Source organism: Parus major, chromosome 4 (assembly GCF_001522545.3).
Source record: "Parus major isolate Abel chromosome 4, Parus_major1.1, whole genome shotgun sequence".
Taxonomy (NCBI): Eukaryota; Metazoa; Chordata; class Aves; order Passeriformes; family Paridae; genus Parus; species Parus major.
Genome location: NC_031771.1, coordinates 61,039,028 through 61,183,206, shown reverse-complemented (window position 1 = coordinate 61,183,206; position 144,179 = coordinate 61,039,028). Strand labels below are relative to the sequence as shown.

The 144,179-nt window shown below is 44.9% G+C and overlaps 1 protein-coding gene and 1 long non-coding RNA gene across 7 annotated transcripts; one reads left to right on the top strand and one right to left on the bottom strand.

Annotated features, from left to right (window-relative positions):
• Positions 1-24,121: 24,121 nt before the first annotated feature.
• FGFR3 (fibroblast growth factor receptor 3) lies at positions 24,122-75,901 on the top strand. 6 transcript variants are annotated; one of them, XM_015625525.3, is made up of 18 exons: positions 24,122-24,199; positions 24,380-24,608; positions 44,725-44,988; positions 49,277-49,330; positions 55,266-55,435; positions 59,925-60,048; positions 60,456-60,646; positions 63,886-64,036; positions 67,848-68,035; positions 68,898-69,043; positions 69,135-69,256; positions 70,440-70,550; positions 70,708-70,898; positions 71,577-71,699; positions 73,307-73,377; positions 74,770-74,907; positions 75,373-75,478; positions 75,557-75,901. In XM_015625525.3, the coding sequence occupies exons 2-18, from the start codon at positions 24,431-24,433 to the stop codon at positions 75,719-75,721; spliced, it is 2,493 nt and encodes an 830-aa protein (XP_015481011.1). In that variant the 5' UTR covers positions 24,122-24,199; positions 24,380-24,430; the 3' UTR covers positions 75,722-75,901. The 6 variants fall into 6 exon arrangements, with proteins under 6 accessions (XP_015481011.1, XP_015481009.1, XP_015481008.1 ...); XM_015625523.3 differs by having other exon boundaries at positions 68,895-69,043; XM_015625522.3 differs by having other exon boundaries at positions 67,848-68,041.
• A 655-nt stretch (positions 75,902-76,556) lies between these two features.
• Positions 76,557-91,335, bottom strand: LOC117244256. The gene is made up of 4 exons (XR_004496993.1): positions 91,152-91,335; positions 81,386-81,459; positions 80,117-80,215; positions 76,557-79,649 (listed from the first exon to the last, which is right to left on the bottom strand). It is a non-coding gene; the product is annotated as an uncharacterized LOC117244256 (long non-coding RNA).
• Between the last annotated feature and the right edge of the window lie 52,844 nt (positions 91,336-144,179).

Here is a 144,179-nt window from a genome sequence, read left to right as displayed (position 1 = left end):
GAACATCCCACATCTTTGCAGGGGTTTTGGGGAAGCCTGGGAGGACCTCCAACATGAGAATAAAGAGAAAAGCTGGAGAGACTCAGGGAGGCAGAGACAACCTATGTCCTCTTGTTCATCCGCGACGGAAATGTAGAAGTCCTGCAGGAGTGTCCCAGAAATGGCACAATTAATGCAAGACAAGTTAGCCCTTTTTTTCTTTAACCACTTTGCTAAATGTGTCCAGAGAGTCATGCCATGGCACTGCAGTGCTTCCTCTCATGTCCTAGTTAACCTATAACCAGTTTACTCCCTCTCACTACTGGAGATATAGAGCTTTACTCAACTGGGCTTAAAAATGCATGAAATGTATTAGTGAAAATTGCCAAAAGTCCTAATTGAGATGGTTAAAACTATGCATAAACATCAGCTGATCAGAGCAATCCCTGGGAGTTCCCCTCAGTAACACAGCAGGTGTGAAAATATAACTGGTGTCCTCTATGGGAGGCTTTAGGGTGCATTAGCTGAAATGGTCTGAAAATACGCTTTTCTGTCTAATTAAAACCAGCTTTCTGCATCATGTTACTTTGGAGTCACAGCTTTTAGAGGCAGAGGATTGCTTTATGGAGGGTTTTAACACAGAGCATGGGATGATGAGTCTGCTCAGCCATGGGAGGTGTGGGAGCACCGCTGTGCCAGGAGATCTGCTGAGCACCTGCTGGTCCCTCCTCACAACAAATCCCTTTCCACTGAGGAGGAAGAGCAAGTGCATGTACAAAATAAAACCCCAGTCCTCCGAGGTCATTACTCTTGATTACACTATTACTTGACTCAGGACTACCACAAAATTATCCTGATTTGCCACTGTCTTAAGCAGATGTTTAAGCCAGCACAAATTGGGTGCTAAGTGGGTGTAAATCAGTACCAACTCCTGAACAGAGATTTCTGGCATGTCAGAGGTTTACATTCCATTTCTGTAGCAGCAAAGGATACCATTTGCAACAGTGAAAAATCAGCTCCTCCCTCCCTAATTTTACCTGCAAGATCTCAAAGTGGTGAGCAGCCCTCACTTAGACCATTCCCAGCAGTGAATCTCATACACACACAGTTTCCCTTGGAAATCCTTCCTACTTCACTTTTTCAGTTCTTGGCTCTCAAAAGTACAACAGCAAGTGATAGCTCATCATCATTGAAGCTGTTTGTCTTCCACAGAGATTGGTAGTGCTCAATGTTTCATTTAAGAGTAGTCTCAAAACAGCCAGAATTTTCCTCTGAAAAAATAAATCAAGCTCTTCACCCCATCTCTTGGAGAGAAACTCTCCCCAAAACCCAGCAAGAATCAAAGCTGAAGTATCCAGGAAAGTTTATTCCTTAAAAATGATAAGTGAAGTTATTTTGGAAGACAGCTTCCAGAGGTACTGTGAGAACACTGATATCCAAAGCTGTCATAATATTTGACCTTCAGAAAATAGGGCTGTCCATTCCTTGTGTAAACTGGGAGAATATTAAATGGGGAGAGGTGAAGAAAACACTTGTTTTCTTTTGGAAGAGGGACGTGGAGCTGCAGCAGCGCTCCTCAGCAGAGCATGCAGGCAATGGGGAGATCAAAAGCTGAGCTCCACGTCAGGAGCCTTTCATCCGCAGCTCTGCAAGCACTGAGAGATGAAAGTCCTAGAGTTTCACTGGGAGTGACAGAAAACATTCCTTAGGACCTTGCTTGAAAGCATGGCTGTCTGCAGAATGGATCTGTATTTAGGTTTTATGCTGATTTCTTTTTCTTCCTGATTCCTGGGACTTAAATGATACATGTTGGGCCAAATGCAGAAGTGGAGAGACTTGAAGCAAAGGAGATGGAGGTGGGGTGTGGGATCTGCTCCATTGACTGTGGGTTTCAGCCCCAGCCCCTTCAAGCTGATGTGTACGTAGGGTGGTCGTATTTCCCCCAGAAAGAGGGTCTTGTCTTTAATCTTCTCCCTCCATTTCAGGTCTCCTGGCTGTCTCCAGGAAAGCAGACAGGGAAGGAGGCGGCCAGACTGCGGCTGCCACAGAAAGCATCGGATATGCAACTATATTCAGTGAATTCTCGCAAATGATGGTTCTGTTCTCAGAAATCAGGATTACTCAGCATACGCTTCACAGACAGGAGGGGATAAATCCATGGGATAATTTATTCACAATGAATAATTCAACCAGCAGAAGTGACTACTCCAAAGATCGGGTCAAAAGTTGAGTACTTGAATAAATGAATTGCCCTTTCACAAATATAAAAAGCAGAAATCTCAATATTTATCATTTTCAGACACACAAATATTCCAGAACAACATTTTCTAATGAAGTGGGGAGGGGTGTTAATAATAAATTCTATTGATAACAGGAGTTAGAAAAGCAAATAATAACTGACTGGAATATGTTTATATATGAAAAGTGACTTTTCAAACAAACTATCAACAGTGGGCTGCATTATAAGACTATTAGGAAATAGAAACTCTGCAAATAGCATGTCTACCCTGGCAACTGCTGAACCTACTGCCAGTAAATAAGCATTACCCTGGAGCACAAACCAAGCTGTCACAAGCTCAGAGACATATGGCAAAGCACAAGCAGAGGGACTCAAGATCCACAGCTGAGACCAGATGTGCAGCTGATCAAGGTGAAAAATGGGAATCATCAGAGTCCTCTGCCAGTGTCACATCCCTAGAGGAGTCTCATCCCCTCTCTGGCTGGGTGAGATGGGTTTTGCAGTCACTGCTGCTCAAGGACTCTGTGCATGGCAGGGCAGCCAGAGACATCCCACCTTCAACCCACCCAGCGTGGCCAGCACACCCTCTGCAGCACAATCAGCTGCTTTGAGCCTGCTTCTGGTTGGAACAAACCATGAGAAGCATTCGGTTTGTGCCTCATCTTTTGTCTCTGTGTGGTGAGGTGTCCATGGAGGATCACTGTGCTTCCTTGGAGAGATGTCCACAGTTCCTCCAGAGCTGTGAGAGTCTGCCTTCATTGTCACACCTGCTGTGCCTTTGGGCAAACCTGCCCTTTTCCAGTAATCAGAGGGACAGGTCAATCTAGTGATAGGAGCTTATATGAGCTCATCAACTCCTTTCACCTAAACCAGTGCTGGTCATACTTGCTCATGGCTGACCTAATCCATGACAGGAATTCCTCAGCCCTGGGGCGTCCTTGGCTGCAGCAGTAACAACTTCAGCTAAATTAAGGGGATTTTGACTTTGTGCAGTTTGGGATGATGAAAACTAGGATGCAAGTCCTGTCAGCTGCTCCAGTATTGAGGCAATGCCTTGAGCTCACATTTGGAATCATCAAGGCACCAGCTAGAGAATTAAACTGAATTTTTTCTCACACTGTTCATAGCTGTAATGAGCAGAAATCAGTCTCTGGCACATGGGGAGTGGGAAAAATTACTTGAGACACGAACAGCTCCCAAAAAAATAGGGGAGTAGGTTGGTGGGAGGTAGAGGCACAGATAACAGGGATTGGAGCTGGGGCACTGCTTTCCTTCTGAAATGGAGGTACAGACAAAAAGTATCACAAATATTGCCTTCCTATGAGATCCTTTGGCTGCCCCAAAGAGCAAACATCTCCAACTACCCCTGAAGACCAGTTTGGTGTTACTGAACTACAAAGAGCTGTGAAACACTGCCCAGATGGTTTGACAATGCAGCCAGGGCTTATGGCCTGGAGCAGGACAGAGAAGCAGCTCTGCTGGGACAGGGAGCCTGGGAGGGCTGGGGTGCTGAGCTTCACTTTGCTCTGCCACGAAGCCCTGCCTGCTGGGAAAAGCCATGGGCCACACAGCAACTTGGTGCCCAAAGCAGAACTCTCAACCACTTGGGAGTCCCCATCCTCTCACTGTAGCCAGAGCACAGCCTCTCACCCAACTGTAGACTCAGAATGCAAGAAAGGTAGATTAACTGGATTTTTTTTAAAAAATTATTTTATTTCTTGAGAAAAAAAGGAAAAGGCCATTTTCAGTTTAGCTACAAGAATAACAAACACACAAGAGCTGAGAGTCTTGATTTGTGTTTGCATTTCAACAGTTTCATCTCAACAAGGATTCTGGACTCAGGAGAGGCAAATAGTGCTCCTACCCTATAAAAGAGGTACAGGGGGCAAGAATGCAGTCCAGTAATTATAGAAACAGTCTGGAGTCAGAAGGACTCTACTACAACCAATTAAAAGGAAAATTAACCATAAGAAAAGTTTTCTTTTGGTTTTATAGCTAAACCCACAAATAGAAGAAATACTGTACTGCTGAATGCCAACAAACAAGCATGCCTGATTTTAATGAGCAAAATGAAGGGCTTGTTTTATGGGATATGTAATATAATAGTCCCATGGTAAGGAGCCTATTTCTCCACTGCTCTGCACTGCATGCAGTTATTCCAAGTGGTGCAAAGTAGATGTAAAATGCTACCAAGCCCAAATGGCTTCCTTTTGTCCTCCTTCAGCCTTCTCCTACACCCCCTGGATGTATGTGCTGTACCCTCTGAACAGCACTGTGCTGCATGTTGATCAGCAGACTAAAGGGAAAGGACAAATACTGGGTTAGGAAAGAAGGGGAAGGAAGGAGGCAGGCTCTGGACTCACCCCCTTGCACAAACTTCCTGTAGAATCCTGGCTGAGTCACCTAATTTTGGCAGAAGGTGTGATGGCAGAGCTCTGGCAGAGGTCCAGAGGTCCCAATCTCTGGTGAAGGTGCAAGGGACTGGCAGACACTGAAGCACCAATGCCATGGCTGAGCCATGCATCTTCCCACTTGATGCTCCTTAAGTGCAGCTGTGGAGCTCTAACTCTGCTCTCAGGGACAAAATACCATTTCTCATGTAACTACAGCCATCAAGGCACTCAAATACCCCTACAACGGGGGTGCACCAGAGTTTGGAGATGAATTTTGCCATTATTGTGGCAAAAACTACTGTGGTCTATGAATATAGAGACAATAAGAAAAAAGGCTGGCAGCAGCAAGGATGCACTCCCAAAAATTCCCTGGAGGAGCTGCAGACAGCTGGGCCCTCCCTCCATGCCAGCAAGGACCATGTGTGAGGGGCACCATCACACATAACACAACCTCATCCCTTCCCACCACACCCCTCCTTGCATTCCCTGAGCTCTCTCACACCAGAGTTAAAAAGCCCTAACTATGCTTATACCCCCCACTACTGCCACCACCCTTTGTCCCACAAACTAATCTGTGCTTGCCCAAACATTCTAAAATAAAAAGGCAACTTGCTGTTTATAAATGCAAAAGAAAATATATGACTTGTTTGCCAGAGTCTTAATGGAAATAGTCTTAAGGCTATATAGCAAAAAATATTTCCAGTTGACTCCTTCCACCCCATCAGTTTCAAAGAACCGATTTGTTGGCTACTTCGTTGCTTTATTTTTTTTTTTTTAAAAAAAGCTTCTTTTTAAGAAAAATTATTCTTGCTCTCATGTTTCATGCCATTCTTCTTGTGGGCAAGAACAGAGCAGGGACAACACCAGCACAGAGAAGACAGAAAGGTCTGAGCAGTAGCTGGATCCAAGTGAAAGCAGTAATCTTCAAAGCTGGCTTTTGTCCCTCACAGCCCCTATGGTATGAGACAGTGATCTCACCGAGGGTCATGCTCCTGCTCCTTCCTCCTGCCTCTTCTCTCTCAGTTTTGGGTGTTGCTGGTAGAGGCTGCCCTGTTTAGAGACAAAACCCCAGGGCTGGCTGTCTCAGGGCACTTGAGCACAACACCTGGAGAAGCTCGCTGTGAAGCTCAGAGCATCCTGGACTGCACGTCCCAAGGTGGTGACACCCCGGGGCCTTTCACCCAAGGATGGGTTTGGCTGCCCAGAGAGGCTGGAGAGGAGCAGCTCCAGGCAGACAGCACTGCAGGTCTTGGGAGCCATCAGGGTTCTGGAAATGGCTTAAACACGATGACCACAGGCAGTTTGGATGGAATCCTGGTCTAGTGGAAGGTGGCAGGGAGTTGACACAAGGTGATCTTTAAGGCCCTTACAACCCAAGCCATTCTACAGTTCTGAGATTGCAAACCAGCTAAAGTTGGGGCTCCTCGGCAACTTCTCAGGGATACCAGCAATCTCTGGAATAACCAATCTCACCAGCTGCATCACCTCCACTCCTGGGGAGTGCCTCACTTTGAGCTAGTGAGAAAGGCACCATCCCCACCAGGTGTGCTGGAGGATGGGCTACTGAAGAGGGGGATGAGGAGGCAACACCAATTTGGCACTCACATCCCCCAGAGTGAGAAAAAACCTCTCTGTAGTGGTTGCAGCAGAGGTTTTAAAGGTAGAGCTATCTACTGTCCTTGTCCTGGGCCAATGTAAAGTCCATTTCAGAGATACTCAGCTTCTCTTTCTTCTCATCCATATGACAGCAGCATCCAGAGCTGATAATCAGAGGTACTGAAGGGTATTTCATATTTGTTTTAATCTGGGGTAGGTTTTTTCTTTTCAGTAACAGCAAGTAAACCAGAAATTAAAGTTTTTGGAAGATTAATTTGCTTGCAAATTCAGGGTGATCTGGGCTAATAGTTTCAGCCAGAGGGGAAAAAAAAAAAAAAGGAAACAAAGAGAATAGAGTGGGAGGAGAATTCTGAAAAAAATTTCAAAACACATTGTTTCAAAATCTTCTAAACAAAATGGGCTGGGTTTTTTTCTGAAATACAAAAATGTTTCATTTCGACATCTTCCCATTCGGGTCTCAAAACAGCCTTTTTGTTTTACAAACTAATATAAATCAAAAGAAAACAAAGTTGAATGAAAAGGTTAATAAATGCAATAAAACATTTGGGGTTTGGACTGAAGAAAATATTTGGTCTTGACCCTACAGGAATCTCTTCCTTTTTTTTCCTCAGTTTGCCAAGAAAATGCAAATAATTTGTTTTGGTTTGACCTGAAGCAATTTATTTATCATTCTTGGAACATGAAACGCCATTGTTTACCTAGATCAACTCATCAGCTCCCTGGCACCCTTTTCTTGGGGGAATTAAGGAGATCAAGGGGATTAAGAGAGACCACACTGAGCTGCTGCCAGGAGAGTTGATGTGGGGTCTGGGCTTTTTGATCCCAGGAGTGCTTAGGTGTTGTAGTACCCACAGTGCCCTCAGGAGAAGAAGCAGATGTGGGGAGAGGTGAGATTTTTTTTATTAGACTAAAATAAAAGATTAATGAAAGATATTATCTGCATTGACAAGACACACCTTGCCTGGAAGATGAGGCATGGTCACTGCTAAAGCACAACTCTGTCCCAAAGGACACCATAACATCCTGACAGAGTAGATTTTAGGGGCTTTGGAAAGAAAATCAGGATGGACAGGTTTCACAACTTGCCCTGTGAGAAAAAAGCAAATCCTGTCCCTATCCATACACTTGAAAGATATCAGACAGACAGGGAATGATGTGGGGGCTGGCCCCAGGCTGAGCTCTCACTGTGCCATGCCAGGGGCTCCTGCACAACATGTGATTGACTTTGGTTGCGTAATGCTGAGCTGTAAGACCTCATCAGCTGCTACTCATTACACAGGCACAGCCCTTCTTGAATAGAAACCATAGCAGAAAATAGATCTGGGGATGTAAAACCTGACATCTTGAATTCATAAACCGAGCGACAGCATTCTTGTTTAGAGTCTGAGGGTGGCCTGTTCTGAACTCGCCTTTTTTATACCAGATGAGTCTAACCTCAGAGCCAGGATGACTCCAGCTTGTATCATTAGCCTAAGGCAAAGAAAAGACCATGACTCAAGTCTTAGTGCTAGAGTCTCTACAAAGTGCTCAAGCAGGGGACACCAAGTCTGATCCTGCCATCTCAGCAGACCCACCGACTCCCTTGACAATCTCCTCAGTCCCAGCAACAGCAGGAACAAAGGGTGCCACTCCAGGCTGCAGTCAGACTGTCTTCTCATACACAATATCCTAGTCAGGGAAAGAGGCAGAAAACTAGAAAGAGGTAGGAAACAAATGAAGAAATCACTCTCCTCCCTACCCCACTACCAAATAATTTTCACTTCCGAAAGCAGTGACCCAGAGCTCTGTCAAAGAGAGGGACAAGATGAGCTATTTTCATTAAGCACTGGAGGGCCTGGAGGAAGGATGCATTGACCTTTCAAGGTCTTCTACAATTTTTTGGTCTTCACAATTTTTTTTACAGTTCCACATACTTGTTTCATTAAAACGTGGGTTTGGGGAGATTGGGTCAAATCTCCTGTATGAGCCCAGGGAGGACATTTAACCTCTTCCTGCCTTTCCAGACCCATAATATGTATTGACAGACCCACAGTGCTGACTTTGGCTGGAATAGAGCTAATCTTCTTCAGAGAAGCTGCTATGGGGCTGTGTTTTGGATCTGTGCTGGAAGCAGTGCTGATAACCCAGGGGTGTTTTTGTTATTGCTGAGCAGGACTCACACACAGCCAAGGCCTTTTCTGCTCCTCACCCCACCACAAGGAGTTGGGAGGGGACACAGCTGGGACAGCTGACCCCAAATGACCCAGGGATATTCCATACCATATATATGGCATCATGCTCAGTACATAAAGCTGGGGGAAGGAGGAGGAAGGGGGGTTGTTTGGAGTGGTGGCGTTTGCCTTCCCAAGTCACCGCTACATGTGGTGGAGCCCGGCTGTCCTGGGGATGGCTGAACACCTGCCTGGGGAAGTGCTGAGTTATTCCTTGTTCTGCTTTGCGTGTTTGGGGCTTTTGTTTAATCCATTAAAATGTCTTTATCTCAACCCACGACTTTTCTCCCTTCTTCTCTTCTGATTCTCCCCCCTACCCCACCAAGAGGTGAGAGAGCAGCTCTGTGGGGCTGAGTTGCTGGCTGGGGTTAAACCATGATATCTGTTCATGTTAGTGAGATTCTTAGTGGTGCTGGAGACATGAAGTATCCATGTTGTCAGAAGGTATGAACACTGGCAAGAGTAACTTGAGAAAGTATTCATTTGTGTCAAATAAACCCTATCTCTGTCCCTAACCCACCCAATCCAATCTTCTTCAATTCATCCACTGACAACACTGAGGTCTTCTCCTGCAGCTTCTTCTGCAGCTCCTCGGGCCCTCTCCACACCATGGATCACCCTTTTGATGATTTCTTTTCAAGATGCCTGGCAGTGCAAGCCCCTTTCTCACCTGTGCAGTGTGAGAAAAGAAATCAAATACAAGACAAAAACACACCCTATGCATCAGCCTGACTTAAGCATGCTGTCACCAAGTCCTTTCTATTTACTCTTTGTCAGCTCTTTCTGCTTGCTCCATTTTTCCTCACATATTTCAAATCTGCGTCTAATTCAAGTATTATATCCATTTATTTTCCTAATACTCTTACTCCCCTGAACAGTGGTTTTATGCTGGGTAGCCGTCACTGCCAGCACAGTGCTGAAATAAGGCACTTATTGGCTGCAGCTCCAGGGATTTTAACCGGATATCTGCCTTTGTTTAAATTAAGTAAATCAGGATGTTTCCTAAACACCATAAGGACAGAAGTTTAGACTTCTACTGAATCAGCTTTTTGACCTAAAGCCAGCAATGCTTCAGTCAAGGACATTCCCTGAAAGAGTGCAAGGAGCCTGAAAATCCCCTTCCATCAGGTCCAAGGAGCTCTGTCACTCACTCTGTGGGGGACACCAGTCCAAATCCTGTGGAAGGGATGCCTATCCCTATAAAGTGCCTACCTGTAGCCACTCAAAACTGCATGAGATACATCCCCCCCTCCTCAAATGCGTTTTTGGATACAAGGTTGTAGTTTATATACTTAGAAACATAGTGACCCATGCTCCTCAAAAGAAACCTGCAGCCAGTGATGGGGTACAGCTTCAGACACTTCTACAGACAGAGCATCAACACAGCCACGGGCTGATGCCTTCAGTTTTTATCAGGTGCTCAAAGGTGAACGTTATGGTGAACTCAAAGTAAACCAGAGATTTCAGTACTGTTTCTTACACTGATTAACTTTCTGGAAGCCCAGAAGTTAAGTATACAATTTCCGTGAGCAACAAATGGCAGAGGGACATATCTTCCAAGCAGATCCACAGCCCCTGAAGACTGAAGAGTCCCAAAAGCCAAGTCTTTAAGGTATCTGTGCATCCTCAGACTTGCATTTTTATTTTCTTCTGAAGAACCAAACCATGGTGGCCCAGATGCAGCACAGAGGTATCAGTGTACCCAAAGAAAACTGATCGCTGCAAGTATTGACTGCTGTGTGAAGAGGGAGGGTGAGTAATTCCTGTCAGAAACTGGTTCAATTATTGGAAATGCTGACAAAAGCAAAATGCACAATAAACTGTGGTTGTTCCCAGCCAAAGGCTCAAACAGTTTTTCTGTCCTTCAGCCACAAGGCACTGACAAAACAGCCCAGAAACTGCTGATGAAATTAATCATTAATTCCCTTAATTAAACAACTGAGAAAAAGCTTTGTAATCAAATATCTGCTTTCCTTTTGTCAAGAACAGCTAGCACTTTTGCAACACAGGGTTTGGAGAACAATCTCTCAAGGTCAGTTTTAGATAGAACTGATTCCCATTTGAGGCTCTGAGGTGCTTGGCTGGGTTGTTTCCCTGTGAGCTCCACCCTTAAACCATTACTGGGGCTTTACTCTTCCAACCTCTTACCCTAAAGCCAGCTGATCTATTTAAGGAAAGACACACTTCTTTCTAGGAATGATGTTAGTAAAATATGACCAGCAGTCCTGACTGTGGCATGTCTACAGAGGTCACTGGCTTTGAAGGACTTGTTAAATATGTTTTATTTGTCTCAGGTAATGCCATCGCAGTGATTCACCCTGTTTCTGAATGCCAGCAGAATGAAGGAGCATTACTAATGTTTTATATCAAGGTGCAGGGTGCATCATTAAATGTCTTCACACAGGCAACTGACGTCACACATGGTTATTTTTCTCCACTTCTCCTTGGCATTGCTCAGGACTTCATCAGGAGAAAAAGCACACATAGATGCAACACAGGCCTTATGTGGCTCAGCAGCAGTGCCCTAAGATTCACTCAGATTTTACTAGCAGCACAGTTTTTAGATGACAGCTGTACTCACATATAAACAGAGCTCAAAATGTTGTCCAGATCAGCAAAAAAAGGGAAGTTAAATAATTAGCTCTTTAAAAAAAGCAAACTTAATGAGAAGCCAGGTAATGCCTAACTCAATGTGATATTAGAAAGCAAAGGAATCTAAGTGAGGCAATTCACATATCTTGGCAGCAATGTGCAACTCAGTAGGAATGTCTGGAAGGAAATCGCATCCACAGTCAGCACAGCAGTGTTAACCAAGATTTGAGCCTCAAAAATCTACAGCTTAAATTGCCATCACTCAGGCACCAGTTCATACATTATTCCCATGTTAACAAATGGGTAGAAAACCAGAAAAAATCCTCTGAAGGTCCAGAGAGGCAGCCAAAGGACTTTGGATGCAAACTCCTTGGGAAGAATGATATATCTGACTAAAGGAATTTATTTCAGACAGTGCAGAAGTTGATCAAAGGCTCTGCTGTAGAAGAGATAACCTGCAGACATACCTCGAAGCAGCTTTAAACATGTAATTAGCAGCAGTCTAAGCCAAAAGCATAGCGGAGTAACTACCCACACACTTGCCTCTTCTTTGGGTGGGTTTTGTCACTACTTTGAACCTGGCTAAAGTTATATGGTTTGGATTAATCTGCTCAATGCTTCAGCAGTGATGGCAGAAAGGACTCTCAGAGCTCATCAGACCTGAGACCCCAGTAAGAGAGAGGCACACAGCTGATATATGCCAAAAATGAAAGCAGAACATCTGCAGAGGTTGTCTTGCCACCAGGCACCTGGAAGGAAACACAGATGGGGATGGCTGCAACAACACTCCTCAAAGGAAGAAACATTCAAAGAGCAGCTCAAGCCAGACAGAACTGACTAAGAAATTGTCTCAAGTACCCAATAGTGAGGGAAGCATCCAAATTCAGTTTCTTCAGTCTTGTAAGTGGAGAGCGGAAGCTGAAGACAAAAGGAAATAATTAATTTTAAAGCTTGTTTCCACTACTGTCCTTCAGTGTCCTCAGAGCTAAAACTAAGTGACTGAAGTGCAGTTAGGTAAACACAAACCAATCCAAAACCCAGTCTGCTTCTTGGAAACATCACTGAGAGTTTAAAATCTGCTGGACCCCCAAGGACACGTCTGCATGGATGCAATCCTGCTACCAGCTGCTAGAGCAACCTGCCTGGTCCTGCTCACCACATCCCTTGGGATGGACCCAGCTGCCCAGGCACAGAGCTGGGAGCAAAGGTCCTCCCCAGCACTGCTCTGCAGGATGGCCCTTGAGCAAAGGCGCTTTCAAGGGTAAATGCTGCCGCTGCCTATCTTTTCTTTCACCTTTTTAATCTTATCAGTCTGCCTAAACCTGGTCTAACAGGCCATCCAAGGGACAGCGATTGCCTCAGGGGTGGACATGCAAGCGGAGAGAGCCTGCCAAGTATGCAGATGGTTGTTATCTGCAACAGCACTGCTGTGCAACAGGCTGAGCCGGACTCTCCTGAGCAGGAGTAGAGCATGTCCCAAGAGTGCAGTGTTCCCATCCTTCAGCCTTCTGAATTCAGCCTCAGCAGAGGCTGCCTTTGATCAGATCATCACCAAACCCTCCCCAGATTAAATTCCACCAAGCGGATCCTCAGCTGTGGTAAATCAGCGCGGCTCCCCCAGGGTGGATGGAGTGATGGCGTAAGCCCTGCGCCTGAGGATCCATCCAGCCCTCTTTCATCCAGATTGAGCATTAGTGATAAATGCAGCTAGTTTCAAACGCCTTTGTCTGCCTGTTGGAAGAATGCAGATTGTGAAATGGGAATTTGCAATGCTAACAAAATCCTGAGGAAGGGCCTTAGAGAAAAATAACTGCAAATAAACATGACCAAACCCTCTTCTCTTTAGAAGATTCACAGCATCCCAAGGAGGTCAGAGCAGGGAGTCAGAAAACAACTCCACCTCCTGAGGCAGATCAGGAGACAAAGGACACCTGATACTGCAGAGGGACTTGCTGGCAGCTTTGCAAGACCCTGAAGAATCACACACCCATGATGGAGTGGTGCACCACAGAGGTTTTGGCCTGCCCTGTTTTCCCCTCACATTTGCCTTTACTCTGGACGCAATCCTCGCATTTCTGCTAAACTCTGGTACTCCCTTGTCATGCTGCACTGCCAAAGTATGGCATTGCATAGGTCAGTGGAAATGTTCCCCGTGAAGAATATGTAACAGAGACCCTCAGTCCATCCACCCACCCACTCAGCTTCTCCCCATTTTCTTGCACCTTCTCTCATTTCTGAGAAAGTCACCCTCAGCTCAGTTCCTCCATCTGCAAAGTCATCCATCTGGAATTAAAAAGAGTTGCTGTAGGCCATTTCTAGACTCACCTTGAATATGGAGAGGTCAGATGTGAAAACTGACTTTGCACCAATTCTAGCCCAAATTCCCTGGAGCTCACCTCTTGCATTCCAGTGAAAAGGCCATACTCAGAGCTTTGAGGAAGAGAAGGGTTACCTTTCATTGTCTTTGCACAGGACTGCAGTCCTCAGGTCTTCCCTTTAAGGTTTAACATCCTTGGGAAGTAAAAATTACAACACAGACCAAGGAGGGAAACACAGAAAAGAGCAAGCACCAAAGCAAGTACCACCTGGTGTACCAGAGAAAAAATAACACATTTGACTTGAGCAAGGCATGATCTCTTCTGCTTCTTCTGGATCTGCAGAACTCAGAATGAATCCCCCACAGCTCTTTCCCCAGATTCTCTCTCAGAACAGTCCTCAAGACACCCCTGAGCTCCTCATTGCAATGGGACAGGTAGTGCTCTCCAGTACTTTTTTACCACAATTAACTTCTAACTTGAATTTGCCAGTGGTGACCTGTGGTGTCAGAGCACAGCCAGGACCCAAAACACAGAAGCTTTGTAGAAATAAAGATTAGTCTGTAGGTGTGAAAACAGCACAACATTTTTATTCCCTTTCATGTGGGTCACTGCAAACACACAGGTGAGATTGAAGCATTTCAAATGAAGGCAGAGAAAAAGACTGAGTGCAACAGAATAAAAGAAGCCAGTATAAGGACAAGTGATTATTGCATACAATAACCAAAGGAAAAACAACATTTTTCAGTCTTCCTCCTTCCAGTACCTTTGACAAGTAAGAAGCTAAAGGCCCAGATCTTTCTCTCTTTTTTTTTTTTTTTTTTTTTCCCTAAACAAGCATCACAGTCTCTTGGCAAAATGAATTTCACCCTGAAAATTTCTCTGACACCAGCTAAATTCACAGATCTCTATTTTTACAGCATCATCCACCAAAAAAAAAACCCCAAACACTTGTGACGTTAAAAGAGCTGCAAGAGACTGTTTGATTTGGAGAATTTTCCTTGTTCACTCTCAGGCCTGTGCATATGGTTGGCATTTCAGCATCCTTTTCTAGAGGCTAAACACGCCCAGTTTCCTCAGTTACTCCTCATAAAATTTGTGCCCCAGACCCTTCCCCAGTTCCATTGTCCTTCTCTGGGCACATTCAGCACCTCAATGTCCTTCTTGTTGTGAGGGGCCCAGAACTGGACACAGGACTCAAGGTGTGGCCTCACCAGTGCCCAGCACACGAGGACAATCCCTGCCCTGGTCCTGCTGGACATGCTCTTGTTGATATGAGCCAGGTTGCCATTGGCCTTCCTGGACACCTGGGAACAAGCATCCTCAGGAAAAACCACTTTTCCCTAAGGTATATCCTGTGTTTCCACTTGCAGGTAGGTTTTCCTTTGGCTTTCAGCTGGGAGGTGAATTCTGATAAGCAACAATATCTTGCTTAAAATTGTTTTTATTACCAGTTTGGCATATTACACTAATATTTATTTTTCAAATCATTCCATGAAACCCCTTACTGATACAATTGAAATGGATATTATCTTAATGGATATTAACTTAATGTTTGGACTTCTTGTGACCAATATTCACCTGGTTTCTTAAATCTGTCCAAGCCTGCTTACAAAAGGAATACTTTTTAAAGCTGAAGTTAGGTAGAAGCAAATACAGCATATTTCACACACAGGAAGAGACCAAGAGAACTCAAAGTTAGTATATGAGTCCACTTCCTGCCACCAAACTCCCAAATGCTCTTTTAATTTCTCTGAACACAATATTCCTCCTACAAAACGATCCATAACCAGCTGTTTATCAGACTTCAGACCTTCCAGTAATGCTTACAATTTCCTGAAAAGTCAACATTTATTTTTCAAGTGGCTGAGTCAGGCCTCAAGTAATTTATTGGCTGAAATAAAAACATGAAGTGAGGCATTTTGAAAGCTAATGTATAACTGGACGATATCCATAGTGCCATAATGTGTTTGAGATACCAGCAGTGATGACCATGATTGTAATCTTTTGTTGTGTTTATGTTTAATTACTGTGTTATGTCATACACTCCCACATAGTAGAAATCAGTGCTTAAATTTTGAATCATCTCACAGTATACTGCAAAAAAATGCATGAAATAAAAGCAGCATACATCAGTCATCTAGCATGTCTCTCCATTAACCTTATCTTTCTTATCTTTAAGGAAAACTATAATTGGATAATCTTTACTTAATGTAAACTTCTAAAAGCTGGAAGCCATTTCAAGATTACAGATTAACTGTGGCTACCTGTGAGAACATGCTTCAACATTTTGATGAATTCAGGGTGGATAAAATCAAGCGTCTCCAGTATTTACAAAACTATTTTGGCAAAGAAGCAACTGAAAATTTTTCACACAGCCTTCAAGAAAAAATGATAACTTTACTTTTGGTGTCCTTGTCTTTCTTATTACCCCATGAGCCAGTCATATGGCTGGAAGCAAATAGTGGTTTTAATTTTCTTTGCAGACAGAGTGTTCTCTGGCTCCTGGGTTAACTTTAGCACTGTCAGCTGCAGAAAGGAATATATTTTCAAAGTTCAGATAATTTGATTTCGGTATCCTTTTTACATGTGCAGATATCCCTTGTTACAAGCTGCGCAGCTGTCTGCAGAGAAATCAGCCTGACAGTGATTATCCCCCTTCCACTCTGTAGTAAGATACAAACTATTACAAATATTTTTATATTTCTATGGTTTGAGGCATCAACAGCCACAGAGAAAATATGCCCTTTTAAACCAAGTTTCTACTTGTGTTCTCAATTGAAAGAGGAGCAAATATATTCCTGGCAATCCACAACGCTTTTGTCTTACCATGGCAAATGATTAATTACTACGCCTAAAATTTGGAAAAGGACACAAATTTGCTGTCACAATCAAATGGCTTGTAGGAGCCAGAGTGGATACTGCAGCCACCTCCTTGTCATTGCTTTCAAAATGCCCAGCTTTGTGCATTTTTCCTCACAGAAAATGAGGATTTCTCTCCAGCACTAGGCTACAGAGATTCCTAGGATCTGCACTGTTTGCTGCTGACCCCCATGAGCCCACCATGAGCAATTAAGAAACAATTTCTGGGTAAACTACATTAAACTTTTTGGCAATTATTGCTATTATTCTGATTAATTTAAAGATTTTTCTACCGTCATTGCAACAAGTTCAGAAACTGGTGTTTAAGAGGAGTAACTTGATTTTGTCCATCAATAATAGTTCCCAGTAACAGCTGTTGTTACATGCCACATAGGGACATCACTAAATAATTGAAAATATGAAAATATCTCAAAAATATTTGTCTTCAGCCTTGGAGAAAATGCCTGTCCCACCTAACTAGAAAGCCCACAGATTCCAGACACTAGAGAGACTAAAGCAGACAGTTCACATAAACATATGGCAAAACCCATCCTACTTAATTACAGAAGAATAAGTAGATATGAGTTTTTAATCAGTTTCACTGCAGTTTGTAGGTTTTTGGGGTGCACTGACTTCTGAATGGTCTACAAAACTTCACAAGAAAAATAAGCATATTGTCAATAGGCTTCAATTTAACTATATGAGGGGCTAAAGTTCTGCTGGTAAAAAGTGTGGATGTCTGCAAATGGAAAAGATTGAAAACCACTGACTGAAAACCACTGGCTACTCTGGCTGTTTGGGTTTGGTTTTTTTTTTTAGGAAGACTGGAGTTGTGCTGTAGAAATGCTTTCAGAAGGATCTACTTACCTTTCCCTAGTACTGAAAACATATTTGAGCTGGGTTTGCAATGAAATTGTGACCTTTGGATTTAATGATGATGCACAAATGGGAAATGGTGCTGAATGAAGTGAAGGCCACATATCCTGACCTCCAGCAAGGCTCTAGTTTGGAGAAGTGAAGCCTTAAGGGACTGTGGGACTCCTGCCTTGAACCTACCTGTGGCACTTCCAGCCAGTGTCCATGGAGTCAGTGGAGTCCTGTCTCCCTCTACATCACAGGGAAGCTTTCAAGCCCTTCCATCATCAGAAAGCAACACTGGAGGCTGATAAAAAGGGGTGAAAAACAACCCCCCTTCATCAGCTGAGCATCCCAGATCCCTCCACTATCAGCAAAGAGAGACAAGCACCATTAGAAGAAACCTAAGTTCAAAAAGTCAGGTTTTGGAGGCATATTGTTCTTATCAACCGTAGCTCAGATCCATCATGTTCCTAATTTAGGTGTTTGCTAACTTCACTTGAAATCATGTGAGTTTTTCAGCCTACATGGGCAGCAAAGTGTCACAGAGAGAGGAGATGCTCTGAGAGGGTGGGGAGTTTCTAGAGTCACACAGTTAATGGCAAATCTGGGAGTAAGCCTTGGGTCTTCTCCTTAAATAAAAACCTTTGACCTGTCAGTGAATCTTTAACAAGGTGCTCAAGATCAGTGGTACCTGGCACCCAGGGCTTCCAAATGCTTATTAATGATTCATCTGATCCATTGACCTAAAGCAAAATCAGCTGTGAAAAGCATGGCAAATCCATGCAGGCCTTGCAGGCCTGGTACACTTGTCCCCCAGCAATTTTCTGGTCATGTTTTAAGTGGGTCAGGGCTTCCTTTCAGATCACACAATGTGTTAAAAGTATATGCAAAATAATTAGGCCAAAGTGCAATAGAGGACGGAGCCATCACCATGTTCTGGAAAAATGTAACATGAGCAATTTTTTCATATAAAAGGACAATAAGGAAGAGAATGTCTATCACAGAAAAAGCTCCCAGCATTGGGTTCACTTCTCTTCTAAGAAGCCTACAGGGTATCTGTCCAATATAGGAAGAAAGTGCTCTCATTTATTAAAAACACCAATTTTCCCATCTCCCCCAGTACCACCTGGACCACCACCTGCCCCTGCCCATGGCAACATCCCAGCTCCTCCAGAAATACTGTTTGAACATTGCAAACTGCACTACAACTCAAGCAATCAATTCCCTCCCTAGGAAAGAGGCTGCTAGAGCATCACAGTGTTCCTGGAATGTTTGGAAATACTTGTCAAAACACGACTCTGGTTTCATTGTTAGTTCTATTAACATTCAAACATTTCCCTTGTTGATTAAAGGCATTGGCTCCATGAAATGTCTTAAAGTCAATGCCTACCTGTCTCCTATCCAATTTCTTATGCAACTGCTGCTTTCCACACCACAAATGTTTTTCCCTTAATGGTGAATGAAATGATTTATGCCACAATTACTGTGCAGAGACCTTTCGAGGCTGACGGAGGCCAAACCTCCCTGAGCACAGGTTGCATTCTTCATCGTGTTTGATCTGGATGTCCAGCACACTGCGTGAGGGGAATCACATTCCTGCAAAAGCACAAGATCCCTGAGGCAGTTATCACTTTATTGTGACAGAGCTGGACATGGTCCCACAAGCTAAGCTGTGGACCAGGAGTTGATATTTGGGAAAGCATTTCGCCTTCCTGGGCCTTGGAATGACTGAGTGTACCACAGGGATAATAACACCTAACTATCCCCTACAGGATTATCTCTGTTTGTAAAGACCCTCAACTGCTTTTCCTCTTCAGAACTGCTGGACATGCACACTGAATCTGAGATACATATGTCTATTTGCATCTTATTTCAAAGGCCAATAAAAGCTGTAGAGTCACCCAATTTTGTAATATGTCCTGTATATTTAAAATGCTGATACATGTCTGATCCCTGTCTCTGCAGCAGAATACACCCAGAGCAGAGTTTACACTGTGCCCTTCGGAAAAATAAAACTACCATAGGAATTGCAAGAAGACAGCCATACAAATCAAGCTCTAGATGTGGCAGGGCTGGTGTCAGACACAGCACTGGCTTGAGGGAGCATACAGTCTGTATTAAAGCAGAATTGAGCATGACTGAATTGTCCTCATATTCAAGCTTCCTCCCAGGTAAGTCAATCTTCCACTGAGGAAGGGCTTGCCTAAAAGTCAAAGCAGCAATTACTAATATTGACCACAATTCTGTTGTCCCTAACCGATGAAAGACCTGAACTTGTACTTATTTTAGGAAGTGGCTGCTTGTTCTGAAAGTTCCCATGCCACTCACTGCTCATCCCTTTCCCTGCCTTGGAGTGGGGCAGAACAGGGGAAAACCCCTGGAAAAAGGAAAGCCACCAGGCCATACAGTGGGGCCAGGACCTGGGGAAGAGTCCAATGTGTGTGAGCTCTAAAGGGATGCAGGAAAGAGAAGTTTCTGTAACGCCTGCTGCGGGTGAGCAGTCAGGGTGAATGGGCAGAGCAGGCAGCTGGTGCCCACATCCAGGAGAGAGGACTTCCAGGGCAGCTGTTGGACTCCCAGAAGCTCATCTTGGCAGTGTGTGATTTCTCCTTACAGGCACCAGGCTGCTAAGGGATTAAACTTACAGGCTGTGGCTGTTTCAAATGCCCCTCAAAGCAAAGTGCCTTGCTACACCCACAAGTGCAGCCCTTCTGCACACACATTTGCCTGAAATATCCTGTGTGCCCATGGCATGAAGAGGTCTGGCAGGCAGCAGTGATCTGTCTCGTCCCCTCTGTTGCCTTGGTTTACTACAAGGACAGGCAACACCCAGCCCACGCAAGTGATCAGTGACACCCCTGAGAGCCACTTGTGACCCTGGAGCAGTGCCCTGGCTGCACACACAGAGCTGCTGTGCTGAGTCAGCATTATTTCAAGGTCTGATTTTAAATCCTTGCTTCTCACACCCTCCACAGGCTTGCTCCAGTTTGGTTTTTTTTTGGTGGGTTTTTTTTTGGTTTGGTTTGTTTTGTTTTGTTTATTATTATTTTTTTTTTGGTTGGTTGTTTTGTTGTTGTTTCTGGGTTTTTTCCTCCTCTATTTCTCCAATTGCCTCCTTTGCTTTCCAGGCTGACAAGTTATTTTACCTCTGCCAGCACCTCCCCACACACAGCTCTTGCAGGAGAGATCCAGCATGCCTCTCCAGTTCACTTGTTCCTTCTTATTTCACTTCAAATAAAACAACTCACTCCTTGCAGAGCCCTCTATTCCTCGTCTGCTCCATGCAGTCCAGTGGGAAACAAATCCAACAGGGTAAGATTGTGTTGCAACCAGCTCACAGACAGAGAGATCCTTCACAAGGTGCTTGACTGCTCACAGTGTTTACCCTGACAATCATTTGGATCCTTAATCTCAGCAACAATGACTTTTGAGCTTGAAATTCAATAAACCAGCCTGGAACTGCAGTTCTAAGGGCTGGCTAGCTAATAAAAAGCGGTTTAGCCGTTCCAATGCGCCTTATTGATATAAATGGGTAGTGACATGAGCTCTGGAAAATGTATCCCAGTGCTGGCATCTACTGATGCTATTTAACCCTTGAATGCTAAGTGTGAACAGCTTGGGCTTCTACTCATGCACACTGATAGTGATCTCTGAACCAATATTTCAATTCAGTTTTATGTGAGCTCGTAGCATTCGGTTGGGCTGAAGGAGCAACCTGTTACAGCATTGTGAGGCCACAACACTCAGTCTGGCTCACAAGTCAGCTAACGAGACCCTGTTTTGATAAGAAATATTTGGCAATATTTATTGTGTGTACCTAACCTGATATGATTCAGCAGCTCGTGTGACGGAGTCTGATCAAATTTGCCAGCATATTAAAATTTGAATTAAAGCTTCACCTACTTCATTGCTCTGCTCCAACTCAGTACTGATTCAGGAATTGCTTTCTGCTTTCTGCTGCTAAGGAAGCAGCTCCTGTGAGTATCAGATGTATGGGGGCACCGGTCCCCGGTGTAATTTTTGTAAGATCCTTGTTGAGCCCAGCCCTCTGCCTGCCATGGTACATCTGCCAGCTCAGATGTGCAGGGGAGAGCTTTGCACAGCGCACGAGGAGGATTGCAGGGGAAGGGAAGCTATCACACACTTTCTGACAGCAATGTCACCAAGGGTGACACTGCCATGAACAAAGCCCCTCTCCCTTCATGCCTCTCCAGAGCCTCAGTCCCAAGGGCTTTGGGACAAGCTTCTGACAGCCTGTCCCATCCCCATCTCCTGGACAGAGAGGCAGAAGGGACTGCTTAAAGCTTTCACACCTGGAGCCAATTTTGCTCCTTTTTTTTTTTTTTGACAGCAGCCTTCCTTTAACTTGATTTGAGACTATCAACAGGTTGCACTTTCATAGAGAGATCAGCAGCCTCCCTCTAAGGTAGAGCTTTGGAGAGGCACAAAGGGAGGGAGGGGGTTTAGCCATACAAATGCCCCCAGGGCCTGCAAGGTTCCCCAAAAACTGTCCCAGGGCAGCCAGTCTCCAGCTGAGACTCTCCATCTGAGACCCCCAGTGGGGTCTGGGCAGATGGAGGTGTGTGACAGTGACAGGCTTGGAGCTACTCTCTCAGAAAAGGGCAACCACTCACCATCCCTGAGCTGCTGAAAGGGGGTTGATTTTCATCACAGACAGCTTTGGATATTAAGGGGATAAACAAATATAAAGTTCTGGGAAGGGAATTCTTATAAAGGGTAAAAGGAGAACAAACATGTTGGCAGAGAGAATATCCCTGTATGGAGGGAGGTGCATGCTCCTAGCCTGAGAGGGAAGAAAAACCTTGGCGTAATATATGGCTTATGGCATAACAGTGCTGAAATAAATGCAATGGTGTTGTGTAGGCTTTACTAGCCTATGTACATGGATTTTTTTTATTTTTTTTTTGTAAGAAAGTGGCTGAGACACAGTCCAGAGCTGCAGTTTTTGCTGCACAGCATTACATCCTGGGCTCTCTTACGGTGGCCACCACAGTGACAAAGCGGCATCAAAAAATCTGTACTTAATTGGGTCTGTGCTCCCCAACCACCACATGAGTGTTCTGCATGGTTAATAAGTGGGAAACCTAAAAATATCCCACTTTAGGGAAAACTGCAAACCTGAAAGTCCTTCATACAGGACTATCTCAATACCCGTTTGATTTCCTGTTGTAAAGGGCTTCCAAATGTTATAAGCTCTTGTTTTTTTTTCCAAATGAAAAACAGTTTAAAACCATTAAAGGGCTGAGCTAACTTGATCCACAGTGCAGACCTTTACATCTCCCAGCAAAACTCTCTGGGTTCAGATCAGCCATTTCTATCCTCCAGGAGCAGCATGACAGTGTTTGCCCTCACCTGACAGAAAGGAACAATCACTGTGGCACTTTTAAAACTCAGCCACAGTGTGAAAAACCACACTGATTTCTCATGGACATTTTTATTTTATCTGAGGGCTTAACTTTGATTCTCCTTTGCTGCTCTCCTCTTGGAAAATTGGGGCAGTAATAGCAACAATACTAACTCTTACTAGCAATAGGAATAATGCTACAACAACAATCTTACCCTAGTGGCTTTACTTGAGAGCAGAATTTGGCTCTGCTTTCGCAATTTTGTCTTCAAGATAGTGACGCCAACAACTCCTTGTGCAGTGTTATACTTACGCTGCTGTTGTTAATTTTTAGTGATTTTCTGGCACCTCCAGCACAGCAGTTATGAGAGCAAACATCGTGCAGCTTGACGTACTGCCAAGCCTTCTCTGTGACGGTGAAATAAGCACATTTTTATTTATGTCTGCATTTCCCTCCATTGTTTTCATTTAAAACCGACAGTGTCACTGGCGAGGGTCTCCGCTGACATGTAGGATTTCCTCGCTGCTTCCTTTCCTTGCAGCCCCGTCTCAATGCTTCCCCACACAATGCCACAGTATTGAGATGTCAGAGTCTCTGTGCCTGATAAAGGTGTCAAGACAGATCCCTGTTACAGCGACAACAGTGCGAGCTCCGAGCCCTCCACGGCGGCCAGGAGCGATCCTGCTGTTTGCCCTCGCTGTAAGCCGAGCCTCCACACCGCCCAGCTTTCCTCCGACCCAAAAAGGCTCCCCATGACTCTTAAGCAGGTTGGTTTCTTGGGCCCCTTCTGCAGAACATTTTCAGCTCTGATAATATTTGCGTCTATTTTCAGCGAATGAGCTGCTGTGTCAAGTGGGATTAAAGCAGATCTCTGACTTCTCTGTATGAGGCAGTTCAGCTCGCTGTCAGCAGTAACTGATGCATGTCGCTTCAGCAGCTCTGCCGTGTCGGGGGTCTCTGAGATGACCACAGTACCCCAAACCTTAACTGTGACAGTGACTAGATCGTCCTAATCGTAACTGTAAATGGGACTAGATCCACTTGGTCAGGACTTTTTATTAAAATAGCTAGTCCAGCTGGCAGAGGAGAACATGCAGAGTGGCGTGGAGTCTGTGATTAGTCCCATCGATGTACCACAGCGATTATGGGTGTGGGGGAGTGAAGTCAGGGCGCTCGAAGCGGGTGCCTTCACTTCGGGGTACAGAGTGGCAGTCATGCGGGGGGAATGGGTGCATGGGCCATTTGCTGCCCAAGTCCCAGGCTGAGCCCAAGTGCTGCGCGCACAGAGCTGTCCCCAACCCACGGATCCCGCTTCCCGCCGCCCCTCTCCAGAAAACGCGCTGTTCCAGGGCCAGGACAAGGGGACACGGGGGTGACCGCCGCGGCGCACGGTGCCACTCGGGATCCACCGCGGGAGCACCGCGCCAACTTTCATCTCACGTCTGTGAGAAGCGGGTGCCGCTCCCCCCGAGGGCTCGGCGGGCTCAGCCCCGCGCGGCTCCGGCTGCCCCCCCGCTCGGCCCCGGGGCCGGGCGCGGAGCGGAGCGGGGCGGGCGCGGCCCCCGCGGCGGCGGGGCGGGGCGGGGCGGGGCGGGCGGTCCGGCCCGGCGGGCGGGGACACCGCGGCCGCCCCGCTCCGCGCCCGCTCCGCGCCGAGCAGACGCAGGAGCGCCGCGGCGGCGGGCGGGCGGCAGCGGCGGCTCCTGCGGGCGCTCCCTCCGTCCCTCCCTCGATGTGCGGTGCCCGGCCGGCCGCGGGGCTTGCGCAGGTAGGCGCCCCGCCGCCGCTCGGCTTCGCGCGGCCCCCTGCACTTTTTTTTCTGCTCCTACCACTTTTTTTCCGCCTTTTTACTATTATTTTTTCTGTTCCTCCTCCGCGCGGGCACCAGGGGCGAGGGGTTTTCTCATCCTCCTCCCCGCGCTGAGCGCCTCTCTCCCTCTCCCGGCAGCGCGGCGGCGGAGCGGAGCGGTGAGCGGCGGCAGCATGCGGCGGCCGGGGGATGTCTGAGGCGGGCGGTGCGGCGGCGGCCGCGCTGCCCCGGCGCCGCTCCGGAGGCATGCGGGCGGCCTGGGGCTCCGTCTGGTGCCTGTGCCTGGCGGCGGCCGTCGGCGGGATGCCGGCGGCGAGGCGGCAAGGCGGCGGCAAGGCAGCGGCGAGGAGCGGCGGGCAGCCGGCAGGTAAGGGCTGCGCGGCCGCGCACACACGTGCTCTGCCGGGCTCGGCGCTGCCGGTCCCCGTCCCTGGGCGGGCGGACTGGGGCGGATGGATGGAGACGGCCGGAGGCGGCTGTGGAGCGGGAGTTACGAACGCGGGGCCGGGGCGGTTCCACCTCGCCGCGGCTCGGGGTAGTCTCAGAGGCGCCTAGGAGGGACAAAGTGCTTTTAAGAGGATTTCTGTCTGCCAGGAGCCCTCTCCCAGCGAGGCAGTGCATGGGACACCCCGTGGGTAACAGCTGGGAGGATGCGTGCGTGTGTAGCGGCGCGTTTTCGGCACACATCGGAAATGCTCTGACTGCGTGTGTTCGGTAGGAAAAGTAAGGAAAGGTCATTTATAGCCGCATCTTGGGAGCAAAAGTGGAGTTGCCACAAGTCCGCGTCGGCACAGGCTGGTTTGCAGCTGAGTAAGTGGCTGTGCTGAGAAGGGAGCTGCGTTTCGGGGGAGCCGGGGACGATCTCCCCTGGAGTGGCAGCACTGCGGTTGCAAGTGAAAAAAAGTTAACACGTCGGACAAAAGCTGGGTTTTGCTTTTTTTTTCCTTCTTCTTTCCAAGTAATATACGGCGGGTTTGAAACATCGTGTCTCTCTGATCCGCCTCAGCTGCTACCTGAGTCCCTGTTTATTTTTCAAAGCTCTTTAATGGAAGGGAGCCCCCTCGCAGCCCCCCGTCCTCCGGTTTGCATGTACCCGGCAGAAAGTTTCCATTGTTCAGGAAAGGGTTTGAAGCCTGTTTGCCAAAAAAGTGACAGGGGAATAAATGGACTTCGTGGAGGCTGGGGGGTGAGGGGCATTACTTTCATACCCCTTTTGGTTAAAGCTATAAATCACACCGGGGGTTGGGTTTGTTTTCAAGAAAGTCCTAATAAAACACCAGATTCTTAGTGTAACTCGTTTGGCTCATTTTTCACAGCCAAAATAATTGATTTATGGGGCAACGTCGCAGGGACTTGGTCAAAGCAGATGAGGTCGGTGTGCGGAAGGCAGCGGGCAGTCTGCACCCAGTTCTCTGTGACTTAGCCTGAAGTGCATGGTAGAGCCGTCACTTCAGGCACAGCCGAGCCCAAGGGGTTGAGGAGCAGCCTCGGTGGCTGCCTCAGTGGTCCCTGGGCTTCCACCCTCGCCTTCAGCCCATAGCTGGGGTTGATGATGTGTTGAAGCGGTGTTAAACCCTTCCCGTGCTTGAAGATTCTTCTGCAAATTAAAGCTTTGGGACGCTGTTGGAATTGTAGCAAGTGGCATAGTCGGAGGTCACACGGACGGAAGCATCCCTCCGGTGATGACTGTGAAGCCAGTGATGGGTTGGGATTTCCAGGGGCTCCTGTGGAAATCCTCGGGACAGGCTGTCTTACCTCTCTGTCAGCTTTCTCCAAAGCAAAGGTGGCACTGTCAACTCCCTGGGAAGTGGGATTCCTCCCGGAGCCAAGAGGGGTCCCGTCAACCCCACCACCTAGCAATGTCTTCAGGAGTTGCCCCATCACTGTGAGCTGTTGAAAGCTCATGGGGACGGGAACTGTGGGGAGAGAGAGCTTTTCAGTGCCATCTGAAGTGGCTGTCCCACCATCTTCCACGTGCGTGGGGAAGGGTGAAGGCAATGCTGCTTCCCCAGCTCTGTGCCAAAGGCAGCGGCTCTGCGGCCGTGAGGGCACCCGCTGCCTGGCCGACCTGGGGGGGAAAAGGTTGTGCAAAAGAAACTGTAAAGAATATAAACCTTCAGAGCCAAGTAAAAACACATTTTACTTTTTCAGTCTTTTTGAATTGAATGGTAAAAAGCAAATTCTTTCTCCTAGTCAAATGGGCCATGGGGTATTGGCTCATTACTGAGGGTTGTTGTTCGCTGGGCTTTGCATTTACAGTCTAAGGCCTTATTTTCCATAAAGGGGCTTGGAAGGATTTTTCCCCAGTGATCTAATTCTCCACACGGGGCTGTGAAGGCTATAACAGCTACTGCTTTGTGCCTATACTCAGCTACATAAAACACACATTGAAGGGAGGCATTCTCGAGGTATGTGTATGTTTGCTAATATGAATACTGGCTATTAGCGGAGGTGGAGGGGGTGCAGGTTTTAACATCTCCGCAGGGAGGTGTTCGGCTGTTGGCAGGAAGGAGGCAGATGGCGGGGCTGTTGCTGAATAGAAGCTAAACTAAAAACACCAGGGGCCTCATCTGGGCTGAGTTTCTCTTCTCTCCCGTTCTCGGGGCTGCTGCAGGAAGAACAATGTCAAATTTCCCCCCTCCCTCTCTTTTTTTTTTTTTTTTTTTTTATGAATGAAAGTAAGAGAGGCGAGGCAGGATTGAATGTGTATGTCATTCAGGGGCTATGACAGAGATGATTAGGGAGGTCAGTGAACTCCTTTGCAGCCTTGAGCATGCGGTCACTCTATTCAGCAGCCACAGAATAGACATCAATATAAAAAAGCCCGTCCAATTTGCATTAGTATTCAGATAAAGATATTACTTCGTACGATTTGTGAATGTCAAGTAATGCTGGCTGTTTTCTTAGAGAGCAGCCCGACTGAAACAGCAGCATTTAACTTTTAAGAAATTCTGATAACCATCCTGTCTCCTGTAGCTGGCTTGTGTGTGTGTCTGCACACACTGTATGTGAAAAAGGCAATTTCTGTGCTCTTTAGGATTTGTGTTGCACTAGTTAGCTTCCGAGGCTGAGTGCATTGAAAGAGTTGTATAGAGAGCTGCTAATGTTTGATCAGGTTTGTGTGGGAAGGGGAGGGGAGAGCTCTCCCAATCTGTCAGGAGCAAGAACCGAAGTTTCCTTGTTCAAGGAGTGGAATTGTCACCCAGAGTTAATACTGCCCAGGCAGGTTTTTTTTGCCAGAAGAACAGAACAAGGACCATTTTGGGGTTTTGCTTAAGTTTAATGGGAGAGCATGTACCAATTCCTGTGACTTTTTTGTGTGGAAAGAAGTGGTGATGTTCCAGCTGCGGTGTTTTTCATGCAGCTGGTGGCAACTGGGCTCTTGTAGCCTTCCAGCATGAGCTCAGTGAGGGGTCCAAGGTGTAGGGTACGCCTAGGATCTGTGTCACTTTGCTATCTGAGTGTTTCAAAGTTGATCCTGAAGTTCTAGGGGTATTGAAGTGAGTGCCAAGTGGCACTGGCTGTTCCTGGAGCTGGCCTTGGGGTTTATGCGTACAAACCTTCTGCACAGAGCCTCTCATATATTGATGGTGCTGCTTACTTTGTGCCCTACACCAGAAATGTTTTAGATTCAGTGGGCAGCTGTGAGTGATAGTTTTGAGATTAAATGTTGATCCATTTGTTCTCATGAGCAGCAGCAGCTAAAGACCTAATTAAGTCTTTAATATTGAGACTATCATATTTTACTATCGGCAATAAAATATAAGAGGATACAAGTAAATTATGATGAAATATCACTTCTTTTTTTTTTAAAAAAAATCAGTTTCTTACCTAGCAAACAGTGAACTAGAAAGTTTGTTCCATTGCAGAGATGGACTCAGTGTATTCAGTAGTAGCTGTGTAACACAATGTCTTCTACACATACCGACAAGGGTCATTCCAATTAAATCTGAGGATTTTTTTCTTTTAAGTAAGACATTATTAGCAACTGCTGAGTGGGAAACGTGATGAAAGTAGATCTGAAAATTGTGTAGCAAAGTGTTGATCTGCTAATTAAATCATGCAGTTAAAGTAAGCTGCTCTGACTGGCGTGTTAACTTTTACAACTCCCTCCAGAAAAATCCTCAGTGCAGTTTGGGAGGGTGAACCTGTCCCGAAGCCTGACTGAACATGGATTTTGAAATTAGGTGAATGCCAAAGAACTCTTCCTTACAGCATTCCCACTGTATGCAGACCATTTCCCTACAGAGTGATGCAGTCTGCTGGTTGCACAAAGCTGAAACTTTTCGTAAAGCTGGAGGAGAGTTCCCCTCCTTCTATAAGGCTGAGAAACAATTTTTTTCCTTTTAAAATACGGTAAATAGCAGTGAACTTTGATAGCCACCTAAATGCTTAGAAAGCTATCCTTTCTGAATACTTACTGTGTCCATCTGCTATTCACTGAGGGATCCTAAAGGATAGGGAATCAGCCTTGTTTCTGAGCAGTTAATAAAATTTGCAGTTTATAAAAGTATTGGATCAAGGTGTTTCTGACAGTGATCTCTTGTTGGCATGCAGAGCTGTGACTGAAGGCACTTGCTGCACCTTAATTTTAGCTAAGGTTAGGGCATGGCCTGCTGGTGGCTTTTTCTGGCTGGTCATTGAAGTGTGTAGGATTCAGTGCAGGAGCCTGAGCATGTGCCATTAGGTTTAATGAAGAAGTGGCTGTGTTATCATCATGGTTTTAGCTTTCGGCAATTTTTACTCTATATAAGGTAGACCCATCAGGCTTAGAACAAATTCAGATATTTATACTGAAAATAGAGTCAAAATTCCCTCCCTAGTTTTTCCCAGTTCAGCTGAACGTGATACACAGATAAACAATAAATCTGGCTATTTTTCTTCTGCTTCGCTGTTTGAATAGATTTGTCTTATCCCTCGTGGGCTGCATGCTCGTAACCTTTCATGTGTCCTGGAAGTTTGTCTGACTTTGCATACTTGTTTCTTCCTTTATTTCTGAGCCTTAAAAAACACTCCAACCTTGAAATTGCCTGCTGACTCCAAGCCACTCAACAGAGTGGTTTGATGTAGCTGTTTCAGTGTTTGCCGTTTCATCTCTTTTAATAGCGATTAGTGATAAACTTGATTCTACATGTACCAGACTGTATGCCAGAGAGGATAGTGGCTGGTAAAAGTTTGCTTTACACTGGGGTTTTTTTTTTTCAGCAAATGGGACTCTGGTTTAGCACAACCATTCATTGTATGTGGCAGCAGTCAGCCCAGACTGTAGGAGGAGTAAATCTGAAAGAACCTCTCTGCAAATGCTGGGTTAAAACCATGTCTGAAGATGCGTACAAAGCCAAAAACACCTTGAAGTACCTTGTAATGCCCTGGATTTTTTTTCTTTCGCCTCCTACACAGCTTATCAGTTCAATGCTTTCCCCTCTTTTGGCTGTTTATCTGGTGATCTTGTTTAAAAATCCAACTTTTTCTCTGAAGTCAGGCTGACTCCCCTAGTGTCCCCTTTCTCATATGCTCAGAGCTCAGGTTGCCAGGTGCCACAGATGTGATTTAAAACTGTATGTGTGAAGAAGAGCTTTTATTCCTGCAGTGAGTGCTGTATTCCTGGTGTGCTTACCCCTAAAGTATCTGCTCCTTGGTTTGAATGGCCAGGAAGTTTCTGCAGTATCAAAAGCAAACAAGAACAGTGAGATACAGGCTGAGTAAAACCTTTAGTAAACTTAGTAGTTAAAATGTGAAAGGTAATCAGATGTAAACCTGCCCTATTATTCTGATAGGCTATCAGGGCTTTTGCCTTCAGGTGAATAGGAATTAGCCAGGAGGTAGTTAAATCAATTTTATCTTTTTTGTGCAGTGACACTCAGGTTACTCAATGTAGCAAAGCTATTTTTGAAGAATAGCAGCACAGACAAGTAAGAAAACATTTCTCCAGTAACTGCTTCAGTTTCAGATGCATTCATCTCATAAAGGGGTGGTATTTATTGCAGAGGTGGAGGTAGGTCTGGTGTGCTGGCCTTGCTTTCTCAAATCCAGAGAGCAAGGCAAGATAACAAGTTGGTTAAATAAAAGGGTTATATTAAAACTTGGAAGTAGATCTCTTTATCACGCAGAACTGTATGCAAAACAATTGCCGTGTGCATACACGTTTAGCATCTGTGAGATTTTGGGACTGTGCCATTTCTGCAGGTTGTGAGGGGTTAAAAGAATTAATAACCCAAGTGAGAAGGGTTCCAAGTTTTTGGGTGAGTAGAGGACACGGCCCAGGATCGCTGTCTGGGAGCAGGCACTGCTCCACTGGCTGCTGCGTGTGCCGAAGGCTCTTCCCTGGGAACATCACAGCCCCGGGACCCCGGCACTGTGTTTGCACCAGTACAGCCAGGGGTGTCCTCTGACCTACTAGCATGACCTAGCATGACCTACATGACAAGTGTCATGCTGACACATGGCAGCGTGTTGGTTTGGATTTTTTCCCCTCATTTCTTTTTCACCCAAGGAGCCAAGCCATCAGTTAAATTCCTTGAGTATGAGGCTTTTAGGGAAAGACAGTAACAGGCAATGATAGTATGCCATGGCATAACAGAGACCTCCAGAGGTGGCTTCCCAGCTGTTGGTTATTCATAACTGATGAAAGTGTTTCTGAGTTTATCTTCATTTAAAACTTTTGCCCTGGAAAGTGAAGTGTTTTATAGTGTCTTGATTTCACTAAGCTACCTTGTGCTGTTCACAACAAATCTCACTAGATTATTTCAGCAGAGGGGATTTACTGGGGGTTTCATTGGGGTGTGTGGCAGAGGAGGTCATGTGAAGCCCTGGAGGTGTTTCTGTTCCACGGGGCACCGCAGGGTAACTGGCATCACCCTGAGCTGACAGCTCATCCCCTCTTGCTCACTCCCCCTGGGGAAGGTAAAATACACATCTGTGAAGGCTTTTCTTTGGAGGAAAAAGGAGCTACGGGAGATGTCTCTGGATCCAAATGATGAGGCCAGCCTTTCTCAACCTTCCGCTTTCCATGACAGAAAACTGAAAAGATCCCAAGAATTAGATTTTTAATTTTATTTTGATGCTTGACAGAGCCTGTAAAGATCTTTCATAGCAAATTTGGCTCCCAGTTCGGAGGGTCATTGCTTTCTTTAGGGGTTTTGCCGTTCTCTGCTTCTTGTAGTCCTGTAAAAATAATAATGAGGTCCTGATCTTGTGCCTATTGAATCCTAGGAAAAAAAGCCCCCATTGATTTCCAAGAGAGCAGGCTGAAGCCCTTCACAGATCGTGGTGGGAGCAGCTATTTAGCATAAGCAGGGATTGTTTGGGAAGTTTTCTAATGACCCAAACATTTTAACAAGCAGAGGAAACTCCGGCGAGTAAAAGGGCTCCCAGTTTGGGGGTGGAGATCCCTGGAAGTGGCTTTCAGTGACCTCCCATTCCTCTCTAACCAGCTGTAACACAGACCTTCACTTCCCATCTTGCTTTTTGTAACTCTGACTTCGATGGGAGCCTGCGGCAGCATCACAGCCCAAATTCAAGCACCAGGGGCAGTGGTGACAGCCAGCACCCGGCTCCCCTGTGCTTCTCGTGTGGAGCTAGGCTGCCCTGCTGGCCACTGTCCCCTCCTGCCCCATCCTCGCTGTCATTTCATCAGTGTCACCGGCATCAGCCCCAGCGCCGTGAGCTGCGAGCAGCACAGCAGCCAGGAAAGTGTTAATAATCCCCCATGGGGTCTGAGCCCTGGGACCCTGCACCACGCAGGAGCCCGTGGAGGAGCTTTCCTGGCACTTCTGGGCAGGCAGAGCACAAGAAAAAGTTTTCCCATAGGATTGTTTTTTTTTTTATTTTTTTTTTCTTTTTAATAACACAGCTTTCACGGGCGAGACTCAAGTACAAGCAATTCCCTCCCAGCAAAATACTTCATCAGCTTGTGTGGAGACTGTAGGGCCTGAATGAACTGGTGATTTCATTTTTGTTTAAAACTTCTTTAACTTCTCTTTATAGATTTCTCCAGGAGAGCATTTTCTTTCTAGCCAGTAGCAGGATCTGTGTAAGATGAGCCAAGATGTGCCTTGGGAGATGAGAGAAGGTTAAGGAGTTCTGAGTGTGCCCTGACAATTAGCATGTTCAAGTGAAGATAAATCCTCAATGAGCCTGTCTTTAATTAAAAGAATGATTGGAATTAGGCATAGTACCATCTCTCCTGATCAGTATCATGAGTATCTCTACAAATAAAGCATTTCTGAGGAGGGAGAAAAACACCAGATTTTAATCTTCCTTTGGTAGCCGATATGTCTGCCTTTTGGAAGGGCATATTTTTCCCTGTCTTGGAGTACCCGGGCTTGTTGACAGTAAACAACTGTCACTTGGCAGTTTATGAAAGAAGAATGTTTAAGAAAACATGTCCAGTTTAAATGGTTATGTTAATAGGCTAGGGATTCATGCAGAAGTGAGGGGATCTGGTAAATGGAGGTGCATAAATTAGCTGGTATTCAGAGCCATAGGATCATGGAGTGGTTTGGGTTGGACAAGACCTTAAATATCACCTTGTTCCAACATCCAGTATTCACTGTGTAAGAAAAGAGCTGAATGCGGTTGGGGGAGAAAAATTAAAAACATTTCTAATTTTTACAGTCTCTGTGTTATGCATGAATTCACAGCTTTCTGTGAAAGCATAATTTTTTTTCCAAGGAAAACTCCAAAAGCCTCTTTCTTCCAGCATGTGGTGGGTTAGGCCCTGGGAGGCCCCTGGGTGGGACGAGCTGCAGTGCTGGGAGCTCGGTGCTCCCACTGTGTGGCCCAAATGCTGCTCCAGGCTCCACAGGCAGCATTTGGACCTTGCAGCTGCCCTGCCGTGTCCTCAGCCTTTGCCTCGCAGTGCTGATCGCAAGAGGAGGCTGCAAGAGAACTTTGCCTCCTGATTTCTGAATTGATAAATTACAGAAAGGAAGGGGGGGGGGAAAGTAAGAAACAGCAGATGGTGTCCTCTCTGCATCCCTGCCCAGAGTTGATACAAATCCATCACCCACCTTCTTTCCAGTTAAACTCTGGTGGATGTAGTGAGAGATGAGCGAGAGCAAAGCATTTGTTCCAGCTCAGCCCAAAGTCATCAGTGTCAAAACATAATGAGTGGGGGCCTGGTGTCAGGCACTTGAAATCTGTAATCAAGCATAAAAAATATGTTTCAGGCTTTCCAGGCTCCTGGTTCACCCAGCTTGGGAAGAAGGGTGTAAGTGGCTAATGGGGGATACTGACATTAGCCATGAAGATACTGGGTAAAACCCTGGTCCTGCTCTCCAGCTGTTATCCTGGGATACAATACAAATACAGTAAATACTGTGGAGTTTAAATACAGACTACTGTGTTACAGATACCCCAGGTTGAAAGAGAATTTCTCAGAGAGGGGCATCTTGACAGCAGCACCTTCTCTTGCCCTTGTTCCAGTTAAGGCAGAGAGCTGGAGGAGCAAATGGGAATCCCCAGAGTTCTGACAAATGCATCACGCTCAATTTTCTTTTGTCCAGTGGTTCAGTTAGTATTGCCTGTGTTTGAACTAGGAGGCAAAGGAAACCCAAACACAAAGCCTCCTACTACAGAAATGCTTTGCGATCTGCCCAGTCAAAAAGGAACATAACTCCTGGAAAGTGTTAATGGAATTGGGCTGGGGCTCCAACCTGGGAATTATTTAGTGAAGGAATGAGATTTGTGTCATTTTTAACTGCAGGCATGCTGGCATCTTGGATTTGAGGAGGCAGTGGGCTTCAGCATTGTAAAAGTCTCCATGAAGGGGAGGGAAGTGCAGAGGGAACAGAAGGGGTTCTCCTTTCCCCTGTACCCCTCAGTGCAGAGACAAAAAGGGGCAGGTTTGTGCCCACCACTGTGTCTTGGTGGTGGGTCACTGCCTGACCTGGGTCTGGTGACCCCAGACAATGCAAATCCTTCCTGTAAGGAGCCATCTGCCTGCTCTGAACAAGATAGTCTTGTGGGTGGAATGTGTTAGGTCTGGCAAAAAAGGGCCTGAAACCTCCTCAGGTGCTTTCAAAATACATGTGTTTGAAGTAGAGGTTACTCTCCCTCCTCCCAGTGCATAGCACATGAAGTGCAGACAAGAGGTGCTGTCTTTGCAGGAGTAACTTAACCCAGTGCTTGAGGCCAGCTGTTCTGGGCACGAGGAGAAGTTGGAGGGGTGACATAGGATGCTCAGGGCAGGCAGGGAGAAAAGATTACCCTGGATTAACCACCCAGCCATGGAAAGGGAGTGGAGGGGGCAGAATACTGTGTGCAGCTCTTGTTCTCTGTATGGGTTATACATCAAGGGAGGTTATCTGTGAGTAGCACAAGGTGGTGGTTTATCCCACCCAAGGGAGCACAGCAGGAGCTTAGCTTTGGTGCCTGACTTTGAGACATATCCGGCCCCTTGGTGGCTGCTGGGCTCAGTTTTTATCATCTGTATCTTCCACCTGGCAGAGAGAAGTGTCTGTTTTCTTTCTCTCTTGGCTTGCCTGCTTGCACTGACCACCTTTGGTATCACAACAGCATCCATCTAATGCTTAGAGGCTCGTTTGCACAGAGAAGAGTATATAGTGTTTCTGGTGGGGAAAGGAAAAGCTGGAAAAAATCAGAGTCAGAAGGATGGGGGAGTGTATCCCAAAGTGCCTGTGGAAGGTCCCTGGTTCATGCAGGTGGGACCAGCCACATGCTCGTGTAGGAGGGTGGAAATAGCCTTCTGCAGAGGGTCTGCATTATCCTTACAGCAGTGCTAAAATATCCTTGCATAGAGGTATCTCCCCTGCTTCTGGAGTTTCTGGATCCTAACACAGTGCAGGTTGTGGATGATCATTTGGGAGCACTAAAACTGCTCGAAGGCAGTGGGAACTGAGACACGCATGACTTCCTTGAACTCTCTCTTAATTTGTAAAGTGGAGTCCAAACCCTGCTGTAATAGATACGGTTACAGGAGACCATTAAAAGGTCCCTCCTGGTGAACCTGATGCCCTGGTGCTGCTGCTGGAAATGATAAACCTCTGCGTTCAGGTTGGACGGTATGCGATGCCCCGCGTGTATGCGCGTACGCACGGAAGCCGGTAAGTCCTGCTAATTTAGGGATTGTTTTCCAAGTCTGTTTTCTATAACCCCGTAGACTTAATACAAATAAAGAACTGACTAACTTTCCTGTGAGAAGCGCGGAACAAACGCCGAGCGTGGGATTTGAATGCAGACAGGTGAAAACACAAATGTATACAGAAACAGCAAGTCAAACAAGCTGAAAAAATATTGTAAGGTTGATTTAACAGAGCAGTGAACTCAAAGCTGTCTAATCCCTTTAGCAGCCCTCTTTAAAGAGGAGAAATAAAAGAATTTTTGACATTACTTTGCAATCTCTCACAACTCTTTCTAATAATTCTGAAGGATAAAAATTGAGTTTAGCACAAGGACAAAGTGTTGCAGCTTTAGTTAGAGGTGTTCTCTAAATAACAAAATCTTCATTTGTCATTCACTACATTAAAGTGGATCAGGCTTCCTGAAAGGAGATTACTGTTAAATTTCTCCAACTGGGGGTACCTGGCACCTAAATCTCACTTGAGACTCTGAAATAACAAGCTTGGTTTTGAAAGGTGCTGAGCCAGGTCAGGCTCTGTATTTAAATCACTTAAGCACTCTCAAAATCTGGCTATTCATTTTGATGCATAGATATGGATTTCTGGGCTTAATCACCAACCTTTGCATTTCAAATGTTTGACCTTTGTTTTCTTTACTAAGTATGCAGACAGAGCGGCCCCCAAATTATTTTTATTTTTTCCTTTTTTACACAGCTGAAAACAGCCAGCAGAGAAGACTTGAAATTTTGCATCTTATTACAGAGAAATAGGGATCTTTGAAAAATAGCATTTTATGTTACTCAAAGGGAACTTGAAAAAAGGGGAATATTTTCTTATTTTCATTCATGTGAACGTGATCCTTCATATATCTAAAACCCACAATCAGTTGGGAAAAAAACCCACCCAAACTACCCTAAACCTTTGCCCTCTCTTAATCCCTGTACAAGAGGGGTTTTTTTTCTTAAGATGTGCTTTTCTCCCCCCTGAAATAAAGGCAATTGATAGGCTCATAAACAAATACCAAACATTAAGTCCTAATCTCCATATAGAGGAGCCTGACCCTTTTTATAGAGAGAGAGGGTAGAAGGAGGAAACGGGGCCAGGAGTTTCAGGTTTAATGCTTATTAAAGTTTTAGTGGGTGGGAAAATGCAATCAATAAATTTTGTTTAATGCCTCAAAACTGGTGTTAGTTTTCACTAGCTACACCGGAGAGTAGTTTTCATTTTGAAACTAGGACACTCGTAGTTGGAATGACAATTAATGTGGAGTGAATATGGTCCCAGTTGGAAGCCGATTTTTTGAATAGCATGAGAACTCCCCCCACCTCCCTGCCTTGGCTCCAAAGTGGGGTAGCTTCCGTTTTTAATTAGCAAACCCGGCAAAATTTAGCTCATTGTGTTTTTCTGATCCTTTGGCCCAGTGGATAGCTTGGATTTCTCCATCTTGCTGTCTTGAGGCTGGTCTTTTTTTTTTTTTTTTTTTTTTTTTTTTTTTTTTTTTTTTTTTCTTTTTTTTTTTTCCCTTCAGTTTTGGTGCAGGAAGGGGGGCTTCAGGATACTTAGGATTAAAGTCATTGTTTGGGGGTATTTGCTGCCAGCTGCCTGCATTAAATGAAGATTAGAGAAGTGCACATTAAAAGTGCAAGGGAAATGCAGAGGACCTGGGATTTGGGAGCTGCATAGCTGTGAACCAAAGGGGAAAGGTTGGGGCTTTATGGCAGATTTTTTCTGATGCCATGTGATCTTAAAGCCCACTTCAGAAAGCATCACAAGTAGCTTCCAGGCAAAACTGACTTGGGAATTGGAAAGGGAGCCAGGAGCATTTGTATCCCTTAAAGAGTTCCTCTGAGGTAAACCTAAACTTTTGAGCCTGAGGAGCTTATGTGTTTCTTAAAAATTCATCTGCAAGAGCACTTGAGAGGTGATGAAATTTTGATAGGACTGAGCAAGTAGCTGAAAGCCCACCCTGGGGGTCAAAACTCTAGCAGTAATGAATTTTTTGAAGGATTTTTAGAAAGGAAATGAAGGTATAGGAAAAAATAACCAGAAGAATCATTCAGCAGCATTATAAGAAAGTTTGAAACTATTTCCAAAGATACAGCTGCTTTCCTTTCCCTATGCCTGTGGAGCAGTTATTTGTGTAAAAGCTGTGTCCTTGTAGCAAACTCTGCTAATTGCTTGGGGTGTGTCACCTACAAAACCTCTCCAGGCAAAGTAGGAGGGATGCAGTGGTGCACTGATGCTGAGGAGCACAGGTTTGCTCAGGGCCTCCACAGTTCAGCAGGACCGAGTTCTTCTCCGATGGAGTCTGGGGCAAGCTTTGCCCAGTCCATTGTGATGCTGGGAGGCCTCATTCTGTGCCTCAGTTTACATAGCTGCTGCCACTGGCTTTGAAAGGGCTTGTGGTAGTTGCTTGCTTGCTGCAATGATGAGGGTTTTTTGGACTTCCTCAGGCATGTAGAGCAGAAATGTAAAACATCAGCCGCTTTGTGGTGGGATCTGTCTGTCAGCATCAAGCTGGGACGCCCCTGCTGTGCTGAGCAAAAGCTGAGGCCAAGTTGGCCACCGCTCTTCAGAGGCAGCAAGAGGCAGACACCAGAAGGATGAGGCAGCACAGTCTCTTGTGCTCCCCCAGGGATCAGCCCAGGGGTGTCCCATCACTGAGCAGTGAGCAGTGAGAGGTGGGGCTTGGCCGCGTTTGGCCGCCGTGGTTGCGTGAGGTGGCCTGTGTGACCTGTGGGCCATGAGACACACTGCCAGGGTGTGTTCACGGTGCCAGGACAGGACTGTGTGAGAGCTGAGAGCTGATGCAGCTCATTGCTGCACTCCTTGAGGAAGGCACAGAGGTTTGGCACCTGAGAACAGGAGCCATCTGCATGGGCATCCTTGAGCAGGAGCTAGGAGCTGTCATGGCCCGGGGAGCTCAGCATGCCCTTCTGTCTCCTGTCCACTGCTCCTTGTCTTTGGGGACCATTGATGGAGATAAATCAGTTCTTTCATTTCTGTATGAAAGTTCAGTGCAGAACTCTGAGCTAACTAAATACATACAAGTGGTGTTTTCTTCCCTGTTTTGAGTGGGGAACCAAGTGTCTGACTGTACAATCAGATTTTAAGGAAAACTCCCCATCACTGCTTGTTCCTTTAAGCCAGCAATCCCCAGCTGAAGGCTGTCCTTGGGACCGGTTCTGGGCTCTCAGCATCAACCAAAGCTTTGTTCCTCTTGGAGGGGTTTCCATTCCCATCTTTTTAGGTGTAGCCAGGAGACCCCTTTGATTTGTTCTCTGGTGGGGTTTTTTTGTCCTCCTCAGGACTTCCAAGTGTCAGAGGGAAATCCTCCTGGCCAAAGTGTTTTTGTAACTGTTTTAGCTTTGTGACAATTTATTTCTTAAACTCTCTGTGCCTGAATTGGGTGATCTAAGAAAACAGTCCATTAAAAGGAGGATACTGTAGAGTCCTGATGAATCCTGTTTTCTACTTGGCCGATGGAACAGAAAGCTAATTGCCAGTAGTAAATCCATTCAAAGGAGAGCTGGAGGGAGGGAGAAAAGCTAATATTCCTCCTTGAATGCCATTTAATCTCTGAAACCTTTCATGCAGATGTAAATTAGGATTTGCACAACAGAGTCAACAGTTGCTCTGTAGATAAGGCAGATTTGCAACATCTGCTTTTTCCATTTTGGAAGCTCTTCCAAAGTAGCTGTCAGGGATAGCCAAGCTAAACAGTAGAGATTTTTTTTATTCCTTTCCATAATCTCTTGTTTATAAAGAAAGCTGCATATGACAGAACTAAACCTGGTTATTGTTCTGCTAATTCTCTAGGAAAAAGGTTTGCTTTGCTCCTAAAACAGATCTAAGAAAACCCCCACAGGGTGATGACACAGTGCAGTTACTCGTTAATGTCTTTGAAGGAAATGTATGGTAACAATTGCATAGGCCCCTACAGTGCAAATATGGTATAAACAGTCTATTTCACATTTACTTTGCATTATTATTATTATTATTATTATTGTTATTATTGCTATTGTTATTGTTGTTCTTTTAAGCTTTTGCAGGAGAACTGCCTCCTCCCAATCAAATACTTGAAATATAAGAAAGATAAAATGGTACCTTTGAGTGATCTGGTCTAGGGGTGTTGGAATGAGATCATATTTAAGACCCCTTCCATTGCAAACCATTTATGATTCTGTGAAATAATGGAGGCAAACCCTTTTCAGATATGATTATCTAAAGACATATTTTTATATCACAGTTTAAACTTTTAGAGATTCAGATACTTTATTTTTGCAGTATTTTATTTCTGGGTGTGAGCTCCACTGAGCAGGGGAGCTAACCCAGCAAAACACCACTTTGGGAGGTGCTACTGCTTCAGCAAAGCATCCTGTGCTGCTGTGATTGCCAGGTATGCCCCTTCTTCCCAGGCTGGCTGCAGCCTGACACTGGGATGTGTGGTGCAAGAGAGGTCTTGACCTCAGCAGTGGGAGAAGAGAGAAAACAGAATGTTTCCTATAATCCTTTTTATTTTTTAAATAAAATATAATAGAAGATATAGACACAAAATACTTGAAATAATACCATGCATGCATTTGATATATTTGTGCCAGGCTGATGAGGTGTCTTTTGGGGTGACAGGGCCATAGCCAGACAGGGATTTTCCACCTCTGGCACCATCATGGCTGTGCAGAAAGGAGGGGAAGGCAGGTTCCTGGGAAAACAGGTGATCCCTGGATCTTATCCTGGCACAGGGGCTGCAGGACCTGGGGCTGGTTTGAAGGTTTTCAATATTCCCCCAGGCCTGTCTGTGTCTCAGGGAGGAGACAGAGGGAATGGGAACATGGGTTCTGTGCAGGGTGTGGTTCCTGCAGGGAGAGGACACTGAGGCCACTCGTCACTTTTCCTGGCTACTTTTTAGATTTAGACAGGTCTTAAATGAACAATATTTGGCAAGAAAAGTGTTTTATTTCCCTTCTGGGAAGTTTGCTCTTCCCAGTGCAGAAATCCCAAGGTGAGGTGGAGAAGTGACTCCATCCCAAGAACAGCCACACAGGTATTGTGAGAAACACCTGATTATTCACTGGGTGAATAATACTTTAACACAGATAGGATGCTCATTTAGAATAAACCAGGGCTAAATACAGGACACAGTGCTGGTCTGAGTCTGGAGGTAGTGTACATGCTCTTTGACACCATGGCTGTGTTCTTCCTCCTAATGCTGGAGGTTTTCATACACCTCCAGCAATTACTCACCAGCTTGCTAGTGATCCCCCTGGGAATGGGATGACAAACTCAACAGGAGAAAGCTCTGGCATGGCTGTTGCTCTGTGATCCTATAATGTATCCTGTCACAGTGGATTTGGTGCAATGAAATACATAGAACAAGAACCTATTTCAAATGAACCTGAAGAGAGAAATGTGTGGAGTGCTCCTGTCTCTGTGCTTGTTAACACGCCAAATACAGCTTGTCCAGCTTGAAAAGGGAAAAATATCATCTGCTGAGAGGTGAGCCCTTGTCCATTCCAGCACTGGGCTGTGAAGCAGTCCTGGAAAGCCTCTTGGGGGGTGCCAGGGTTCAGGGTGGAATGAGGAGTCTCTTGCTGGTGGTACTGAAAGTTGTGTGCCTCAAGTGCTCTGGGGGGAGTCCCAGTGGAGTTTGAGTTGTGTGGTGGCTGTTCCCCTGCTGCAGGGTGCCCACTGAAGGAAAAGGATGGTGATGGGGGGTTCATGTACCCCACCAGAGCACCTCGGGAGACTCCTGAACACTTACTTTGGTGTTTGAAAATGTAGGGTTGTGGGAAGTTTTTAAAGGGAAAAAATCAAAGGTGAGGAGAAAGACAGACATTTTCTGGAGCTAGAACCCAACACCTTGTGAGATGATGTGGGACCCTGGGGCTCCATCACCCCTCACTGTGAGCGTTTGATGTCCAGGAGCAATCCCCAGCAGCATCTGGAAGTAGTCCCTGATGGCCCAGGAGGGCATCAGGCAGGTTCTAGGTTGGCTTGGATTTTTTGGGAGCCATAAGCAGCCCAGGAATAGCCCAACACTATCCATCTCCTTAGCAGCCCAGGGATAGCCTGCCACCCTCCACCTCTTCCTCGTCCTTTCATGCCTGTATAATAAATAACTTGAGAGTTGCATGCGTTAAAACCAAAATAAAACATTTCCAGGCTCCGCCAGAAACAAGTATTGATGTCTGAGAGGAGCAGACAGCTGATGGAAATACTGACACACTTGAATACTTGGAGCTGTGAACCACACAGAAAGTGAATTATTGCTTGGATGAGCCAAGCAGCTACAGAGATGAAGTATCTTATCCTTATAAGTGAATACATACAAAAGCATTTCAGCGTTGCTGGGCCAACTGCTCCTCATTGTGGAAGGTGTTTCCAGCCAGTTGCTGCTTTTTTGTTCCTCTGAACAGCTTAAAAATTGTTTCTTTCTCTGTAGTGCGTTTGCTGTGAGCAGTCATCAGCAATGAATGCTCATCTCCATCAGATGCATGTCTTGGTGGTTCTCAAGTCATTTCTGCTTTGTCTAAACTAATAATTTGTTGAGTTTTAGTCATACCTTGGGAGACCACAACCCAGATTTCTCTTTCTCTCCAAGAGTCTGTTAAAGCTGCAAATGTGTTAATCTCTGCTCTGCTGGCAAGTGTCAGAGTGGGCTCCTGTAACCCCTCCATGAGTTAACTCCCTGGTAATTTATACCTGTGTGTCATGGTTTAACCCTGTCTGGGAACTCAGCCCCACACTGCAGCTTCCTCACCCCATCTCAGGGGATGGAGGAGAGAATTGGAAAAGTTGAGAAAACTTAAGAGTGGTGAGAAAGACAATTTAATAAGAGAAGCAAGGGCTGTATACAGAAGCAAATCAGAATGAGGAGCAAATTCACCACTTTCCCAGGGCAGGTGTTCAGCCATCCCCAGGATAGCCAGGCTCCCTTATACAGTGACTGAGAAAGACAAATACCACCACTCCAGACAATCCTCCTCCTTCCTCTGGTGTTGTTGCTGAGCATGATGTCGTGTGGTCTGGAATATCCCTTGGGTCAGCTGGGCTCAGCTGTCCTGGCTGTGTCCCCTCACATTCTTCTATAGCTGGAGAGTTGGCCTCAGAGAGGGCAGCTTCATGTCACCTTCATGTCTTGGTGTCTCTGGTTGAAAAGGTGTTGGAAACACCAGGTACTTGCAACTGGGAGGCAGGAAAGAGGTGCTGGACTCTGGTCACCCTGTGAGATGTGAGCTTTGTTTCCCTGCTTTGAACTCCTGCTGTTTTAAGCATGGAAGTGAGACTGTCTCTGCTTTCAGATTTATCTTTGTACTTGAAAGCTATATAAGGAATGAGAGTAAAAATTGGTTCTCCAAGGTCACAGTTGGCAAAGTGCTTAAAAGCATTTGAGTACCCATTTAAATACTTTGTGGAGATCTCCAGTTTGGGTCCTGTTTATTTTTTAAGCCATAAGTATATAAAAAAAAATTTAGAAAAACAGTTTACAGAAGTGAGATTAAGACCATTAGTAGCATTCTCCTTTTAATTCACCACTACATCTTTCCTGAGATTATTCCCAGTCAGAAGGAATAAAGTCACTAGAACCAAACTTTGCATCACAATGTCTGCTGGAGAGTGACCGGGGAGATTGAGGGTAGAGATGCCAAAATAAAGTTGTCAGAAACAAGAGGTGCTGCTTCATTCCACAGAAGAAGCTTGAGACCCCAGTGCATCTGCTGAGTTTTACTTTCCTCTTCATTCCATCATTCCCTGTATCCATTTTATAAAAATTCTTCGTTGCTTTGTCATTAACCCAGGTTCAGTATGGTTTTCACAAAAAAAAGGAAGTTATTTCCTTTTAAATGGCTAACCAGTGCAGTTTGCCCTGTGCTTAGTCTGCGCTTGTTCCTGTTCAGTAGGTTTATAATACAAAAGCCAAAATACACAAGTCTTGATTGTTTGGCAAACATCTTTGGTAGAACTGCATTTTGTGTGGAGGGGTTGTACAATTGTGTGGGGTTTGTTTTCCAGCAGATTAAATTAGCAAGAGGTTCCATCTTAGTTAGACCAGTACTCATCCTTGCAAGTGCAAAGTTGTCCACAGGGCTTTTTATTTTGAAGCCAAAGTTGGTACCAGTGAAAAAATCCTCATGGTCTAGAAGAAGGAAGAAAAAACTAGAACAGTTAACCCAGAATCTTTCTTGACTGTATTTTCCCCAGAGATGTATCCCTGTTGGGAAGAGACCAGGGGTGAACACTCACATGTAGCAATGAGTGCAGGTCTGATAGTGAGGAGATTCTGCATGAAGCTCAGCCTTCTTTTTTGATTTACTAAAAGTATATGCTTTCAGGGACAAATTTAATAAAAGGTAAAAAATACCCAACACCCTAAACCTTTGACTTCATGAAAACCACAACATTCTGGCTAAATCATAAAATATTTGTATTGGAATTGGTGCCATGGTATGAGAAAAAGTTCTTTGTAATCCCAGTGAGTGTGGGCTTTGCCTGCTGTGAGACATTACCTCCCATGAAATACCACCCTTTCAGGCTCCCAGAATCATTTCTTTCCACCCTGCAAGACTATTGCCTGCAACATATTTATATTTTAAATCTTTGTATTCATACAAAGAATAAAAACATGCATAACAAGAAGAGAAAAGCAATGCATTTTTCTCTGTAGTCTGAACTATAGAGAGCCCCAACTCTTTCACCTCAAGGCAGAAGAGCAGCCTGGAGCCAGTGCTAAGTCCTCAGGTATTTGGAGCTGCTGTACTTGCATTGGTTTCACAGTGAAATCATAGTCTATGAATATGTCCTTGGTTCTGCACTTTTGTTGCACACAGAAAAACTTCAGCAGGAAGCTAGTGATGGTTTTATTTATTTTAGCTATTCCAGCCTGCATCTTCTGTCCAGCCTTCCACCTGTTTTCTTCATCCCACAGACATTGCCTTTGGGTCACCCAGGGTCACCCAAGAAATTTGGTTTATCCCCAGCTCTGCTTATATCTTGTCCTTGCTGGGTCTCTTGGGGTTTGTGGACAGACTGACAGGAATAAACAAAAGGAGGTCCAGAGACTGAGCTGTGAACTTGCCAGCACACACTTACTTCTGCCAGATCACCCCCTCACCTGCAGCACTGGCTGTTGCAAGGAGCCTTCCAGAGGTCTGTGCTGTTTGTTGTGATGCACCTGGTGGGGATGGATGTGTTTTGGTTGCTACAGGGTCAAAGCCATCCTTGTAGATCTGCCAGAGACCTGACTGTCTTTGCACAGCTACCTGCCTGTGCCAGGCAAGGGGAAGGTCTGGGCACATGGAAGCATCAGCAGAGCAAATACAAGATAATGTTTCTCTTTAAAACCCTTTCTGTCTCTGACACGTGCTCTTATTTATTCATCTCTGTTTCTTTCTCCCTTTGCAGAATACTTGAGGAGCGAGACCGCCTTTCTGGAAGAGTTGGTGTTCGGAAATGGAGATACAATTGAACTTTCCTGTAACACCCAAGGCTCTTCTGTGTCTGTTTTCTGGTTTAAAGATGGTATTGGAATTGCACCTACCAACAGAACTCATATTGGACAAAAACTGTTGAAGATAATCAATGTGTCATATGATGACTCGGGGCTGTACAGTTGCAAGCCAAGGCATTCCAACGAGGTCCTGGGAAACTTTACAGTCAGAGTTACAGGTATGTGCAGTAATACAGCTGTTCCACCGATCTTTTTCAATTTTTGCCCTTTCACGTGTTCAGCACAACTGGTGTTCCGTGGTGTTGGTCTGTCCTTGGAAGGTCTGTACCTCCCTGGTAACTCCTGACAGTGATTAGACTGGCAAAACAAACCAATTGAAGAACGCTTGCGTGTCCATACCAAATGTCGAAGCTTGATGTTAATACTGAGGGAGACTTAGAAAGGGTGCTAGTCAGATTAAACCTCAAATCCCCCTTTAACACTCAAATAGATGCTATGCTACATGTGCCTTTGAAGTCTTTTGTGAGTGAGTGAACTGTGCCTCATGGGGGTTAAATGATGTTCTCCATGATATGTGACAAATCAGTGGCAAAATTGCACACAGAAGCTGCAAGTTCCTGAAAGCTGTTTCTCTGTTGTAGCTGGTAAATCTCTGCCCTCCATCACAGTTATCACAAAGTGCTAGCTTGTTTTAGAGGCAGCTTATCTGTAAACTGTATATATCCAAAATATGTCCTTCATCAAAGTTACTTATTGGGATTGATACATTTCAAACAAGTGCTATGTTAGCAAGGCACGTGCTCTCGTTTGCTTGGCCATATTTTTTGGGATGACGACAATAGAACAGAACAGCTACAAGCTGTTAAGCCTGGATCAGTAAACACAGAGTGCCAGAAAAATCTGTTGTTTCCAGATAGCTACCCACCAATACAAAGGTTATTTTCATGATTTCAGGCTGATGCACTGGTAGATGGATACTCATCTCTGTGAGCAGATAGAAAACCTCCTGATCAGAGATTAAAAGCTTGAATTTTCAGGAGAATTAGCCCCTTGTGGATCTCAGGTTTTGAAAACTTTCGTTTGCTCTTGTACTGTTGGAGCTTTTTCAAGAATCCTTGAATAGCAGGTCCTTTCTCCAAAAGTTGAGTTCCCTCAAAAAGTGAGTCTGTGTCTGAAAACTAAACACAGAGATGTTTGTGATGGTGAATCACATCCACTCCATAAAGAGCTTTCTTGTGCAGTTGGATTTTGTGTGAGAGAAAACCATTGTGAGAATAAAAGCTCATTTCACCAAGCCTTTAGCAACATCTGCTTTTTATTGAACGTTACTGGAGATTGCTGTGAATGCTTGAAGGTCATATCAATTAAATGGTTAAAGAAGTATTTGGCCCTTGAAAGGGTTTCTTTAACTAGGTACGATTATTGGAGCTATCCAGTGAACTGCAAGTTGTTAGAAATGTTACTCTCCCTTTTTTCCCTAAGTGACATGAAAATGCTTTTGAGTTCAAGGGGCAGCAGGGAGGCAGGAGAGGGCAGCTGGTTACATGCTCAAATGAAACAGCTGCCAGCCCCAAAAGTTGGTAAAGTGAGAAATTGTTTTTAATAGTGGAAGGACTGATAATCCTCTGCTTTTAAAAAGTTTAAGCCCCTGTATTTTTCCTCTTCACTAATAATAGCTAATAAAAGCTTAAGAACTAACGAGTAACCTGAACCTGCTTTCTGACAGCATTATGAGTCTTTGATTCTATTAGCCCACTGTCATTACCACCAAAGTGCTGGTAATGTGGGAGCCTCCTTTTTAGCTGTCAGCAGCACTTGTTTTAAACTTTGAAGCCCTGCTTTATGTGGCAATAGTGGCACCTCTCATATACTCAGATATTTCTTCATAATTCGTATTGATTGCTCAGCCTGGCACTGCAGAGATGAGATTGTGATTGGAGATTTGTGGTTTGTGTCCCCAGTTCTTAAAGGTAACACCAGCAGTTAGCTCAGGTATCTGGTCAGGTGTTCATGTGGATAGCTGATGTTTAGGGCTGGAGTTGTTCTCTGCATTAAACTTCTTTAAAGCTGTACTAACAAACTGGAATTGTTCTGATCTGGTTCTTAAGTGAGCAGATCTAGGTTAGGTGTGTTTGGAATAGCTGATCTGCATGTAAGTTGCATTTTGAGAGTTGCTTCCAGGTCCTTGGGACGTATTCAGGATTTTCCTACACAGAGCCATGAGACTGGAGTCTGCAACAAACTGACTGTTCTGCAGTGACTCTGACTGTGCACAGGGGGATGTTTGATGCTGGAGATAGAGCAAGTAGATGCTGGAGCTGGCATTCAAGGGCTGAGAACCAGGCTGATTGATAGCAGGATTTGAGCTCTTAAAAATACTCCTCCCCTGACAGACAAGGGCTTGAGTGTTTTCCTAGTTTACAAAAAGAAACATACTGTCCCCTTAAAACCTGAGCACTTGGAAAGGATCCTGTAGAGGCTGCATGCCCAAACTGATATCCAGCCCTGTTGGCAGAAGCTCCACTTCTGTAACCATTTCATGTACAGAACAGCCTTTGGATTTAGTGGCTGAGCAGCACCCCTGTGATGAGCATGGACTGCAGGCTGGTAGCAGCAAACAGAGCTTTCAAACACTCAAGGCCAAGCATTACAAAACAGGTGACTAAACAAATTAAGTCCATTTTCATTCATAATTAAAGGCCTTTTGAGTAGTTCTTGCCAATACTCCTCAACTTCTGCAAAGGATTACTGTTTTTGTAAATAAAAAACAGCTTACAACTTTTAGTCACCTTTTGAAAAAGGTGATGTTTTAGTAACCTGAATAGAACAGAAGCTATGATTACAGGGTATTTGTTCTTAAAATATAAGCTGCACTTCTCATCTTAAAAACAAGCAAGGTCAAGACTTCCCTTAACCCTGTGAAAATTTTTTTGATTTAGTTTAAAAATTGAATCTACTCCTCTAGTCATGATGGATTCATTGGAAAGCAGAAGTAAACTATAATCATGTGTTAATATATGGGTAACCAAATCTGGGAGCAAAGCTGAGAAGGTGCTGATTTCTCTGTCAGTGCTGGTGGGGATTTGGCTCAGTTTCTGCCTTCGCCAGGACTTGAGTAAACCTGCTCGATCAGCCAAAACACCTAAACATCCACTTCACTTTCAGCAAGCCCCGTGGCATTTCCCTAGTTCTGCTGCCAGCAGGACCTCAACTGTGGATTTGCAGTTAGATATGTGCTTAAAGTCGTCCTTGAGGCTCTGCCAAGGAGAAGGTGCAAAACACGATGAGCCCCTGCAGTCTAAGGCAGGGACGTGTTTCCCGTGTTGCTTCTGTGGATGGTGAAAATGCCTGGAAGGCCCTTCCAGATTCTGCAGGGAAGAACTGTTTGTTGTTACCTTTCCTTCTTTTTCCCTCCTTATATCCCCTCCCAGCCTTTTTCCATTTTTAACTCCACTCTGCTGGTCAGAAAACAGTAGAAAACTCAAGTGCATCTTGCAGTGAAGGATGTTCTGCAAGAAGAAGGATGATCTAAAACAGTGCTTTACATTTCTGGCCATGTGTTGAACACCCATAATGTTTCCTGTTTTCTAGTGTTCTAGGCCAAGTTCTTTTACCACTGTCCAGAACATAAAGGCTGCTGGGTTGATAGCATTTTGCCTTTATTTAAAAGAAAAATTCCTGGAGATTGTGTAATATCAGTGATACTAAATCTTCCAGATGCTGAACTGTACTAAACTAAACAGTGTAAACTAAATCAAGCACTAAGCTGCTATTTGATAATGGGATTTACATTTTACAATAATCACTTGATGGGGGGAAGAGGGACTGAGCCTTCATTGTGGACAGCTTGGAGAAGGTGAAATGTTAGACCACATTAAAAGAAACAGTTCAGGATGTTTTGGAGAGACACAGATGGAAAATTCCCACCTGTTTACCTGTATTGAGTTACAGCCTCGAGGTGCCTCTGTGGGAGGAGTATAACTAAAGGGAACTGGTTCATGGAAAAGCTATCAAAACATTGATGGAGAGAGGTTTGATTGCAAGAAGTTCAAAAGTTTTGGTCTTAGTGTTTGAACAAGGAGTTAATGAAGGGAGACATAGAAGGGGGATATTGAACTAAAAGAAAATGCAGGGAAAGTGAATTAGAAATACTGACCTGTAGTTTTGAGACATGGTAAAATAAAAAGTCTTAAGAGTGAATGCTAGAGGGAAGGGGGGGAAAAAAAAGTCAGAGAGCTTGTTCTGCAAAAAGAAATTTTCTGATTTAAAATTTTTTGTATTTATGTGGAAGTGAGCATTTCACACAGGGAGAAGTATTTGACATTGGGCCATGTTTTCAGAGCACTGGCAAACTTGTGACATCTCTCTCCCAGTTTAGAAAGTCCTGTCCAGTTGTGCCCGGCACAGCAGCATCAGAGGGGTGGGTGGTGGAGCTGCAAGGAAGGGTGAACCATCACTTCATGTACCATTCTCTTTCTGCTTCACTTCTTTCTTGTCTCTTTCCAGACTCCCCTTCGTCAGGTGATGATGAGGATGACGATGATGAGTCAGAAGATACAGGTAATTTGTTTTTCTGGGTTACAGAGGCCTTTTCTTTGAAGGAGCTGCAGCTCTCAAGCAGTGCAGCTCATCTGGGTGTTCACATCATGGCACAGCAGCTCTCTCTTCATGTTGAAATCAGTGATCTTAGGATGGAACCATGATGAAATTTGTCTAAAAATTTAGAAACAGCTGCCAGAGTGGTATTGCTGCTGTGGAATCCTACAGCAGCAGTACTGAATTTTGAAGACTTGATGCTGAGAATCTGAAGAGATTAGTAGTTTCAAATTCTCCTTGCATGTAAATCCAGACAAGCCCACTTACTATATATATATATTATTTCTTTTACTACACTGATGTTACACCAGTTTTATACCATTTCAAACCTTGACTGCTTTACTTTTAATTATTCTGATTCTTGTCCTTACCAGCATCTTGACAGGAGTCAAGAGTACAAAACAGACACTAGCCAAGGGCAAAATTTACTGATGCCATAAGTGAGAGCAGCCTCTTTGGCTTTACTGGCTTCTTCTTTCACTCCTGTGAGGAGGAGAGTCCCAAGACAGTGCTTGATGCTTTCAAAGTGATCGTCTTTCAATCTCAGTGCTGTTTTCTTTAAGTGCAATAGCATTAATCAGGATCATTACAGGCTTCAGAGGTGTTAGTGTTGTGTTTTATTCTGCTCTTTATACTTCTGCAGAGTGAGCTGCCCGTGTGTATGTGTTCTAATAAATAAATGGCTTGCATTTGAACTCCCAGTCATTTATGTACATTGGCAGAAGTTCAACATGACTGGAAAATCTCTCCTGCCCATAGCATTGGACATGCAGGACTCTTTCAAACAGGTCTGCTGCTGCAATAAGTTACTACTGTTGTGTGTGCAGTGTGTGAACAGTAATGGTTACTGTGCCAGGAGACCCATCAGCAGCATTAGTGGTTTTCTGATAGCTTCTAATTAGGAGCCCAGTCCTGCCAGGTGACAGGCAGAGGTTCTCAGGGCTCCTGGTGCCTGCTGAAGAATGCTACAGACACAGGGAAGGTCTGGCTTGGTCAGGGTTTTTTCCTGCTGCAGAGCAGCTTTTGATGCGCACAACTGATCGTTCTGTACATTTTTTTATGTGGTTTATAGAGAACTCAATCTCTTAGCAACAGGTATCACAAAACATCAGCTGGCTTATGGTACAGAAAGACATTTTTCTTCACTGAGAAGGAAAACACATTTCGCCACGTGTATTTATAGCCTGCTTTCTGTGTCTTCTTGACTTTGAGGCTGTTTTTAGACCTGAAGGTAATGGCTGTCTGTTTAAAAGTCTAGTTATAAAAAGTTGGATTCTCTTCTGCTTTAAAAATGGTTGATTAGCTTAATGTGTCAGTGTGGTGGAACATCACAGCGTTTTGTGACACGGGTGTGCTTTATGTTGCTTTGATGTCACTTAACCCTCAGAGGTCTCCTGAGTCAGGGGAGCTGTGTTGTAAGCCCTGGTACCACCACTGTCAGGACATTCCACCAGGAACTGGGGCTGAAGGACCATCCCAGGCAGGCACACACGGTGTAGCCAGTGCCATGTTCTGTGGACAGCCCAAGGACCCAGGTCCTTGTATCTTCTGTGGCAAAAATGTGCCCTTACTGATGGGGTGTATGAGCCCCTGCTCGGGCATCAGACATAGCTGTGGTCAGTAGAGGAGGAGAGGCAATAAATGCTTTCATGCAAAAGGAAAATACCACAGACCCATAGGATGGTTAAGATTGGAAGGGACCTTAAAGATAATCTAGTCAGTATAACTGATAGTGTTTCATATTTAAGGAGAGGCAATCCAGCCTGGACTGGCTCACTGAGTGTTGCCACAACACACATCACTGAATAAAATCCTTTTGTCCTGGCCCCTTGTGATGATAAGTTGCTTTTCTGGTTTAATTGAGTTACTTAACAGAGTTTCTCATCCTCATATAGTGGAGAGTTTGGAAAGCTGATTCCAACAGCATCGTGAGTTTGAAGTCAATCTTTTTCATTTTAAGGGCTGGAAGTACCAAATTCCATGTGGAGTGTCCTGCTCTGCTCAGCCTCAGCTTCCTCTCTGAAGGGCAGTGTAGAAACAGGGCATCCCTCAGGGTTTGGCAGCAGAAAAGGAGAAACTTCAGCAGCTTCAAATCAGCTCGTTTGTTGCAGCCTTGTCACAAACCATGATCCGCTTTTGCAGAAAGAGGCTTTCTAATACCTCTGTTCTCTACAGCTGTTTTTCCTGGCCCTGAAACAAAAACAAAACTCCCTTTTCACACACTGTGCTTCTGCCCCAGTGCTCCCTACCCCTCTTGTATCTGTTTGTTTGGAGCCCCCGCTGTGCAGCCCCAGCACCTTCAAAGAGCCCCCATAATCTCCAATTAAATCTGGCTCTGTCCTCGGAGGCGTCAGCTGGGGAAATTACACAATTAGGGTTGATTCTGTCTGCCACAGAATTTGGTGGCAGCTCCTAATTGCTAAATGAGCGCTTGGCTGTATTAATTATTCCAAGTATTGCTCTCAGTTTTTTTTTAATTGGTCATTCCAGTTGGATGGGTGGCCGGTGTCTTTGACGAACAAAACGGACCGTCAGGCTTAGTGTTTGATGATGGGAAAGGGCTGGTGATAATGTTTGTGGGTCCCTTTTTTTTTTCCCCACCTGCACATGCAAAACCATTGCTGGTAATTAATTTAGAGAGAGCTAGTCTAGAAAATTTTCCTGTCTTTCATCCTTCCTCTTTTCCCGCTCCCAAAACTCTCTGGAGCTGTGCGAGCTTTGCTTGAAAAGAAGAGTTAGCAACATTTTCAGCCCCTTAAAAGTGGTAATGAAAGGACTAGGAGGGCAGAGCAAAGCAAAAGCAGGGATGTTTTGTTCACTGCTTCTGCAAGTGAGAACAAAGGCACTGTTTTCAATGTGTAGATGCTTTCTTCCAGTTCCAGTTTGACTTGAGAGCAGTGCCCCGTTTGAGTCTTGGCACAATAATCCAGGGGTGCCCAGCCCTGGCAAGCCCTGAATCTCACAGAAGCGCACCCAAACGAGGGAAAGCACTCAGGGAAGAAGTCGTGTTTAATTACAGGAGGAAGGAGCAAATCCTGCCTTTGCTCCATATGGAGAATATCCCCAGCTGGAAACTTTCCTGGGCTCCATCTTCCTCCTCTCTGATGTCTGATAGCAAAATCCCCCTTGGCTTCAGTGACAACATTTGCAGCCAGTGGGTTGATGGATCTCCTGTGAGATTCCAACTCATCCTTTGAGTGAAAAAACGTGATAAAACATCACCCTGCAGCACATGCACATGTTGTATAAGAGGGAAGAGCCCCAAAAAGCAAAAGAAGGAACCTGGTCCTGACCAGGTGACCATGTGATGTAATTACACCTCAGTGCCTAGATGATTGTCACCAACACCATAAAATGGGATTTATTATGGACAAATACATTAATCAAACAGAAAGCAGCAGGTTATTTGGCTGCCCTCTGTGGCAATGGCAAAAGGGGACTTTTCCATCTCTGCCTGCTCTTTGCCATACATCTCCCCTGTAGCCCTTTTAACGTCTTGTAATGTCCCCAGAAAATCAAGGTGCTTTGCCAAAAAGAAGCATTTGGCCAGAAAATGGCCCAGGCTTCAGAAACCAAGGACCAGACATCTCCCAGCATGGTTTCTGGAGCTCTCTCCTCTCCAGCCTTCCCAACACCACCCAGAGTGTCCTCTGCACTCACTCTGCTGCTGCTGCTGCCTGGGAATTTGCCCAGTCTTTCCTTGGTTTCTGCCCTTCCTTCATCCTGTAACATTATACACATCTAGATGTGTCCTTGGTTTCTGCCCTTCCTTCATCCTGTAACAAACACCATCATCCTTTTACCATCAAGACTTGTTCTTCCTTTACCAGTTGCACCCACTCTTTTGAACATTTTTTTTGAGTATTCCCCATTTTTGTGCAGTTTGGAATGGTAGATGGTTGCATGATGCCCTATTTTAGCTCACCTTACCATGTAGTATTTCAGGCCTCCTGGATGTGCCGTGTTTTCACAGCAAAGTTTGTAGCTGGGATTTTCCAGGGCCATGGGAACTGCGGGGATTCCTCCTTTTGCTGTTGTTTGTGCCAGCCATACTCCTGCTGGATCCGGTGCCATCCTGGCAAGAAAAGGGCCTTAAGCAGTTTCGTTATTTGAAAAATGAGGCGTACGCGGGATGGGTGAGCACAGATCCCTCTGATACGTGGGGCTGACTCTGATAGGCATCACATCGTTGTGCAAGGCAGGCTGAGGGCAGATGCAAACCCTCAGTGCTGGATTTCCCTCCCTTGGATGGTGTTACTGGGGCAGCTGCATCCAGCCATCCCAATGCAGGGGTGGGAAAGCAGGTGGAACGTGAGATGTGCCTGTCTCTAGCACATGGAGGAGTATCCTGGATGGAGCTCCTGACATCCAGTTGGACTTTGCAAGGAGGAGGAGACATGAGGAGAGTGTTGGCAGATGGTAAAAACCAGTGGGTGCATGAATTGCCTTGTCTGAGCTTTATGATCTTCCCTGAAATATCCTTGGAGCTGGAATGCAGCAGGGAGCCTGCATGAGGGACACTGGGGTCTTAGACCAAGGTGGAGTCCATCACTGACTTACCTGGAATTGCAATGGGATGGGTATCATGCAGCCAAATGCATCAGGGCTAAGGAGCGGTGGAGAAAGGGAGCAGCTCCCATGCATCTCAGAGGGATGCAACAAGAGGGAAAACTTTGTACACCCCTGTCATTAAGGGGAAGGGGATCCCAGGGGCTTCAGGGTAGCACTGAGATGGGGCTGTGATGCTGCATGGTGTTCCTGAGCATTGTCACCATTGCAGGAGAGGCCAGCAGCAAGGCTTTCCCAACAGCTTTGGTGGCCATCATGTTCTCCAAGACAGTTCTTGGTGGACCAGTGCCTTCAGTGTGTCTTGGCCAGGAGCACACATACCTTTGCAACTGGTGCTCCATGTCTGGGAGTTATTCCTACCCAGCTGGAGGAGGTGCCATTTACACTCCTTACCCTCCTTGCTATTTTGCAAGACAATGCATCCCCCATCTCCCTCTGGCCTTGGCGTGGAGCACAGATCAGGGGCTGGATGTGGCCCTGGTGTAGCAGGGGAAACACAGCATGTGCAGCTCTGCAGTGTTCCCTTAAGCAGAAATGAAAGCTTGGGAGGCATTTTTTAAAAAACTTTTTCTTTCTTCCCAGTATAATGAGTTTGCCGCTGCTGCTGCCTTAATTTGGAGTTAATATGTAATGTTTGTAACACAGCCAAGGAACATAGCTGTACTTGAGGCAGATTATAAAACATATCTCATGCTAACACTGGTGTTTTAAAATTTATCCCTGTTCAAAGGTAACATGAATCTTTAAAACTAAAATCACTCGTACTTATAGAACATAAACATGATAAACCAGTTTGGCACTGGCACCTTCTTTTTTCTTTCTTTCCCTTAAGGAGGCTACACTACATTTGTACTCACTGAGGAGGGACATTTTCCAGTGCACTCAGCTCATGCTTTTTCTCTGCTCCCTTGCTGGCCCATCAACATTCTTCTACAGTTCTAACATCTTTCTGCTGTTTATGCTTCTTGGCTACTAATGTCCCAAAGGTACATCTGTATCTTTTTACACGCTGAGGCCAGATTCTCATCCTGATCTGGGATAACTCTACTTGTTGATTTAAAAGCAGCCACTTTAGATTTATACTGGCATTACCAAGATGAGAACCTGGTCATGAACCTTTCATCACAAAACTGAAATGCAAACACCCTCTCTTATGTCTATGAGAGTCATTTAGCTGGAAAGCATTTCTGTGTCATTTATCTTAACTGCAGCAGGTAGCAATTTAACTGTCAATCTGCACATGCCAAAGACTCTTCAAATGCATCTGCTCACCAGCTGATATCCTCTGCAGCAGAAAGGGGCCTGTTCAGCTTGGTTTTTCATTTCTCAGGTGTCCCCTTCTGGACCCGGCCAGATAAGATGGAGAAGAAGCTGCTGGCAGTTCCCGCTGCCAACACCGTTCGCTTCCGATGTCCGGCGGGGGGGAACCCAACTCCTTCCATCTACTGGCTGAAAAACGGCAAGGAGTTCAAAGGGGAGCACAGGATCGGGGGCATTAAGGTAAGGTCTTCCTTTGGATCTGGTTTTTATTATTTCTGCCAACTAGAAAACTACATTGCACAGTGATTAACATGGATAGTTTTAAGAGCACTGTCCTGACTGTGTAGAAATGAAGGTGGTTCTTGCATTCTTAGAAATTGCTTGGCACCAAAGTGTTAAAAAGGACTGCTGTCCTTTGGGATCAAAGGCTAATTCCTTCTGAGTTTGTCTATAGTGGTCTTTCAGGGAGTAGGTAAAAATGGGGCTGGGTTTGTGGTTGCATTGTGAACAGGGATGAAAAAGCAGGACCAGAAACTTCTGTCCTGATTTCTGGAGTTGAGCCCAGTGCACTGAAATGTGTTGGATCAAGCCATAGCTACTCCCTGTTCTCAAAGAAAACCTATTCAGTGTCCTTTGAAGGTATAGGAAAGACCTCACCAAAGAGCTGGATCATCATGCTGGTAGTCATTAACATTCTTGCGGTGTAAATCACTGACCCTTGGTCAAGTGTTGGATTCCCTTGTAGCCAGAGTAAGAGCATCTGCTCCTTGGCTGCTTTCTTCTCCCTGCTTCCTTTCCACCATGAGGTGTTCTGGAAAATGCTTTGGCTCGTGTTTACAGATGGAGCTCAGGGACACAAAACTCCACTGCAGTCAAATTATTTAATTAGCCAGAAGTCTCTGTGCTACTTTATGTGATGAATTATGGCAGGATTTTAAAAGGAAAATCTGCTTTTCTCAGATTTTGCTGCTGTTACTGCTTTGTCCCCTTGAGGTCACAGTCAGACTCTTTTTTTCTGGTTTTATTTGGGGGCAATAAAACTGTTGCAGCTGATTATGACAAAATCATAATAACAGGAAGGACTCTTGAGCAGCAACTTCTGCCTGCACTCTGCCAGCCCTGACATATCCCTGGACTCTGCTGCTAAGGAGGGGAAGGTGCCTTGTAGGAAGGCACCTTCATCTGTACTCAGAATAGCTGTGTGCTGATGCCTGCCACATCCGTAGTGTTTTGAAAGGGGACTGGGCATGCAAAGCATGCCATGCTCCAGAAACCAGAGAAGGATTCAAAAAAAGTCCTCCCTCCCCACAGTTTTGGGCTATTTCTTTCCTGTTAGCTCAGACCTGTTCCTGAAAGGGCCTTTTGTGACGGCTTCAGTGAAGCCTTTAAAGCTCCTTCCTCAGTCCTGTCCCAGCTCCAGCCTGGATGAGGCTGAGAACACGCTCAGGTTTGGATCTTCTGAAAAGCCACGGAGGGTAAAGAAGTGGGGAGGCAACTCCTGTGGGTAAACTGCTCTTCAGCAGATGACATTCACAAAGCATGAGCATCTTTTACTAATTGCAGGCTCTAAGGATCATCCTGAAGTGTTTTCAGGCTTGTGTGTACCATTCCAATGGCTTTTTACTAAACTGTGTCACGTCAGCTGCACTAAATTATGCCTGCAGAAAAAAACACCCTAAAGCTGAAAGCAATTCCCCATCCCACTTTCTAGTAGTTTTAATCTATCTTTGAGTTTAAATTGACACATTTCATCCTCTGAAGCACAGTACTGAGTCTTTGGCATCACTGTGCTTTATTTCTCTGGGGGCAGTTTCCAGCAACAAGTCAATGCTTAAAAGAGCTATTGAAGGCAATGTCAGGACAATTACAGGAAGATTGGTTTAAGCTCTCTATCTGTCTAGGTGTAGTTCTTTGTCCCATTCCTGATATAAAGACATGTTTCTCTGTAATTTTCCTTCCTTTGTTTGCTTGCTTTTGGTCATGAGCCACAGCTAGATATAAGTAATCTAGTGTAAATCTCGTCCAATATAAATATACTGATAGATATCAGCTGAGATTTGAACCAGAAAAGGAGATTGAAAACCTGCTCAGTATCTCATGTATTTAAGGTTTAAATTCCCTGTTACAACTTAACTTCATAACAGGATTAGGCAGCTTGAAAAGAATGGGCAAGATCCAGATCTGGCAGAGTTTGGTTGGCTTGCTTCATCTCAAGATCTGGTCTTAACCCAGAAATCCTTGAGCTGGGGATATTCTCATTTGTTTTCAGTGCATGAAAGAGTTTAAATATTAGTTGTGAGAAGTCTGTTGTCAGCAAATGAAAGCTGACCACTCTTCCACATCTGCCCCTTGCACATGGCATTTAGACCCATGTGACTGCCCAGTGTAAAGCCTGCAGTAGAGGAGGGTGAGTGTTGAAAACATGATGGTCAGGCTAAACTGGTTTTGTTACAGTTCATCCTTAACTGGTAAAGAAAAGAAATTCATATGACTTATCATATGAAATTTCCCAAAGAGCATTAATGGTTAAATCCGTGTTGGAATCTCTAATATCGTAAGCCTGTGTGTGTTAAATGACCCTAGAAGGGAAGATTGAGGGGGAGGGGAGATGGAGGATTATCCCTTCCCCAGACCATTGCCCTGACTTGCATACCAGTCTGGCAAACACGAGGTTCCAAGTGTGTCTGCAAATGTTTGTTTCACAAGGAGCCAAGAATGACAACACCAAATAAACCAAAGGGATTTCCAGTATCTCACCCACTTGATTAATGCCTGCACTAAGTCACTTCATGTTTCTAGTGTTTTATCAAGTGTGGTGACTATTCTTGCAAGAATTACTATCTTTTGCCAAAGGTTTTCAAAACTAAAAATGTCTTCCTAAGTTTCCAAACAAGTTCTGCCTCGTGAGTCTGTGCCCCCAGGTTCTTCTCTATTCACAATCCAAAGTTCCCATCACAAACCTGACAAAGAGAAGTTCTTTGGAAGTGTCATAAAAGTGTCTTTAAAAGTGCATCCTTAGTAAAACGCCTAATTTGGACCTGGTTTTAGAATATGGGTCAGGCTAGGGAGTCATCCATGTGTCTGGAGCCCCATTTCCTTGGAGTAGCTCCGAGGGGCTCCAGATGCAAACGTTTTGCAATGCTGAAAAGCGCACTTAGAGATGCCTTTAGACACAACTATGAGACAAGCCAGTATGGAAATGAGCCACTGAGCAGCCCCAGATTTGCATTGAAGCTTCTGTGGCAGTCTGGTATGTTCAGTGTGGGCTCAGGGTCCAGGCTCTCTGTTCTCAGAGCTTCTCTTACTCTGTAATTTCCACAAAGTTACAGAGATGCAGCAAAGAGGATGTTGCTTTACAAAACGTAAGATGTTGGTTCTGCTTCTTCAATGAGCTCCTCCATTTGTCCTGGGTGCAGTCAGAGCTGACCAGACAGCTGCCACAGCTGAGATGTCTGTACAAAATGTTTGGTCACAGCCTCCTGTTACTTGTACTCTGAAATGAAAAGAAAGACCATATTCAGCATTCTCTGGAAAATGGGGTGCTCAGCAATGCTGTTTTCAGGACTGCAGAGGTCTACAAATTGTTAAAATGACATTTGCTTGCTTATCTTGAAACTAAGCTGTCTAGTCCTATGGTTTTAAACCTGCTCTTTGCAAAGTTCTGGCTTTGATTGCAACTTGGCCTTTCTACGGAAAGCATGTGGATGCAATTTATGTGTAGCAAAAGAGGTTAAATGACTTCATATTTGAGTTCACCTGCTGCAGCAAGAAATCTCCAGGAGCAATTACACCCTTGTTTTTTTCCATCAGCCCTTGACATTCTATAGTGCAGCATTATTGTAAATCTCCTGCTTCTGTGTCCTTGGGGTCACCTTCAAAATGTTTAATAAAGTTAAATGCGCTGCTTTGGGCAGCAGAAGGCATAAAATTAATATCTAGAGATCTGGAGAGCTTTCATATGCTATGCACCCTGAAGTCATCTTTGTTACTGTTGGTTGCTTTCTGTATTAATTCAAGATTTGCTTTCCATATCCATTATTTCCTTTATAATCATTAGAAACAAACATTCTAGCTGAGATCACAGGGCAGCAGGTCAGGGTGGAGATACGGGTTGTGCTTTCCCTTCTGCTACTGAACCACCATCAGCTCTGGACACGAGCCACATCCAGAAAACCATCTAGTATAAAACTCGGTGCCAGAATGGAAGGGCTGACCAGGCATCCTAGGGACCAGATTTGAGGCTGGACACGCTTGCTCGTTTTTTAGAGGGAATTTAGGGTACTAACTCTCTTGGAGAAATCTGTTTCTGTATGGACAAATGCCATAATCTGTTGCCTCCACAGTGCACACATTTTAAAATATAGATCAGAATATTAAAATAATATAAAATACATAAAATATAGATGCTATGTGATGCCTACTGAAGTTGTTATTCTAATGAGAGGTGCCACATTCAGTTGTCAGCTGGCTTTTTTATTGTGATTATTGTGGAAACATACAGAAGCCCCCACTGAAATCTCAGTGTGTTACATTGTGTTGCATCATTTTTGCATTGGTCTTAATTCCTTTTCTCATTACGACTTCAGTGACCCTTGTAAAGGGGCCCTTGTGATGTTCAGGCTTCCTCTGGGGTCCGAGTGTGTGGAAGCTCAGTGGTTGTTCATTGGTTGGAAAGGTCTGGTGATGATGGTGCTTGACCATGAGTTTGATGGTTTTTGATTTCTTCTAGCTGCGGCACCAGCAGTGGAGCCTGGTGATGGAGAGCGTTGTGCCATCAGACCGAGGCAATTACACCTGTGTCGTGGAGAACAAATACGGCAACATTAGGCACACGTACCAGCTCGATGTATTAGGTGAGATTTCACTGTTTTCCCTCAGCGGCTGATCTCTGGCAATGTTGAATAGCTGAGTGATAGGGTGTGGGAGGCAGGAGCTTGGTTTCTTTCCCAAAATGTTGGATCACGTCTTCAAAAACCAACAAGCTTCTTTTTGGCCAACGATTCAGGCTCACATCTGTGGTCAGTAAATGACTTAGTGGGTCTGCAGAGGGCCCAGAGAAGGAATGGCAGGGCTGAAATGTCTCCTCCCTTCCCAGGTGGTTCTTCCCTGTAGGCTTGAGAAGCCCTGGGTAGAGCAGTCATCAGGACAAACCCAGTCGGTACCCTTTCACCTGAAAAGCCAGAAAATGAATGTTTCAGAGGAGAATGCTTGTTGGGGAAAAATAAGTGAATTAGGATTTCTCCTCTTTTCTGTTTTTCAGAAAGGTCACCCCACCGCCCAATCCTGCAAGCAGGACTCCCTGCCAACCAGACTGTGGTGGTGGGGAGCAATGTGGAGTTTCACTGCAAGGTCTACAGCGATGCCCAGCCTCACATCCAGTGGCTGAAACACGTGGAAGTCAATGGCAGCAAATATGGACCCGATGGGACCCCCTATGTCACAGTGCTGAAGGTTGGTACATGCTCCTCCTTCTCACCCTCAGGGCAGTCCTTCTATAAATCTGCCCAGTGGAATACTCTGCTTTTTGGAGGGGATACAGCAAAAATGTCCAGAAATTGATATTCCAAACTGTTCTCTTTGCCAGAGATAACACTACTACTGTGGTGGCACAGATAAGCAGAGCTGTAAGAGCTGAGGCAATTGTGAGAAATGCAGCATAATAAAAGAGCTGTCAGATTGCATTTGACCTAAAATTGTAAAAATACCCTTTTTTTTTTTGACAGCTTTAATGGAGGTATTTTCAGGGTTTATTAAAATAAAAGTCTCCCAACTAAAACACATTCTTCCTTTTCCAAGCAAATACATTGCAGCGTGCACACACCAAATAATGCTGAACTACCAGCACCTGAGAGCCAGCATAATCATGTTCCAGCCACTAAATTTGTGAACATTTGTGAACATCAATGATCAGAAAAGCTTTTTTTTTTTTTTTTTTAATTGAACAAACATAGTAAGACTTTACTTTGCTAAAATGCTTTCTTGAAAGGCAACTTTCAGATTACAGCCATAGCAAAGCCAGAGGATTTGGTTCCCCTCAACCAGCATAAATATAAAAGGAATAGGGAGTGAGGAGCTGGACTTTAAAATATTTTTAAGAAAGAAAATAGTTAAGGGCATCATGTGGTGGTGTTTATTAAAACATATAGGACCAAACGGAGTTCTCTGGCTCTGCAGTTAGTGCTGAAGGCAGATTTTGTCTCTGCAGCTTCAAGCTGAGGCTGTCCTGTGTGTGGACAATCTTTGTGCACATCCTGCTGCACACACCTTTTCTTCTCTCTGTGTTTGAAAAAAAACAACCACCACTTTATCAGACAGTATCTAAAAACCTGTAACGCAGCCAGATAAATTATAATAAAAGCCAGAAACCCTGGAAATAATTACACAGATTGAAATAACAGATTGGTTGGAAGAATTGGTTGGAGACAGTTCTTCAGGACTGGCAACATGTGCTTCTCCCCAGTTCAGAAAACTTTTTATTTCTTGCCACCCCTCCAAATGTGTTTGAATTATGCATATTTGAATTTCCCCCTGGTTTCACAGCCCGGTACCAAGCTCTGAATAGCTGGTTGTGTCACATGCCATCTCATACAGTCTCCGAGCTCCCTGTGTGGTCCCCGTGGGATAAAGTGCTACCTTTTGGAAGTTTGCAGAGCGGCTGCAAACAGTGCCTTGTGTCACAAGCACAAGCCCCCATTTTGCCGTGGCAGAGAACATATAAATAGTCCGTATAAATAGTGTTTTAAAATTAAGTTGGAGCGGCACCGGGGTGGGTAGGTAATTAGAATTGCCAAATACCTTCTCTTCTGTGGACGGCAAAGGCTCCGCATTCCTCGAAGGGGAGCACAGGCAGGCGTTTGAAAGCACAAGTTTTGTTTGGTTTTTATGTTTTTTTGCTGAATAGGACCAGCACACGTCTATTTACTACTTCTGGTTAATCAGGAATGCTTTGAATTGTGTTAATGCCGGCATCAGCACTGGGGCACGGAGCATTTCCATTTTGGGATGCATCTTTTGTGCGCCAGTTCTGGGCCTCCACAGAGCTGTGTCAGGCCCAGCTTTGCAGGGATTTTTTTTCTTTTTCTTTTCCTTTTTAAATGTGGTGTGCTTGTTTTTTATAAGATCTGATAAAATGATGTTGCTGTTGTCTCAGGGCCTGTCTGTTGGCTCTGTGGACATGTTTCCCTCATGCCATGCAGTGCTGCTGCCCTGTCCCAGCATCCTGGCAGGAGCAGGGTGCTCAGCCCCCCCTGCCTCATGCTGTGCTGCCTGCAGGGAGATAAGGCTTTTTTTTATCAGCCTGCCCTTCCCTCCTGCTTCCTGGAGATTTTGTGGAGTGTAGGAGCTGCTATGGGGAAGTTTAAGTTTGGGGAATATCCCGGTCTCCATCGCAGCAAGGGAGACAGAGAGGTGCCCAGCATGTGAAATTCCTGCCCCCCACGTCTCAAGGGGGGGTTGGGTGTCAAACCCCATCCAAGTCCAGATGGATAAGTTGAATGCTGTACTTTCAAACCATTTTTTAAACAGCCTGACAAAACCAAGCCATCACCTGCATCAGTTCCTGAAAGCCTGGGCTAATTTGTGATCAAAGAAAACCCCTTTTTCTTTGCAGAGGAGCACTAAATGCATTCCAGTTACAGAGGGGGGCTGGCAGCACTGTGCCCAAGCTTTGTCAAAGGCTAAATTGTACATTCTGCATTGAAACATGCCCGTTTTAATTATAAACAAGGCAGCAGCAGCAGGCAGGCACGTTTCCCCACTAGGCAGGGCAGACAGACTTGCACATAAGCCTTAGAGATGAGCTCAGGTCAAAACTGGTGGTGTTTGTCATCAGACACGGACACTGGGGCTCCTCTCTGGTGCCTCCTCTGGGTTCAGTTCCTAATAACCTATCTGAGCTGGCTGCCCCAATGATTTTAATGAGCTGCAAGTCATATTGCCAGGATCAGGCTTTGGGAATGGAAGGCATCAAGACTGGGCTGGAGAGTGTAAGACCAAAACACTCTGCTTTATTTTCATTTCCAGAACTGAAGCTTCTTCTGAGGCCACTTAAAACACTTATGCATTTTCAGCCAAAATTAAAACAACTGTTTAGTGTTTAGGGAAAAAGCTGATGCGCTGTTGTGGCAGCATAGAAGAAGAGAAATAAACCCATTGCTTAAAAGTCTGAAGTTTGTTTGATTTATATACACCACTTTATTTAGTAAAGAAGAGGCTCCTATAAGCAGTGGAAAAAATTACAGCTAATTTCTGAAAGGCAAAGTCAGCAGTGAGTTTCAGACCGCCACTGCTTATATTTTGTTTCCAATTCTATTTTGGAATCTGATAATTGAAACAGTATTTGCTGAGCCGGGTTGCAAACACAAATCTCTGCTTAAGCCCTTTCTCTAGTGCTCCTGTCTGCAGAGTTATTAAGAAGCCATAGAGCCTTTGACTGCTGTCAGATGGAGAAGGGGCAAAACTGGTCTGTTTTAAAAAAGAAATGGCATGTGTGAAGGGAAGGGAGCTCACCTGCACATGGTTTGGGGGACAAAGGCAACTTCTCTTCACCCCCCAGGTGCTGGGTTCGGTGTGTCACCACAGGGTGAGCTGGGGATGTCACGGCAGCCGTGCAGAATCAATCCTAGCTGATGTAGGTGCGATGGAGCTATTGTTTGGTTTACTGAAGTTCAGGTTTCTGTCTATTCCTGCAGTCTTGGATCAGTAAAAACGCTGAAGCCGATGCTAACCTAAATCTGTTCAATGTGACAGAACAAGATGAAGGAGAATATCTGTGTAGAGCCAACAATTTCGTAGGCATAGCCGAAAAGCCATTTTGGCTCCACATTCGCAAACCAAAACCAGGTAAACCACAGACTCTGTCCCAAGGCCCTGGCAACTGCAAGAATGAGCTATAACATTTTTAAGAATCTAGTGATTAAAATTACTATTCATTTTGTATTATACCCTGTCAACTGACGCTGAATGGCTTTATCTTATTTTCTTGCTAATTTTTTTTTTTAACAAGACTGTAACGCCTATACAGCAATTGCCATGGAAAAATTCCCACAATAAAATGACTGTCAAATTTTGCTATCAACTCATCATACTTTTATTCCTTTCCCTTTCCTTTCCTTACAATTGAGTGCTGATAACAGAATTGCATGTTAATGACCTGTGATGTTCCAAGCTCTGGAAAACCAAACTGTTTTGAGTTTTTCACCTACAAAACTGAATTAATCAGTTCTGTCCCTTGGAGAAGTAATGGAGAAATAAATATCAGCATTGGCTCATGGAAGCAAACATGTTAACTAGAGAGGAGGACCAATCTGATGGGCTCTGGGCTTTGACTCCAGCCTAGAGGGTATGGCTGCTGTGTTACTCGGTACCACTGCAGGAAAGTTCCTTACAGGCACCCTCTGGTTGTCAGCCAGATTTCCACTGCAGTGTCAAGGTCTGTGTAATCAATATAAGGCTTTGAGATGCCCACTGAAGAAATTTTAAAAAATTCTAGAATTCTGTATTTTTCAATGAACTCATGAACCATAATGTTTGTATATTCCTCTGATCAGCACTTGAATCTTTCCCCACTACATCTCCCCTCCTTTCCCCTTTCTTTCTGTCTTTCCTCATTTCCCATCTCTCTTTCCCCACCCCTGTACTCACCTCACTAACCCAAAGTCAGTCATATTGTGGGGGAAATTTTTCATTTGGATGCTTTTGCTTGCATGCTTCTTTAGTGGGACAGAGTAAGAACCTGGTGAAGGGAACTTTTTTTTTTGCTTTTGACTACAGGTTGCAGAGGGGAATGAATAAATAAATGTGGAAGATGGGCCATTGGAAAATAAAAAAAAAACAACCTAATCTGCTTTTGAAATTTGCCTGTGGTGTCCTCACACTTGCTGGGAATGTGGCTTATTCTCTGTTTTCCCTCTTTCTATATGTGTGTGTTTTTTTTCCCTGTAGACGGCAGGTGTTAACACAACGGATAAGGAGCTAGAGATTCTGTACTTGCGAAATGTTACTTTTGAGGATGCTGGGGAATATACTTGTCTCGCAGGGAATTCTATTGGGTTCTCACATCACTCTGCTTGGCTGACGGTGCTACCAGGTATTTCCTTCTGTGCTGGCCTCTCCTTCCCTCTCCAGGATGCCTCGATGTTTTGTTTTAGAAATGCCAAGTTCCCGGAGACCGCCCCTTGCTTGGAGCAGGGGTGTTTTCCAGGGAGGCCTCTTTGGGATTTGCTGCAGACCCCTGTTGCATATTTGCAGCTGACTCTTTTTACATTGCATCTCAAAATTTAAATGATTGCAGTAGGGATATAGTAAAATACACAGAATCTTTTTTTTTTTTTTTGTTTTGTTTTTTTGTCACAGCCTCTTTGTTAGGCCTGTTAAGTGCCAAAATATGGAGCTTTGTCTTCTTACACTGACAATGGGAGAAGAAGACCTCCCCATCAGATGATTCAGGGCACCTAAATTGGACATGAACTGTGGATCATCTTATGAAGGATCCTTTCTGTCTGACCTCATATCTTAACCTAAAATTAGATGCATAAGTGTCTGGTGTGAGTACACCCTTCTCTGCCTGTAGCATTATTTCCACTTCACGGATGAGCAGGCCAAGATAGCGATCTCAAACAGAAGGTCAAGGAGAGTCATCTGTAGGCAGAGCACAGGAGTCCTGCCTCCCAGGGGCATTGCATGCTGCCTGCTCCAGCTGGGATCGATGAAAGCTGCAGTGGGCTTGAAACCCGAGGCCAGAGTGACCTCAATTTTGTGGTCCTTTCATGTGCAAAGCTCTTATTGACAATGAAGCCAGCACAGAATGTGCAACAGAGAGATCTGTTCTGCAAAAGGGAGAATGAGTCTGAATGCCCCTTCACCTGCTGAATCTGCCTCTGACTGCAGGGCAGGCTTGAGCATGGTCCAGGGAAGTACCAGCAATATTCATACTGAATTTCCTATCTGCTGTGCCTCACAGACAGTGCAGAAGCAAGCTCAAGTATATTCAATACACCCTTACTGAAAAGGTACCCAAAATCCTAAAGAGGCCACTTTGATTCACCCAGTCATAGACCACATTTGGGTCCATCTCACAGCACATTCATCCTAGGATGTGTTTAGGAACCAGAAACTTTGGCATTTCTAATCTTGACTTCATCTGTGTGGGTGATTTTTATGTAATCACTTTCACTGGGGCTTAAGGTCTCCTCTATGCCCAACCCTGCTGCTGGTGGGATCTGCTGATCTTTCCTGTTTATTTGCCAGCTCTGTAATAGCTGATCTGATCCTGTTTCTGACATCCACTGGATGAGAAAACACTTCTTTTGGTTAGAAGACTAATGTCTCTTATTTTCAGAATGTCACTATATTGTCTCCTCCAACTCAAACTCTGCTTTTTACAGTTTATGAATTCACACCTCTTATTTAAGCAAAAAAGAAGCAGGAGAAAACCAACCAAAAATCAAGATGTAGAACTTTATTTTGAAGTCAGATGCAGTGAAGGACAGCTGTCTGTGCAGCAGCAGGCCCCCACAGGGTGGGGTACAGCTCATCTGGGGAACCTCAGCTTGTAATGCCCTGTCCATGCCACAGGAGGAGAGAGACAGGGAGCAGAGGACAAGGCAGCAGTGCTGCAGCACCAGAGTACCAGGAGATCTGGTACTCTGGAACTCCTGTCTTGTGGGAGAAGATGCCCATTTGGCAGGATCAGGCCCTTCACAGCTGGCACACAGGCTGGAGCAGCCCCCAATGTCACTGACAGCCCTTTCTCCACGTCCTCCTGGGCACTGCCACCAAATACTTGAAGGAGAGCCTGCTGCTGCCAGGGAAAGGCTCCTGCTGCTTGCTGAAGGGACTGCTCAGCAATGGACATGATCCATTACTGAGCTAACCACACCAGCATGACTTCATTATAAAGCTTCCCACTGCTGACTGTCCCTCTGATGCCAGCACACCTTTGGGGGACAGAAAATCAGTCCCACCATGGCTCTTTCCTCTGGTCTACATGTGTGTCCTGAAAGGAGCAAGAGGGAAAATACAGCACACCTTTGCTGGTCTCTAAGACAGTTTTGCAAACAGGTAGCCACTGCTGATGGGCTCATGCCATCACCCTCCTGGCTATCCCACCTCTCTGGGACAGACCTTCTGGCCTCTTCCCAGCAGAACTAAGTTTTCATTAAATAATTAAGCAGATTTTTCTCATGAGACTTTTTCCTGGTGCAATGCCTTTTGCTGGATGCTGTTCAAGCCCCTTGATCCATCAGGGCAGGCACTGGTGGAAATGTTTGCTGGAGAGTCTGAATCAGCAAAGTGCAACAAACCCCAGTCCTGCACATCCAAGGCATCCAGCCATGCTGTGTGGATGTGGACAGAGCAAGGTCTGGGTCAGAGGGACAGCACAGATGTGTGAAGATGCCTACAGCCTAGAGCAGTGGTTTTCAATCTGTGGGCTCTTTAAAAACACAAAGTAAAATTACTCCAAAAAGGGCAAACTGAACTAATGTTTTAGCTACAGCTGCAGGTGGAAAACCACTGGCCTGGGAGAGTCCCCTCACTGAAGTCACTGACATAGTTGAACAAGCCCTGCCCAGATTCTCTGTGCTGTGTGTGTGTAGCTGTGTGTGGGCAGCTGCCTGCCCTGTCCTGACTGCCATCTCTTGTCACCCTGCAGCTGAGGAGCTCATGGAGGTGGATGATTCAGGCTCAGTGTACACTGGCATTCTCAGTTATGGCACTGGCTTTTTCCTCCTTCTCCTGGTGCTGGTCTTGGTGATTGTCTGGAGGATGAAAATGCCAAACAAAAAAGCCATGAACACTCCTACTGTTCAGAAAGTCTCCAAATTCCCACTGAAGAGACAGGTAACAGAAAGTAGATACAAGATTCCTATTCCCCCCTATGCTATCCCTTTATTTTTCTTTTTTTTTTTTTTTTCCCCCCTCCTTTTTGAAATTCTCTCTCTAGGTGAGAAGCTCCACCAGAAAAACATTGCCCAAGAGGGACATAATTTGGCTTCAGCCTATAAGTGTAACCCCCTTTTATTTATTTTTATGCCAGTGGAGCTTTGGCAGGGGTGGCAGCTGACACTGACTCTGGCTCATGAGCCCATTGCTGTTGGCCTTGCTCCAGAGGTTCTGGCAGTGCAGCTGTGAGTGCCACAGAGAGCACATCTGGCAAGGGAAGTCCAGTCCAGGTGCTCTGGAGGAGCAGGGATTTGGGGAGAAAAAGTGCTGGTTCCTGCTTTCACAGATGTCCCTGGTAAACCCAAAGCTGTTCCTTGGAGGTGGCAGAAGGGCCTCTGTGCAGTTAGAGATGTTCTGCTGCATCAAATTGCAGAGGGGCAGGAGCAAAAGACACTCCACAGTGAGGGGCACAGATTTCAAGCTTCGGCTGCAAGCTCACAGTGGGCATTGACAGTGCCAGGATGAGAGAAGTCACTTCACAGCCTGTGTGGGCTGTGGAGATGGAACAGAATAACTGAATGGATTATACTTCCTGATGCTGGGGGGCACTGGCTGACCTGTCCCTCCTTTCCACCTGCTAAACACTTGACCACGAGTGCCTAAACGAGTGAATTTCTGCAAGGGTGGGGGCATTTCCCAGCTAGAAGTTCCCAGCAATCTGTCCATGGGCAAAGAGAGCTCAAACCTCCTCAGTGATCCATCTTGGGCACTGCCTGGAGATACAGTTGGCAATAACACTTCATTTGCTCTACCCAAGCAGGTGTCGCTGGAGTCCAACTCTTCCATGAATTCCAACACGCCCCTGGTCCGCATCACGCGCCTCTCCTCCAGCGATGGGCCAATGCTGGCCAACGTCTCCGAGCTGGAGCTGCCTCCAGATCCCAAGTGGGAATTGACTCGTTCTCGGTCAGTCAAAGCCAGGGTTGGGATCTCTGTACCTGCTGGGAGTGTCTCCACGCCAGGACCTCCTAACATTCCTGTTTGTTCCTCCCTCCAGCCTGACCTTGGGGAAGCCGCTTGGCGAGGGGTGTTTTGGCCAAGTGGTGATGGCAGAAGCAATTGGGATTGACAAGGACAAGCCAAACAAGGCCATCACAGTTGCTGTCAAGATGTTAAAAGGTATGGGGAGTCCACAGAGGACAGAACAGCATATTGTGCTGGGATTTCCTCTCTTTGCCTTTCTTTTAAGTCTTTTATACAAACCAGATACAATAGAAGAAAGCAGGAACAGCCTTGCCTCCCCTTTACCCACGTAGCCTGGGGGTGAGGGCTGTCCTTGGAGAGCAGGCAAAAGTGCAAATCCCATCAGGAAGAGGGACTGGGAATTAACCCAGTTCTCTGCCAAGCATCCCTGACAAAAAGGGGAACCCCCTTCACTTCTAGCCAGCTCCATGAATCAGCCCACTCTTTATTCTTCCGCTAACCAGCACTGCCTGTTCTACCAAAAACTTGTGCAGCAGCCTCAATGGAATTTGCAGAATTTCAGTTGATAAACTCCTTCTTGAGGATCTTTTTGATTGAAGAAACTTGGTCCCAGACACCTGAGAAGTTAAAGGGAGACAGAAACTGGAATTGAGTTGGTTCCTCTAGATAAGTCTCCATTTCCTGCCCCCAGACACAGTAACCACAGACAGCTGAGGAATTCACCTGGAGCACGCAGGGCAGTGAGCAGCCTGGGCTTGACATGGGGAGACACTGTAAAAAAATAATATTTCTTACCAGGAACAGTTTTGGTTAATTTACATTTCCTCTAGTCTTTTTTGAAGCCAATTTTGGAAGTAGGAACATCTCCATCTTTCCAAACCAAAGCATTCCTCTGGGGAGGTTTTCCCCAATTTTTCTAGTTTTGCAGATAGGTTTTTCTATTTTTGCAGAGAAATTGCAACTTCTCATCAAAAAAATACATTCCCTCCCAGCCCTGACCTTCCACCATCATTAACTCTTAGCCCCTAGAGATGAGGGACAGAAACTATCAGAAAAGCAGGTACCAGATACCAAAATGTGAATTTTTGTACTTTAATGCTTGTGAGGATGAAACAGAAGATGAAAGGCATTATTGATTTCCATATGAACATTTACCTTCACTTACTTGTTCCTCTTTTTTTGTTGCCATGGCAGTAGATTTTGTTTTTATTTTGATTCTTCTTCCCAAAGTAGAATAAAGCCAAACACAGTTATATTCTGAGTATTGTTTACCCATCAAAGCCCCACATGGCTGTACAGCAGTTGTAACTACACCCCTAAGCATTTACTTGCTTCCTGACATTTTTTTTTTTTTGCTTTCCTCCTCTACTTTTTCCAGATGATGCTACAGACAAAGACCTTTCTGACCTGGTCTCTGAGATGGAAATGATGAAAATGATCGGGAAGCACAAAAACATTATTAACCTCCTCGGTGCCTGCACACAGGACGGTACGTAGCTGAGCGGCCCGGTACTAACAGGGTCATGGCAGGCTCAGGTTTGACTGTCCCTTCTTTGTAATTACTCACTGGGAGCCCAGAATGGCCCAGATGAGATTTGGGTGGTCAGTTCTTCCTCTGCTGGATGCTGATGTGCTCTTCCTCGCAGGACCGCTCTATGTGTTGGTGGAATACGCGTCAAAGGGGAACTTGCGGGAATACCTCAGGGCACGCCGCCCACCTGGCATGGACTATTCCTTTGACACCTGCAAGCTGCCCGAGGAGCAGCTGACGTTTAAGGACCTGGTTTCCTGCGCCTACCAGGTGGCACGGGGCATGGAGTACTTGGCATCTCAGAAAGTGAGTTGAGAAACCTCATTCCATAGAAGCCTCGGTCAAAGCCATGTGTTCAAAGGCTCTGTGTGTGGGACAGCCCCAGGCAAAACATTGCAGGCTTCTCCCTTTAGAGGCCAAGCTTTGCTGGATGAAGTATCTCGGGGTTTTGAAGCTGAGGGCTTCATCCATATGCAAGGTCTCCATATGCTGGCTGCATTCCTGAGCCGTACAGCTGTCACCTGCAGGACCACTAGCACCCACAAAATGCCCATAAAAGGACAAGCCCACAGACCATTCTGTGAGTCTGTATTTTGGATGTATTAGGGATACCTTAATTTGAAGATCTTTTTCCCCTGTAACATTTCCCTGAGCTCCTCTTCCTGCGGGAAGCAGCAGAGAAAAGCAGCTGCACATCCCAGTAAGTGCCCACAGAGGAGGGGAGTTGGCTTTCTCATCTGTGCAGCCCATGTGGAGAGAAAGGCGCGTGCGTGGCCGTGTGGGCCCCGAGGCGTTGCTAAGAGGTGGTTCCCAGTGAGCAGGCACGGTGGGGCGGTGACACGCAGAGCCAGGAGCTGAGCAGTGCCCACAGCTTTATGAGCCTGGGAGTCAATGAAACTGCAGCTCATAAACCACATGGTGCTGTTGGTTCCAGGCGCGAGCAGCTAACGAGCCCTTATTTATTGGCTTGCTCACCTTTCACAGTGCATTCATCGCGACTTGGCAGCCAGGAACGTGTTAGTCACTGAAGATAATGTGATGAAAATAGCTGATTTTGGCCTCGCCAGAGACGTTCACAACATTGACTATTACAAGAAAACCACCAATGTAAGTACAGAGCTGCCAAGCACATGCAGTTCTCCTCCTGGCAGGGAACTCGGTCATCCCTGCAGCAAGAGGCCTTTGTCCCACATCTCCCTTTCTAGAGGGGTTTAGGAGGAAGAAATCTGACAGGGACTTCACCTGGTGAAGGGGTAGATGAGCTGGTCCCAGGAGTCTGTCCACCATCTGTTTTTTTCTTGACAGATCCTGGTCCTGCTAGCAGCTGGTTGTGAGGTCTCAGCTCTGGTCCAGGGTGCTTTAGACTAAGAGAAACTGAGGTTTCTCCCAAGCAGGAGAGGAGGCTCCAGTCTGCTCCACTATATATGCTCCTGTGCATTAAGGTCCCAAGGAGCCAAATCCTGTCTCACCAGAGCCCTTGACAGAGGAATGTCACTACTTTTATACCTGGATCTACCTGTCTTTCATGCATTTCTCTCTTTATTGTATCTGAGCTCCTTGACGCCATTGCCAAGAGTGAGAAAATGGTCCCAGACAAGGGCTGAGGCCTGGAGTTGTTAATATTTTCTGTAGAGATGAATTTACAAATGAAGGGCTGAGAGAAGAAGCTCTGTGTCTTGGTTCAGAGCTTGCAGCAGATGTTGAGCCCTGAGGAAAAGCCCTAACTAGGACAGAGTGTGGAGATGGCAGCAGAAGATTGAGGGCAGTGCAGAACCTGTGCATCTTGGGATTGTAAGGGGTTTAAATGTCCAAGCAGTCCTCTGAAGCCCACCATGTCCATACTGATCCACTTCAGTCACATATCAGAAATCTTTCTTAGTTGCCAGGATTTCTTAATCATAAGTTAATAACAATTCTTGGGAATTTTAATCATATCAGTTGGATTTTTCCTGTTAGAGCTGTGTGGGACAACTGAGAGCATAATCCCATTTATATATCCTGCCTGTGTCCCATCTCTGGTTGTCTCCCTCAGAGAGACAGGGGGCGAGAAGAGGACAGAGTTCTCCCATATCCAAATTATGGCTCAAACACAAAATAGTACTTTCTCCAGGGGCCAAACAAAGCCCCAGAGAATTATGATTCATCTAGTCTTTCTCATCTTGTATTTCTCATCTTGTATTTCTCACATGACAGCCTGTGTTTATGATCCTGATGTAGGATGGGATCAGACCTCCTCCTTTAGCTTCCAGCAGGATCAGGATTTGTTTCTTAGAGGGCCTGACCCTTGCCTTCACTCTTTGGAAGTTTCCCTTCAAGTTGAGCCTAAACTGGGTTAGGACTTGGAGTCAACTGTACTTTCCAAAGAGGTGGAAAGTGCTGTCCCATGCTCTGCCACAGAGTTCACTGCATCTATGAGCCTTGGATGCTGTTCCCATGCAAAGATTTAGATGCACTGATACATTAAACCTGCCTTGGCAGTGAGGTACAGTCCTCTACAGACAGCATTTACTGCAAAGATTGTCAGTGAAGATCCAGGGATCAAATGCTCTAATCTGTTTATATGTGGCCACTGCTGCTTTGCCCAGTGACCGGGAAGGCAGATGTGGTTGTTAATGAAAATGTTTCAAACTGGATTAGAAAAGAAGATTCAGATGGTGCCGTTGTGGCTGGGGGAATATGCTGATGGGATGTTCCCATTGTCTTCCTAATTACAGGGTCGGCTGCCTGTGAAATGGATGGCTCCAGAAGCCTTGTTTGACCGGGTCTATACTCACCAGAGCGATGTGTAAGCAAACCCACACTTTAAAAAAATAATAATACAACAGGGAAATCAACACCTATAGTATCTTACAGACAAAAGCACTGCTGTGGCTGGGGCTCATTCCCTGCTGCTGTGCCTGGGGATGCAAAGTGCAGGAATTGATTCCAAGCTGCATCTTCACACACGTGGTTTTATTTTGCTGTTATCTGGTTGCTTTCATCTGAGGATCTCTAGGGAGCTGCTGAAAAATTACTGGAAAGCAGGCAGGTATTTATTGTCCGCTTTATAGATGAGGTGATTCATCCAGCAATTGAAAAATATTGTGCTAAAAAAAAACCTCATAAAAAAAAAAAAATTATCCTTGGTGCTTTGCCCCAGTCAGTTACATTTCAGTTCAATGAGCTACAGATACTCTTGTCTGCTGTTAGAATTGATCAAAGAATATTCAGCAAATATAGTCTCAGATTAATTTTGCCATTTCATTTATTTTCTTCGTTTTTCCTAATCTTATCTGTTTTAGTGCCTCTGCACAATAAACAAACAGCAGAGCACTCCTTACATGTAAATCAGTAACACCTCTGAATTTTGCAAGGGTTGAAGCAGCTCCACATGCTTTTTATTGTAATATTTGATCAATAATGGCATTTTTATAGCCAGCCTGCTTTCTCCCCAGAGCTCACTGCTCACAATTGGATAAATGAATCTTTCCTATTTCTGTAGTTTTCAGATATTTTGGCTTTTATTTATCTTAAATCATAGTTTCCATGCTTAGGTAGTGCTGCAGAGGGCATGACAGATAAATCAAAGCTAGAAAATGGGAGAGTGAGTGTGCGTGAAAGTAAAACAGAGACAGATAATCCCTGTTTTTAGAAAGAAAATGAAGAAGGCAGAAGATATTTTTGAAAAAAAGGACTTTTAACCAGAGCACAGCTGCAGGACTGAAGTGTGTAACATTAGTGCTCTGCTGATTTTTGTTGGGGTATTTTTCTCCCGGCTTGGCCAGTGAAATGAGTGTTGTAACAAGCAAGTTTTGGTATCAGCTTGCACAATTAGTGGCCTGTGGTTCCAAGCCTGCAATTCAGTGAAGCCGTGCATGAATAATTTGATTTGTTCCATTCAGTGGAGCTGGTGGAAGACCTAACAAAGAGCTGGCGGTGATAGATGGGCTGTCACCTATCTGATTAAATGCTCATTTCAATTTCAGACTTGGTGCCTGGGATTTCTTTGCTATTGAGTTGGATCAGCAGAGATCTCCAAGTAACTAGTAAAAATGGCCTAGGCAATTAGTCATGCTATTGATGACTTTGTTAGCTATGCATGGCTGCACAGAAATAAAGCCAAGCAAGGGGGATGGGATATGGGGGGTGCTTGGAAAAAAACCTCATTGAATTTTAAAGATCATTCTTTGGTTTCCAGCTGGTCTTTTGGAGTGCTACTATGGGAGATCTTCACTTTGGGAGGGTCTCCATACCCAGGAATTCCTGTTGAGGAACTCTTCAAGCTCTTGAAGGAAGGCCATCGGATGGACAAACCTGCAAACTGCACCCATGATTTGTGAGTGTGTGGTGGGGCCTGACCTAGCTCCACTCCCCATTCCCTCTGAGGCCAAGCACACCCTGCTGGGTTCTTGGGTCCAGGCTGTTGGGACATCCCCACTGGGAAGTTGTGTGGCCATCTCCAGCTAGACTTTCCTCAGCCTATGGCTGCTGAGCGGCACGTAGCACCTCCCCTCGAAGGGCAGGTGGCACTTTTGGGGGTGTAGCTCTGGTGTGTCACCTTCAGGACAGGTCCTCCTCCTGCTCTGAGGGCACGGTCATGTGTCAGATGATCAGTAATGAGGACCGTGGCTCCACAAGTCCCTCCTCTTCCCCCCAGCTGGCCATGGCTGAAGTTGTGTTGGCCATGGCTGAAGTTGTGTTGGCCATGGCTGTTCCTTCAGGCGGTTTGGAGGTGGGTGGGCAGGTGGGTGTGTGTGACCTGGCCCGACCACGTGTGACTGTGCTATGTCCCCACGTGCAGGTACATGATCATGCGGGAGTGCTGGCACGCCGTCCCCTCGCAGCGCCCCACCTTCAAGCAGCTGGTGGAAGACCTGGACAGGGTCCTCACCGTGACGTCCACCGATGTGAGTGTGGAGGGATGGGTGTGGGAGGGGTCCTGGCGTGGGGGACAGCCAGCACTGATGGCTCTGTCACCCTGGCAGGAGTACCTGGACCTCTCGGTGCCCTTCGAGCAGTACTCGCCGGCTGGCCAGGACACCCACAGCACCTGCTCCTCAGGGGACGACTCGGTCTTTGCACATGACCTGCTGCCCGATGAGCCCTGCCTGCCCAAGCACCCGCCCTGCAACGGCGTCATCCGGACGTGAGGACCCCCAGGGCACAGGGACAGACAGACAGATGGACGGACGGGTGGGCAGCGTGCCCATGGAGGCGCGAGTGTGGGGCGCCGAGCCTGAAACCGTAGTGAAGGATCTTCCAGTGGAACTGTGTGATGGTGCCTGGAGATTTGTGTTGTTGACAAGCTGTTCAGGGTTAAAAGCAAAAAATATTAACTTTTTTTTTTTAATTTTTTTTTTTTTTTTTTTTTTTTTTTTTTTTTTTTTTTTTTTTTTTTTTTTTTTTCTTCCTCCCTATTGCTGTATGAAAAGTCAAGAAGCACTGTTCGGCCTGAAGGAACTAATCTCTTGCCAAGATGATCTATCCTAGATGATTNACCGTAGTGAAGGATCTTCCAGTGGAACTGTGTGATGGTGCCTGGAGATTTGTGTTGTTGACAAGCTGTTCAGGGTTAAAAGCAAAAAATATTAAGCCACAGTTTCTAATTTTTTTTTTTTTTTTTTTTTTTTTTTTTTTTTTTTTTTTTTTTTTTAGTATTTTTCTTCCTCCCTATTGCTGTATGAAAAGTCAAGAAGCACTGTTCGGCCTGAAGGAACTAATCTCTTGCCAAGATGATCTATCCTAGATGATTTTTTTTTGTTTTGTTTTGTTTGGTTGTTTTTTTGTTTACTTTTCATTTTGCTAGGGATTTTTCTTTAGTATGCAGAATGTTGAACCTGGGGGGGTGCTCTGACCCCCCAGCCTCCGCGCTTGCGTTCCAAGTGCCAGAGTAACCGTTCTGTGCCTGCATTACGAAGAGAAGAGAAAAAGAAATCTTCCTTAAGGAAAAAAAAAGAAAAAAAAAGAAACACACAGAAAAAAAAAAAAAAGGTGTAAAGAATGTGGAAATTCTTCGCTTATGCAATCTGTACATGAACCTTTTTGGTGGAGCTGAAAAGCCACGTTGCCTGCAGGGATTCATATATTTATAAAAATATCTATATTTTTGTTGTCGTCGTTTTTATAGCTTCATGATCGTACTACCCAGCTACACAGAAGGAATCTGTTTTTGGAAGAAGAGAAGGCAAAGCTAAGTAAAATGCAAATTGTCATGGAGAAATGAAAGTAAAAATAGTAGAAAAAGAGATGGTCAAGTCATCCGAAGCGTCAGCGCCTTGGCCTCGCACGGGGCTGGGAATGATGTGTCTGTGCCAAGGCAGGAGCAGACCCCAGGGATGGGCAGAGACCCTGTGGGGTCCCTGGGGAGCAGAGCATCACCCACCTGAGAGCGGAGGGTGCCCTGAGACCTGGCTCCTGGGTGCCCACGGCATCTCAAGTCACACCCTGATCTTTGAGAACAGCCAGTTGCAGGGGTGGGGAAAGGAATAAATCTCATTTTTGGGGTTTGGCTGTTGTTGCTTGCCAAGGGTGAGTGGAGGGAGCAGCTCCTCTCTCCACACCCCTCAACACCAGAGGTTTGGCTCCATCTACGTGCAGTGACTTGGAGAAAGAAGTTACGGGTACCTGTAGGCAAGAGCCTTTAACTTATATCAAAAAGGTTTATTCCAGAGAATCTGTATATATCTATAAATATATCGTGTATATATATAAATAAATATATTAAAAGAAAAGAATGTATAATACTAATGCAACATAAAGCAGTACTGAGAGAGAGAGTCTCAAAATTACGAGCATTGCAATCTAGGATATACTGATCTGGGCAAAAGAAAAGATGTTTTTGATTGTTTTATATCTTCACAGTTTTGTTTTAAAAATTGTACCTTAACATGTATATTTGTAAAGTTATTTATAGACATTAACATATCTGTTCATTGGTTTAAATAGCATAGCGTTACTGTAAACTTTAAATTTCACCAAACTTAAGGGTGTTTTTTTAACTTATTAAAAATGGAGAAAAAATATATTAATCAAGTTTTTCCTTTGTGTTTATGGGAAATATTGAAAGAATGTATAGATGTACAGTTCCTTTAACAAATTACATTTAATGTTATAAATATATATATGTATTCATTAAAAAAATATTAGTTTATCCTGGATTGCAGTGAGCAAAGGTAAGTTTATTTTTCAATACATCACCAGTGGTTAAAACCAAACAAATAGCAGCAGAGAGATGATTTTTACATATTTCAGAAAAACAGGGCCAAGAATTCTTCCATCAGTTTAACCACTGTGCATTAAGGGGGTGTGGATGTTTATTTTTCTATTTTCAAATGAAGGTATTCTTTGTGGTCGATTTAATAACAAGTATGCAGCAAAGTGAAATGTTGACTTTGGATGGTGCAGGGTAGGTTTTTTCTCTCCCCTTTGCCAGTACTGTTGTATTTTGGGCTTCAGAAATGCCATGTGAGCAGAATAGTGACACTGTTTGCAGAAGAGCTGCTACAGCTGCATATTTCTTTTGCATCTAACACATTGGAAAGTGCCAGTGATGCCTGAGTTTTGGTGTTCAGAATGCTGTGCTGTTTTGTTCCTCAATGCCAGATAGCTGTGTAAAAACACAGGAGGGAACGAAGGAATGTTAGCAGGGATCAAGCTGACAGTGGGGGAGGTTTGGGCTGAGCATTTTTTGTGGGTGGGGTTTTTTTTGTTTGTTTGTTTGTTTTTTGTCCAGAAGACATCTTTATGTACTGCCAGAAAGAGGCAAAGCAAATTGCATCCTAAATTCTTTCTTTTCATTTTTCTCTGGTGCATATTGCATATCAATGTTGCTGAATAACAGGATGACAGCATCTCATTTAAAGATATTTTTTTTTCTTCTTAGAGCCACAGAATCCTTATCCTAAAATAAATAATTTATAGTTTGAGGTTACTTCAGTGGAAGTTTGAGAAGGTAGATTTCTATAGATTTTTGTTTTGTTGGAATAAAAAAAAAAAGAATTTTTTGGTATTTTCTTACAAATGTCTGCTAATTATGTACATTCCAAGTACTCGAAGCAAAGAGTTTTCCTGTACTGAAAAAAGAAAATGTACAAAACTGTGCATGGTTTTAAATGTTACTAGATATTATAAATATATATATAATTTATTGAGTTTTTACAAGATGTATCTGTTGTAGACTTGTTGACTTTAACATTTCTTATTCAATGCTTATATAGTTTTATAGCCTGGACTATTATCTTTAAAAGCTTAAAAAAAATTAAAAGTTCCAATTTTGTTACATTTTATACTGTTGATGTTACAATCCACAGGTTTGCATAGTGTGATTTTTTGCAATGAGCAACTCTGTTCAGTTTATTTTAATACTGTACTTCTGTGCCTGACAGCTGCAGCTGTCAAAGGTGTGAGATGAACACTAAATAAAACTATTCTGCTTTTGTTAACATATGAAACTTACTTCTACCAGAAAAAAAAAAAACCAACAAAACAATAAACAAGTTGATAAATTTTGGGGTTTATTCTCAGTTGTCAGGGTCCTTTGCAAAACCAAGTGTTCCAGGCACACTGACTTGTAGTGCCAGGAAGGTTTAATTTTTATAGTGCTGCTTTTCAAGTCCTGGTCTTCAAGTCCTGCTTTTCAAGTTCGGGGTTTTTTATTTGTAATAAATTTATAGCAATTGTGGTTGAAGGGCAGTATTCTATATTTGTTAGTGGATATATTTATAGCCACACAAGCCATTGTTTGTACAGAGGTGTCAGCACTGGCTTTGGCTTCAGTGGGGCTAAGCAGGGGAACTCAGTAAAGCCTGGTTTTGCTGGTAGCAGATGATGCAGGGGATGTTGTATCTTGGGGAACTCTAGGCCAATCCTACCAGCACTTTCATACAATGCTGATTCCTACAAGTGATCCTGTTGAACAGCATCCCAGACACCTGGATCTTGGCATGCAGGTTTGCCTGCATACATACAGCCTGCCTACAGTAGCAAACCTTTGTGTTTTAAGTAGCTGGGCATGGAATGGCATGCATCCAAGGAGGAGGCAATCTGTGGCACCAGGACTGGCACCAGCACTGTTCCATCCTAGATTTAAAAAAATAAAATTACATGAGGTTCAGGTAATTTCCTTGCCATTGTAAGAAAAGACACTTATTTTAGCACCACTGTGGTGAGAGGAATCCTGCTACCTGAAGTGAGTTGCTTTCATGCTTTGAGGACACGCTTTGGTGGGCAGCCCTGAGCCCTGCCCCAGCAGGAGCAGCATGGGCCAGAGGACAAGCCCTGGCTGTCCAGGGCTGCAGGCAGAGCGTGGCTAAATGGGCTTTTGCTGGCTCCTGAGGAGCTTCATCAGGGCAGGGTGGTGAGAGTGCTGAGTTCTGTTTGCCACCACCAGGAGTGGAAAAGCAGGAGAGGGCCAGGTCCTTCCGCAGTGAGCTGTGGTGTGTAGCACACCTGTGCTTGAAAGCTTTCCCAATAAATGTCTGCTGGGCAAACAGAGCACAGAAATCAAAGTCACAAAGAGGAAAGCCTGTCCTGGTGCAGTGGCTGACCTGCACATGGCGCTGGCTTGGTGTTTGCTTTCCCTCTTGGGTTTCATGATGTCACTCTTCCTCTGCTGGCCTTCACCCGCAGACGTGTTTGCTTGTGGCCTATGGAGGAGAGGGTAATATTTTACTTTAATTGCCCTACAGTGTATCCAGGTCTAAGCCCAGGATGAATATTTGGCTGTAGTGTGTGATGTGCGTTAAGCAATGCACAAAACAACCTCAAGGAAAAATTGTGCATTTACTGGACATGCAGCTCATCTCCCCTTCAGTGGCTGCAGCCTTCCACCCAAACCCAAAATGCCCTTTACACATGAAAGCGTTACTTTTCAAAGCAAAACAAATGTCTTCTTTCCACTGTGGGTGACTGCACAAATAGAGCCTCTCACTGGCCGGCGTGACCTGTTTCATAGCAACATTCAAATAAATTCCTAAAATTGTGATTTATTTCTATTGGTCATGGCTCCATGGTGAGACAGGGAGGATTTGGCAAAAGGAAGAAAAGTCTGAAGTCCTGCAAGCATCAGTAGAAGGCAGCTAGAACCATAACAACAAAGTTTCCTGGAGCTTGGTGCCATTTCAAACTCTCAAAGCAGGTATTTCCTGCTGGTGACTCGTCTGAGCAAGTTCCTCCCTCCCAGGAGCTATATAATCTCCAGAAAAGGGAATATGTGTGGTACTGATATGAAATTGGAGAATAAAGGATGAATGATGGCTCTGCTCAACATAGCAGACATAGCTAACAACAGGAGGGCACAAGGGAACAGCCAGAGGCGATGCCAGGAGCTGAAGAACTTTGATGGGTTTTGTGGCCCAGGACTACGGGCTCACCAGAGACAGGGAAAGGATTTGTCACTCTTGTTTATACCATCTTTTTCCTTCACCTTCTCAGGCATATTAGCTTTCATTTAGTTTCTCTGTTTCATAACCATCTTGTTTTTCACAAACAGCATCTCAGGTGTCAGTAACATGTCAAGCTGAAAAAGCGTTGTGCCCTGCCCCAACAAGATTGTTATCTAAAACCAAGGAAGAAATCATTACAGTGTGCAGTGATGCAATCAGAGCCTCCTGGGGACATTTCTCCCACACACACCACTGGGTGACCACTTCTGATGGTGCCCATCAAAGAACAGCCCCTGTCCCAGACCTTTTTTTCTCTTGGGTGGTGGTGTCAGGCAGGGCAGGGGATGGGAGAGCATGCAAGCAGTAGATATGTGCAAGAGGGATTGGCACAGGAATGATTTTGCAAAAGGCCAGGGTCTGCATCACACTTACCATCCATGGCTTGCTCCAGGTTCCTCACCAGTGCAGGAAAAGTTGGCATTTCCATCAAGGAGGAAGGACCCCACCTGGGAGAAGAGAAGAAATAAGGGACCAAGCCAAGTGCATCTTCCAACACAGTGCTACATTCATATAGGCATTGGGCACAAAATTTAAACAGTAAAAGCAAGAGGAAATGTGGCGCCAGGAGACCATCAGGAACCTCCCCACCTCCAGGGAGGTGCAGTCCTTACACTTTTGGCCATAAAATCAGGCAGCACAAACTGATACTGGGCAGAACAAGATGGATGATCAGCACGTATCTTCTCCAGTGATAACACACCCTGCCTAGCCCTTGTTGCTGGCATTTGGCTAAATGGCACCTCACCTCTGGGGCTGCCTGGCCACTCTCTGCATGCTCACTGAGATGGGGTGGGAGGTGTTACCTCCCACCCAGGTAGGCCCTGGGTCTGGATTCAGCTGACCCTGAGCCAAAGGCAACATGGATGTTGGTGTAATGAGAGATTTCCAGATGTTACAGACTGTACTAAAGAGCAGGCTACAGGCAGGAGTGGTGAAACTTCTGATTCATACCAGCAAAACCTCCTAATAGGAGAGGAGCAGAACCTGAAGTAGGGACAGCAGGAAATCAAGGCTGAGAAAGGCAATATAAAACATAGCACATCCCCTGAGGGCTCTGCCAGACTGGTAGAACTGGGGAAAAAAACCCAAATGAACTATTACAAGTTCTCAGTGAAGCTGCCTCAAGGAGCTAAACGCTTTGGAGAATAACTTGGTGCTCACAGCCTGCACAGACAGGAGCTCCTTGAAGAAATGCTGTCATGCACTCCTGAAAGGTTCCTGCACAGCCAAACCAGCTGCCTGGACAACCAGGATCCAGCCAGCAGCTTGCCACTTTCCCAGGATCCAGCCCTATGTGGTGGCTCAGATCCTGCTCAAACTACCCAAACCCAACATGAGAAATCATGCCTTGTCTTTCCTGGGTAACACAGTTATCTCTTCCCCCAACAATTAGAGTAACAGTCAAGAAATTAATCTTGCTGACCTTCCATCAGACACTTGTCTAGTCTGCTTATCAAGGCAGAAAACACACTTACTGGTTTCAGCCGATTTTTCCACTTTCACATCAGTAATACAGAGGAGGCAGAAAAAGCCAATTTTCTCCCAAACAACAAATGAGCTTGACTTTGCAGAAGTTTTCCAGCAGACCCAGCTATTAAACCTGCTGACAGGTAATCCCTTCATATTCCAGGAGACAGAGATTTATTTTCATCCTTCTGTCCCTCCGGGCAGCGTTTGTCTGTCCCACATCCACACGTGTCCCACAGGGAATGGCAGGCCATGAGGTGGTGGTGCCTGAGGCCATTCTGGAGGAACAAACTAAAAGAGCATTGACAGATGCTCATTGCACATTACAGGGCTCCAGAACAACCACCTTCCTGTCCTGGAGTGATGTATACACATCTTCCACATGGGGAGAACACGCGCTTAAATGCTGACATTACGTGGCTGATGCCCACCGTATCTTCATCCATGCATTTCATTCCTGCCCTCATGCACCTCCATGAGGGCTGAGCAGCAGGACAGGAGCAGCTTTTGAACATGTCAGATTGATTCAGTTTGGCCAGTGGATTCAGAGGAGGTCCAGTGCCAGTCCTAGGGTTTAATATCATATTCTAGGGATGTCTTCTCCCATTTGATGGCAGCTTCTTGCCTTAGCAGCACACCACACACATCCTGGCCCAGCCAAGGGAATCCCAGCAGAGTGATAACTACAGGACCATGGACCTTAAACCCTTAGGGAACGGCTGAGCAGGCAGCTTTCTGTCAGCACAAAGGCACTGTTCAGCTGGTAAAGGCAATATGGAAACCAAAGAAGAACAGACATGGGCACAGGGATGGCAAAAGCTGAGTCATTGTCATAAAAGGAGGGAAGGTTCCAAGCTGTCAGATGGTTTCCTAAGACCTTTCCAGTTACTTATGAGTTCACACACTGGGAATGTGCTGCTGTCAGAAAGGGCCACTCATTTACAGCCTGCATGTGAGAACTGCGAAGTTGTTGTAGTCTGAAAGTCATCTCAGAGCTCTTATTACAGATGTAATGCAAATATCTGGTGATATTCTTTCCTGGACAGACACCATACAGCCAACTCTAACCTACACAAGAGATGAAAGAGGTAAAGTTTAGGCCTTTTTGATCTGGTATTGTAAAATGCTTTTGTGGAAGTGCCCTCATGAGCACATGCATTCCTATGGAATGCTTCTGTCGGAGGTTTATGGTTTACACATGCAAAACCTCTGCAAGTACCTCCCAAAGGCATTTATGGTCAAACTCTGGGAGAACACCTGGACCATCTTGATGAGACCATGCAGAGTCTCCTTCTTCAAAAAGCCATTCCACTCAGAACAACCCTTATTGCTTCAGCCTGGGGTGTATAAACATCCAAATAATAAAAATCATCTGCAAAAAGCCCTTCACAAACTACCCGAGGAAATATTCACATGACAAAAACACATGAAAATCAGATAATACTTTTGCAAGTTTTACCATCTTCCAAATAGCTCAAGAGAGAGGAGAGGATGTGCAATATAGCCTTGATGACCAGGGATTTCCACCTGGCAAAGCAACCACCAAAGTCTGAAACTGCTAAATCTGGCTCCTGGATAGCACAATGGCTATTAGGTTAAAAATAATAATAATAATAATAAAAACAATAATAATTAAAAAGGGGTAGATAAATGCAACACAGTTTGTGAGTCTGATGCTGAACCAGCACCAAGATCCAGACAGGGCTGCTGGCTCCAGGCTGCAAAGGAGGAAGGCAAAGGAGCTCCCAACTCTCCTTGTACAGGCTGAGCAAAGAGGTTTATGATGGATGAGTGGAGTTGGACCTCCTGCAACATAATAATAGCAGAAAATTGGTGTTTCTGCTCAGATCAATGTCCATGCAGAGGGCAGGAGGGTATACCTGCAGCTCTGCCAGCTGGGCATCACTCCTCTTTTCTCCTCAAGTGTTTTTTTCCTGCTATTAACAAATACATTGTAATTAATATATAGTGATATCCATATGCTGGCCAGGTACAATTTCAGCCTAGGAGCAGTTCTGTTGTCAGGTAAAAATTCTGGGGAAATGGATGCTTTTAGTATTGCTTACCAGTTTTACCAATGTTTACCACTAAGACTAATTCTGCCTTAAGCTGGAAAAAGTCTCAGATGGGCTGAAACATTTTGGATGCAGTTCCTTTCACCTCCACCTGTGCCCCCTAATTGTTAATTACTTGTGATGAGATTTTTCATCAAAGAGGTCCCAGAGCATAGGAGATACATGCACACTCTTGTTTTATCCTAAGTAATTATTTATTTGTGATGATCACTTTTTTTCTCTCTTTTAAAAAAAGTTAAAAGGAGTTAAGACACCCGAGCCAGTGAGAGCCTTTGGATACCAAGTTCATTTAATGCAAAACTCCACTATCAATTTTCACTCTTTGAGAATGATTTTAATGACATTTTCAGGAAATGAGTTTGCAAAAGCAAGGCTGTTACTGGATATTCAGAAAACAGAAAGGTAAGTGCTTTATTCATTACAATTACAGAGTGCTGTTGGTATGACTTTTCCAAGGCTTGTACTCAAAAGTTAAATTTAAGAAATTTTTACAAGGTAGAGAAAGGGCAAGAAATTACTGACAAAAGGGGTTGCTCTGAGGTTACAGAATCCAAAATAATTTTGGTTGGCTGACCAACAGCTAGTTCATTTTCCTGAATGCATCACAATCCTCACGTCAGGGGTACAAATTCATATTTGCATTGCCCAGATCAGTGAGTCTTGTGGATTTTATGAACAGAGAAGAATGTACAAACTGTATGAGCCAAGGAGAGTGGGCAGCTCTCCAAAAGGGAAGCACATCCTCATTATTACAGTAAACCTCAAGGAACCCTGTAATGCACCATCATTTCAGGCAAAATTTCCAGCAAAGCCAACAGAGGTTTGCTTGTGTGGGAGAGACTGGAGAAGCAAGGCCTCTGTGCATGTGTGAGCATGTAGAACAGGGCAGAAAAAGTTGTTTATGCAACACTGAAGTTGAGAAATGAAGCAGTCAAGCAATGCAGCATTAGGGGTGAATGCTCAGGTGCAATCTTGCCTCCTGCTATTTAAGTGTTGGTCATCGCAGTATCACTGAGAATGGAAAAGAGCTTTAAGATGATTGGCTCCACCAGTTAGCCCAGTATCACTGTGCCCACCACTAAACCATGTTCCCAAGTGCCACATGCCTTTTAAACACCTCCAGGGAGGTTTTGCATCTTGCTGTGACTCCTTGCAATAACCAAGACCCGTGAAATATGCTGTGGCTGGGGTTGTTCAGTGACAAGTCAACCTGTGATTATCCTGCAAAGGGAAACAAAAAATAAAAAAAAAGGCAAAAGGCAAAACTTTAATTTGAGACTTCATTCTTCGCTTAGGAGTTGGCTGTGTTGTGGTTCTGATCTGGGATGATCCTCACAGCTGACTCATATCAAGGCAACAGCCCCTTTCTAAAAGCACAGAATCACCTGAAAATGTTCCTGCAGTTACTCCCTTGCAAAGTCCACATCATCCCTCAGGATTCAGCTGCACAAGACAGACAGGACAAGCACAGTTGTCCCATGGCTTATAACACAGCTTTCTTATCCCCCTGAGAAATGAGAATCTGTGCCTACAAAGGGACAAGCTTCAACACCTCTTTGCCTTTCAAAATTTCCAGCTTATTTTGCATATAATTCCTAATGATCAAATCTAATTCTGATCTGTGTTTATTTTTCTTTCCTCAGTATCTGAGTGATATGTTTGGCTCAGAAAATGGATTTAACTATCATTTCAAGCAACTGCTAATTACAGTGACTGAAACTTGACACTTAATTCCAGCCTCAAAGGTGTGAATGGTTCACATTAAATATCTGATGAGGTGCAACATCTCAATTTAGTCCAGCTAAACATTTGCCAAATTTCTGTGCAGAATGCACGCATGAGCAAGATACAAACAAGACAGAGGAAATCAGATATCTCCAAGCTCTCAGTAACACTCCAGAAGCACAGCTCACACCATTCTTCTTGGGTACCTTGAAGTTCAGGCACCAATGCTGCAGATTTGGGGTGGGGCATGTAATATGCAGAGAGTGAGAATTTCAGCAGAAAATAAATTATTATCAGAGAATCAAAGAAACATATAGGTTAATTGTTAAGTTCTCTGTTTTCACATCTTACAGGTGCTTGAAAAGAAAGACTTTGGCAAATTTAATGGAGTATTTAGTAGGGCAATGCAAGCTCAAGGAAGAGGGTGAGTTGGCAGCACCCAGGAACACAGATGTAGGCAGGGTCCAGTGACAAGTGGAGGCACTGGAGGGGCTTTTCCTTTCTCTGAGTAATCTTTTAGGATGATGCCAAAGGTGTCAAACTTGAAAGATGAGTTTCTACAGCTAATTACCATAGTTTACAGACACTTAGGCTAAGGCACATATTTTCAGAAAGGGCTAAGAGATTCAATATTTTGCAAATTAAAGCAATAGTTTTGTTAACTATCTGATCACATTGTAGCAGTACCCCTATGAACTGGGGCATGGGGACCGTGCTGGCATGGAGTGGAGGATTCAATTCTGGGCTTCTGGACCTTGCTTGGGTGAGGTGAAAGAGATATTTCATAATTTTTTTGTCATTTACTTACAAAAATAAAGTAATTACAAGCCAAAAAAGTGGCATTTTACTTTTTCCAAGTAATATGGATTTAGATGGCCCATCTTCAAATGCTCAGGTTTGAAACTTCTTACAGGCATTCTTCTGCCTGACATAAAACCTCACATTAGTTAACTTGCTTCAGAAAGTCAAACACTGTCAATTGAAGGTGGCTGTGAGCCTGACACAGATTATCCCAGTAATCCCACATCCAACCATCCCAATAATCTCTGTCAGCAGGAAACGCCCAGACGCAGCATTTCAAGGGTTCAGTCACATCCCAGCAGTCATTTTTCCTGCAGTCCTGCTGCATCTGTGGCTCTTACACTGGAGCACATCTAAAGCATCCAGCTGCCCTGGAGCCAGGGCTTTACCTCTGCTCATTTACCATAAAACCCTGTTGTTCTGTGGGAACATCTGCTCATTTCTGCTCCACCCAAACACCCCACACATTCTTCAGAAATTTTTCTTTCTACAAGTCTGGCTGCTTTTTGCCAGCAGCAATGTACATGCTTGAAAAAAGTATTTAACAGGAGGGAAAGCACGTTCCACATAAATTATTCTCATTGCAGGATGAAGAGGAGCAAACTAACACTGTTGTACTTTGGGAAACAGTTTGCCAAAGGAAAGGAGTTTAACTCTGTTAAGGTGAAATACCATTCCCTCTCCATAATATGCTTCCAAGAGCATTTATTGTAATTAACCCAGGTCAATACTGGACTGTGTAGATGTAGAGCACCCTGGGAACTGCATCTTCCTGTGTGAATCCATGCTCGGGGAGACCCCAGGGAATTTCTAGCTGGGCTTTCACCTTGGCTTTTGTGAAATGGGCTGTCTGGCCAACTAGGACAGTTCTCCCTGGTGGTGATCCATCCCTGACACCAGAATGAATTTCCATGGAAGACAAGGAGTCCTGCTTCAATGGACATGGCACAAGACATTGCTGTGCCAGACAAATGCAGGGTATGGGGTTTACAGCAATTTTCCATGCTAACAGACCCACACATTCACAGTTCCAGCTCAAACTTTTAATTCTGATTACTTTTCACTTTAAGTCAACAGTTGGACACCTTTTTTTTTAATTTTCATTGTTTAATTTGGAGAATACTTTCCAAGAGATGTTGCCAGCTTTTCTTTCCATCACCTAAACACCATGTAGAGTCACAACTCCAGTACCTAAGGTCTCAAAGAAAGGACCCAAAGGTGAGTTATCGATTCTGCCCTTCACTCACATTTAACATAATGTAAAAGTATTTTTTAAGACAATCTTCAGACATGAAAATGTCTGTATTTTTTCCAGAACTAGATAATGGTTCAGTTCTGAATCTACTTCTACCTCTTTCCTTCTCTCTGACAATGATGTTGTTTTAAGTAGAACAGTTTTTTAGATTTGTGGTTATGACTGGCTACTAAGACCTGTGTGAGAGGTGCTATTTCAGTCACACTTAATCTTCAGCCATATGAAAGTGAGCAATATTTCGTCTTTTATTGCTTAAACTTCTCTTTAGTGACCCTGTGCTCTTGCATAGGAACAAGCTGCCCAGTGAAGTGGTGCAGCCACCATTCCTGCAGGTATTTAAATACCTGGAGGTATTTAAAAGATGTGCAGATGTGGCCCTTAGGGATGTGGTTTGGTGGTGGCATTAGGTCTGCATTAATGGTTGGACCTGATGACCTTAAATATCTTTTACAATCTAAATGATTCTATGATTGGATGGTTGATCTTCATTCTGAAATTGGAGATCCTGTGTGCTCTTCTCATTGGGCTGCAAACAACAGTCTCTGAGCAGACATGGGCAAAAAGCCTTTCCTGGGCTTCTTGGTTTTAGTCTCACTATTTTATTTAAGTACTATTTTGTTTAAGCATATGGCACTCAACCCCTCACCTCTAAATGGCTGCTGTGGCACAGGCTGAGATCAAAACTGTGCACAAAAGAAAGGAAATGAACACAAGTTCTCCAGAAGTCAGCTCTGACCTCCACACCCCTCTACTGAAATCTCCACAAACCCTTTTACTTAGTCCTTTGCAGAGTTACCCACCTGGTCCAAGAGTTAAGATAAAGGGGTCATTTCTTGAGCCACCTTCAGCTGGTTACTCAAGAGCTGCCTCTGGTGGGAAGCTCAGTGTCAGGGAGGTTTGGTGGACAGAGTTTCTGCAACACCTACTAAAACTGCAGCTGTGTACTTCTTCCCTTCACTCCTGCAGCTTCAGAAAACCCAGCTTGATTTAATCTCTCATAATTGCACACTGTGTTTTTATTTAAATTTGCCTCCAGTCTCCTACCAACTAGTGCACCCAGGCATAAGCAATGGCGGTACCTCAGATCTTGCTGGACTGCCTCACTCACAGTTTCATCATCTTCAGCTCCTAAAATGCTCCAGGTCTTTGCCTGAAGCTGAGTGAATGTGTTCCTCCCTCAGACTCCAGATTGTTCCATGAAAGGTCCTTTGTGATCACAAGGCCTGGAAGAGCTCTGTGTGCAGGGAAGGCCTGCAATCACTCCCAGAGCCACGCACCTTACCAGCCTCACTTCCCTGAGACTCTCTGAAGTGGTTCCCACAGGAAGTGATGTGCTGACTTTGGCTTGCAGGAGAAAGTTAAGAGTGAACAACTGTTAGAGTTGTTTGAATCCAGTTCAAGCTCCATCTCTGTCATGCTTAAAATTCTTAATATCTCTGTAACATTAAATGGGCAGTTACACATGGATCTCTCTGGCCTCCCCTGTACCAGTAATCCAAAATCCCAGAATAGTTTTGATTGGAAGAGACCTTAAAGATCATCTAGTTCCAAACCCCTCTGCCATGGCCAGAGATGCCACTCATGAGATCAGGTTGTCCACAGCCTGCCCAACCTGACTGTGAACACTTCCAGGGATGGGCAGCCACAACTTCTCCACCCTGGGGAATGCTAATATTTCAGCCATGAACTGGGTTGACCAAGTGATAATTGCTCCCATTCTCCAGATGAAGTTGTGGCCCTTGTGCATGTCTTGGCCTCAGAGTTTGGTAAAACAATTTTGAAAATCCACTTTCCTGGCTCAAGATAGATTTACTAAATTCCTTAGAAGTGTATGCATTGCACAGAGTCAGGCCAGCAAAAACCAGCAATGAAAGGGCAAGAGCACTCTTCTCAGCTCCTTATTTTGTGCCTACAATGGATTTCACCATCTTCCCAATGCCTGTATCCCACCTGCCCTGATGCTGGAAAAGAAATTGAGGGAGCAGTAAGTTTTCCTCCAAGTTCCCCCATCTTTCCAACCAACAGTGCTGTTGAGGTAAATGGGCCAATGCTCTCCTCTCTAACAAACATCTCTGTAGAAGCAGCTGCTAGTTACAACCACATTGAGCACAGACACCAGCTAGAGATGACTCATTTATGTACTCTTCAGCTTGTCTGGAACTACAGATTATGTCTACAGTGGAAAAGTTCAACTTGGAAAAGTTCATCTTAGCAAATATGTTCGTTAGCATGATTAGATCAACACCACCACAATATTCAATTTTACTTTGCCTCTGGCAGCAGCAAGGACAGCTGGGCAAAGCAGTGTTTAACATGGTGCTAGTAAAGGCATGTCAGATAATATCGTTTCCAACACAAGGCAGTCTCCCACAGACAAGCCATAGCAAAGGAACAGTTTTGGTGGCCACTGAGTAAATGAAAATCTTTCTGAGGTTATAAATGTGTGGGCCAAGCCAACACATACCTCAGCAGGAGCCTCTGACAGCAGGGACAGTTCTTTGCAATGGTACCAGTATCAGCAGGAGTTCTGCACAGTCCCAGGAAAATTCCACAGAACTGAGCACTCCAGACTGTCCTGGGAATTTCTGGAGGCTGTTTTCCAGAAAAAGCAGCAATGCACACACCCTACAAAGGGCTTATTGGACACCAAAGCAGGCTGTGCCTATGTGAGTGCCACAACTGTGCCCATAGGCACAACTCTCCTCCCTGTGTACTTCCCCAGCCCTGGGGACAACTGTGTGCACCCCAGTCCCCACCAAACTGCTTTCCCAAAGCTGATGTTGTAAAGTTGCAAATGCTGTCTCATGTTACTCACTTGAAAAGCACACGCTCCCCCTCCCGTGGTTACAGACACTCTACCTGTGCAAACAGGTAATAGATGAGGTGCAAATGATGCAGCTGAATATACTACACACTCAGGAATAGTTGCTTGGTCAGAAGGAGCTAACAAACCTTGCTGTGCCTGTAAGACATTTCCTCAATCTGCTCTTTATTCCCTCCACACACCCAGTGAAAAGCACCTGTTAGGTCTAAATTACACACACCCACCCTGTAACCCACCTGGAAGATGTAAAAGCTACAAGAGTGCTTTATTACAGCTAAGAAATGATTCTTCAGCCACAGCAGCAGTCAGCAGAGGCCAGTCAGCACAGCAGCATCAGAGCACCACTGGAGAACCAATCTGTGGGCATCAAATCCATTTAGGCTTCACTTGGTGAGCTACAGACTCAGTCAATACACAGACCACCACCAAAGTCTCTGAAGACTCCTGTCATCATCTGAACTACACAAGTTCACCTGTCATGCATCAGGATAAAGACATTACTGGCTCCTTACCCATCTGTAATCCAGTCCACGTGCTGGCAGAGGGAATTGTCCTGCACTGACTCTGCCCCACCAGAGGATTCCCCAGCCCATGGAAACTCTTTCCTTTAGCAGCTTAGCCAGTTTTTCTGGTTTGCTTTGCATTGACATAGTGGTATGGAGCAGCTGGTGTGGCTCCTCTGGCTGACTGACTCTTACTCAGCTGCCTAGGAAAACTCTACAGTGGAAGCAAACATGGAAGTCAAAAGATCAGATTCAGAAAGATTTGCCCTGGCTTCAGAAAAGCCAGAGAGATGGTGTTGCAAAGAACTTGAGTCAACAGCCTGAAAAGTCCATGTGGCAGAAGTTACCTTTTCCTCACAGTCAGCAGAAATTTCTAGCCAGCATCTCAACTTTTGCTTTATCTGCCAGCCCAGGTGCTTTCATGGATGTCCTAAGCAGATCTGTGCACTGCAAAGCTATGCCTGGATCAGTGCTTTTCCTCACCTTAGCTTCAAAGGTGGTAATTGAAACACAGGCAAAATTTAAAAAAGTACTCTAAAAAGGTCAGCAGCAGAGTAGAGACAGAAGCTCAGCTGATCATCACTTCAGGACCCCCACCTGATATCCATTTGTCCTCCACAGGTGAGTGCCTGAGAACACTGTCTAAATACCTACACATGGTATTCAGTCTATGGACCCAAAAAAAGAAAAGAGTTCTCTCCACTCTTTCTGCCTGTAAACATAAGCAAACCCTGCATTCCTTGCTATTAAGAGACATGAGCTGGTGAGTTGCTGCATGGATACAGCCCCTGCAGGCAATCATCTCCCTTTGCTCTCTAAGATTAACTCTTGTTTACACCTGCAAATCTTTCCCCCCTGACACGTACCAAATGTTACCAACAGGTCTTCAGAGTTCTCAGGAGACCAGAGATCCCAGCCTGCAATGCTAGAAGGCAAAGCAAATTTAACCCATGATCTTTGAAATCTTGGGGGGGGGGGGGGGTCACAAAACCCCTTATCCCATCTCCCACCTCCTAGCCACACACAGACTATTCCATGATCCTGCTCAATGCACTTGACCAGCAGAAGACTAATCTACCTCTGAAAGAGCCTGCTGGGCTAGCAGTGAACAGCTCAGAGAGAGGGCTGGCAAGCCCCAAATCGCAGGAAGGGACAGGAGGCCACATTGCCTGGAGCAGAGTGGGGAGGAAGGAGACAGGTAAGCTGGATATTTGTCCTAAATGAGCTCCTGGATTGTCCTTGGATGGGCTCTTGGGTTCTCTCGTGAGGGGATCCTGGGCTGTGATGGGAGGGACTCTCCTCTCCCTTCAGCTGTTCTCCATACACACGGAGAGGCCAGCTTTACCAGCCTGTGCCACTATTGCCACACCAGGGCCAGGGATTTTCCCTCTCTAGCTGGGAACAGAATGGGAGGCAAGAAGCCACACGCTTCAGGAGGAGCTTGCAGCCTGAATCTGATCTGCAAAGTGTCCCCCAGCATCAGAAACAGCACTCCTATAAGAGAAAAGTCTTTCCAGTCTTAAGTTTCAAAATTATTTCTATCTGCATCATAATGAATTTGCCACTGGCAGGGGTTGAAACTCAGGAGTTAACGTAGTGCAGGTTTATGGTGAAGGAACGCTTCTGGAGCCGTAATTCATGGTAATTGACAGGAGCTGTCTACACAGATATGAAATATGTACATTGTAGCTGCAAAACAGGAATCCCTGTGAGCATCAGAAAACAAACAGTGCCTTTTGCTTCCAAGCACTATGATTGCTGCTCTTTCTCACATCAAATAAAAACTTGTAGCTACATCCAAATCTGAAATGATGTGCGAATAGTCAAAGATGCAATTGCAACAAACCAACGGAGCACAGGAACCACGAGAGGAACGTACATGAGGAACAGCAGACCATTCCCATCCATGCCTCACTTTGATCACAAAACACACAGAACAACCAGTGAGCTCAGGGCAATGAAAATCATCAGGTAATTATCATTTGTGTCACCCATTTTCATCACTTCATTTTAAAACAAGGGCCTATGGGGACAAACTGGCTTAGCTCCATTGATGTGAACACAATCATTCCCCTAAGATTAATCTGTTTGAAAAATGCATCTGCTCTGTGAATAGATCTGCTTTTAATAGCTAAAGTCCACTTACAGCCGTACATATATATTTAGGAGAACAAGTTCAGTTTCTTAATGAGGGAATTAGTGAGGGGATGTACCCAAGGATCTTTACTGGGATTGCTGAGCCATGGATAAATTTGTTAGAAATGAGGTTTGTGGTGTGAGATCTCAAATGTTGTGTACAGAGAACTTCAAGGCAGCAAGGGAAACACTCTGAAAATCTTCAGTTTCTCAAAATGTGTCACAGCAATGTGCTTCAAAGCACAGCCATTCTGTGAAGACATTTGGGCTTGAAAATGTATTTGGGGAAGATTTCCTGGAAGCTGGAGTAATCTATATCTTAGAGGAACGTAATGGTATGGTGTAGATTTCTTTAAATTAATTTCTTGACCCAAACCCAGTAATGTTTAAAAATTCCATTTTAGGACACCACTCTAAAAAGAGTTCTATCCTGCTCCTGTGCAAAATGAAAACTATCTTTGAAGCTGTGAAAGCTGAAACAAACAGAGTTATCTGCTTACATCAGTAGCTGTAGGGGACAATGTTAGAAAACCAATGAAGCCAGCCAACACCAGTTAATTCTCACTGCAGTTATAACTTATAGAGGATTTTCCTCCTCATTCCTTTCCCTGTTAATACTATTGAACACTAATATCTTCAAGGAAATATACTGGGAAGCAAAGCCCCCCATCTAGATTAAACACAGTGAATGCTTTTTATTCCACCACCGAACACATGGGTACAAAGCATGGCCTTAAGGAAGGAATGTTCACCAGGTTTCTTGTCTTTTGGCAGTGGTAAGTGACAGCTAACCCCACCTGTCCCCACCATCCATCACCTTGCCTGAGGCCTGTGAAACCCCCATTCCTGGAAGCGTTCAAGGTCACATTAGATGGGATTCTGAGCAGCCTGGCCTAGTGAAAGTGTCCCTGCCTATGCAGGTGGGTTAGAACAGGACAAGCTTTAAGGTCCCTTCCAGCCCAAGCCATTCTAAGATCCTATGAATGTAACTCCCCACTGGCTGTGTTCCCCTCCCAGCTCCCATCCTCAGCAGAGCTCCCACCAAACCAGGTGCTCTGGAGCTCCAGGCTGGCAAAGCAAGGCCTGGGGAGAGGTGGGCTGGGGCATGGCACGGGTGGGGACAAGGTAAAAGGTGGTGCTAAATCTGAGACCCTGCAAAAGGTTCTACCAGATTTTTCCCTGAAATAGATCTTGACATAGCCCTGCCTATTATGTTTTACATTCCTTATGCATTGTGAAGGCCTTGTTTTTAATTTCCTAAACTAATGGCAGGACACTGCCAATCTCCTCCACATTGGGCTGGTTCCTTGCTCCCAAGAAGGGACCTGATACATAAAACATGATCACCTGAGGGCTGCCAGTGAGCTCACTTCAAGGGGATTCAGCCCAGACAGGACATCATTACTGAGCCTTAACTCATCCCTTTTGTTAGCAGAGCAGTTCTACTGGTTGGCTCCTGTGTGAGTAGTGAGGAAAACAGTGAACCATGACTCCTTACCCAAAAGGCCTGAAACTCCTGAGCCCGGCCCTGCAGTCATCACTCCCACAGCTCTTCCTTTACTTACACAAGCAGTACACAAACCTGTGGATGAGGTTGGAGGATTTTGGGATGAGACTCAGGTAATCCTGACCTGACCTGACTCACAAAGCAGGAGGAAGGAGTTCAATCCAATTGGCTTGGGAGGCAGTGCACCTTGCCAGAGATACCTGATGCCAGCTTCTTTGAAAATAAAGAAATAATCATCTTTCTGATTAAGTTTAGATACTCTTAGATGGGCAAGGAGAAATGAGTCAAAGCTGAAGACACCATCTGAAAAGAGTAGAAGAGGAAGATGGATGAAAGGACAAATTGTTTTCATTTGGAAGTTCAGCTGAAAGAGGTGTTAAATTGCAGGAGGTCAGTGTTTGCAGCTAAAGGCCTTGCTTGTGAAGTTTTTCTCTCCCACCCTGGCCCGGATGCTAAGTGAAAGCAAACAGGACTTTTCATCTTTTTGAACCTGATCCTGCACTATTCAAATCAGCCAGGCTTTGTTGTGAGCCCCATTCCCAGGTGGGGAGGGAACACAGCCCACAGTGCACTGCCTAGTCTGATGGCAGGAAAAAGAGCATTTCTGAAATGTGTCAGCTAAAATATTTGAACAAGCAGGTTTTCAAATCCCAGTGTGGACAGAAGGAGCTGCTTTTTAGCAGGTGTTAGAAGGAAAAGATAAAGCTGCTCAGTTGAAAATATGTCATCCTTCATTTGGAAATGTGTCAGTACAAGTGTGTTAGCACCTTCGTGCCAAGTCTGGACAAGCCCTGGAGGAGGAGAATGGCTGAACTAAAAAGGAGAGGGAGGTGGAACATCTCTGGAGGCAGCTGAGTGCTGCAGTACTTTGGGTAGGAGAAAGAAAACAGCTATCCTCTAATGGGAGAATTTTTAAACCAAGGGATTGAAGAGTTCACAACTGCCAACATTTTTACACCTTCCCCAAGTAAAGTCTGAGGATCCTGTTTGAGGTGGGCCTCATGGAGATCTTTCTGCATTAGGATTCCTGAGGCTGGTGTTACTGTGGGTCCCGCTGGGTTCTGCAGCAGTGGGACCACTACAGGAGCCAGACCCAGAGACCGAGAGGAAAGGGATCACCCCCCAAGAACTCAAACTGGTCTCTGCCAAATCCTGCTGCTATAGCCCCTTTGACATCCAAGATGGCATTTTGGATCCTACACAATCATAGCAAAACCCAGCCCAGGCATCTTCACGTGGCCCACCAATATCCATAGCAGACCTTCAAGCACAGGGTTTGCTTGGCTGCATTTTCTCTGTTTATAGCCCCACTCACTTGGAACTTACCCAAGCAGCTGCTGATACAGCCCCGAAGAGACACAATAAAAAGGCAAGGGAAATGTACAAATTCTACTTAATTTGGAACAAGGGATCAGTTAATCTGATCCCTGAGGAACTCAAATATATTTATTTTCATGATAGTGTTCCAAGAAAACAGCTCTCCTACCTTGGATCCACACTCCCCCTGTGCAGACTTGCCCAGATACCCAAACCAGCTCTCAACTTGCTGCTTGCAACCAGATTTAGTATATTTTGAGCTATCTCTCTCTTTGGCACGGAAAGATGGGTATAAACCTAAGGCACAGAGACATCTAACAGCAGCAAAGACAATGTGAGCTGGGATACTCTGATTTCTGTTCTGTTTCCCATGGTTCCACTCCCACCACAACAAATCCAGTGTAACACATCAAACAGGGGATTATTAAACACATTCTTGAGGTCTGAACAAGTAACAAGTAATAAATGGCTTAAATCAATGCCCCAGCATCCAGGACAGATTTCTAGAAATACATCCCAACCCATAGACACAGGAAGAAACATTTAACTCAAGTACAAACTGAGCAGGACTATGAGAATATTAGCCCTGATGGTCCTCTGATTATTAGCACAGCACTAATTACCATCATGGCAGCTTTCAGTTCAGCTTGTCCCTCCAGGTCTGCACATTATCTCACAGTTTCCCAAGCAAAAGCATTGCAGCCCTCCCTGTTCTGCTGCACAGCACTGCCAGGTTTCCCAAGCCTCCTCTCCATCCCCAGTGCCACGAGTATCCGGATCCTGCTGTGCTGGCCCCACACTGGGGCAGCTGTAATTGTGTTGCCACAATATTGGATTAACAACGGGGTGACTCTGAAGGTACAACTTGTTTTTAATTTCCTATTTGATGAAAAAATATTTGCTGAAATCAATTACATTTTCATTGTATTTAAGAGGGTGATCAAAGTTCTGTTACTGTGCATGCCCAGAGCTACCCCCTCCTTGGATAAAACAGGAAAAAACAATTTCCTGCATAAATCCATTTGGGATGCACAAGTTCCTGGAGGAGGGAATTCTAACAACATGAAATGTCAGGGCCAATTGAATGTGGTGTGCTAACATGATGTACAGCAGCCACTGGCACCTTCACCGAAAACACATCCCAAGGGAAGCTCTCAACACCATGGCAGCCACGGCACCATGCCAAGAAATAAAAAACTGGGATTTAGCTGCTTCCACAGCATGAGGGAATTCAAAGACATTGCTTCCATGAGCTGCCTCAACCACTATCCTGAGGAAAAGCCTAAAGGAGAAACCTCCAGCACAGGAGTCAAGACATCTTTGCAGACAAAAATTTCCAAGTGACCACCACAAATGAGAACAGGAAAGGAAGAGCTGTCTGCAGCCTCCTGACTGCAGCACTCAGCCCTGAAGAAAAGGAAAATCAAAATAGTTTTAAAAATCCACCCTTTAGAAAATACAAGACACCATCAATTCCTTACTACGGTGGTTTTAATGGAATGACTTGGACAGACACCAAAATCCCACAAAATATTTTGTAAAGGTAATGCATAGAACAATTTTCAAAGAGTAGGCAGTGAGTGTACTTGGTACTTAACCCTTTTAAACACGTCTGATTTCCACTGCTTTTAGGAATAAAAAGTAGTTTTCAGAAGCAAATGAAGCCACTTCCAAAGAAAACCCTTCTTCCTGGGACTGTGGAGGGCCAATTCAGACAGCTGCAATGGCAGCAGTGTCACTGCAGAGGCACAGCAGGGTGGCCATGGGGACCAGCAGAGCAGGGCCAGGCTGGTCATGCTGGCTTCCCTCTGCCCACAGCTGGCAAGAGGATCCCCTGAGAGCTCCGGACAGGCCATTGGTGACACTGTGAAGGACAGGAGAAAAAAGTCTGTGGTCACCTCTGAGCCAAAATTGCTTCTTCTCCACATAGGAGAAGTTCTCAGGAGTTTTGGAGGAATGGTACAGGAGGATCACCCCACCAACTTGAGCCCTGATGAAAGAACACAGCAGTGCAAGATCAGCCATGGATCCAGGCCAACATGCAGAATCCTACAGAAGAGGGAGATCTGAGTCTGAGCACAGATAGACCAACCTATCAATACATTCATGATGAAAAAGACCAACACCACTTCCCTCCCAACATGGTGAGACACACTCTGGCCCTCCTGCATTGGCTCAGCGTGTCCAGGCAGCCTGAAACACACTGAATATATTCTCAGTAGAAGAGAGCCCCTGTTTTCAAGATTTTAGCTTAAATGCACCATACAAAGGGTGAGCATCACAACACAGTCCATGGTGTTAAATTCTAAACACTCTAAACCCCCTGTCTTAGTGGATTAAGTTACTCAGCCCAAACACCAGTCCCACAGAGGAGGTCACATTGGTTCTCCAGAGGTCCAGTGACTCAAGCAGGCAACAGGAGCTCCTTCCCCTGGGACAAGCAGTTCTTCTGAGCCATGTAGGGACAGACTTAAATATGTGGAGAGGGCAAGTCAAAGCCAGTGTGTCACCTCTGTGGCTCTGTGTCAAGGCAAAACACCTTGTCCACCACTTCGGGGCACAAGAAGGGGCAAACCCTGTTATCACACCAAGCTATCCCAGGTGCAGGATGAGCCTCGTAGGGCATATCTGAGCAAACTGTACCTCCCAGAGTAAAACTGAGCAAGTCCTTAAGGCTCTGTGGCCTCTGTGGCTCAGTTCTTTCCAGTGTCTACATGGTGGAAAGAAAGCAGGCAGATTGAAGGCCTCATTGCTGACAGGGCAAAGGAAACTTTCAGGGGCTGAACAAGAAAATGATACAGCACGAGTTGTTTAAAGTAATGATCATCTTTATCCTTTGCTGTGCAGGGGGGCTGCAACTCCTGTGGAGGACCATAATTCCATAATTCCACTACAGTACTGGGGATCACTGTTCCTGACTGGAAGATATAAGCACTCATGCAATAAAATGAGAATAACAACAACCAGTATGGCCATTTTAAGGAAACAATGAAATATAACTCATTTAGTCTGAATATCAGCTGCTGTTTCCAGAATTTCCTTAATAATGGAATAATTTGTCAAAGGAAATTAAAGAAGTCACATTTCAGAAGGTTTTATGGACACTGGATGAAAGAAGACAAAATATATATTAAATAATTTGTCATATTAATAGAAGGGAATGGAAGGGTTGTTTCTTCTTTCATCCCTACTTTCTGTGCATGCTCAGCCTTTTACCTGGAGGGATTATGTCTCTCTTTCCATGTTAACATTAAAACTGCATGCTTCTCTGAAAGATACAATTCAGTGAAACACAAAGTATTGAGTTTAATACAAAAGTAAATGGATGAAGTTCCGTGACCTCTGTATTTTATAGGGGTTGAGACTGGATGATCTAATGGGCCCTCCTGGTCCTACTGGCTGTAACTCTATCAAATGACTCTTAAGAAAGTATTTTTATTTTTGGATCCTCTGCAATTCTTTTTTTCCTCTTTCCTAGGAGATACAAGATTTAGGGAGACCAAGCTGAATTAAAGATCCATATAACAACAAATAAACAAATATTCAGTGTTTTTGCTGACAAATTGAGGGTATCATGGATCAGCAGTTTTATTATAGTCTCAGAGAGAAAAGATCAAAAGACAGATGCATCAGCTTTTAGTTGGTTTTAGATGGCAGGCTGAGGGATTAAGAACTCAGAGGATTTCCCTTCAATCTGAGAGAATTTCCAGAACAGGTAACAGTTTTAAGTCAAATTATAATAATTAACATGAGATAGTGTATTGAATGGAGAGCAATTTTACCAAAAACAGTTTTGCACATCACTAGATACTGACGTTTGAATTCAGAAGGGAAACTTCCTTTAGCTCTCCCACAAGTTTATACAGGTTCAACCATTAAAAACGATGTTGGTCTTTGCAAAAAACAAGAGCTGAAAGTTGTAACGTTTCCCAAGTCAGATGGGGAGTAGCCCCAAGAGGATGATGTATAACATAGCAGAAAGAATGTTTAAAAATACATGGGATCATGCTGCTGTATGGATATCCACAGCCTCTTAAAAGTCTGATAATTAATTAGCAGCAGGATAGTTAATCAGCGCTTCTGTGCTATTTACAAGATCTTCAGGAAACTGGGAAATGTAAATGCCAGGGCTTATTTTTAGTAGGCAACTCATCTTTGATAAAAAATAGCTGGACATCTGGCAGGAAAAGAAAATACTATCTCAGCCCAAAGCTGAAATTCTAAATTCTTATTAAAGACCTGATGTATCTCAGCCAGGTGGAATGGCCTGGCCACAGGAGTCACTGAGTGATACCACACAACCTACATTAGATAGAGAAATAGGCTCTGTTAAGGGGAGAAACGATTTTAAGGTCACATGTAGTTGGTTTTTAAATAGAAAATATAATTTTCTGGTTGCTACATACATTAATGAGCAAGCACAGGGGAGCTCAGCTATCTGCATTGGCCAGACCTAACTTGATTCAATTTTATTTCAACCCACATTCCTCAGACTTCCAGCTGTCAATGCTTCCTATCACCCCTGCGGGCCGCTTCACCCCTTTAGAGGAGACGAGGCAGCTGGAGAAAGCCATTTCATTAAAATTTAAAAAAAAACCAATAAACAAAACAGAATAAAACCCACAAGAAACCAAAAAACAGGCATCCAGGCTCCAGCTTGAAGAATTAGACAGTCCAACAATCGCTGGGTCAATTCACATTAAGGCGAACAAAGAGCAGACGGAGAGAAGAAGATGAGTTAAATGGCTCGGTGGCTGCTGCCTGTCCCTAATTCTCTGTTGACTTTGGCCAGTGCCTTGTCAGAGGGGGCTGCAGCATTTGACCCCCGTTTCCAGGCGCGGGCAGGAGCTGGGGACACATGCGGCAGCGCTAAATAGGCGGCTCCATCCCCGCATGCCCCGGCCCTGCCATGGGTGACTGCTCTCCCTAGTCAGCCTATCAGGAATTTATTGCCTCTTCCCCATCGCCCGGCAAAGAAACTGTCTCACAGATGTTGGCATTGTAACTCATTCAGTGTCACCGTGGGGTTCTCCGCCATTGTGTCCCCGCACAAAGGGGCGGCATTCAGGGCAGGGCACGGCGAAGGTAGCCCGGGGCCGGGCTGTGCCGAGGGCTCTTTGTTGGAGCTCCTCAGCCCAGGGTATCGCCTGCCCTCGCTCTCCCCTGCGCTGGAGGCAAGGCCCGCAGAGGAGCTGGCAGGAAGGAAGGATTTTCTGCCTTTTGTGGGCTCTTTCTGTGCTATTTTTGTTCTCCAGGACAGCTTTTGTTGCCCAAGGTAATGATCCTTGGCCCTTATTCATATCTCTGCTTTTGTCAGGGGGCCTTTGTAGGCGATGCTCTGGGGGTGAAACCCGCTAGACACAGCACCGGGGCCGGCCCCTGCTATGTGTATAGCTATAAATAACTAGCTGGGAGCTATCTGCTATGAAATCATCCTTGTCACAGCATTGGCAGCGGGTTGTGCGAAAGGTTTCGCAGAGAAGCAGCAGATGCATCCCGGCTCAGGAGGGCATCCCCAAAACACACCCCGCTGACCCCAGGGGTGACCCCAGGGTGATGAGCAGCATCCCAAAGGCTGGTCAGGACAAGGCTGTACCACAGCCAGAGGCTGCTGTCCCCTGGGCTCCTTTGACTGTCGGCACACTCCTATCTGTAGAGAATGAAAAAGCAGTTCCAGGAATGATATAAACCAAGGCAAAATGCTCACTTCGAATTCCTGCCGAACCCCGTGGGATGATGTTCTCACCCCTTCAGAGTGCTCCTCCCTCGGTGCCTGCAAAGGGATGAGATGGCTGGAAACCTGCACACAGTGGTTTTTAGACACACTCATATGTAAATATATAAAATAAATATAAAAAAGTAAAAAACAGCTTCACTCCTTAAAAGAGGAGGAGCTCCAAGGCCTCATCTTTCCCCCCACAGTGCCAGCATCGGTTGCATCCTCACCACACTCAAGCCAGAAAGGCAAAATTCAGGGGACAGCCTGCTCCTCACTGGGGCCCCCCCAGATGCCCAGGGCCAGCATTGCTCTGGCTCCCTACACGGTTCTCAGAGCATCCCCCAGGCTCCAGACCTGTGAATAGTTATACAAGTTCTCACATGCATACTGTTAAGCATATTTGTTTTTATTTTTTCAGGTTCAAGGCCTCAGAGTGTAAGCTCCGGAGGGTAGGGAGGCTCTGCTGTTCAGACATCTAAGCCACCACGCCCACCCGTGGGGAGGAGGGATTTTTGGTTTTTAATATATATATATATATATATATATATATATAAAAATTAATCTCCCATCCATCAGCTCAACAGCAAAAATGGTGCCAAATGTAGTCTTTCCACTCATGCAGTTTTTGTGTTCTAAAATTCACCACGTGTTTAACCACGACTCCTCAGCCAGTCCCTGCAGCACCCAGGTTCCCAGGTGGTCCCCCATCCCAGCACCAGCCAAGCCTGCAACTGTTTAGTTTCTAAGCTCAGGGCAGTCAGGCCAGAGTGGATACAGGCCAAATATAATATAGACACACACAGGCCTATATTATAGAAAATACATACACACACACATATATTTTATGTATATGCATATACATATGTATATAAAAATATATAAACTCACACACAATGTGTGTGTTTAAAATAGAAACCCCCAACCAGAAAATAAAATATTTTATTGCAAAGTGAATGGATTTTTTTAATGCTTAGAAAAACACATTAAAATATAACTAGAACATTAATGAATCCCTGTTCAAATGCCGATGAAATACAGGGCTTCTTACTGACTGCACAAAAAATTTTTACTGTTTATTTATATCACTTCTAATAGGAAAATATAATTTGGAGTGAAATATTATACTTGCTACAGAATGGGCCTAAGTCTTCATGGTCCACCAAGCTGTCCCCAGTAGCAAACCTATGGCACAGAGGTTCCTGAAAACTCCATGGCCTTGCTGAATGCAAGCTTGAAGATCAAAATTGAACTGGAGCACACAAAGTTCACCCTCCTGGTAGGATCTTTTTGTCCTCATGAAACTGTGGAGCCAGGCAGTTTCCTCTGAGCCTGATCTAGGGGAAAGCTTTCCTTCCAGCCCAGGCCCCTCTTTCAAGGTTTTCCTTTAACTGGTGCCATCCACAAAGGAGAACTGCCTGGTGTGCCCACAGCAAGGTGATCTCCTCAAGAAAAGTACTTCTCTGGAGGTCCCAAGCTGCTGTCCATGTTGCTTTTGTTGTGAGGGAGGACCAGTGTGCTTAACAGACCCTGTCTGATGGACAGAGCCTGGTGGGGGCTGGTAACCCAGCCAGGAAAGCATTCTTGGCACAGGTAAGCTTTGAGATCTCAGGCCTTCAAACAAAAGCCACAGATTGTGTGGGCAGGTTTCCTGAATCACTACACCCTGTTATTAGTGCTTTCAGCTGGGAAGGGGAGAGACAGGGACTGTTCCACTGGTAATTTAATTATTTTATACAAATGGGAAAACCTTTAAAAGTTTCAGAGTCTGGGAGAGGCTTTGAGAGCTTTGTTCGGACATTTCTTTGGGAACAGCAAGTTCAAGTCCCATCAAGCAGAGGAAAATCATTCATGGGAGTCTCCCATATCCCACATGGATGCTTTATAGGCCTGGGCATTGGGAGGAGTGAGGAAAGCACAGCATTGTTGCTTTCCCCAGCTCTTCAATGGACAGAAATTATTGACTTTTCTCATGCATTAGACCAAGTCCAATCTTTGAGTCTCCAGCCATAACAGCCACCTCTAGTCCTCTCAGAAGTCACTTCCAAAGGCAATGGCAGGCACTTTTGAGGTGCTGAGTGTGATAAGGGTTCTATTCATCTTCCCCTGTGGTCAGTGGCCAGAGATGGGCTTCTCCAGCGGGCAAGTACAACCACTGAAGGTGCAAATTTCCCTCCAGATGGATGTGTCTCTTCTCACTGAAGGAAGAGGGATCCCTGGCCACCAGAATACAAGGAACAGAGTGCAAGGAACATTCTCTGGTGTTGAAAAGAAAGATTAATCAAATGGCTTTGGCTGGAAGTGAGCAATCTGGGCACCAAACCTCAGTGTTTCCTCTGCCCTTCCCCTCATGAAATTCATTAATATGACCCTGTACAACTCTGAGTGCAGTGTGTGGATGTTTGGTTTTCCTGCATAAAGATTATTCACACACTGACCCGTAACTGGTCAGAGGAGAGTATTAACATCTGTAAAGGACTGAGCCAAGCTCTTGGAGGCTAATGGGAAAGAAAACAAACTAATATGCTGACATAGCACTTTAATGAGGAGTAATCAAGAAAAAGAGCAATGTTAACATGGCTTGAACAATATATGAATTATGTAATGCTGATACTAAAATGCCTTGAAAATGGTAGGAGGAATCCCTTTTCCTCAGAGTTCAGAAGATGGTGCCCTGGACTAGCTGGGAGGGGCAGCCTGCCAGGACAGGACAGGACAGTAGAACCTTTCCAAGTCTCATTAGTAACGGGTTTTCATCACTTTAACAAAGAACTTTTTCAGCATGTAGGTACAAGAATGGCACAACCTGAGGAGATAAAAGGAGAAGGTCAGCATGAGCAGTCAAAACAGGCCAGTCTGAGTCAGTTTGTTACGGTGGATGTACCTGAGATCAACCAAAGGTGATATGGAGATTTCTAAGGTAATCTCATACAGTAAACCTAGCTAATGGCTGTGCTCTGGTTTTGTGCTAGTAATTAATAATCACAGCTGCATTGGGAAGAAAAATACATTAAAAATAATTTTGCATTGTTCAACTTAGTGTAGAACAACAGTGTAAATAGTGAGGTTCCTCAGGGAAGAAGTTTTTGATCAAATGTACTGAGCACAGCTCACATCAGTTGGGTTCCCCTACATCCCCAAGAGGACTGGGATCAGTAGCTCAGGCTTTGCACCAACAGTTCTTGCCAGAGATCAACATGTGATCAAGGATACAAGGAAAGCAAAGGTATCTCAGCCATCAGGGACTGGGTGACAGTCCCTCCATCAGCAACCAGAGCACACCCACTGAATTGCTGCAAAGAATCTCACTCACTTCAGTGGTCTTTGGATCCCATCCCAAAGGGAAAAGCAATTTCCATCACAGAAATATGCCTGCCACCAAGCTCATTTATTTCTCCTTTGTTAAATGTGCTGTAAAGACTCACATAACAAAGCTCCAGAAATCATTCAGTATCAACAGGTTTCAGCTGGAGTGATTAACCAAAGCACAGGAACTTGGAGAGCAAGTGTATTAATGTCTCCTGGCCACTAAATCTTTCTTGCCAAGAAATAAAAGAGCCAAAAAAAGATAAATAATTAGGAAGTTAGAACAGTGACTCCAAATCCCAGAAGGGGTTCACTAATTGTTTACAGAAGATAGACTGCAATGAAGGGATGATTAGAAATATATCAGCTGCAGGACTTTGATAGCAGCAAATCTGTCTTGGCAGGGGGAGGAACAGCAACAGCAGTCAAACAGGCAGAGGGCAAAATGCACAATCTCATGAATTTTGCAGTCCTGAAAACATCTACTCTATGGGTCTAAATGTAAGATGGCATTAGACACATGCCTGAAATTTTGCATAATGAGAAACAAATTAAAAATGATTGGACATGTCATGGAGCCATGGTGTTGCCTTTCAAGCCAGCTGGGACCATCCAGCCAGCTGATGAAGCAGAGACTCACTCTCCTTGGGAGCAGCACTGCACACAGCTGCTGCTGGAGCAAATGCTGGGCAGCAGGGACCCAGGGAGCTTCTGCCAGTGCAGCCCTGGGAAATGAAACAGATTGTTGTTGTCTTTCATATTAAAGGGCAGGGGACAAGCACAGCATCTGGAGTGCTTTGATCAGTGTCACCTGTTGCTACACAGTAAAGTCAATTTTTACAATAATTTTCACACATTTGGGCCAGTGCAATATATCCAGGGCTATGATGCCCCACAGTTCCTCCTCTTGCCTGGCTGCAGCCCTTTGGTCTGTTACTATATCTTACAATATTTGCAGACCATTGCAAACCAAGCACAGGACCAGCTTACAGAAGTGGGAGGAGTATGCAAGGCCACTTTACCTATCCAAAAAGTCAAGACCAACCAGCAGCAGTCTTGTCACATGTGTTCCTTTGCCTGTTGTATCTTCTCAGCCCAGCTGTGCCAGGCACCATGTACAGAAGCTCAAGGCATCTATCAGAAGTACAGCCAAGCAAACACACACACAAACATCCCTGTGCCAAGAGACTGATAATGGTTTTTTTCCTCTCCCTTTCATGACTTCCAGATCCAATTGGCTCTGTTTCTATGACACTATTTATTTTTCTAATCTTCAACACTGAAAACCCTGCCTGAAGCCTTTTAAACTATTTCCATACGTGCCAGGACTCAAGTGCTGGTCACAGCAGTGAAGTGTGGGCTGTCAGGAGAGAAAGAAGACAGGGATGAGTTGTATTAAATTCTAACAGGGTGCTTCAAGGAGTCATCTGGGCATGGATCCATGAAGCTTGTTGCACCCCAGCCTGACCAGCCTAACTGGTGTGCCCCATCATGTCCCCCCAAGACTAAGCAGTCCCAGGCTCCCCAGTTAAACCTGGCCAGACAAGGAATTTTGCTCTGTTGTAGCCCCTTCAGCCACACAGACCTCATAGCTGGTGCTGGGAATTTCTGCCAGACACTTCAAAGAGGGCAGGATTCAACTCATCATTTGAAGCCCAGCCCCATTCCCTGTCCTTAGGCAAGTGGAGGAGCCATGAGAACAGCTCAGAAACCTCAGCTGCTTCAAAGCACATCTGCCTGCCTTGGGAAATAAGAATTGCTCTATAAACACATCTTCCCCCTGCATCTGCAAAGCAGTGGAGACCCTGAGAATTTGTGCTGCCTGAGATGAATGCCCATGCCCTGTTTGCCAACCTCACAGTCCTCAGATGTCTGAGTCCCTCCTATTCCACATCCCATCCCAGCTCTTCCTACTGCATACGCCACAAAGCTGTGCCAGTCCAAAGGCTTTACCTGAATAAAGGCATAATCCTGTCTGCATCCGTGGGATTCATGGCCCAATAGCTCAGCTTCCCTGAGAGCAGTGGTGGAAAAACAGCACAGTAATATTTTAGTAACATTATGGCAATCTTCTCTCAATTAATTGTTTATTGCAGTAATTTGGCCTGTTTTGCTGCTTGTAGGTCGTCAGTACAAAGTCAGTCTCCCCCAAAGGGGCCCATAATTCAGATGTTTTCCCTCCATGCAGTGTTCCTTCTCACGTCCTGTCCCACCCAAGCGCGAGGTCAAGCAGTGTCCTCACTTCCCTGGGAAGTGCATGGGAACATTTTACAAACAAAGTGATATGGTGCCTAAAACTCCAAATAAAACAGGATGAGGGGCTGTCCCCCAAATCTGGGCACACAGGAGAGGCTGGACAAGTGAATGTTCTCCTCATCCCAAGAGGATGAGTTTTGGGAACGGCTCTGTGCTCATGTGCTCCCCAGATGGTGCCAGGACACCACCTTGGAGAGAGTTAATGCAGACCAAATCTGTGCTGAACCATTTGCTCACACTGAAGCTGTGGAATGGTCACAGGCCAGGGCAAAGACCATGTATTGGCCATTCATGTCCACCAGTGGCCATGGAGCAGTGGGACTGGCCTGTGCTAACCTCATGCTGCCAGGTCAGTGCGTGACCTGTTAGAGTTTAGAAAAGCAAAGGCACCACATCTCTGTAGGAAAAAGGCCCAAAGGGAAGTTCTGAAGGAGTCTTAAGACACTTCATGACTCCTTGGAGAAGCTGGTCTAGGATGTCCCTGCATGAGGCAGCAGGTAGCCTTGGGGAAATCTCCCTTTTGTCTCTGGGACTGGGTTCCCCATCTGCCCAGTGGGAAAACTAGGACATTCCCTTCTCATAGGGGTTGATAGAGTTGTTCATCAAAGAACACAAGGTGTCCAGGCACTGTGGGGATGGGAACCATGTGAGCACCCATCCTGAAGTGGAAACACAAAAAAAGGCATTTTCAAGCAGAAATAATCCAATTCATTTTTGTCATCTCCAACTTCAAAGATACAAGCTCCAATATTTTGTCTGCTTGGGAAGTGGAAAAACATTCTTCTTGTCCAATGCACATCCATGCCAACAGCAGGCAAAATTTTGGCCTATTGAATTAATTAACATAGTTTTTAATTAAGACTCCAAATTTTACCCAGCCTGGTTTAGGGCATGTCTACACAGATGGGAGCAGACACACACGGGCTCCTCTGTCTGCCTTCCAAACCAGTTTGACTGAGTTGGCTTCAGCATCACACCGGGCTTGTGTGAGCTCTCTGGCTACTTGAGGGGAGCTAAAACAGGCTCCTGGTAGGCAGGGTGGAATATTTAAGCACTGCATGAACATGGCTTCATGGCTTTTTGATGAAGCTGGCTCGTGCCCAGTTGGCTTGCAGAGCAAGAGAGTTCGCATCTGTTTGCATCCATGCATCCAGGCATGTCCTTCTATGTCTGTTTTCAAGTTTACTAAATATCTTTTTATTTGGCCACCCACTACTGGATGTATTTTCATGACAGCTTTTAGGAATTGCAGTTTTCCATTTTACTGTTTCCTTGTACAAAGCCAAATTATTGTGGTGTTCACAAAATCAGCAAAAAATCAGGAATAGAAACATACATTATTATAACAGCATTCAATAGCAACAGATTAATTACATTTGTAAAATATTTCTGTTTCTGATAATCACAGGTGCTATTTACAATACAGGTTTTATTTCATATGGGGGTGTGTGCAATGATCTATTATTTTATCAAATTCTTCCCATTCATCTATACTTACTTCAATACTTAACCAGAGTCAAATCTACAAGACATGGAAGTATCCATGGAATGGATGCAGTCACAGGAAAACAAACCATTCCCATTTCATCTGTTTTAATGTTCAGCCAAGTTCTGGATAAGCACACACATGAAACACAGCTGAAATAATCTCAGCATTTACTATGATTAGTTTGCAGCACAAGCCATGGATTTGTTCAGAGTGAACCCAGTCAAGGAAGGAATCCTCTGGATATGGAATAATAGGAAATACACAAAGTGTACAGAGGAAAAACCTTTCTAGAGGAACACAAATAATTCAAAATTTGCACGGACACAATTTACAATGAATGAAGTAATTTACTCAGGGAAGGAGGAAGCTTGCAATAATTCATTTGAAGTGGCTTTCTTTGCAAAAACACTGTCCAAGATAAGGCTTATCAGAGGCATTCTTATAGTTTGTGTATGCAATTGAAGTAGTCTGTGGAGTATAAGATGGAAGTTATTCTGACAGAAAACATACAAGCAAATTAAATAGATTTAACCATTCACTGTCCACTGCTGGAGTAATGTCAGTGCTCCTTGTGACTCTTAACCAAAGTTTTTGCTAATGACACTGGTATTTTTATAATATTGCTAAAAAAAATGCAAAATTATTGTTCCTAGGCAGATTAAAAAATTATCCTAGGCAGATAACACTGTCACCAATGAGAGAAATTATAAGGAGAGGCTGCTGGGAAAAAAAAACAAAAAAAAACAAAAAAAACCCAACCAAAAACAAACTAGAACCAAAAAACGTGCCTAGTAGCACTATGACTTTGTTCTCAACAACAGCATTTGCAGTCCTTTATTCAAGACAGCCTCATAAATCCAAGCACAGTGTCGTTCCCAGGGTACAGGAGCTCTCAGAGCTGTTTTGTGAGCAGGAGATTGGGTGGATTTGCCAGTCCAACTGGAATGTTCTGCTGCTGGTGTCAGTGCCAGAGGGCAGCAATGTGCACAGCCATCGGGAGAGATGTCACCACCAACCTTCAGCCCTTACAATAACACAAAAAGGAATTGCAATAGTGGATCAAAGCAACATCCAGCCTGTTACTACTGGTGAAATGAAACAGATGTTTCATAGAATGATAAACAGAACAAGCCCACCAAAAGTCTCCTGTTTTATATTCCTCTTGTAGCCTCTTTCTCTGCTGTATGCCTTCTCTATTCAGCTTAAGAAGACCCTCCAGAATCAGTAAGGAGCCTGCAGAACTGATTCTTTTGGAGATCTCCCTCCATGCTCATATACTTTGTGAACAGGAGGAAGGAAATGTTAATTGCTTGAGAATCTGTGTAGGGGCAGAAGGTGTTTCTGCACCACCAAACCCTGACACAGCCCCCAGGCTCAGAAAGACAGGGAAAATGAGATTTACTCTTCTCTCATATTTGCTAAGGTCCACCTCTTGGAGCTTAATGCAAGCTCTTCAGAGCTCACAAAGAAATAAATTAACAAGACTGGACACTACAGCTGCCAAAACAAAAGTTTATTCCACAGTTATGAGAACCAAAAATTACTTGTAGGTTCAGCCAAAATCTTCTCTAATCAGACAAATTTTCTGATCATCTGTAGAGGAAAATACCCGAATTATAGAGAGGACTGTAACTAAACAGCTATTCAGGTTTGGCTGAAAGGATTTGGCCTGCACAGAGTATTTATTCTTGTTTGGAGTTGATGTGCCTTGCAAGACTGGGGGTTTGAAAGGCTGGGGGGAAGGTGAGTAGGAAGACTTGAGACAGTTCAACCAACAAGAAGACATGAGGAACTGGTCTACACATTACCAAAGCTTAAGGTAAAGTAATGCCTTTTACTGGGATATCCAGTAGATTTGATGAATTTAAACTTTTGCCCCGGGGCACAGAATAGTGGATGCAAGGGAATGAAGAGACACTTGCTTAAACCAACTTTTCCTTTGCAGAACCAACCCCCTGGGTGTCTGCTGGGGACACTAAATATCAGTGGTATCTGTATTTTCATTAGCTTCACTGTACCTTCAGTCATGTCTGTCACATAAAGGGACATGTACATCTATATTTCAGCTGGGTATCTCGTGCAGGCTGAAGCCCACACAAGCCCAAGCCCAGTGGTTGCCTTACTTGCACAGACTTCAGCTCACAATCAGGTTCAAGACAAGTTTTGGGGAGCAAAGATTCCAGTGTGTAACTACCCACAGCACAGGCAGCCTGTCCACAGTGTGCTAGCCAATCCACCACCTTTTATTCTCCATCAAGGTTAATCAGCCTCGAGGATCTCCATAGCACCTGCCACTCAGATGACTAGAAAATAGAAGTTAATCTGCTGTTGTAGAGCAGTAGGACACGTTTGCAGACATTCAGGTCTCGTAGCTGCTGTATAGAGGTGCATACCCAGATGGAGAAACAATCTGGGCTTTGCTCATAATTTGTTCCCTGCAGTAAAGGATAGTCTGGCCTGTCCTGCCTGCTCTAGGGACACAGATGCACTGAGGATATCTGTGGGGCTCTCAGATGCTTCCTGCTACATCATCTTTGCTCCTGTGCCCCAAGCAATGGGGGCTGATCCAGACACACTCTCAACTTCTTTTATGCCACATAAAGGGACATGAAAAGAAAAAAGCAGATAATGTTGTTTCCATAGCACTCCCACAAGCTTTTGCAAGAGCATGCTGTAAGTGACTGTTAGTTTGGCTTCGTTCATCAAAAGACCCTTGTAAGATACTCATTCTTTGCACATCAATAAAGAGTGGCAAGAGATGGATTATTTTGATGCTGTATTTCTTTTTGAGTTTGATGTTTGTCCTCCATGAGCATGTAAGTATGGTGGAGCTGCAGGTTCTGCAGCTTCACTTTCTTTTAGGTAGGTGAGTAGGTATTTGTTGTCAACTATCACCCAACCCACAAGTGCCTTTCCATGCTGCTTCCCAGAAAATCCCTTCTGTGCCTTGTGTCCCTGCAGGGTCTTGCAGTGACAGCTCTGACATGCTGAAGTTGTTACACTGCAGAAACAATTCTGTCCTTCTGGAACTGAATTGTGGCTCCACATCCACTGTCAAGTTCTACACAAACTTTCCTCCAGGATTAATTCTGCTAGAAAATACCTGTTGGCAGTTTTCTGACTGCTGTCAAGCTAGAAAGTTTTACCATTGTTTTGTCAGGAAAGACTTGTCCTTCCATCCATGGACTCTATCCATTGCCAACCATTCTGTCCTATCCCATCCAGCAGTCCTTTCCAGATTAGGAAAGATATACACTACTCACAACTGGAATCCTCAGGGGTTTTTTTCATGCTCCACAGTTGCCAAAATAAACTCTCCATGAGATAGAGTCAAAAAAATTACTAACAGAGTGAGTTATGCTCTGATTGCTGCATTCCTCTCAACTTTCCCTGGGGCTTGCTTGCTGCACAGCCCTTCGAGGAAGGCTCTGCACACTGAGTTTGTTTGTGTACCCTTTTCAGGTTTTAACTCTAGCAACACCTTAAGCAGTTCATGAATGAATAATGAATACAAAATATGAGCAAACACGGTGTGCTCAGCACAGCTCCTCATTTGCTTTACCCCAAATTTGTTGGGCCAGGCTGAGGGGCTGGGGGATGTATTTGTGGCCCACCAGGCTATGCTGCATGAAAGCATCCACCTTCCTATGGGTTTTGAATTCCCCACTGTTCCATTTTACTGAGTTTTTTCTTAGTTCTCTTTGCCTGCACTGAAAGAAAAACCAAAAGCTCTCTCATGATCATGATGTTCCCTTTTCTTCATCTTCCTGCCAGGGTGAGTCCCCTCTGCCCCTCTCCAAGGCTTGTGGCCAGCACCCCGTGTTTTGGGCTATTTGAGGCCATGCTACTCATCCCACTCATTTTCTGCCTTTAGTCTCCACCTCATCCCCTTCTCTCACCTCTATTTGTTTTCCCAACTGATGAAACACATGGAGCAGAGCTTTTCCTCACCTCCAAGGGCCCTGCTGCCCCACACAGCCCAGCTTCCCTAGCAGTGGACACTTGCTGAAGCAGAGAAGTGGACTGCCCAGCAATTGTAGCTCACCTGTCTTACAGGGCTGCTTTGGAGGGACAAATCCTCCTTCTCCACCGAATTTGCCTTGAGAAGAGGGTTGACTACTTTAATGGGGGAAATGGTTTTTTGCTTTTAATGGTTCATGACAACAGTTCATGTCCTCTAAAGTATTGGGGTAGCTGTAACCTCAAAGAATGACATATTAGTTTTCCATTTAACACCTTTATGTGTTATTTTTAGGAATGGACTTCACAATCTATATAAAAACTTAAACTGCACAAACACCAACTTTCAGAGTGGAATGAGGACAAGTTTCTGCACACCACAAGCCATAAAAACACTTTCAAATTAAATGGGAAGACACTGGATTGTGCAAGCACTTGGGAATATCCTGGATATCAGTCACCACGGGGTAAATATGAATTGGAACCGAGACCAGTTTTACCTAATCTATAAAGAGCAATCAAATGAACTCCTGAAATAATTCTGGGTTTTGAATATGAGATAATTAGAATCAAAGCAAGCATTTTGTTCCTTGAAGATCATTTCCTTCAGCCAACAGATCTTCTAAGCCCAGGAGCAGAGTGGTACCTGTACTATCAGTGGCTTTGGTAATAGTAGTTAGGTTAAAAATCCATTTCTTGAGAAAACAGAAAAAAAAATTGAGCTCATAAATTTCTGCTTATGAAAAATGTACCTTCAGCAACAGCAAAAGAAGCTTTGAAGATCAAAACAGTGGTTTAGGAGCACTATCTGTGCTGAAGCAGTTCTTTCAGTTGTCTGAGGATTCTAAGATTTGCAAAGCTGAACTAATTGAGGTATGTGACAGCACAGAGAGGCAAATCACTGTCACTCCAGTGGGCACAGGGGCCTCACCTGGGGTGCTGAAATGCCTGAAACTGGCACTGGCAGAGGATAGAATACAGTTTACAACCTTGCAATTTTAGCCATTTAATAGAGCAGTCACACTACTATCCTGGCTCTCTCTGGTATGATAATTAGACCGTGATATTTGCTAGTGGGCCTGGCTGCAAGAGGGAAAACACATCCCAAGTTTCCAGCTGTAACTATTTGCAATTTGGGATCTAAGAAGGTGCCCCTTAGCAAAGCATCTTCCTTCAAACAGAATAAGAATGTTCCCACCAAGTATGTTTAACCAGTGTGCAGGGATGGTATGAAAGGAAAATTAGAAACTTAACCAAGGCAAACAAAATGAATGGCAGATAGAAAATAAAAACAAATATAAAGGTCTAATTTTACGTATCACTGGAAAATTCCACCAGCTCAAATGTCAAGATCTGTATATAAATTCAGTGTGAGCAACAAGGGGCTGATTTTCAAGCCTCCTCTCACTGCTTTTACCATTGCCATTTGAGCATCTTTTACTGGGTTTAAAACTATGGCACTAAGAATACAATAAGCCCATGAGATTAATTCTGACTGGATTTGATATACTGGAAAATATACCTGGTGCAGACATAAATCTGTTTTATTACAGCAGAATGACATTAATTTTATTTTAATGCACACATACATACATCAGTGCCTTGCTGAGCTCCAGAGCAGGAGGTGAGTTAATGCCAGGGACACGGACTATTAAACACCTTTTTATATCATGTGAACCAAATTCACCAGCCACAGAATAGGCCATAGAAATAGTTTGGTTTGGAAGGGGCCTTCAGCATGCAAACCCAGCTGTGTCTGCTCTATCAACATTCGTTGAAGGAATCATAGGAAGTAATAATGGGAGAAAAAAATCCTATCTTTAGTTAGATGGAGAGATTATTTAATAATATTTAGCTTAAACAAGTTTACACATATTTGTGTGCTTTTTTTTCAGTTTGAAAACAAGCCCAGAAAATTTCATCTCAAAAGCTGAAAATTGTAACAAATTGCTAACCAAGTTGGAATAAAACCCATTATACAACTTTATCTTTGTTATGTTAATTTACAGCTACTATTCCCTTAGGCCTAGCAGAATGCCAGACTCTGGTCTCTTATCAATCTTCGCCCAGGACAAGAGGTTCCTGTGGTCTTTTGTATTTAGAGATCATGCAAAAGTGATACTGTGAATTTTGGTTCAATTTTGAAATTCTCTGTCTTCAACACCTCTTCCTGCAGCAGGGTTTAAAAGAGCAAGAGCCACCAGACACTGCATAAAAGTTGTCTTTCCCTGAATTCACAAGCTTTGGATAGATGTTTAGGCACACTGAGGTGTGAGGAGCTGCACAGAGAGAGGAAAGCTGCACCAGTTAGAAGCATACAGCATGTTATGGATCAACTATATACATTATATTAACATTTTAACAAAGAGATCTTGTGGCATAAACTGCAATGAGGGAAAAAGGGAGCTGGCTAAATCTTGCCAAGGTGCTATGTTCATGGAGAAAAGCAAATCACAGCCCTACTGGTGCACTCCTAAAGGCTAATCCATACCACCCTCCCCTGAGGGAATTTTCCCATGCACATCTTCTGGGCTCCTCTTTCCCTGTCCACCAAAGACCTGTCCCACTAGCTGTTCTTCCCTTCACTGGCAGCAGCAGCACTTTACACCTGTAAGATGAAGGTGATTTGCTCCAGCTGGAGGGTGTAACAGGGATGCAGAGCCCCCAGCCCCATCCTCAGCCCTTTGCCCATCACCTGATACCCAGCAGAGGCAAAAATGCTCTGGGTTCACCTTCTTGAAGGCATTTCTCCCCCAGAAGCTCCCACCAGGTGTTTCTAATCTCTTTCTGTCCTCACTGTGCACTTTATGTGCACACATTTGTACTCGTGGAAAACAAATTAAAATGTCTGTATTGAGCAAGGTGAGAGTGAGAGGACTGGGAGTGGGGAGAGAAGGGCAGGTGTGGAGCAAGACAGCAGGGCCTCACTGTGGCAGCGGCCTCAGGGGAGACAAAGAGTTCCATTGTCCCACCCCAAATCCCTTGTGAAGGGTGGCCCAGGTGCTCTGATTGGGTTTGAGTCCCTAGGGGGTTCTCCCTTGCTGTGTTTCTGATGGTTCCTGACCCTGAGCTCCACCCTCAAAGGTGGGGACCCTCAAGAGTTCTGTCCCTCAAAAACCCCTGCTGTGCCTCTGTTCGGGGCTCTCTGTTCTGGACCTGACTTTGTTCCCATGCTGAATAAATGGTTTCATGAACGAGAGCCCATCTCATTGGTGTTTAATGCTGGTCCCCAGAATCCTGCTGCTTCCCTGGACAAGATCCTGAAGTTGCTAGCCGCAACACCTCACCATCCAAGGGGGCAGAGAGTGATGGTGACTTGAACATCTGTTGCTCAGCAGTGTGGCTTCCTCCTGAATCTGCAATTTGCTTGGTGTTGTGTGGGAATTCCCACAGGACACATTTTGGAAGGGTTAGTGAACAAGTGTGAGCGGCTGTACATGATCACTTTGAAAGATTATCCTGTCCTGTCCAGGACTTATACATATTTAGATTTAACTCTATCTCATCATCAACTCTCTGCTATACAGGCATCCCTCTCTGGCTTTAAATAACCACTGGCTGTTACATAAACACTGGATTGATATTTTCAAGCAATTTATCTCGTTTTCTCCCCTTTTTTCCTACCTGTTGGACACAAATGAGTTACCCACTATGCACAGCTTTTTCAGCAGGTGCCTGACCCCATCTGTTTGCAAACCCACATACACAAAATCCAACATTGCTCCAGCCAACACCTCATGTAGTCTCTATGCTGAGTTTTTCTTCCAGCTGCTCCCCCTTCTCTAAAAAAAAAGCATAGCCATTTTTCTGCCCTTCACAATGAGCTCTTGGTGCAAACTGGCTCATCAGCCAATTACTCTTGCTGCTGGTTACCCCTGAAGAGTTGTGCAGCCAAACTGAGAGCCAGCTATTGCTCATCCAAAGCATGTCTCTCAGATAGCCATCAGAGACCTCTAAATGAAGTTTCCCCACCCAGTACTCAATGCCCAATGCCAGATGAAGGGTTGGGTTGTTTTATTTGCCCTCATTTCAATGACCTACCCAGGACCACCAAATGACCTGTGGCTGTGATGATGCCACAATAATGGCAGCATTTGGAACTATGCACATCTTAAAAGCAGGGAATGAAGACTTAAAATTGATCTAATTTTTTTCACGCTGCTGTAATCACTCATGTATCTCTGTGTGTCTGGGACTGAACAACAAAATATCAAACCCTGGATATTTTGAATAGTATAGACTATTTCAGTTGGAAGGGACCTACAGCAACCATCTAGTTCAAGCGCCTGACCAATTCAGAGTTGATACCTGATTGGGTGCTTCCTTTTCTTCCTTTAAAGCCACTTGAACAAAAATTACAGCACTGTACTCTCTCTACACTCTCACCTTGCAAATACTTCACAGCCAAGCCCAAGAACATTGCAGTTCCCATACCATTGAGCATGTCCTGTGCCCACAGTGGGCTGAATTTCATACAATCATAGCATAGTTTGGGTTAGAAGGGACCTTAAAGATCATCTACGTCCCAGCCCCAGACATGGGCAGGGACACCTTCCACAAGACCAGGTTTCTCAAGGCTCCATCCAGTCTGGCCTTGAACACTTTCAGGGATGGGGCATCCACAGCTTCTCCAGGCAACCCATTCTAGTGCCTCACCACCTTCACAGTAAAGAATTTCTTCCCAAAATCTAATCTAAACCTGCCTTCTATCAGTTTAGTCATTCCCCCTTGTCCTGTAATGCCATGGCCTTGTCAAAAGCCCCTCTCCAGCTCTCCTGAAGACCCTCTAGGTTCTGGAAGGTTCTTTAACATCTCCCCAGAGCCTTCTCCAGGCTGAACAACCCCAGCTCTCTCAGCCTGTCTCCATAGCAGAGGTGCTCCAGCCCTTGGAGCATCTTTATGGGCTCTTCTAGGACTTGCTCCAACAGCTCCACATCCTTCTTATGTTGGGGCATGCCAGAGCAGGATCCCCACCTGAGATCCAGGTGGTAACTCAGCTGGGCAGAGGGGAAGAATCAAACTGGGCTGTTCTTTGTATTTGTGGACTGAGAAACAGCATTTTATAGTAACTGTGGAAGGTGGGAGCCTGGCAGAGGACAAGCCCAGACACAGTGTTCCACATTTAATCCTATAGCTCCCAGTGCTGGGGGGCACAAAAAGAGATGTTTCACCCCAAATGCATCATGGCCCCCAGGAATCCCAGACCTCTGGGGCTCCAGCAGGGCACAGGTACATGTGTACCAGGGCACTGGGAGCATCCAGCCCTGAAGCCCAGGATGTGACACGAGATAAACATCACGTAATCACAATAATCCTGGGAATTTGTCCCGATTTACTCACATGAAGTGACTGCACTTGCACTTGCTGCAGTTCCCCATAGCAGTGGAGGATTTGCTGCACACCAGGGTTTGAGCTCTTAATGAAAGAGTGACCCCAAGGCCAGCCTGGGAACAGCATGGTCTGCTGGTCTTTAATTTGTACACAACCCAGTGCCACCAGAGGAGGGGGAGTGGATCTGAGTGACTGCCCACCCCCATGAGAAAGGTCTGTCTTGCTGAGGAATAATGACATGAATATTCTCAAATATTAAACCAAATTCTAAACAGGAGTCATCCTGTCTCCCTCACACACATCCACCATTCCATTTAATTTTTACAATTTTTTTCTTCTGCAAAATAAGGCAAAAATGTTATAGAAAGAGGTTTTTCTTAAGAGACCAATGCTGTGTCATTTCCTAGATTGCATTCTTTTCTTTCTCCCTCCTATTTTAGAGAAAGCCATTTTCTTATCCCTGCTGCTGCCAACCTCCTACTTACAAGAGAGTGAATCCAAAACAAACTCATTAATTCTAGTGAAGATACACTGGAATTATTTCAATATAACTCCAAGTATAAATTTTCCCTGATACTCCTTAACCACTGCATGGATTCCTGTTATGCGCTCACATTTCAGTTTCAGACAGAACTCTTAGCCCAATTAATGTCAAAAAAACTCAGTTATACTAGAATTTGAAGAAGAAGCAAAGGCATTGCTCTGCCTCGTCTCAGTTAATATTTGGTATTCACTGAAAGAAAGTGTAAGGCTTTTCTTTCCTTCAATTTTTTTAATTTAAAAAGAGGTGTTCATTAATTCATTACAAAACCCAAACAAAAAAAAAAAAATCCAAAAAAACCCAACAACACACAACAACAACAACACCAACAAAAATCCCAAACAACCAAACCAAAACAAACCAAGAAATGAGACTCTCTATAACAGCCTTAGATTTTAGCTTTATTCCCTAGCTCATGGCAGTGTGATGTGAGGAGATGCAGGCAACTGGGCCAGGGTCATGTGAGGACAGTGAAAGAAACTTTACTTTTTGAGATGTAAGTTCTACATTTCTGTATCCTCATTTTAAAAGCGTAGCTATAAAATGGAAACATTTCCATAATAGTTATATTCCCAGCTAAGAGGATGTTAATTAAAGGCTTTAATTTGTTGGTTTTGACCTTTATAATGAAAAAATGCTTTTAAAAATCAAAGGTAATAATACACATGACCATTCAATCTAATATATTAAATTTATACTGTTCTGAAATTCTCTGTAAGAATATTCAGACACGTTATTCATTCCTGTGTTGGCACAGGGCTCTGAAGCCCTCATTTAGTTCTCTTGTGTAAAAGATTAAGTAGTGAAATTTGTCCCACTTTGTATTTATGAGCACAATGCACTGCAAAGCACACAGGATACCAGCAATGGCTGCATTTCAGCCACATGTGATCCCTATGGAAATTGGGATTGCTTAGAAGGACGTGTACCAACACACAAAGAGGATTTTTTCTTCCTAATTACCCGCCCGCATACGGGAAGGCAGGGTGTGTATATCAGTAAATCTCTGAAGTTTGGAGGAGAGGTAATACCCAGGATTAAAACTGTTACAGGCACGTTATTTCTTGCCATACAACGTGGAAATATCAAAGTTCACACCCTGTTTTTTTGGAAGATCAAACCCAGTGGATGGCAGAACCTGCCTGGCTAAAAAGAACCAGTTTGGGATTCATGCTCACTCACATGCTCACTGCGCTGAAGAACTTGAACTGTTCTTTTTCCACCAATTTTTAGTTCTTCCAAATTATGTCTAGGACATGACCTAAAAAAACAGCAATTGCAAGGACACTGCACCACAGTGAGGATGAGAAAAGTGGAAACATCCCTCTGAACAAGTCACCACAGTGAGGATAAGGAAGATGGAAACATCCCTCTGAATGAGTGGTCTGTGTTTTGGGACATGCCCTCAAAGCTCTTTCCCTGATGCTCCATTTCCAGCCCTGCTCCACCCAAATCCCACCCAAAGCCTGGGGACAGCTGAGCATCACACACAGCATTTCTGCATTGCACTGTGCAACCTCTCCCCAGTCTCAGAGCATTTTATTTCCTCTTCTTCCCCCAGGACAGAAGAGCAGGGAGCAAGAGAGCATGTGATCAATGGCCTCTTGCCTCAAAATCTGTAAGCTTATGTCATTGAGGCCTTGGTGCATAACAAAGTGCTCCCCAAAAGACTGTGGAGGCTGGCTGACCACCACAGTATGTCCCCAGAGCCACTGTTAGTCCCCTTGTTTTGCACTCATCATGGTGGCACACAGGATGAACAGCTAAAGGATCAGCTTTGGCTGGTTCATCTGCCACCTCAGCATGGATGACATGTAGGAATTCTTCTGGTGTCAAGAAATTTTGATCAGTGTCAGGTTTCTTTTAATTTAGAAGTTCATAAATCTCTTCTGCCTCCAAAACACCATGTCTGCCTATTAAACACTTGCAAGCAACCAGCAAAATGAAAAGGCGTTGAAGAGACACAGACCATGACTGAGCTGCTGGTGTGGAGCCTGTGCTGTGCTCATGGAGGCCACTGGAATGGGATGTCCCATACCACCACCAGCTTTGCAAACTTCCCTAAACCATCAGCTTGTCAATTTGCTGATCCCATCTGTCCCACAGATATTATTAGATCCACACAGTTTCCCCTGAGCTAAGGAAACTGCCCTGCGCAGCACCCCAGGGTACCTTCAAAGGAAACTTTCCAATTTAAGAAAAAAATGCTCCTTGTTAAAAATAAGCATGTAGCATCCCACAAGGTGCCCTCAGAACCTCAGCCTTTCTATTTTATTACCTTCCTAACAATTTGTCTGCTCTGGATAAGCTCTTCTGACAAGTGGAAAGGTGCCTGGATGGAGAGAGCAGGTTGTTCCATGGTCCCCCATGTCCTGGTTCTCTCTCCCATGCCCTCCAGCATCTCACTGAAGAACTTCCCCAGCTGGGACACAGTCTGCTCTGCCAGGGGCTGCAGGAGAAGCTGCACACTTGCAGTTGGAGGCATGTCAGGAAAACTGCTAGCCAAGGCATTGAGCAATGAACAACAAGCAAACAAGAGTGCAAAATGCCCACCAGCTGCAGCAGGAGCCGTGTCAAGAAGCCAGCTAATATCCTACATCTGCTGTGTGTTGCAGTAACCCCAGCTCCTCTGCCCACATCTTACACCTCCATGGGGCTGTGGCTGGGATTTGGAAATCCAGGAGGCAGGATTTTTGTCTTGGTTTGCCCTGCTGTGCTAAGGCCCCTGGGAATATTTGGCCACAAAAAATGACCCGTTGCCCTTGCTCTGACCCAGCTTGTGGCTGGCAGGCAACATGACAAGACATCACCTGGAGTAGCTCTCACCATCACAGACTCTTCCTGGAACCAAAATCTCAGCACTGGCAGAGACAATGGATGGAAATCAAGCTTACACATTCCAGACACTGTGGCAGCATGCCATGGAGAAACAAGCATGGGGGCAGCCTGAGTGGCCACAACGCTGCTTTGCCCACAAGCCCATCCTCATTCTGTGACCTCCAAGGTGCACCAGTCTGAAATGGGACTATCCAGGGCCTTCTCCAATTTGAGTTCTGCTCAAGAGCAGATTGAGCCAGATTCAATTGTTTCTGCCATCTCCAGGCATTTTTTTGGGAGGCACATGGACACTCCTAGGGCAGAGGAGCCCATGGAGGTAGAGACTTGCTGTTGACCCTGCGTGGAACTGAAAGTCCAGTTTTCATTCTAAAAACTCCAAAGATCCCTTCCAGCAGGTCCCCTAAATTATCTTGCAACTCTGATAACTGCTTATCAGTCTTCCACCCCATACTGCCACCCTTGGCAGGAAAAGCCCACCCCAGTGAGGACAGGGGCACTTGGCAGCCCTTTCTCCACAGTCTGGGCATATGAGACAGAGCTTTCCTCTCAATCCCTGGTACTTCTAGAGTCTCATGAATTTTTATCAAATGCTAATGGTTTCATTCCTTCTCTCATTCATAGAAACCTTGCCATGAGTCTGAGCTTTTTGGGGGGTTGTTTTGTTTCTTTTTAACTTTACAATAATTTTAATTTTACAAGTTCATAAATCAGCTCTTCTTCCTTGCTCCGCCCCACATCTCCTGTCTGGGTGTGGCTCTAAGCAAATGAGACCCTTGACTGAAAATTCACTTTTTTTTCTTTTTTTTTTTTCCTTTCAAGAGTTGCTCATGTCTCCTCAGCCTCAAATATTTCATGCAGGTTGTGCCATGTATTTCACAAGCTAAGCCAAGCAAAACACCGCCTTGCATATACACTGCAAAAAAATGTTTTTCAGACTCAAAGCATTTCTGTCTTTGGCAGAATCTTTTCTCAAAGCATACCAAAGAAAAAGTATGGAAATGAAATACAAAGAGTGGTTAAAATAATATTTTGGGTAGAGATGAGCCCAAACCAAACCCCAGATTAGAAAGCCAGATACCCCCCTAGACACCATGCCTAAAATGAGGAGGTTTGCTGTGATACTTGGAGAACAACTGGAAAGCATTGCAGGTCTCCCACTGAGTTTAATTTCCTAATGGGACTTATAAAAGAGTTAACCCCTACCAGTCCTCACAGCTGACACAGATCCTTTAATATTTATATCATAGATTATATTTACCCAGGCTGGCCCTGTGTGGGTTAGATGGGGGTGGATGGGCTGTTGGGGGCAGATGGGGGTCTGGCAGGGCAGAGAGGATCCACAAGGCAAAGGGGCTCTGCTGAACCTGGGCAGGGGACCCAAAGCATCCCTGGATTTCAGTGTGGTTATTTCTGCTGTTTGGATCCAGCCTGTCACTGACGTGGGCACAAGCTGCGGTGTAATTTGGGGTTTCAGACCCAGCGTTTAGGACTGGTTCCAAAACTCGAATGGAAGAAATTTGGGAAAGAGGCTTTTAAGAGTTTAATTTGAAACAGAAAACCCATGAAACTATTTTTGCCCTGGTCTTTAATTGAACTATTTTTTTTAATCTTCTAGTACGCCTGGGCTCTTCAGGCATCCAGCAGCAATGTCTCAGTATTAAATAGGACAATTTATGCTATAGGACTGATGAATGACTGACAAACTCAGGTCCCTGTGAACCTGCTGTCCTGCAGAGGTGAACAAACAGCATGTTACAGCTCCATGTGTGCACTCAGCAGCAGCCATAAGAAAAGCTGACTTTAAGGAAAGCCTATCTTAACAGCAGATTTCAAGAGAATAATTGCACCTACTAATCTATAAGTACTCTCAGAATCTGATAATGCAAGTCTTAGAAGCATCTTTACTTTCTGTATCCCAACAGAGAGTCCATGTATGTGACTGTAAATAGGACAGTTTAATAAAGTGTATTTTACTCTCTAGTTTAATATTTTTATAAATCTTAAAATAACCTTAAAAATATTTGTCCTAGTATTCAACAGAATTTGGGCTTGTTTTTCTATCAATTTAGTGGTTGTTACACAGGTCTTAAAATAGAGGGGGAGGGAGGGTGTTGTTTTGCTCCAGAAGCTGAGTGTGTACTCAGAACATCAGCCCCATTGTACAGAGCTCCTGCCATCATGAGCCAAAACCATACCAGCTCCCTCCCAGATAAGGATGGACATGCCCTGGGCTCTGGCCACTGTTCTGTTCCATCCTGTGCCTGTGCCAGGGCTGCTCCTGTCTGATACCCACAGCACAGGCATGTGCCCAGCCAAATCCTCCCCCATCTTCAATACACCAGGCAGCCACATCTCTGCTCCTCTGCCCCAAAACAGGGATGGAGTCTGGCTAAAATGCTGACTACTCAGCGAAGCACCTGCTGCTAGGCAAAAGGAAACCTCTTGAGCATGAAGGGTCCACAGTGCAGGAGAAACAACTTATTAAAAATCCTTTTTTTTCATGTGAAGTATTGTATTTTTAATGTTTCAGGTTGTTGAATCCTTGCCCATCACAGCTTGACACTCGTTGTTTGCAGGGGTCATGTCCCACCTTTAATGCAAACAGCTCACCCAGCACAATCCCAGCTCTGCCCAGCAGCGGTGCCAGCATCACCCTGCTCCCCTCACCAGATCCCTGCTGCCTCTGATGCACAGGGACAGATTCCTGTTCCTCTCAGCCTTCACAAGCAGTTTTGAGAACTACAGGCATCCAGGCTCAAAAGGAAACTCTGGAAGGTGGTTTTGTAACAGAGAATGTTCCTGGACTCCATCAGCAACATCTTCAGACTCAGACACCTTTCAAAAAGACAAAGTCCATGAACACTGCTCTCAAATACATACATGCACACACAAAAACAGTTATTAGCTTAATAGAGTAAGTATCAAAATGCAACAATAAATTATCTGACATCTTTATTACTTAGAATGACAGATTCAAACAAAGCTAACCCTTTAATTATGTTTACATAATGTAATTTGGCAGAAGTCATAAAGCACCCCTTTGGCAATGCCAGATTAAATATTTTACATTTGCTTGGGCAGCACATTACAAGACTGGAAGCGGTATTTTTGCCTGATGCTGTGGAGCAGTGGCTGCAGTAGTGTGGATAAGAACAAGGGCATGGAGGTTCTGTCCTGAAGGAATTCTCCTGAGATCAAGGGACCCCAACCCCATATGCCACTTTGTAGGGCTCCCCTTCCCACCCTTGCATAAGGGGGAATGGAGCCACTGGCATTTGCCAAGACCAAAACAAAAGGCCCTGCTAATGCCAAGGGCACTGGTGCTGCCTCTGCTATTGCTGTGGGGTTTCCTGGGCTGCTCACCTTTCTGCCCACTGCAGCTTCTCTGAGTCCTCCTTCTGTGTACAACAGGAGAAGGGGTGCCACTTTATGACACAAACATTTTGGCTAATGGTCCTTGGAGAAGTTCATACCTGGGATTTTGGAGAGAGGATGAAGCTCCATGAGCTGTTCTGCAACAGGGCAAGGAACAGAGAGAAGTCTCTATGTCCAGATGCCCAGAGCCCATTTTCCCATCACTCTATAGTATCTTCCCAAGAAAAATGAGTTCCCACCCCAGGCTTAGTGTCTGGGTTCCTCTGCAGGAAACTCCCCGAAGATCCCACATTTCAAGCTCCATGGCTCTGTTCTTCACTGTTGAACTAGAAATGCTTGTTGTCTCTTTCAAAAGGATGCAAATAAACACAGCCCTCATTCCCAGAACAGGTCTCATGAGTCTGCCCCTCTACTGCCAGCACATCAGGAAGGTAGATGAAGTTAGAACAAAGCCCCTCTAGATCCAGGATAGCCACTTTGCCTGCCACAGACTGGTTGCCCTTCCCAAGGGATTTTCCATGTGTCACCACCACCACCATGCTGGGAATCTCAGTTCACTCTCAGCCCTCTGAAATCCACATACCTCCTCTGACCATGACCTTCTCCAACATATCTAAATCCTCCAGTGCCAAGGACCACCCCAACCTCATGGGACTTCCAGAGAGGTTTCTCTGACTCGGTTCTGCTGCTACAGTGGTAGCACAAAATTGGTATTCATAAGCAAACACAGTAGAGTAGAATCCAGAGCAGGGAGAATGTGGTTGTATCTTTCTGCAGCCACTGGGGTGGAAAGCTGCATTCAGTCTGCTGGAGCAGCCAGCATAAGCCTACCATAGCCCTTAGTACTGTGCTTAAGTTCAGACTATTTCACACACACACACTGCCCAGCACACTCTTTGTATAACGTAAAGCAGGAATTGAAATGTAAATGTAAATTGAAATGTAAAGTTTCAATTGCTCGTTATGAACATCAGTTTGGATGCTGCAAGTGGTACCTAAACCTCTCTTCACTGTTACAATTAAGTGATGTTTGTGAAGATATCAATAATGAATGAGGATACAGGACAGACAACAGGAACTTGAACTTCTTCAGTAACATGTGAAGCCAAATGGTATAGACTTAGATTCAGAATTAATTAAAAAAAACCCAAAAACCAACAAAACAAAAAAGCAAACAAAAAACACTAAAAATAATTCAAGTGGTCAACGAACCAATGCATAATATACAATTCAGAGCAGAACTTTTACTAATGTAAAGATATGAGACCTTTGGAGCACTAAGCAGAGCAGTTTACAGTTTCTGGAGTATGTCATGTTTGCATCAAAGTGTTTTAATTACAGAATGAATAAATCCATCCAGACAAAACTTCTTTGAGCTCTTCAAAGACAGCCTTGACTGTTTTGCCAAAGCACTTTCCCTTTTTTGCCTTCATATAAATTACGGTGTGCAAAAAAATAAGTCAATTAAGAGAGAATAGGCATTATGAAATACTTCCCTTTGCATAAGCACACAGGCTTGCAAATCTCATTGAAATTCTGTCGAGTTGCATTGCCCACACAACTTGCAATCTTAGCAAAAGCCACACAAAAGGCTTCCCTCCCCATTGTTTACAAGAGCGTTTTGGGAGCAGGGCATATATTGCAACGCAGGAAGGGAAACAGAGACAGGAGTGAAATGTAGTTTGTTGAGCTAATAAAACAGCAAGCCTTCCATTTGTTTCCTTAGTCCTATAGAGACATTCCTATTTAAGACTTACATGCTCCACTGTTGGCAGAGCTGGTGACAAGCATTTTCACTGCTGACTGTGAGCTGGTCATGTCTAACCATGAGAATGTTCCCCAGCAATTATTAATGGCAGTGGCTTAATTCATGATTTAAGAGGTTGATATATGACAACAAAGAGACAGAAAACCCTAAAGAGACCTGCTGTACCTAATGAGCTAAACTCCACTAGAGACTACAGCAACCCCAGAAAAACATGAAATTCATCTAAATTCAGGGGATTCTGAAGCTTACAAAGCATTTGGCCAAAAGCAACCTAAATATTTTCATATTCCTTTACATAAAGTTACCAGTACTGCCTAATTACATGAGTAATAAGAGACAACAAAGTCTCCTTCTCACACATTCAGAACACTCTTTCATGCAGCAAGGAACGGTATATATAAAATAATTAAGACGGACATCAATGAAAGCAAGAAGGGGCATGAGCCTGGAAAATCTGCCAAACCACTGGGGCTTCTGGCAGAACACCCTGAATGTCTGGGATCTACTTATTGAAACGTGGGATCAAACTTCTCCAGGGAGACAGCCCATGCAGGTCAGCAGTCACACAGCACCACAGGACAGCAGCTGCCTCCTGCTGCCCTTGCAGGTGAACTTCCAGTGCTCCAAGACAGCTATGGCAGAGTGAACTGAACACAGATGGGACAAATCCTGTAACAAATAGCTCAGGAAAAAAAGGGTATCAGAGATTCCCATGCTCATGTCCCAGGAACTGGGACTGCTCCAGCTCCATCCTGTCATTTCTAGGGGGAATACAGACTATTTCTGAAGACACAGGCATACAAAGATGGGAAGAAAAGCCCAGGTGTACAGGAGGTCATTGTTACCCCTACCCCAAATACCCAGTGAGTGAGGAGAGATCCAACTTTACTTGGTGACCTCAGACCACCATGGCTGCAGCTGTTTAATACTGCTCCATCCATTTGCAATGCCAATTCTCTGAAACCTGTTGAAGGCAAAGGATATCTCCTGCTCAGCAGAAAGGGCTGAGTGTCAGCTCCAAACTGCTTTACTTGCCTCTTGGAAATACTAGTTTAGTGCTTCACTGTTTCCAGTTTACTCTGTCACTTTTCTCCTGCTGAGGAGGAAGGAGAAAAGGGATAAAGAGTTCAGTCTAGATGTTCAGCCAATTTCAACAGGACAGTGATAATTTACAAGAGGGGATAATGTTAAAAAGTGAACTCAGGTTTTTCCTGATTTACACCAGGGGTGAGATTCACTATCAGCAGGTGGCCTCCTCAATAACCAGGTGACTTCAGGGTGATTTATTTCTGAACCTCACATTTACACCAGAGTAACAGGAGAAGATCTCCTCTTCTGCAAAACCTCATCTCTATATGGCTTGTACCTGGGGATTGGGTGAAGCCTCCTGAAGGTTTTTGGGAGAAGAAGTAAGAAAAGAAGTTCTCCTTTCCACAAGAATAAAGTTCCATTCCACTGGAGCAAGGCTTTGAACAGAGCCCCAAGTAAGAGGAAGGCATGTTGAACTCTGCAGCTGAGCTGATAGAGGTCACAGGAGGAAACTGGGCCACTTCTCTGGGCTGTGCAATCCCTTCCCTAAGCACTCACACACCACCCTGGTCTTCCCATGCAGCATCATCAGAAAGACCTCCCATGCAGCAGTACTCAGAGCTCTGTGTCTGAACAAAATTTTCTTTCTTCAGTCCTCAACTCAAACCTCCCTTCCCCTTCTTTTTCTCCACCACCTCCCACCGTGTGCCCAGCTGGTGGCTCAGGGCAGTCTCAGGTGGGTGGTCACTCCCTGGCTGAGGCACTGCTTTGCTCCCATCCCTGCAGCCATGCCCAGCCCCAGCAGCTCTCTGACCATCAGGAAATTCGCAAGCCAGAGTGATGAATTGTAGGACCTCTCCAGGGAAAGCATTCTGGCACACCCACACGCTCTTTACGCAGCTGGAATTAAAATCAGGTTTTATTTCCCTCTCTGGGTCAGGCAGAGTAAATCATCACTTCCCTGGTAAGCCCAGCAATGAGCCTTAGTGACAGGGGTATGTACCCACAGCAGTGAAAGATCTCCTTTCACCCACAGTGTGTTTTAGCCTGTCCCTTCTTCCCCACCCCTGCATGTTTTCTGCTTATAACAATTAATTGCTTCGTTGCTGAAGGCAGCATTTAATCCTGCGAGCATAAATTCTCACGTACAGCGATGTGATCAGTGAGGCTTGTGGGATTAAGTCCTTGGGTCCACCAAAACTTTTCACAGGAGTGTAATTATAATCAGACATGCAGCTACACGAGTGTTTCAAGAGAAGCACATGTGCAATTGCTTGCGATTTGTTGCAGTTTTTAAAATCAGAAAAATTGTTCAGGATCAAGTTGACTTGCCTGGGCAAACATGCACAGAATAAAACTGTTTAGAGAAATCACTTTTAGGGATTCTCCTGTTGGCCCTTTACCTGGTGCTCCTTCAGACTCCAGCTCCTTTCTGAAGAGGTGCTTTTCCTCCACCAGGCTTTGCCTTGTTGCTTTCTCGGCCTGAGCTCCTCCTGCCACCTTCCACATTAGTCCCAAACTTGAAGTTTCAGCCAAAGACGCTAAAATTTTTATCTGCACATCTCACTGTCTTTTTCTTGCAGCCCTAAGGGCAAATAAGCACAAACATGAAGCTAAGGCTTTATTAATGGCATGCGTGTTCAACTGAGACAAACCATCAGCCCTAAAATTGGGAAGTAAAGATCCCCGTGTTATCTCTGAGATGACCCGCCTGGGACAGTGCTTCCTGTGGCTCAAGAAACAGCTTCTTGTCCTCTCCTGAGGGCATATATCTCCCAAACTTTGTTCAGATACCTTCTGATCCCTCTGCAGCTCTGGTGATACCCCAAGCTGAAGCAGCTCACTGCTAACTACAGCCCAAACAAAAGGCAGTCATGGCAGGAGGGAATGCACAGGAGGAATTCCCACCGATAAACCAGAGTTTTCATACCAAGATCATTGAAGAAACCACTCATAAAAGATGTGTTCCTCAAATCAGATCCTTTTGCAGAGCCTCTTCAGCCAGTCACTGCTCCTTGCTGGCATCCCCAGCAGCTGTTCCTGACCCACTGCCCAGCTCTGCCACCAAAAGCTTTCACATTAAACTTCCCACATCACCATCACATCCCCTGCACCTACAAGAACCTGGCAGTGCCAGCCCACGCCGTGCCTGGCCAGGTGCCTAATGCTCAAGGAACCTCCCAAATGCTTTTGATCCACATTTGCAGCTGCTTTAGAGCATTTCCCTATAAGGGCTGCTCTGCAGAAACAACCATCCTGACTACACCCCTCGGGCTCAGGGGTTTGGAGCAGAGCTTTCTCCAGGTGAACCCAGTGGCAATTACTGGATGGATGAGACATTTCAGTCTGGCATTTCCCCACCCTCTGCTGCTGAGATCTGCAGCTCTGGTGAACACTTCCTGAGACCTGTGGTTATTACTCTGGGCTTTTCTTCAGCTTTACAGCAGGAATCAGATCCTTGGGGTCACTCTTTCCCCCTAACCCTGGTGTTGGACCATCAGATGTAAACCATGGACTATGCAGGCTGTGTTCTGGCTCCCTTCATGAGGTCTCAAAAATAATCAGCTGCACCAAGTTATGCAAAAATCTCACTAATTGATGAGCTACTGCAAGTGGTGACTTCCAGGTAAGACAGACCTGAAAGGGGGTTTGTAGTGAGATGGGTCTTGGTCTCTTCCCTCTGGGTCTGTTCCCAGGTGACAGTGACAGGATGAGAGAAAATGGCCTCAGGCTGGGAGGGGAGATTTAGATCAGATATTAGGAAAAAATTCTTCACTGGAAGACTTGTCAAACATTGGAACAGGCTGTCCAGGGAGCAGTGGAATCACTGTCCCTGGAAATGTTCAAAAAGCATTTGATGTGGTACCTGGGAGCCTGCATGCACAGCCAGCTGCTGATGGACTGAAACTGTAATGGGTATAAGGAGAAACCTCCCTCCACCACATAGATTTTGTCCCCTACTGATGGTATCACCACCAGCCTGTTTCATGGACTATGAGTAAAATCTTTAAATCAGACAAGGAGCCAACTAAGTTTGATTTAACAGCAAGCAATTTGCTTAATGAAACAGAGTGCCAAAGCAGGAAATATTCATTCCCCTTACTAGAAACACAATACTAATTAAAACAAGGGTAATGAAAGAGCAAAACATATATCTAATGTATCTCTATCAATCTGAAAATCACTTATTGTTTAGATGCTTTTAGAAATATTTGCTCCCTTCAGACCATGCTGGGTTTTGAATGAAAATGTACTGAGACAATCAGTATTTAAACCTCTACATAGAAGGTTTAATTCCAAACCCACAAAAATACCCTGAAATATTACATCTCCAGTTATGCACTGCAAAAAAAAAACCTTTGCTTTCTTAAAAATGAAATTATTTATTTCTATACTGAGTGGCAGCTGCTTGCACAGTTGATTCCACTGAGAATTTATGTCTGGTCCAGGCAGAGGAAAGGAGCCTGGAATTAACCTCTTGCTCTCTGCTACTGGTAATTACCTTTGCCAAAGAGTAGAACACACCAGGAGCAAGGAAACCAGGCAGGGCCCTGCCATCAGCAGCAATGAAATAAATCAAGATGTGACAGCATGAAGGGACAAATAAATCACCAGGAGAGGGGTGACATGGGGAAGGACAAGAGCTATAAGCAATACAAGCACGAGTTCCTGGCCAACACCAGCTGTGCAGGAGCTGCTTTGGTTGGTATCAGTTGAACGTCTGGAGCTGGGCTGGGTTTGAGGTACAACCTTGCTTTGAGGACAGGAAAAATGAGACACAGAGAAATAAGAGTTCCCAAGACCTCTGAGACACAGCCTGTCCTTGTGCAGGGTCTTGTCTGAGCTAGGTTCCCACAGAGTGTTAGCACCAGAGCTAGAGACAGCTCAAAGACATCCCAGATCTTCCTCTCTGGACTCAGGAATTTACTTCATCCTTAACTATTCAAATACATCAGAAGCATTTATACAGGAACAACGTATTTTTGAGCTTCTGTTGTACTTTTTGAAGAGAAGAAGTCTATATTAAGATGCATTATAGATATTAATAAGAAAATGTCCCAAGAGAAATTACTTTCCTGGAAAGTAACAGAGAAGGGGTCTTCCACCTTGAAACAATACATTGAGTGTGGGAAATAAAGAGAAAATCTGCTTTTTTGATGGTTTGGTTTTGGTTTTTTTTTTCATTGGTTAGTGGGTTGGTTTGATTTTATTTTTCTTGTTGTTTCATATTCTTTTGTTTAGAGGAAGAGAGAAGGAGCAGCAGAGAGGGATTTGGCTGTCAAGGGTGTCTCATAGCAGTAGGTGGCAAAGATACCTCAGCACTCCCTTGTGATATTTTGGTGAGATGATGTGGTTGGAAGGAAAGCAAAATGAATGTAGCTGCTTCCCAGAAATAATCTCCCAAGGTTTTATCTTTAATCTCTTTCCATCCATACTGCGATATGGACTCCATGGAGAAAATCCCGAGGTCAGCACAGCAGCCTTTTGGCTGATGCCAGAGTGTGTAACCACATCCCAGCCCCACTCAGCAGAAGCATCTCATTTCCTGCAGGATCTGGGCAGGCTCTGGCTTTTCTCATGTCCTCACTGCCGCCAAGCCACAGTGGAAACACCCACACTGGGCTGCAGGTCTCTCCAGCAGGGAGGACAAAGCTGGGATGTTTTAGCAGGAAGGGGCAACTGCCAGGCAGCTTGGTAGTTAGGCAGGAGAAATCTCTGCTGGAAAAAGTGAACATGCACAAATGGGCTTGCTCACCTCCTCTCCCCTTATCCCACTGAGGCAATAATTGGCTAGTTTTTATACCACCAAGATGTTTGTTTCTGGTTTGGTTCCTTGTCAAGCACTTGAAGACCAGGACACACTTACATGTGGTGAATAGCAAATACCAATGATCATTGCAAGGACAGAAGCCACATAAATGGGGGAAGAAGAAATATGGCAACAACTGAGTGAAGAAAAAACATTAAACACCTGGAGGACAACAGGGCCAGGAGCCATTAAGAGGCCAACAGGGGGGCAACATAATGTAAAATAAAAAACAAAAACCAACAAAAAACCAAGAAAACAAAACCAAACAGAGCATTTTGGGAAAGATTCTCGCTTTTGTTTGTGTGCCACAGCACTATTGAGGTCAAGGGCTTTGAAAGTCCTAAACAACATCCAATGATTTAGTCAGTATTTGGTCTTGGGAAGATTTTGTTAATGAATGTGAGGAGAGGGCATTTTAAATTATTATTATTTTTTTCTTATAACTACTTTGAAGAACCCATCTCTGAGGAACAGAAGTCCCCCTGGAAGCTGGTATGAGCTAAGAACCTTAGAGCCAAAATCACAAGATGCTTCAGAAAAATGTCCCTGAGGGACACACACATTTGCACTGTGAAGAATACCCCAATCATTAATTATGGATAAAAGAGCATGCAGAGGTAAAGAAATCCATCTCACTGACCTGCTGCCTTGCTCCAGGAAAATATTTCTTACAGTCCCTCTAGCTTGCATCTTGATTTTGTGGAATCAAAATCCTTCCAGACCCCAGCTTTCTATGCCCTTCCCCCTGGTTCTTTTGGGGAGAGTTACAAAATGATGGGGTTAATACAGCGCAGAGCAGCTGCAATTTATTTGGATATCACTGAAGGACTCAATACTGTCTCTTGAAATCTTATCTCCAAATTAATCTCCAAATTAATTCAAGTTGTCTCAGGCAGGAAAACACTGTGATGCTGACCAAAAGCTGCCTGAGGTGTCTGTAAACAGAGGGTAGAGACAGGCAGAGATGTTCTCACTGTGGTACCACAGGACTGAGAGCTGCCTGCTGCACTTCAGCCTCAGCAGACATCCAGGAAAGGAGACTCCAAGGAGCACTGACAGAAAGTCCCAGATGCAGTTTAAACAAAAGGGGGTTGCATCCAGTTGAGCAAGGGAGTTAAAAAACGATGGTGAAACAAGTCAGCTTTTCCACGGGAAGGGAAGGGGAGGAGAGTTTCATACCTGTGCTGGGATAGAAGAGGTCGTAAGTGTCACAGAGGGGGTAAATCCAGCAGGCAGCAGTGTTAATATCATTGCAGCCACCCAGCTGCCTGTCTTCCACAGTAACAATCATTTTAGGGTGGAATAATTACTGCTGTCTTCCAGAGAGAAATAATTGCTCTGGAATACACTCCCTCAGTAGGCTTCAGAGGAGCAGCAGCCCCAGAGCACCTCTCACAAAATAGAATATTCTGGGCAATTTTGCTTGGTAGACAAGACCCAAAATTCAAATACTCTTGATCCATAGGCAGAAAATCCATGTGGGAACAAGGGAAAGGAGTTTTGTAGCTGATACAATCGGTAGTCTGCTCTTCTTGACCCATTCCAATGTTCCTAAAATCTAGGTAATTTTGCTGCTTTGATAGGGGAGGATTTGATTATGCCAGTTGCTTGGTTTTCAAGGGGAAAGAAGGCTTCTTATACATTCTTATGTGTTCTTTATGTGTTCTTCACACACAGGTTCCAAATTCTCTAGCAGAAAATAAAACTACAGGAACTTTCCAGGCATGTCTTTCCCACTGTTTTCCAGATCATGTACGACAATCTCACCTTTGGACTTAGTGGTATTCCTGTTTTACAGTATCCCATGTGAAGCTCTTCATCCTCCTCCTCCCTGTGTTTTAGGAGAAAACCACTGCTGCTCTAGAGGAGCTGGTAACTTTTCCTGATCCTGATCTGAAATATTCACACAATGCAGTGATAGGCACTTCCCAAAGCACTCAGCTGGCTGAGGAAGTCAATTGTTCAAAGGGCTTAAAAAGTGGTTCGGTCAATCAGCTGTGGGTGTTCTTCCAATGAGCTGTTGGTGCTGCATCCACAGCTCACAAAAACAAACAAACTCTCAACTCCATCACCTCCTGGGACTGAGCTGTGTGTCCTGGGAGGAGTTTTGGTCACCTGGTACAGGAGACTGCTCCCATTGCTACTTCAAAGACTGAGCTTAAGCTTGTTTGAATTCACTGCAGGAATAATTCCAGTTTCTCCTTCCAAATCCAGAAGCCTCTTACCCATCCCTTCAATACCAAGGTAAGAAATTTGGATGAGGCAGAGCTGGGATGCAGGGCAGGGTGGATCACCCCTCACACAGAAAGCAGGGATCCTTCACAGCCAAGTTCCCTGTGCTGTGTGATGCTCTGTCTCATCACTGGTACTCAAAGCATTCAGCCCTCCAGACATCTCCAGGGTGGGAAAAAAAAGCAACCTTAAAAAGGGCTTGATTTTGATTTTAATGCCAACTCCATTACCAGCCAGTCACTGGGGATGTGAGACTCAGGCTTCATCTCTTCCTGCCTAACATGAAGCAGATGTCTTCTGTTAATGAACCATTTGCTAATTAGTAACCACTTCATTTTCCTTCCATCATTTTTCTTCTCTAGCTCAGGCACAGAGAGGACAGGCTGTGTAAATAAGGCAGTTCCCATAGAAATGTGTTGCACGTAGAGTAATTCAAAGGCCCTGAGCTAGGAAGTGAGCAGGACAGTGCCTCTTAAAAGATGGGATGCCTGACAGGGATGTGGGACATGTCATTTGCCCCTTTGCATGTCTTTTGACTCACCAAGTCGCTTTAGCCTCTGTATCTTGAACTCAAATTCTTGCTCATGCCTTGTCTGTTCACATCATAAATTCCAAACAAGGGGCATGTCTCCAATTTCAGTGTTTAGCAGAAACAAGCTGGTATTTTCTACCACCAGTGAGACTGTAATAGGGCAAAGCTTTACAGCAGTGATTTTACAGCTCTGTGACTCTGGATATAGATGGTAAAGCTCAGGCTCCAGAGATGAAAAATTATTTACAGGAAACATCCCTTTCTCCTGGGGGGGGTTGCAGTGCACCTGGGACAACCCTCAAAATGACAGGCTGCATCCCCTGATCTGTTCTGGCACAGGATCCTCATCCCTTTGCTCCCAAGATACTCAAGTGGGAGTGGAGAGCACCCAGCAGCTGGGACACACCACCCAGGACCCCTGAACCTGAGACCTCTGAATTCTAGTCCAAAATGTTACATCCCAATTCAATCAAGAGAGATTATTTTCTTATGGGCTCTGCATTAAAAAACGTACAATGATGCTTATTCATTATTTAGAGGAAAGGGATGACATTTAAATTCTCTCTGGGTCCCAGCCATCACATTGCATCTTTCTAATAGTTTCCCAATAGAAACAGATTCTTGTTTTGGCTGCCTGACTCTCCTTTCCCCTTTCCCCCTGATACTAAGGGGTCTTAAAAGCTTAAAAAGCTATAGCCATGATAATTTTGTAATACACTGGAACTCTCCTTTTGCATCATCCTAAGGGGGACTTACTCTAATGTAGTTCTTGGAAATAACTTCTACCCTCATAAAACACCCCAAATCGTAAACCTTCCAATGAGCTCCTTACATTAAGGCATTTTAAAGTTTTATTTTAGTAATCATCACAATAAACAACTCCAGTCTTTGCAGAGCTTCTCATCCCAGAGTGCTTCAACTGCACATCAGCTGCAGACAGGGATGTATCCACTGTCCTGTGAAAAGGTGGAGTTCCCAGGGCTCCAGCCAGCCCTGCCATGCTGTGAGACAGAGGCTTTGATGAGAGCAAGGAGCAGCACCTCTGCAGCTCAGCTGGTACAGAAGTCCTGTTTGGATGCTCAAACCTTGCCAAAGCAGGAATGGTACATGTCCTCCCATTCTGCAGCATGAAACAGAACCACAGTCCAGGAGCTGGGTACCTGGAAACAAGATATTGAGGGGTGTAATAAGTAACAGCTAACAGAACTGACTTCCCAGTGAGGGGAGAGAGAAAATGGATACAAGTTGCAGTGTGGGAAATTACAATTAAATATAAATTGTTTTTAAAGTCTCTATAAAAGTGGTTAAATGAGTTGTCCAGAGAGCTTGTGGCATTTTTATCTTGGAGCTGAGTTCTTGAATTCAACTCAAGGCATGAAGCCTTGAGCAGTCTGCTCTTGCTGGAACCTGCTTTGTGCAGGGCACTGGATGAGAGAGGTCCCCTGGCCTCATCCCAAATTCTTCTGTAGTGTAGTCTGGCGCAATAACTTAAAGCATGAGTGGTGTTGGTTTAAATTAACACATCAACTGCTGAGTTGCAGCAGCTGTCACAGCTGTGAGCTGCAGGCCCAGCAACCTCCAGCCAGCACCAGAAACTGCAACGCCTCAAGTTGTGCTAGTGAGAGTCTGTGGAAACCCCACTGCTCTGGCAATTTCACTGAAAGTTAAGATGATCACTCTTGTCTTATCCCAGCAGTTGTTGAGGAGAATGGAGCACCGGGCACTGTGCAGCAAACATTTCCACATGTGGGTGTTCCCTGCCCCCAGTCCTGTATTTTCCAGATTAAAGCCATTCATTGCTCTTAACTCTTCCTCACAGTAACAAACCACTTTTGCTTCTCTTTAATCCGGACTTGCTCCAGTTCACTGAGTCTAGGGGTGAGGAGCAATGCCCAAACCTGGCTTCAACACACTGTACTTCAGACCTCATCAACACCCAGTGTAGCCTCCTCCCTTATCTCATATCCAGCCTTCCCAGGACGCTGCTCCAAACTCTCTTTTGGGGCAGACAAACGGTGTCACGCCATCCCGCTTGGGTTAGAGTCTCCCACAGCTTCCAGATGTTTCTCCATCACACTGCAGCCTCACCAGCTGCTGCCTCCTCTAGGAATTTGTGTCCTGGATCACACCTTCTTGCTCACACCCTCCTGATGGCAGGTTTGTGGTTAACTCCTGAAAAGTAGCATTTCCTTCCCTGGGAGATGTGCACCCCACGCAAGGAATGACAACTAGACCTCAGGTGGAAGATAGCAAGGCAGGGAGGCTCCACCACTGCCTGGGAGGTTAGTTCAATAGTTAACTTCCAGCTAACCACTTTTCAGCTCCCACTGACACCCAGGAGTTTACACATGATGTAAAGAGTTGGTAGCTTGACAGCAGCTATAGGCAAAATCATTTCATAAACTGAGTCTTCTGGAGCTGTGAGCCAGGGAGTGTGGAACTCAGTATGGAAGATATCACTGTAATTTTTGTTGGTATCATTATATTTTATATTCTGTTTCATTACAGTCTGAAAATACTTTTTAACCCACTGCTCTCACTGTGACCTGCAGTCACCCAATTACCTTGTGATTCTCATCCCAAAGAAATCCTCACTAGGATCCAAGCTTGTATTGGACTTAGTTCAAGGGTTTAGTAATTTTTAATAACCTTTAGGTATTACTGGGAAGCAAACAACCCAACAGTCCCTATGGCTGTGAGCCCTTTCCAGCAAACTGCAGCTCTGAGCTATTGAGACAGCATATAAATAAAATTTAAACCTGAGGCAAACAGTGTAAATATCTATAGCTCAAACAAAAACCCTGGAACCCACTGACTTTAGACAAAGGTTTGTCAAGTTCCACCTCTTCTGCACTTTTCTAAGATGCAGTTACCAGCTCTATTAAATAAATTGAAAAACCTTGTTATAGTACACATCTAGAAAACAAGTAGGACAGAAAACACAAGTGGAGAATGAATTAAAGAACAACTCTTTTTTTAAAGTTTCACTCCATGTAGCATAAATAGGGACCAGGTAATTTTTAACTTGTAAGATCAGAATGTACAAAAATCACAAGCTTTTAAACTTAAAACATTTCATGGTGGTAGGAACGTCATTGCTGTTATCATCATAGCAACTGAAAACACACTACTGCTTAACAGAAATAGGGGGAACAAAAAGAAATTTCCCACCAGAAAGTAATGAAAAGAAAGTTAACACAGGAGTTCCAAAAAATAGTTTTTGGATTTCAGCCAGAAAGGTCTCTGCTTGGACCTGGTTAAGTCTTCCTAAGGGAAGCATTATTTTTTTGATGCAGAGGCTCACATCTATTTTTAGAGCACATCATAGTCAATGAGTTTAGCACTTTCACATTTGAACCAACAGTTTATTAATATTTTTTTCAGGCCTTCTGTAACACCACATGGTACTTTATTCACTTAATAATAATTTTGTAAATTGTCATGCCTGTCATTAAATGGGATTTACCCCAAATAACCTCTTGGATTTGGCAAGTGAGACTCAGTTATTCCACACTGTGCATTAACTGTGTGACCTCCTTGTTTCCTTTCAGCCCTTCTTGCTCAGTGGAGTGTTCAGCACTGTGATCAGAGCAGTCCTTGTGTGGGAGGGGAGGGAGAGCTGTGTGCAGAGCTCAACAGGGCGGAGAACCGGCTAATGGGAACATCATGAAGTGCTACGAAGGTGAGTGCAAAGCCCATCAGATGGGAGGAATAACCCCATGCACCAGTACACGATGGTCATTGAGCCTTTGGGCAAAATCTCTGCAGAAAAGATCCTGGCAGAAATGGCCAGGAGCTGGCAGTGAGCTCTGGCAGCAAGGAAGGCCAACAGCTGCCTTAGGAGGGACATTGCCCAGCAGAGGATGGTCCTTTCCCTCTGATCAGCACTGGTAACACAGTGCTGACTCCAGTCCTGGCCCCTCAGCACCAGATGGATGTGAACATAGCAGGGTGGGCCCAGCGAGGCCACCAGGATGGCCAGGGGCTGGAGCACAGGAGGGAGACTGAGCCATGTGGGCCTGCCTGCCTGGAGACAGGAAAGATTCAGGGGGACAGCCTGGAGAAGGGAAGGCTTCAGGGAGATCCTGCTGCAATCTGCAATGAGAAATTGTAGAGAAGATGGAGCCAAATTCTTCCTTGGGTTGCACAGAAATAGGACCAGAGGCAGCAGATATAAGCTGTAACATAGGACACACCCACCAGATTTTAGGACAAAATTATCACCCTGAAGGTGGTCAGACACAGGGTTCAAGAAATTGTGTTAATTGTCATCCCTAGAGACAAGCAAAACATGACTGGACAAGGCAGGAGAAACCTGGTCTAAATTTGGCCCTGCTCTGAGAAGGTTGGATGACCCTGGGGATCCCTTCCAGCCTGAATTATTCTGATTCTCTAATTCACACCTTTTCACCAAGCTATGTTTTTTTGTAACAGACCCAAGTCACTTGAAGCATGGCATCCAAGCTGCTGATTCACATCTGTGTGACCTACTCTAACCTGACCTATCATTTGATCCTGAGAGTGCCTCATAGCAAGGAAATGAGTGTGGAGTTTCAGTTTTTGCTAAGTGTTTACAGCACTGAGTACTGCATTTGTTAAGCCCTCGAGACAAGATGAATCTGCCTTTGCACAGGAGAGCACACTGGCACCGCTGCTTTTACAGCAATGGGAAGGTTCTGGGCTCTGTGGGGAGATGCAAACCCAGATTAACATTTTAATCCATCACAAATGGAACGGATATCTTCCTGGGGGTTTAGATGTCACCTCTCAACGTGGAGTCACATCGACTGCTCTGCAGTCAGGGCAGACAAAACCCACCAGGTATGACTGAGCACCTTGCTCTCAGCACTGAAGAGTTAATAAGCAAATGCTACGCACCAGCAGCGCAGCGAGAAGGGCTCTGGGAGGGCAGGACACAGGTCACTGATGACAGAGTCAGGAAACTTTTGGAAGAGCTGAGCAGCCCCAGAGTTACCCAAAGTAATGCAGCCCATAACAGCCCCACAAAGAAAACATTGTCAGGGGCTTTTCCACCAGCCAGCTGAAGCCAAATGAATAGAAACCAGAGTTAGACAAATTCACTAGAGACAGCTTGGCTTTTTGTTATTTCATTTTCCAAGAGTGGGGAGTTAATTTATTTTTCTATTTTTAAAGACTTTTTCCCCCCCACAAGAAAACCTCCAAAAATCACAGAGTGATAGCAATAGCAACAAACAAGCAAAAGAGCTTACCAAAGGTTTGTGGTGGATTCTTTTTCACTGTCAAATTTTAAACTGAGATTGGAGAACTTAAAAGTGATGCTGTGTTTTAAAGAGGGATTAATTCTGGGAAGTCCAGTGTCTGATTATACCAGGTCATTTGATCAGATAGCATAGATTTATTCTGGTTCACAAGAAAAGGTTACCTTGTTGACAGAGAGATGAAACATGGGAAGAGGGAGTGTGGGGGCACCAAGCACTGAGGCAGAAACAGCCACAAATCCCCTTGAGAAAACAGAATCCTCAGGGGGAGGAATGAGAGATTTGAGAAACAAGACCTGGCCATGTGCATTTACAGCCCAGAAAGCAAATCATATGCTGGGCTGCATCAAAAGCAGCATGGCCAGCAGAGCAAGGGGGGTGGTTCTGCCCCTCTTCTCCGCTCTCACGAGCCCTCACCTGCAGTGCTGTGTCCAGCTCCAGGGTCCTCGCCACAGGAAGGACATGGACCTGTTGGAATGTCCACAGGAGGCCACAGAGATGCTCTGAGGGCTGGAGCACCCCTCCTGTGGAGACTGATCAGAAACCTGGGGGTGTTCAGCCTGGAAAAGAGAAGGTTCCAGGGAGACCGTGGAAAAACTGGGATAGACTTTTCAGCAGGGCCTGCAGTGATGCCAGAAGGTGTAATTGTTTTCAATTAAAAGAGAGTAGATTTTGGTTAGACATAGAGTAGGTTTTTAGCACTCGGTGCTATGGTCTCGTTGAGAAGGTGATTAGCTAAAGGTTGGACTTGATGATCCTGTAAGTCTTTTCCTACATAAATGACTCAGATTCTGTGATACCAGGAGTGTGGTGAGGCACTGGAACAGGTTGTCCAGGATGCCCCATCCCTGGAAGCATTCAAGGCCAGCCTGGATGGGGAAACCCGATGTAGTGACGATGATCCTGCCTGTGGTGGGGGGTTGGAACGAGGTGATCTTCAGGGTCCCTTCCAACCAAACCACGCTGTGAGTGTGTGAAGCAGAGCCCGTCAGCGTAGGACAGGAGCCTGGGGATGAAGGTGACGCGGGATTCAGGGGGGTGCAGGTGGGATATGACGAGCAGTATCAGACAGGATCAGACAGGCAGGATGCGGGCGGGCTCCGGCCAGGATCAGACGGGATCCAGGTGGGATGAGGGCAGGATCCGAGCGGTATCCGGACAGGGATCCGGGCAGGATCCAGACAGGGATCCGGGCAGGGATCCGGGCAGGATCCGGGCGGGATCCAGACAGGGATCCGGGCAGGGATCCGGGCAGGGATCCGAGCGGGATCCGGGTGGGATCAGAGGGGATCCGGGCAGGGATCCGAGCGGGATCCGGGTGGGATCAGAGGGGATCCGGGCGGGATCCGGGCAGGATCCGGGCGGGATCCGGACAGGGATCCGGACAGGGATCCGGGCAGGGATCCGGGCGCGGCGCTCCCGGCGGGCCGAGGGCGCCACCCAGCGGCGCGGCGGGCTCCCGGCGGGATGCTGTCCCGGGGCTCGGACACGAGGATTTATTCTCCCTCTGCTCTACTGAAAAACGCAGGGGTCGTGTCTGCTTCACCCGCATCGCGTATTCAAAGTCGAAAAGGAGGTTTCAAAGCCTTTCCCCCGCTTTGTCAAGCGTCCATGTTCCAGCAACAGCTTCAGGAAGAGTATCACGCCTGGTGGTACATATGTAAGTACATCTCCGATTCTCTATTTCTCTATATCCTATATTTCTACTGTATTTCTCTTGATTGAGGATGTGTTTTCAGTCACAAAATAAAACAAATGAATATTATAGCCTCCCACTCACTCTAAGGCAAATTACACAGAAGAATGAACAACTGAAATGCTACTATCAGCTCTCCCTGCCTGTTTCCATTCACTGTTACAAATCTTCCTTGAGCCGGGCTAGGAGTACTATTTTCCACATCAGATTTCTCTTGAGCACGAAGCTAAAAATTGTGTACCAAAAAGGCACAAAAAAGTACAAATAAGGGGCTTTCTGTCAGTGCTTCCCCCTTGTCATTTATTTGAAAAAGGCTTTTGTGTTGACACCAGTCAATTCTTGAATTTGAAAGTCCAAAACCTAGATAGCCAAAAGGGTCTCATTTTCAGAATACAAAGTATTTTCTAGGGAAAAGATCCCAAGTGGCTTAGGTAAAATTCAAATTAAATCACACTAAATCACTTAGGGACAGCAGGGTTAGTTTAATCACAGAATTTAATGGTTGCAGGAGGTCTGCAGGTAGGCATGTGCATGACTTCCTCTCAGTGTCACTCTTGATTTTGAAGACTCATCCTAGGAACATATTTTTCACTGAAATGTTGTGGCTTGTACAGCTGCTGATGATAAGAGCATGCAGGATTTGAAGGGAAGATGAAAGCCTCCTGCTCTTGGGAGCAGAGACTGCACAGGGCCCAGAGAGGAGCTGGTGTCGTTATGACTGAGGCAGGTGAGAGCAGAGCCTGATGAAGTCTACTGGAGGTTTCACAGAACAAGCACTGAACACCATCCAGTGAGGAGATGTTCACTGGAAACATTAATATTTCCACTCCACTTCCACCAGGGCAAAGCAAGGTTCTGAGAAACTGATGCGCAACAAGGAGTCCAAGATATATGGATATCTTTCCAAATTGGTCCTGCACATTAAGAAAAAAGGGAAAGGTTGGGGGGTGGAAAGAATGGAGAAGAAACACCTGCTGATTTGCTCACTACTTTGGGATTACATTTGTGAAAGAAAACACTTTTACAAGTCTAGAATAGGCTGCTAAGATGCCCAGGTTTTCTGCACAACAGGTTGCTACTTCCCATCTTAATTTAGTAAGACTATTAAGACTTCTCTCTCCTTTTTTATTTTTTTTTGTAATTATGTTTTTTTTTTAGTTTCATCTCCCAGTTGCCTTTCAGCTCCTTGCTGAAGCTCTCCTTACAACAGAGTCTGAAAATCTTGCTTAATCGAGGACCTGAAAATGCAGTTAGAAAATACTAGGAAAAAGCTTGGATGGCCTTTGGGCTGGGACAAAAGGAGGGATGGAGAATCTGCAGCCGCTCCCAACATGCACGGGAGAACTGACATCTCAAATTGCTGCTGCAGCATTCCCTGAGACATTAATCAGGCTGCTCATGAAGGAGCTGCTCTGCCAATATACATAGAGAGAAATA

Excerpts from the sequence above, each read along its gene's own strand:
- FGFR3 (XM_015625522.3), top strand. The coding sequence starts at position 24,431 with ATGTCTGAGGCGGGCGGTGCGGCGGCGGCCGCGCTGCCCCGGCGCCGC. Across the intron at positions 70,551-70,707 it reads CGGTGCCTGCACACAGGACG|GACCGCTCTATGTGTTGGTG; the intron begins GTACGTAGCTGA and ends TCTTCCTCGCAG. Across the intron at positions 71,700-73,306 it reads ATTACAAGAAAACCACCAAT|GGTCGGCTGCCTGTGAAATG; the intron begins GTAAGTACAGAG and ends TCCTAATTACAG.